Here is a 144,179-nt window from a genome sequence, read left to right as displayed (position 1 = left end):
GTTAGGTTTCTCTGGTTAAGTAAATTAAGAAAAAGTTAAGAAACTGCAACAAATACAAAAGGATTCAGTTCTGCTTCTGGATCCAGCAGCTAGACCATGGTCCTACCAAGGGCATCTCAGAGGGCAAGGGAGTCAAGCCATAAATATCTTTAGGAGATCATCATGACAATGATGGTGACACTGATCCATAGATCTTAGCAAGGAGTCAGGTTGCCCTGAAAAAAAGCCACAGAAACAGGACTGTGATTGACCTCTGTAAGGAGAAAATATCAGAATAGCAGGATCAGATCAGCATTTCTACATCATCCAAGCAAGGAGTTTTCAATTGTGGTTACTGGCAGTCGTGTAAGAGCGTGCAGTGATAAAATGAGCCTTTGTTTTAAACATACCAACTTCTTATTCTCTTTCAACCTCAGAACATTTTTTTTCCTGATGGGACATTGTTACAGTGCTACATGGATTAGCTTCTGTCTGAATAAAATACAGTAGTTTTTTTTAATTATACACCACAAACTGCATACGTACATAGAAAGAGGAATGTGGCTCATGACTGCCTTAGTGGCCTCCAGACCTTCACTATGGTTTTTCTGACTAAATCATAACAAAGAACAGGAAAAAGAAAGAACAATGCCCAACCTATAGACAAACCCTGATTCTATTCTGAACTAGATACAGAATTTTTGCCCCCAAATACAGGGCTAAAATGATATTTCTGTATTTTGGTTCACTCTTCAGATGGGACTATTTTAATACTACATGGTAGAATGGGGATGGGACTCAATGGAGTACAATTTAGATGGGACTCTGAACAACCTGGTCTACTGGAAAGTGTCTCTGTCTACATCAGGGAGGTTGGAACTAGGAGGTCTTTAAGATCCCTTCCAACTCCAAACCATTCCATCATTCTATGCTACAAATATTTTCTGCACACAGAGGAGCTCTAACATAAAATCCACATCCAGTTCAGTAACAAGGAAGGAAAGGAAACTGATAGCTTAAAAAAAGAAACACTTCTGAACATGTTCAGGTTTTAATCTTTGATTTGCAGTGTGTCTGGCTCCTGTCAAGAGCAACAGGAGGATTTCTGCTGGGAAAGTGTGTAAGGACAGTGGAAGGTGCAAGGTCCCAGTGAAAGCAGAGCCCATCTCCCAGCTCATTGATATCTCACCCTGATCGCTTTTCCAGTGACAGTGAGTACAGCTCTGTCTTACCTCATGAAACTGCACCTAAGGCATTAAAACTGCTAGTCTTCAATGGAAAAAAATACAGTAGGCAGAGTGCAATTCATATCCATTTCTCTTTTTGTCTGCTCTTGGGAGACAACCTCAGAAAGAAAATTGCAAATGGATCCCTATGCCTACTCATGGATGTTCCTGAAGCTGGAAACCTGATTTACAATGATTACTTTCAACAGTATCAATAATCTCTTGTCTTGTTCTCTGAGATTTTCTAGTCTCCTTTCCACAGAGTTGTATTATAAGGGGGGTTTGAGTTTTCTAAATAGAACCATAGAATGGTTTGGGTTGGACAAGACCTTTAAGATCATCTATTCCCATCCCCCATTCCAAGGGCAGGGACACCTTCCACTAGACCAGGTTGCTCCAAGCCCCATCCAATCTGGCCTTGAACACTTCACAGATGGGGCAGCCACAACTTCTCTGAGCAACCTGTGCCAGTGCCTCACTACCCTCACAGTAAAGAATTTCTTCCCAATAGCTAATTTAAATCTCCTCTCTTTCTGTTTAAATAACGTAATAATAACATAGAGACTTTGGAATTCATTTCTACTCAATAGGTGTCATTTTGGTCTCCCTCTAGTTGCTTCTGCCAACACATTCAAATATAAAATCCATAGAAATTACATGCAGTATGCTAACTGTCACATATATTTTATCTCAACCATTAATTTCTGTGTACTAAATTGTATACTCCAACAGAATCTTCAAGTGTGCACAATTTAGAAATTGCAGTATCATATGATACGGCCACATGAAATGGCAACATTTGGGACACTTATCAGACAAAACCAGTAAATGGTTTAAAATATGTAGTTACACATTTAAATATAATACAGAACATCATATATATAAAACTAGACCTAATAGAATAACAAAAATTTCTCCTCTTTATATACACACATGCATTCCCTACAGTTTCCATAAAATTAACTGTATAAAAACTAAAATTCTCATTGAGTGGCAGTGGGGATTTTAAAAAGGTTTTAATGATTTTGCTGAATCAGAAAATTCTCCTTTAACGTAAAAACAACACATGGATAAAAGCGTGTAAAACAAAAATTCGCCGTTAAGATTTTATTTTAATACTTAAGGTCATGATTTTGAAGTACAGAACACATTTTCCTTGAAAATATTGCTTTGATAACAAATTGCAAATTGGTTCTAATAAAAGACCACAGAAACATGTTGAAAAAAGAAGTGAGCAGCAAAAAATAAACATAAAACATATGCTATCTCCCTTACAAGCATTCAAGCCTTTCTGTTAAGGACCTGCATATCGCTTTCAGATATAATTGGGTGTTTATTTTCATTTGGGTTACATGTAGTGCTACTAAGACTTGTTAGCAGTCTGTTCACAACACTTAATTTAGTGTACTAGTCTGATTTCTCTGCCACATGACAACTACCTCAGTTAAACTGGTAGCTGATGCAATCTGAAACAGTTCCAATACTGCCAAGTGCTGCAGGTTCTAAGTGATCAGTAGGGTCCAGGAGCTGTACATGAGGGAAGGGTTGTCCTCTCTTTAGCAGCCTCTGTTGCCAGGCAATCAGTTACATTTGCAGGCTGGGATTTGTCCCAGGGCACAGCATGTGGCATCCTGGTCCCCACTCTTCCTTTTCTGCCTGGTAATCTTCTCCCATGGACCCCTTTCTTATGGGGCTCCTACTTTGGCACAATCCACTGCCTCATTCAGTCCTAAAGCCCAAAGATTTGACTCACTATCCCACAGGCATCACTGAAGAACCTGAGGGGTATTTGCTGACTGAGGACAGGGGACCATGTCTAAAACTTCAGCAGCATTCCTCACTATATTTCGGTGGTACTGGTATATTGTCAGCCACCAGTGAGCATTCCTGTTGCACAGACACATACAGGTGCAAAATCTGAATACAGAAGTGAATTAGAACTTAAAGACTGGTTGATGCCACAGCAAAGAATGTTACAATAGTGGGATTGGTTTTTTGAGAATAATTTGTTGAACTTTCAAAAGTGTACATAACTCAAGAAATCATTATTCTGGAATAATAAGTGGCATTAGAACTTTGGCGGTATTTATTATAAATGTATAAGGTACATGTGTCTACATTTTAATGTATTTATATAATGTAAGTTACTTCATATACATATTAAAATGACACAGATATACTCAGCTGTATAGGTAGATAGACAAGAAGGATAAAAAGCACAATACTGCAACTGTACATGTTTTCAGAATCTGGAAAGATTTTTGTTCAGATTTTGCAAGACAGGCATGTTTTCCATTAACCTAAATACTGTTAGCTCCAACAGAAAACACACTGCTAAGAAAATTATTTCATCATGCACCATTCAAAACCATCATCCTACACATCTGCTTAGGGACCTGTGTATTGTAACCTGTTCATGTTAAAATACCAGCCTAATTACTTTTTAGAGTTATTTGTTTGTTCTGGAAAACTAATCCACAGATTTGTGTTAATTCATAGACAGTAAATCTGAGATCCACGTGACAGTCTTGATCCAGAGCATATTAAAGTCAGCGAAAGTTCATTGACATCAAAGGATTTCAGACCAGTAACTAAAATAAGGTATTATTTTAGTAATAAATATTTTAGTATTTTAGCACAGCATGGAATAACACTTTTGTTAGCCCTTTGTTCATCTTGGTGGATGAGGGGGGGAAATTGTCTCTCTCTCTTTTTCTCTTTCTCGCTCTTTCTCTTTTTCTTCTTATTCCTCCTTGTGTGTTTCTTCAGTCCAACTGTTGTGAAAATCCAGTGACATCTGAAAACAAAATGTTTAATTTTTCCAACTCAATTCTTTAAAAACATTGGACAAAAGTTAAGGACTTTGTGGTAGGGGGTTACGCTTCTTTGGCTTGTTTTACTGCAGATGTAAAGGACATTTTACATCTAAAACAGGTTTTACCTAGAATTTGAGTACCCCTTCACAGGATACAGCATTATTGCCTGAGAACCAAGCAAAGTCATTCCTTTGAGGTATCTAGAATACTTTTATTTCCAACATGCAGTGAATAGTCCTGAGACTATTCCAACATGCAGTGAATAGTCCTATTTTGAGTCACATGAAATGAATGGCATCAGTCTATAAACAACCTCCCCAGCAAGCAGCGACACTCTGTGAACTGAGCCAACTCCACCCTCCTCCCCATGATCCTCTTTTTCATCCACTTCTTGCCTTTCTGTTGGAAGGAGTTCCAACATAGGGAGTCTGATAGAGACTTTATTCCTTTCTGCTGGAAGGAGTTCCAATATAGAGAGTCTGACAGAGACTTTGTTCTTGTGCATGCCCAGTCACTGTGCCTGGGAGGAGCATTTGCTTGACCATTGGACTGGTCTATAGTGGACACTCATTGCTGTTTTCCCTGGATACTTAAAGACATAATAAGGTCTCTTCTCAAGGCTGAACAGGCCCAGGTTCATCAGCCTTTCCTCACAAGAGAGATGTTCCAGCCCCTTAATCATCTCTGTAGCCCTCTGCTGGGCTCACTCCAGGAGCTCCGTGTCTATCTTGTCCTTAAGGAACCCAGAACTGGACAGAAATACTGTTTGTGGAAACACTTCTAGAGCTCCAATCATAATGCTCTTTCTCATGTTCTTTTGGTGGGAATCAGAGGGGGCTTTTAGTCTAAGCATATAAGATAAAAGCAGGCTACCATGAGCACAACTTGCCTCCATTGAAATGGATTGGAGTTGTGTTATGAACATCAATAGAAGTAGAAATACCTCAAATATTACAAGCTCCCAAGCATCCTGATGGCACAATCTAAATTCCAGCTGATACCAAGTGTTGTGTTACCCTTAAACAAACACCCTTGGCTGATTGGAATTCCTCATAGGCTGCAAAGCAGAAGAGTTCAGGCACCAAGGGCTGAATTTCTCTGCAACAACACACCTAAAGAGATATTAGTATATTTGAAGCAAAACCATAGCCCTCATTAAATCCTCAGCAATTCCAAGGAAAACATTTGAGTTTATGCAATCCTGACATTATACTCCATTATACAATGCAAAGAGGGTCCAAAATATCTAAAATAATGAAAATATTAGCTACAAGGTCCAGAGCGGATCTTGTAGCCTACATTCAGATGCTTGTAGTGTAGCCCTAGTGACTTTTAGGTCCAGGAATGTTTCTCAGCACAGATTTGGCACAGTGCAGCCCTTTCCTAATACCATCCTGCAAAAATTATTGAATGTAAAAGAAGAATAATATTTTGCCCTTTTGTATTCATCTTACAACTGGTAAAATTGCTCTTGGCCTTCAAAGAAGTCTCTTTGCTTTGAACACATGACTAGATATACTGCCTTTTGTATCCTCTTTCAGAGGCTCAGTTGTCTGACAATCCTGTATTCTTAAATAGCATTGAATATCTAAACCACTGTCTTTCAAAACTCATAAATTTAGGTTTTTTCAATAACTCCCTCTGTGAAGAAAGAAATATTCTCCTAATTACCTCTTCTGATGCATTAACATCCAGTTATTAAAATTATTAGAAATGCCTCTACCTGAATTAAGGTGTAAACGAGACCAGATGCCAAAGTCAATAGTATGGATTTTGTTTCATGGTAAATGTGAGGTAGAGAAAGAGAGAAAGAAACAGGAAAAAGGACAAGGGGGGAAGAAAGAGACAGAGAGAGATGAAATAAGAAAATGTATCACCACTGTGGAACCCAGCAGCATCCCGCCAATCTGATTCTTTTGGTCTTCTTAGTGGTGAGGGTCCCACAAAACACGGAGTCCAGTGGATTAATATACATTCAGGAGATGCCAGGCACCACTCCTGGAGAGGGAGGGAAGCTTTGCAGCCTCTTGAGACAGGCTCTGGATTTGTTGCATCACTTGGATCACGTGCAGTCCTCTGGTGGTGGAAGGTCCCAGGAATGGGGGGGCTTGGGGAGGGGCTTTGGGGGTTGCAGCAGTTTGACAAAAAGTCATTCTATGATTTTGACAACGTCTAAGACATTACTGGCATTCCAGTCCATCACACCACCCCCTGGCTTAAACATTGAAACAACTGTTGCTTTCCTAGGGCCCTTAGTTCATGTGTTGTGCACAGGGGTGATATGTGCTCAGCAGACAGAGGAGAAAAGAGAGAACCAGTAGAAGTAATAATGCAAGTAATCACACAGCATACAATAGCTATCCCAATTATCAAGACTGTAAACCCAATTGCAATCAGCAACCCAATCCTCGTTAGCCATTGCCCACCCTGTGAGTCCCGAGGACTGGAGTATGGACATCAGTCAGGAACTGGGGTTCCTCAATTGATGTTCATTTGCATTATGAATGGTAATACAACATTCAATTTCAGTATTTCAGTTTCAATTTCAATACAATATTCAATTTCCATATACACTTTGTTCTTTTAACAATAACATATCTAATGCTGAATAATTTGTAAACCCATTTTTGACACTTGTTGGACTTGCAAGTTAAGCTTTTCGAATGTATACCGGGTCCAATGACCAAGGGAACCCCAGAGCTATCTTTTGTCCCACTGTATAATAATCTAGGGCATGTATATCACTGATCCATTCTCAGCTTTGTCCAGGAGAACTTAGTTTTCACTGTGTCCTTCTCGCAAGTGAATAATGAAAGACATGTTTTGAGCAAATGGATGGGAGCACTATACTTTTAGATTAGCACGTTGAATTAGAAGCATCCTCAAGCTAAATTAAGTGGTGCAGTATAGCTGCTTGTCTTGCAAGTCCAAATGTAGTTTTAGGATACAAAGTTTTATACAAAATACAAAAAAATTATCGTGCAAAAGGTTTTCATACAAATGCATACACAAAGCAAAACTGTGGATTTACTGTTGGTGAGGTTATAAGTAAAATTAATTCACTTTCAAATTTAGTTGTATTATCCCAGGTTGCTTTTTCTGGTTTTTTCTCTGGGCAGATTACCTTCATCACATTCCTTTACAATTACTGCTACAGTAAGTTGCACCCACAGCTGAGAAGTATGTGTGGTACAGAATGTACTACAGTTACCATACAGATTAGTATAAATAAAAGTATTGATGTAAAGTTAAAACCATCTTAGGACACATGGTAGGAAACTTAATAGTACATAATACAAGTATTTCAAGAAATGGTTACAGGTTTTGAGAGCTGGTAAAAGGTTTTCTTGTATTTTATCCATGTCCCATTTGCAGTTTAGAGCTGCAGCTTCTTCTGGTTCAGGAAGGGAATATTTTCCCTTATTTTGTTAAGAGCATTTATTTCGCTCATTGATATATCTGGAAAATGTAGCCAAATCATCATAATGAATCCAAAGCCTTTTGAGGAAGAACTGGGAAGGTTAATACATATTTGTATGATTTCAAATATGTGTAAATTCTTATACCAACTCCCAAGTTAAATTTCACTGAATTTTTAAATTTTCAGTTTGTTGAAACAAAATTATATATCCATAAGGTAAGAGTAAAAGCTTTTTCCACGCTTTTGTTTTGTAAAAAGACAAAATTAATTCAGCAAAATTAAACCAACAATACATAAAATCCTTATGTAGTTCTGCTGGTATTTTTCTCCCTACAAATCGTTCTTGATGAAAACACAAACAAGTCACAAGAATTAATAAACTGATAATACAAGCAATTATGATGGCAATTAAAAGTTTTGTTGGTTCCACACAGCTCCATCTCGTCTGTTGGCAGGTTCCTATAAAAGATAAGTGAAAATTCAGCCCAATACGGACCAATTATTAAAAGGAAGGCTGGCATAATGCTACTAAAGCAGTACCTTGAGTTTGAAATGCTGACAATCACAAGGGTGACAGATCCTAAGGGAAAAGTCATTATCACATCTTGGCTGTTTTCAGCCTTCTCCTGCAGATCTGCTGGCAGATCCCCCAGTCTGGAATGGTTCCTTTCATCTACAGCGGGGGGGTGTTGGCTGTTTGCTGAGGCAGTTATAGATAAGTTTTGCCTGTATATTTCCTGCCGACATCAGAGTACAATCCAAAGTATATCAAATTATTAAATGTGTGGTATGACACCTTTCACCAGATAGGAATCTATACCTCCTCTTGACAGGGGCTGAACACTGAGTTAAAAGAAATGACCACCAATAAGGAAAATACAGTGATTCTTTCATCTCTCTAGGTCCCACAATGCAAATCACTGCTGTGCCCATGTATGATGCTTACCAGGCTCCAAAAGGTGCCCTTCCAGCAGTGGGGAAATACTGAGCAAAAAAATACACCAACCAGCCAGTTCCTCGGCTTTCATGCCTTGGAAGCTGTAAGTCAATAATACTTAGATTTCCAGGTCTTACTGTGAGTCTGTATGGGTTTCTCAGTTTTGAAGCGTGTAACTAACTGGTAAATGACCTCCTGTGGCCTCAGAAAGCAAACTGAAATCAACATGTAGGGGATTTAGACCATTTCCATAAATACATTTAAAAACAAAATTGACGTGAGTTTTCAAACAGGGCTTGAATGAAAAAAAATTTTGAAGGCCTGTACAATCTCTTCAGCTGATATCTTCTCCATATGTGCCTGAACTGCACTCCAGCCAAGAAGCTCTCTGAGAGCTCAAGCTGCTCTGACGGAATCTCGCAGTGGGCCTCTGAACTGGATGGAGAGCACAGCTAAAATTCCTGGCTAGGAAATACATCACTTAAAAACAAATGTGGTCCAGGAAAAAAGTCATGGAAAGCACTGAAAACAGTCATATGGGAGTGCGAGATGTCAGCAAATGTCTTTCTTTTTACCCAAAAACCTGGAAGTCAGCATGATTGAATGTCTCATGCCTGCTTTCTTATCAGAAATGTTTTTTCTGGACATTTATGTGAAAAAGTACTATACCAAATTAAAAAAAAAAAACCTACCAAAAAAAAAAAAAAAAAAACAAAAAACAAACAAACAAACACCAAGCCTACTCTCACTGTGCTAAATCACTGAATCAACTGCAAATTCATCATTGAATGTACTCCCAAGCCAGGACCCCACCAGGTTTGAATATTCAGCAATCACAGTCATATTTATAATGGGCATTGCAGAAACAAGGGAACTTTGTTTTACTCAGCTGGGTTGTTACTAAACCCCTACATCCCATTATATGAATTTGAAATATTTACCTACAATTTATTAATTTGAAAGAAAAATAGCCTCAGGATAGAACTTCATCCACTGCAAACTCTTCTTTCCTGCCCTTAAAAAAGAGCAAGCTCAGAATGGGCCTGCAGAAAGCAGGCCAGAAGTACATATGCCACAGATAGCACATTTCCCTCCCCATTACAAGCAATTTTCTTCATTCTTTAAAGCTGCTCTGCTGTCCATAGAGTATTACTCTGGCAAGTTAAAGGACCCTACACTGACTTCTGCAGAGTTGTTTCAGTCATCCTACTGGGAATTGGATTTTTTTTGTCCGTAAGACCCCAAGGGAGTAAAGGTTGGCACCTCTGGCATTGACTTACCTTTCTGGATCCCCCTGAGGCTGGGTCTGCACATGAGGTGGACAAGAAGCCAACAGAATGGAGAGCATAAAGGAAACAGTCTTCTTTCTGTTCTACCAGAATTTCCCTGATCTTCAAAGGGGACATTGTCCTGTCAAGTGATCACAGCCCCATGGGTTGTGCTTCCGTGATCTGACTCTTTCTGCCTCATGGGGTACCAGGATTAGCACACGTCCTACTCACCCCTCCAGGGCCAGGGCCCCCCACTCCTCTCAGCACCTTCCAAGCTGCTCTGCAGTGGAGGAAGGAGCTGATAAAACAGATCTATTAGTTGCTAGGCACATAATTTATTCAGCTCCTCCCAGTCCTAAAGCAGATCACCATCCTCAACTGCTAAGACAAGGAGAAATAGCTGGGAATGGGAATGGATTAGTTGGGACAGGGTTGGGCTTGTGTGAGGCATCAGTCAATGCCTCCCATTCTGCTCCTCCAGCTCCAGAGAAAACTGATGCAGCCTAGATCAGGTTGAAGCACATGCTAATAACTGCAGGTGAACATGTCCATACCATGAAGAAGGGTGCAATAGTGGAGACATCAATGTATGAGCTGTCTGTTCTTAATTCAGCAGGTTTTTCTTGTCTGAATTACGTTTTTTGAAGGTCATGACTCAACAGAGTGATTTTAATACAAGTTCCCAGCAAACTTTGCCTGGTTCCTGCTGTCTGCTGCCATACTCCACATGTAGTTCATATCCACTAGTTTAAGGTGCTGGGAATAGCTGTTTCAGGTCAAGCAGGTCAGGGAGTTTATAGCTTTTTTCTAAAATCTGTTCAGTCAATCCAGCTTCTTTGTATCAGCAGAATGAGGTACTGTCTTTAAAGCTGCTTCAGTATATTACTGAGAAGGAAGAAGGTCAGTTGTTAATAGCCATCAAAGTCTCACAAAAAAAGTTTACAGTGACAATTTTGACTGAAAATGAAGCAGGTTTCTTACACAAGGAACAAAAAGTGTTTTGGAAAAAGTGAACAACGCATCTGTCAAACCACACATAAGGCACACATGCATGTGCCTTTCCAGGGATTATGTGAGGTGTTTTAATGAAGTGTAGTTTTGAATACTCCAAATTTTCCAAAAGAGGGGAGGAACTGGAAAAGTATTCAGTTCAAACCTTTACAGGCAGATGGAAGAGAAGAAAATAGATTTTATCAAATCAAGAGGGCACATTTTATAGCTTCCTTCCAAATTCAGTTGATAATTATAATGAGTTTGCTCAGTTCAAGGCTATCAAAGGCCACTGTAACTCATAATCAGTCCAGGAAAATGCTTTTCTTAGTGCAATTTGGACAATATGCTTGCAGTTTACCTATTTCTGTCATGTACTATATAGTTTACATACAGGATCATTTTCCTAATGCCATCTGTACATTTTGACTGTAAACTCCCTCCTACATAAAGACCACCTATATCTTGCCAACCACAATTTCATGAGCTATTTATTTCTTAAAGAAAAAAACCAAAACCACCCGTTTCATAGAATGGTTTAGGTTTAAAGGGACCTTAAAGATCATCTAGTTTCACCCCCTGCCATAGGCAAAAGACACCTTTCACTAGACCAAGTTGCTCAGACCTCTGTCCAACCTGGCCTTGAACACTTCCAGGAGTGGGGCAACCACAGCTTCTCTGGGCAACATGTGCCAGGGCCTCACCACCCTCACAGAGAAGAATTTCTTCCCAACAGCCAATCTAAACCCACTCTCTGTCAGTTTGAAGCCATTCCCCATTGTTTTCTCACTACAGGTCCTTGTAAATAGTCTCTCTCCATCTTTCTTAGAGGCTCCCTTCAGGTACTGGAAAGCCACAATTAGGTCACCCCAAAGTCTTCTCTTCTCCAGACTGAGCAAATCCAATTCTCTTGGCCTTTCTTTATAGGAAAGGAATTCCTTCATCCCTCTAATCATCTTAGTGGCCTCTTCGGGACTCGCTCCAATAGGTCCATGTCCTTCCTGTGCTGGGGACTCCAGAGCTGGAGGTAGCACTGCAGGTGAGGTCTCACCAGAGCAGCAAAATCCCCTCCCTTACCTGTTGCCCACACTGCTTTGGATGTAGCCCAGGATACAACTGGCTTTCTGACTAGCAAACGTGGCCAGGTCATGTCCAGCCTCTCATCCACCAGCACCCCAAGTCCTTCTTGGCAGGGCTGCTCTTGACCTGTTCAACCCCCAGCACCATATGTAAGTGTGTTATCATAGCTGTACATGTGTTTTCCAATCTGTGAAAGCCTGAAAACAGCACAGCACTGTACAGGTGTAATTAAGAAGGTGTCCTTTCCCTACAGTGGAAAACCAACACTCTGCAAAGATTCAAATCTCATTTGCTTTTTTTTTTCCAGCTTTTAAGATTGCAGTCCTGGAAGACTGAGTTGCCTGAATGGCATGAACGAAAACATGATTTTTTTAACCCTCCCCACCATTGGTCTGACTCTAGATACAGCCATTAGCAATCCAAAGCTATCTAGTAGCTGTTTAGAAACCTGCATGCCATGAATTAGTGGCCCCATGCCAGGCACTTGGTCAGGTATTGCTTACCAGTGATCCCTGAAGGACAAAGTGATGGCACATTGATGAAGAAACACCAGAAGCTTGTTCAACTGCAGGACCTGCTTGTTGGATAAACAGAGGACTTTGCACTCACAGCCCTGAACTTTGGATCTTCTCACATCCAGGCATTTGTTCAGATGTGGTAGTCTTTGTCAATATTTGAATTTTTACCATGTCTACCCAACCATTCCATTTCTCTCTGTTACATTGCATATGGATCAGGGTGAATTTAAAGGTGCACTCGTGAGCCATCCACAGTACAGACTTTTCAGTGCTATTCCAGCACTGAGTACACCTCTAACACTAATTTGGCTTCTGATTTAGATTAAAATAATGCAACAGGCACACATTTCAGCCTATTTCCATCCAAAGGATACAGGCACGTCCTCCCTGACTACACTGGGAGTGATAATGTCAGCATGGCCAGGCTCCTGGGTGAGGCACAGAGACACCATCATCTCCACTTTACCTACAGGAAGCCGAGGCATGAAGAAATGAAGAGCTGGACCCACAGAGACTGAAGCACAAATGGTTGATAGATGCCTTCTGCTTGTGACAAGACAGCCTGATGCTTTCACCACACCCCCTGCCCTGGATGTAGCCATGCTCCTGTCCCCAGCTGCTCTCCTCCTCCCCTCTTCAAAGCCTGACAACCGCTCATGTCTGCCAGAATAACTGCATGTGTAACCTCCTGCTCACACAGCTCATGGAAATCAGCAAAGGTGAGCAAAGATGTGCTACTCACAGAGCTGAAGATCCAGGAAACCAAGTCAGAGAGCAGTGACCCCGGCAGAGCAGAGGTGATGGTAATCACTGGTGGAGGGTACAAGGTACTGAGGGGGTGTGAGGCATGGTTATTGGAAGGGACTCATCTTGCTCAGCACAACTACCCTCTACACCAGCTCCAGACTGAGCAAAGCAGAGACCACCTGCAGCAAAGGGGTAAAGCATCCTCAGCCTCCACCCTGCGTGATTCACCTCTGCTGAGGCCTGCCAAGAAACACCTTTGAGGTCTGTGAGTGAAGGCACTACTGCAACACCTGCAGTGAATCTGGCCTCCTGAGGACTTTCTCTTCTTCCCCTGCCCTCCTCCCGGGATGCTCTGCTGCCTAGAATTTCACCCAGGCTCCAGTCCCATGCCCCAGGGTCACATGGGGAAGGAGCATGGGACATAATCCTGACTCCCCTAAACCCCAGGCTGTTGTCCCTCCTTCTGCTTGTAACAGTAAGAGCAGGGGAGAAATCTACTGATCTGCTGCTAATCTCCCAAGAGTCTCCTCCAAACCCCATGATACTGCCTCTCACTTCACAAAAATCTTCCAACCCAGCAAAAGGGAGACTTCTCTGACATTTCTGACATTTACAGTCAGAAGCAGTGCAGTTTCTCATAGGTGGAGGCACAGTCGAACACTTGGCATGCTGCCTTTCTGGCCTTCCCAAGACCTGTGGGAAGCACCTCAGGAAATGAAGAGCACCTGGTGCTAATGATGTAATTGCACTGGCCAAGGGGGCCACACATTAGCAGCACAAAATCTTCATAGGGTGCATATACTTTTGTGTCAAGCATGGAAGGTATGATCCCTCTCCCTGCTTTCAGCAGCAAAACATCAGATGTCACACACACAGATTCTTGGACAGAAAGTGAATTTATCTCTTGTTGCCAGTCCTACTAGAAACAAATAATCAGTATTCCAAGACTTTTGCAGTTCCTGCAGCCTCTCTCCAAGAGCCTTGCTTTCTGTTACTGCTCACTGCCCTGCTCAAAGGTCACAGAAAGAAGTCTATTAAAGAACTGGAGTTCAAATCCATGTCTCTTAAATATCAAATTGGCTATAATCCTATAATTAATTTATTCTATGGAACAAAAATGTTATGCATCTTATTTTATTATTTGGAAGTAGGGCATTCTGTTTTTTATATTTCATCATAGACATCAGTTCCATAAATAGTTTCTGCACGTGACTAATCCTACACAGCATCTGAACTCGGACTACTAAAACACCTGTCTGCAAGACCAGGGCCTAGATTTGTTCTCAGTCATTCTTTTAAGAAATTATTTAGCTCCTGAACAGCTAAGCCACATCTCAGAAGGTTTTTAGGAGGAAACCCAGAGGTTTGACAGATCCTGGACACATACTTGCCCTCTCTTCTTTTCAAAGTCTCCCAACATGCTATGTTAAAGCAACAGTATATTAGCCCCAGAGAAAACAAGTGAAAATAGTCAAAAATATGAGCACATGATCAGTGGTACCCCTAAGTAAAAAATGTAAATTTCTCTTTATGTCTGCTCCTAGAGTACATTATTCTTTTCAGTTGTTGTAATTTGTTACACTTGTTGGACTACATTTGGAAGAAGAAATGTCATGTGAGGTAAAATTACGTGCAGTACAGTCAACTGAGTGAGCACAACCAGCAGGAAGCCTGGATTACGGTACGGTTTCGTCATAAGTAGTGAAGAGTGAATAACGTAGCTACAAAACTGGATCAAACCCAATTTCTGTGATATACCATCTATCCATCTACAGTCCTGCACTGCTGTCTGCAGCCACCTGATAATATTTAGATTTCTCAACCCACAGGCTCACATCAACATTAACAACACTTGGAGTCTTCAGTGGCAGACAGATGTGTTTTTTCCCATAAATATTATCATGTTAAAATAATCAAAATATTCCTCTTTTTCAAGATGATGTTTGCTCTTTTTCCAGCTTTTCTTTTACTTTCTGCTTTATCTCACTTCTCAGCTGTCTTTGCTAACTGAAGTTGAGTGTCAGAGAGAGAAAATGCCACATTTTAATAACCCAGAAGATTTGTAATATGCTGACAAATAAAAGTGTTTTAAAAGTCATTCAGGGTGTCTTAGCTGCATATAGAAATAGTTTTAAATTTAGGTAATTATAGTTACAGCATTAAAATTTGGTTTTAATTGAATATATCCCCTACCATCTATTACCAGGGAAACATAGATATATTTTCTAGTATGCAAAAATTGCCTTAGGGGTTGTTGACACAAATGAGTTTAACTCAGGTGTGCTCCAGGCACTACATCCTGGTAAGGCACCCTGTCTCTTCTGACATGCAATAATTTTGTAAGCTGTGGTAACTAGTTCATATGACTGATCCCTCAGCTCTTTTGGAATTAATTTCTTTGCTGGTGATTGTAAAGCAGGGAGTTAACATGGTGTTTGCAGAGACAGAGTTGCTGCTAGACTAGGAATGTTATAGGATAATCATAAAAATCTTTTCTCAGACAAAAAATGTCCTGGATTAAGAAGATAAAATAGGCATGGAAAAGTGGTTTGGAAAGAATTGCCTATTTTATAGTAACAAGATAAATTAAGAGTACCTACTGGCTGTCAAAGAGCAAATAAGGCACCTCAGAATATCAAGTCTGCCTTGAAGGGAGCAGCTCAGCTGCACCATTTACCATAATGCCTCTAAGAGCTGGTGTAACTTGAGTGTAAGTCAAATGTAGACTATGAGTGACCAATGGGTGCCTTGACACTGGTTTTGCACATCTTGTCCCTCTGTTGCTAGGAGGCAGCACATTGGTCAGTGGGTGTTGATCACAGTGTAGGTGCACATTGCAAAACAAACTGCTACTCTTTAGGAAGAGCAAGGCTGACTGCAGAACATCCCGGCAGCACTGGGAACATTGCAATGGTTGGGAACAGAGCTATCTAAGCAGGCCGTCCTTTCCCAAATCAGGCATTAGGTATGCTGCTGGGAGCTCAGTGGGAGTCAGGGGGATACTAGGTGTTAGAAGGGTAAGATGCCAGGTACTGTCAGCAGTACCTCACCTCTGTGTAAGGCAGCAGCTCCCAGCTCTCGCTGTGTTCAAAAGTCAGCAGAGGAAGGAGCTATGAAGTGCTGTCCTACAAAGATACCTTTCTTGAGCTGCTGCAGCATCAAGATCCTGGCCCTACCTCTGCCCTGCTCCTTGGTCATTTCTAATCCACCCACAAACTGCCTTGGGAACTCATGCTTCCGACACTAACCTTGGCTCAGCAGCAAATTCGCAAAAATTTCAATACTGCTAGTATAATATAAAGATTTGGTAGGCTTTGATGTGAAATAAAGAACGAGCCTGAAAAGATCCATAATCTCGAGAAATTTATTCAGGGTGATTGTCATGTTCTGAAAGATTTAGCATTGTCTCATTAGCAGCACATGGGCCAGGTCCTGCCTTCTGCCATCCTGCTAAAGTCCTCATGATGCAGAGGGGGAATAGCTTTACCTTAAGAGACAAATGCTTCCTTCAGTACATCATAGTGCCTAGTAATAGTCCCTTAGGAGGCAGGGGTTGAGCTAGAGACATATCTTACACAGGCACCTGACCAGAAGAAATGTCACATGGAGGAAACCAAAAAGAAGGATTCCAAAAGTGGGATCCAGCCCCATAGCTGATGAGGTTAGGCAACCTGAACTAAGCACTTGCAGTTCCCCAGATACCAATGACACACACAGAAAAATCATAGAATCATAGAATGGTTTGAGTTGGACAGGACCTTAAAGATCATCTAGTTCAAATCCCCCTGCCATGGGCAGGGACACCTTCCACGAGACGAGGCTGCTACAAGCTCCATCCAACCTGGTCTTGAACACTTCCAGGGATGGGGCATCTACAGCTTCACTGGGCAACTTGTGCCAGGGCCTCGCCACCCTCATGGAAAGAACTTCTTCCTAATATCCAGTCTAAACCTACTCTCATTCAGTTTAGAGCCATTACCCCTTGTCCTGTCACTCAATGCCCTTTTCCAAAGTCCCTCTCTAGCTCTCTTGAAGCCCCTTTAGGTGCTGGAAGGAGCTCAAAGGTCTCCCTGAAGCCTTCTCCAGGCTGAACAACTGCAACTATCTCTCAGCTGGTCTTCATTGGAGAGATGCTCCAGCCCTCAGATCATCTTTGTGGCCTCCTCTGGACTTGCTCCATTTAATTGCCAGAGTAAAGGTATTAGAGAATGCATGTGAAATTTAAACTGTACCGCAGGGATCAGTCACATAGGGAAACATGGAGAGAAAGGGACCCGTGACTTTTTCAATATCTAAAGTGCTTTCTGCACAAACTGCTTCAAGGAAATTATTTGTAACAGTACAACTAATTCCTGCTGCCAGTATGTGTCCTCGCAAGTGTTAGCATAGTGAAAGCATAAAGATCAAAGACACAGCAATATTAAAAGCTGCCTTTAAAAAGAGATAAATTACGTTCCTTGGCATCATTTTTTATCTTCAATATATTGCCCTATGTGGAAAAGCCACTGCACAGAGAAAGGAGATTTATGGCTATATCGGAGAAAGCGCAGGACAAATTGTAGAGGTAAATTAAGAGATGTTGCCAGAGATAGGAGAGTTTAAAATCATACTGTATGAATCTGTGCAGAACTGTGCTTGAGTTTTCATGTAGCCAGACTGACATCTTGTGTTTGTGCAGAACATTTAAACATGCATCTGAGGGAAATTACCTTGTAAATTTGTAAATTCTTACAGCATTGTAAAGTTATACACTTTTCTTTCAGCAGAACAGTACGGACGAACATGAATATAGATTGGCCGAAATAAAATTGAAAAACCTGACTAATCTTCACTTCTCCAGCCTTAATGAGACACCATCCTCACAACAGTTTTAATCCACCCTGACACCCAGGAATCTTTTGTTTTTTTCAGCCTGTAAGGCAAAGAGGGTGGAGAGATCAAGGATGATGTTAGAGCAAGGGCAAGGAAGGATTGCTGGGGATCTGTACAAGAAAGGTTAGATGAAAGAGTATGTGCAGAGACAGTCAAAGGGCTCATCCATACTGTGCCATGGGAGCTGGCCCAGATTTACAAGACACTGGCAGCCAAGACAGCAGCACATAAAGCCTCCTAACTCCATTGACTGCAGGGCTGGGGAATCTAGGCATAGTGTCAAGCTCACCCATTTGCTCAGTTCTGGTCTTGGAGCTATGTCGTGTCCAGCCAGCCACCCAACACCAGGGGGCTCCAGATGAATTCTGCAATCTTTGCACCGCACTCCATGGTGTAGGCTCACTCCAAGCCACTGTTATAGGAAGTCTTCCAGGGGAAGGAGCAAAGAGGAGTTAGGAGATGGGGTTAAATAAAATGGTGAAAATCGAAAAGAAGGAAGACAAAATCTGCCAGAAGAAAAGCTAATCATCTCCTTCCTGCTTTTCATATGTCTATGAAGAAAAGTTCTCAGGGTCTGACACTCAACACAGTGCTGAACGTACCCTGTATCTGCAACATGAATTCTTACAGCACTGGAGAAAAACTAATGCTCCTATTATGGATAAGTCACAGTTGCTAATGCTGAAAATACTGTGCACTCCCAAAGAACAATTCAAAGCAAGAACATACCTAAAGCTGTAAAGTGTCCAAAGTCATCATCTCTCTCTCCATGGGATGAAGAAGGAGTGAGACCTGTCTCCAAACCCAGGACACTTGGGTGGGTGACCCAAACTAAAGGGAAAATGTTCCAACAGTACTTGCAAGACCTTGCAAGCCTGATCCCAGGCCAAATACTTCCTCTGTACATACTCAGGCTTGCCCACACCCAGGAGCTGGAAGTTCAGTGTGGATGTAGCCCCCCAAAGACAAGTGGCACAAGCAGAATATTCTGCCAATAAAAGCTAGATTTCTTTCCTCTCTATTTTTAACATGAAAGAATAGAAGAGGAGGAATTAAGGTCGCCAGGCTAGGAGAGGTATTTCTGAGGGCAGAATGGAGCCACATGCCCAAGCACATCAAATTACTACAGCTGAAGTTACAGAGAAACAGCTTGAGACAGCCTGGAGCAATAAATTCAGCCAAGTGTCTCCCACACAGTTCCACTCATGTACCTCAAACAGAGCCTGCATGCAATGTCCTTGCTGTCCCAGCTGGGATCTGCTTTTTGTCAACAGCTGACATTCACGCCAAATCGTAGAGTTTAATACTTATCCCTAAACACATAAAACTTGCTCATAAAAAATGACCAGGAGCTATTTGGTTCCTATTACTGGGGCATCGATAGGCAGCAGTGGGAGTTCACATCTCTGAGCCCCAGGTTGTTCCCATCCTCCCCGACACGCTGCTTCCATGCTATTTCACAGACACCTGCCTAGATGGGAAATGTTCGGTCTTCCAGTCTGTCAAGTCAACACATTTCACGTCTGGTAACAACAACAGAAAATAATTGTGAGCAGTGACAATGTAATTAATAACTAATTTCTGGACCATTTGGTTCAAATAACAGCAGCTGGCACACAGGTGTGTGCTTACACAAATCCTCCCCGCAAGCCTTCACAGCTCACCGTATTCAGAGGTATCAAATGACTGCAGATGGCATCAGCTCATCGTTAACTATGGTTGCGAGAAATTCTTGAGGTGTTAACCAAGTTTAGGGATGTACATATCGTATGTATTGAGATCTCTGAACTTCTTTAAAACCAGAGCAGCCATTCCAACCACAGCAGCACTGGTGCTGCTGAAGCCTAGATGAGGTCATGCTCACAGCGCTTCTTCATCCTAGGGCTTGAAGCAGCATAGGATAAATAGTCCTGAAGTATTATTGAAGTTGCTTGGAACTACAAATGCAAACACAGCAAGGTTTTCTGAGTGAGACAATACCTTACATTAGACCTATGCTATAGCTGGAATAAACAGGAAAGCTACGAGGCACACAGCTGAAGACTTTTCTGAGCCAAAAGGGGCTTGTGTGTCCCAAAGCTTGTCCAGGTTTTCCCACATGCATGAGCTCACCCAACAGTGCATCATACTTCTCCCTAGAAACCTTCCCTCACTTAGGAGAGACCATCATAGCCACACAATTACTGGTAGTGGCACAAACACAACTCAAGATCTGAAAAATCAGACAAGCTAGCAGACACACAGGCTCTTTTTCAGAAAGATGACTCCAAAAGAATCTTCTACCCATCTTTCTCTTGCAGTGTTTTCAGTTATTGTAACAGGGAATAGAACCTCTCACCACAGGCACCATCTTGCCTAATTAGGCCAGTTTGTGGTAAAGCTTTGTCTTCTTTGGCTCCCTTGTTAAATATTACAGCACCATGTGGTAGAGATCATCATTTTTAACTGTCTAAACCCATACTATAATTATCTGCAAAAAGACAATGTTACTGAGAACTGGCCTTGTCAGTAAGGCCGGTGCCTGTACCTTCCCTAGGAGGCAAAACAGTCCAAGGAAGAGGACAAAGCCTGGTAAGTCTGAACTTGGCAATTGCTGGCTCTCAGGGCTTCAGGAAAGAGTTTAGATAGGCTTTGCAGGCTCTGAGAAGCAAGCTAATGGCTGCTGCATCCAACACTTGTCAAGTCTGATTGTTGTGCAGTATTGCCTCAGTGAATCTATGTTTTCTTTGAGATACCATGAGCTGTACCTGAGACCCTAAGTGACAGCATGCTGGATTTTTGATCAATGAATCATCCAACCAGGTGAGGCTATCCTCTTCCTTATGAATCATCTGATCAGATGAGGTTATCCTCTTCCTTGTACTATAAACATGTACAGATTTTCCCTTAGATGGACTTGCAGAACTTAATCTCACATTGGGTCTGGACAAGCGAAGAGGCAAAACGAGGATCTTCAGCTTCCTCCTGCATCAAAATACTATGTGTTCTTGGGGAGATCCACCAGCATCACCTCCATGCAGCTGAAGGAAATACTTTCAGGGCTGTATTCTTTATAAGCAAGGCCTTAGGAGTCAGCCACAGCCTCCTCTACACTCCCCAGGTAAGTGGCATTGATATTTGAGTAGGTTTCCAGCAGCATACACATGGAGTTAATTATGCAGCACACACTGCTATTAATGACTGTCAAAACCCTTAATGAATTTTCATTCTCTGTCCAGGAGTATTCAAATCTCTCCAGCAGCAACCAATTAATGAATCTTAGGAGGCTGTGGTGTACTTAGGACGCTCTGGTGAACCTGTGAAAAGAAGCAATTCATTTCTGAACTCGGCACTAGGCACAGCATGTCTTGTAAATGTCAATTTATGTACGTGTAAGCATCTGACACTACTCAGCAACACATGGCTGAGGCCAAGAATTTGACTGACTCTGGCTGATTTGCAAGCCTAAAAATATTCTCTTTTATCAATATTCATTTTTCCGTGTTTATTCGCATTCTAACAAAATTCTGTGCAGGCAGTGGTTTCATGGACAATCCACAACAGCTCTGTGGAGATCAAGCACATGATGACCTGCCATGTGATGACACAGTTAGCATCACTGCATAAGAAGTAGCCCATATATGGGCATATTTTGATTTTTACTGTTTGTCTGTTCTAATTCAACTGGAATTAGAGACATTTTAATCTCTTTTATTGTTTTGTCTTCATTTACATGCAGTGCCCAAAGGCCATTGGCAAGCAAAGTGATGGCTAAATAAGTCAAATGCATTGTTATTACTACTGTAGTTCATATGATGGGCCCAATTTTCTTCCCATTGACGTCAATAGTAAATCTTCCAGTACTTTCAGTGAGAGCCAAAAATCTATAATCATACCCTGTTATGTTTTCTACCAGCAGTATTGTGGGCTCCAGAATGAAAATTGTAGCATTTATTACAATATAGGAAACACAGGGGGCTTTAAAATAGGTTTTGATGATAAATGCATGCATTTACATGACAAGCTTCTTCATTATTCATCAGAACATGACAAAGGTGAGTGCCAAAACAAAATCTTCAGAAATACAAAGGAAAAAGTGCAAATTCCTAAACTTCTGACTTTTCTTAGTACAACCTGATAATAGTGCAGCATGATAAACTAGTAGAATACTCAAATGAAACCATAAGTTTGCAGCTTGAATATCCCAATTTTTTCATTTCATCCGTGCACACAGAATAAGTTTCTCACCCAATAGGCATCCCAAAACTGGGGAAGGGGGAAGACAGGATCAGCTCATCAGCCAATCCCAGAAGTTGGATCTTCCTCTGACTTCTCTCCATTTTCAACTTACTTTTATACTATTTCTTTGAGTTTAGGTGGAGGTTGAGTGAATCTAGTCATAAATACTTAAAGTCATAAATACTTAACTGGGTATTTGTTCTTGGCATCTATCTTTCTTGGTGGACAGACACAGCATAGTCTTTGAACTATGAAGTGTCACCATGTTCCCCTTCTTGCAGGATGTTTGTGGAGGGAGGCCGTAGCACCTTCATGTTATTCCACCCTCTGTTGCATCCCCCATAACAGGTGTTTATCAGTGTTTTGGGGAACTTTCATAGGGCGTCGTGACCATGCTCCATCCAGGAAGCAGCAGCTGGGTCTCCTCTGTAATTCTTATTCTCCTTTAACTTTTAATCCTATCCATTATTCCACAAGCCACATCATGCTTTTAACAGGTAAAACTCAACAGAATAAAGATTATTTGGCATTATATAGGTGTATAACAAGCTTAACAAACTCAGTTATTGTGATCCATTTAGGATGTGCTTATCCCAAGTATTGCTTATATTCTGTGAATGTGATGTGAATCACAAAATGAATTGTGAATCCCAAAGAATTTAAGTGACTTCAGCCTGGAGAAGATAAGGCTTCCTGGGTGACCTAATTGCACGCTTCCAGTACCTGAAGAGCCTAGAGGAAAGATGGAGAGAAACTACTTACAAGTGCACGTACAGGAGAAGGGGGAATGGCTTCAGACAAAGAATAGGTTTAGATTGGATATTAGGAAGAAATTCTTTGTTGTGAGAGTGGTGAAACACTGGAACAGGTTATCCAATGGAATTGTGGATGCCCCAACCCTGAAAGTGTCTAAGGCCCGCAAGGCTTGAAGCGACCTGGTCTAGTGGAAGGTGTCCCTGACCATGGTAGAAGGGCTGGAATGAGATGATCTTTAAGGTTCCTTCCAATGCAAACCATTCTATGATTCTATGACTTGCTTAAATGAAATTAAAGTAAAAGAGAAACTTGAACCCATTCAAGTCCTATGCTACCCATCCTATGGACCACTTTACCATAGCCTCTAAATTACAAGTGATATCAACTCTAGCATGTAACAAGAGTTGGACTCGTGTTCTGGAAAGCATATCTATAAAATTAATATACTTCTGCTGATATTAAGAGTCATAACACTTTTTTCTTCCTGAGGTAGATATTTGTCCTTATTTCTGCCTCTTCTGAGTACTGCAAAGTCATATCCATTAAGGAACAATGAGTGCAACTCTGCTCAGCATCATGTTTCAGTATGTTTTACTGTTCTGCATCATGAGTCAATATGTTCCAAAACCAAGGCCATGATCTTGTCTCTCCAGACACCCTCTGGAAGACAAGGAATGAAAAAGATTAACTAGAAACAGAATTTTAAGAACGTGTGCTTACATAAATACAACACAAAACACGGTTTGGCTGGTGGAAAGTTATCGTGACAAGAAGTCAAGGAGAATGCAGCTTGGATTTCGAGATCAGAAGCCTGCAGAGCTGGCAGATGGACAAATATGTCTTGTGAACTCAACAAAATGCCATAAAAGCTGCTGTTACGTATACACAAAACTATATCATGCCATATTTTCTGTGCTGTTGTTCACAGTATGAGCTTAATAGTGTAGAAGGCTTTTCAGCATGTATTTTGTACTTTTTTTTATTTCTTGTAAAAAAAAAAAGGCAGAGAAAGGAGGAACATTGTGCATGTAAATTTTTAATTTATCCTTTCAATGTTAGGGAATAAATTCACACTTTCACAGTTGCAGGTTTTGGGCCAGAGATTATTTTTTTTCTGCATGGCTGAACTTTTAGGACAGCTGTATATCTGAAAACCCACTGCAGATGGACACCAACAGTGGGCAGAGCTGGAAAATTACATCTGAAAGGGTCATGTACTACTGGCACAACATCAGACCCATGAGAAAGTCAGAAAAATAAGCCCAAGTGTTAATAAAAGATAAAAAAATAATAGGAGAAAGCACAGACATTTACCCCAAAAGCTGTATTGACCTTGAGGCCAACTCCTCTATTAGGAGCACTTCAGTTTTATGTCAGTGAGAGCAGGGGGGGTGGAAGAAATAAATATTTATTTTTATTAACATGCAAAGTATGTTGATGACATTTACATCCTTTTTTTCTTTATGAAAACAGTAGGAAACCACAGTACACACTCTTCAGCTTATGGTAACTGCAAGTAGACTATAAATGGCAATAAACATGAAGTGAGGGGCTTAGTCACAGGGTCTTATGGCAGATGCTTAGAGCAAGAGACATTTCAAATACTGCACAGTCTGGGAGAGGTGGAGTTCCCAGCTCCCACCCCAAGAGTAAAGGTTTGCTGTTTTTACAAACTAATCAAACTCTAGTAATTTTTTATAAAGATAGCACAGCAATATGGTAAATTATGTGGAGGTTTTCTTCTGCAAGTAAGCACAAATTGCTACACACTACAAGCAACCCCAAATTTTAAGTACTGTTTCAGGTACTTACAGTACCAGTAGTTCATTAGACTAAAGAACATTGAGATAATAACAGTCAAAGATAATCTGTCTTTTGAGAAGAAGGAAAAATAATCACTGGACTCAACCTACAGACACCTAATGTTTTATTACATTTTAATCAAAGCCTAATTAGTCATAAGACAACTTTAAACAGACTTCAGCAATAAAATGGTTGTCTCAGGCTTGTCTTATGCAATGAAGAGAAAAATAATAAGGTATTTTTTAATGGAAAACAGTTTTGTTTGAGTTAAAGAACATTTATAAAATTAGCTGCCAAATCACAGTCTTTGCAAAGGAAAAATATTTTAATTGGCTTTGAAATTTTTCCTGATGAGGCAAATTTGTTATCTTTTCCATCCACACATCTAAAAGCATCCTCTGACTGAAAAGAGTTCTTCAGGTACTATGTTAGTGCTGTCATTATTATTCTTAATAAAATATCTGGACTATTGTTGTAGCTCTATAAAGTGTTTTCCTGATGGCACACAAATCTTGTCAGCAAGTGTACTTTAGTCCTTTCTTAGCTGGCGTGTAATAAAGATAAATAACTAGGGAATTATACATGTGACTTTATTTAATATTCTTTGTAAATTATTTATTATGTCTGTGGCTATATACTGCCTTTGCTCTGTCTCCCACTCTTCACTTTGCACAATTTAGAGATTAATGGTTAAAAAGGAAAACACCCATGCCAATTAGAACAAAAAGTTCTGGGACTCAATACAGCCGGGCACGATGCCAAATTCGAGGAGGTGCCAGTAAACCAATGCAAAATGTTACTGATCTGCTCTCACCATGCCAGATCAGGATTTCATCTTGTACAAACTATGCAGAGTCAAACACAGTCAGCATCTGGCTCAGGAGTCATCAGGATGTTGGTGGTTCACCAAGTCTGATCCAGTGTCTCAGCTTGCTCCTAAGGAAGCACCATGATGGTAGGTGGGATACTCTAGTCACAGGTTTTTGAATCCTCAAGATGAATAAAAATTCCTCTGGTATATTTTTTTTGTGAGATGAGCTCTGTTAAAATCTGCTGTGCTGGATAGATTCTATCTATGAATAATTTATATCTGCTTAAGTGACTTAAACCTTAAGTATATGGTTTTATTCTTTGCTTCTAGCACAGGGGCTGGATCCAGGAGCTCCAGACAACTGAGAGGCACAGGGATCTACCAACACAGCTGATAAATACAGTGTTATGTGAATCAAAGCAAGAGATTTCTTCTGCAGCCTAGGGACAACCAAGTCTCAGTGGGTTTGCAAAGGGTGAGGGATACCAATTTCTGCAGCCAACAGTATATCTACAAGTGACAGTCAACTGGGACTCTTCAGTTTGGAAAAGAGATGTCTGAAAGTGAATGTGATAGAGGCCCACAAAACCATGGTATGATATGGTAGGTTTGCTTTCTCTTCCAGTGTAAGTATAGAGCATTAAATGAACCTCCTACAATCCAGGTTTTAAGCAAACTAATGGGTGTGTTTTGCCACACCGTAGATCTGTTTCCTGCAGGATGCAGATGCTGTGGATGCTAAAATTTGACATGAAGCAATGGGCAGCTAAAGCAAATGCATAGATCAAGGGTTTTCTAAATTTTACATGAATTTCATAGGATTCAGAAAGCTGGAGGCTGGGAAAATATTAGGGAGAAACACCATACATGTGAGCTTCTCTTCACGCTTTTTTCCGGGCTCTTTAGACTCCTTCAGAGCCAGAAAAACTGAGAAAGCTTCATCTATGGCTTGACCGTGTTGTTACTGCCATAACTACCACTTCTGATCTGGAAAATAAAACTTCCTTCTGCAATTAGTGGTGCAACCCATCTCTGCCTGGTTGCAGCATCTGGGGTAGGTGAGCACAAGGTTAAAATTCCTTTCTACTATCCTACCTTGCTTATCTGAATTTAATAAAACTCCACTAAATCAGAAGCAGTACTAGTGAGGATAGTAAAAATCTAAATCTTAAATCTTTAATATTATTATTCATGATGAATCATCAAATAGACTCCTGTAAGAGACAGTTTCAGTGGAATAATGTGATACATTTCAATGACCTGCTGATACTGGCATGTAATCTATTTTGTTTTCTACCAGATAGGACTCTGATAAGACTCTTCACCTGTTTGGCAGCAAACATAATTGGATATCTAAACAATTAGTGGTACATACACCTGCTTCCATTGCCTTGCTGAGGCCTTCAGCAATACCTGTCATATTGTTTTTTACGTATCATCAGTAGGACAATAAAAGCTTGTTTTTCAAGCACAGTGTTGGGCACCTCTGTTCTGTGAGAGCTGCTAGCTGCAGCTACCAAAGGAGTATTTAGGATGGTAGTATTTGCCTTAAAAATGTGCAGCTTAAATGCAGTGGAAAAGGGGATGTGAAAAGGTATTAAAAATGAACATTGTCAATGGTGTACAGAGAGAACAGTCAAGGTTTATAGATTTCTTTTATTTAATGTAAAACTGAAACCTCTCTAAATCAAAATCATCAACGGAAGTTATTTTCTAATGAAAAGGTATTGTGGTGTACCCCAAGGTTCAATACTGGGCCCAGTATTGTTTAAGTTATTCATCAATGACTTGAATGAAGGGGCAGATGCCTCCTCAGCAAGTTCCTCGATGACAGAGCTCAAAGGAGCAGCCAATCCCAAGAGTGCCGTGCAGCCCTTCAGAAGGACCTCAACAGGCTGGTGAGATGGGCAGAGAAGAATTGTCCAAAGTTCAGCAAAGGCAAATGAAGAGTCCTGCATCTGAGGAACTCCATACACCAGTGCAGGCTGCTGGAAAGCAGCTCTGCGGAGATGAACCTGGGGATCCTGGTTAACAACAAGCTGAGTTGAGGTCAAGAAGGCAAAATGGGATCCTAGGGTGTATTAGGAAGAGCACTGACAGCAGGTCAAGGGACATGATTCTGCCTCTCTTCTCAGCCCTAGTGAGGCACTTCTGGAGTGCTGTGTCCAATTCTGGGCTCCTCAGTACAAGAGAGACATGGACCTCCTGGAACCGGTCCAGCAGAGGACTACAAACATGTTTAAGGGACTGGAGCATCTCTCCTATGAGGACAGGCTGAGGGAGCTGGGCCTGTTCAGCCTGGAAAAGAGACAGCTGAGAGGGGAGCTCATCAATGTCTGTCAGTATCTGCAGAGAGGGTGTCAGAGGATGGACCAGGCTCTGCTCGGTGGTGCCGAGCAATGGGATGAGGCAAAGGGCAGAAACTGATGCACAGAAAGCTCCACCTGAACATAAGGAAGAACTTTTTTAATGTGCTGGTGATCACACATTGGAACAGATTGCCCAGAGAGGCTGTGGATTCTCCCTCACTGGAGATATTCAGAAACTGTCTGGATGCAATCCTCTGCCATGTGCTCTAGGATGACCTTGTTTGAACAGGGAGGCTGGACCAGATGATCCCCTGTGAGCCTTTCCAACCTCACCCACTCTGTGATTCTGTAGGCATCATTTGCTAGGGCCCCAATTCAGCAAAAGGCTTTTGCAGGCAGTTAATACATGTTTGCTGAAGGTTCCTCTGTGCAACACAAAGCACAGCTACTTGGTTGGGATGAGCAGTAAACCCTCTCTTCAGCAGGAGAAATTGTAATAAACTGCAGGCAAAGTCAAAGACACTATTACATCTGCAGGATACCACTGCGTGGCTTTTATTCAACCTGTGTGAGGTGAACACTTAATTTGCAAAAGCAAATCCTCTTCTTATGCACATATAATTGAAATGTGGAACTTCTTTGCAGTCTTTCATGCACTGCAAATGAGATGTGGGTCAGAATACTTGCAGAACTGAGTCATAATTCAGAGGTATTGAGATTGGCCAGAAAATCTTATGACTGGAACTTCCTAAATCAGGTGCTTAATTTTGCAACAGATGTCTTAGAACTTTTATAAACAACAGGAAATGCTTTAGGAAACTTGTTTAGCTGATTTGGACTCTTTGCCATTTTCATAAGAAATATGAAATATAAATTGCTTTCTTGTAAGCCTGCAGAATTTTCTGCCTGTTCAGCTGATGCTAAATTCTAGATCCACCCAGACATATCCTGGTTTCAAATTTGTTTCACTCATCAATTCTGAAACCATCCATGCCTCTTTGCACTGAACCTTGTGTGATGGCACTGGGCCTGAGGAGCTGCAGCACCCTCACAGGGCAACCGAAAGAACAAAACACTTTCAGGCTTCTCTGGTGGATGTTTAGCATATCTTCAGGGCTCTCACTACATCCTTACTGTACTTTTGTGCTGGTTTGAACACATCTGGAGGTCAGGCGCCCTCCAAGGCCACTCTTCCAGTGCCCTCCTCAACTGGACGAAAGGCTCATGGATCAAGAAAAGAACAGGTAGAGGTCACAGTTACTGTCACAGGCAAAACAGATTTGACTTAGGGAAATTAGTTAAATTTATTACCAGTCAAAATCGGAGCAGAATAATGAGAAGTAAAACAACTCTTACAAACACCTTCCCCCCACACCTCCCTCCTTCCTGGGCTTAACTTGATTTCACATGCTCTGCCTTCTCTTCAGCAGCACAGGGGGATATGGGGAATGGGGGTTACATCAGTTCATCACACGTTGTTTCTGTCACCACTTCCTCCTCAGGGAGAGGAGTCCTTACCTTGCTCCAGCATGGGGTCCCTCCTATGGCAGACAGTCCTCCATCAACTCTTCCAATGTGAGTCCTTCACACAGGCTGCAGTTCCTCATGAACTGCTACAGCGTGGAACCCATTTTTCCGTGGGGTGCAGTCCTTCAGGAACAGACTGCTTCAGCATGTGTCCCACACAGAGTCACAAGTCCTGCCAGCAAACCTGTTCCAGCATGGGCTCCTCTCTCCACAGATTCACAGGTTTTGTCAGGAGCCTGCTCCAGCGTGGGATTCCCATGGGGTCACAGACTTCTTTTGGGCATGCATCTGCTCTGGCATGGAGTTTTTCAGGGGCTGCAGATGACTCTCTGCTCCTCTGCAGTCCCCCCTGGGCTGCAGGGGCACAGATGCCTCACTATGGGGTGCACCATGGGCTGCCAAGGAATCTCTGCTATGGCACCTGGAATACATCCTACCCCTCCTACTTCACTAGCCTTGATCCCTGCAGGGTTGTTTCTCTCACATAATCTCACTTCCCTCTTCTTTTTCCCAATTATGTCTGCACAATAACTTTTTTTTCCTTCTTAAATATCCCAGACATGACACCACCATCCCTGATGGGGTTGCCCTTGGCCAGCAGCAGGTCTGTGTCGGAACCAGTGGCATTGATTCTGTTGGGCATGGGGGAAGCTTCCAGCAGTTTCTCACAGAAGCCACCCCCGTAGCCCCCATCACTTCCAAAACCTTACCATGCAAATTCAGTGCAACTTTGTCTTTCGTTATGAAATGTCCCACCCCAACTCACCGCAGTGCAGGGGCAGCTCATAGCACCGAAGTGAATGCAGTGTAACATGCAGGCAGAAACAGGGAGAAGAGCAGCATTGAAATGATAAGAGCCAGCAGCTTTCCAAAGACAGGACAAGGAATAATAGAAAAATAGAAATGTATGTATAGTCTTTCTCAGAAGACATAACTCAAACAAAGAACAAGCAAAGGCTTTTTATATGAGTTTGAATGCACAAGGGTGTAGCACTTTATGTTGGAAAACTAGTCTGTGCAAATTTTGGTGTGATTTTATGTCTGCTGTTCATGAGTTGTCAATCCCTTGCTTTGGTAGGGTGACAAAAACAAAGGAGGATAAAGATTAAACCAGGTAGAAGGGGAGCAGAAGTACTAGGGGTGAAAAATTAGAATAAAGGGTAGGCCACTCCGAGGGACCGGGTATGCATGTGGGACTGAATATATCAGCAAGCAAAGCAGCACAGGAGGTACAAATCAGAGACACTGATGCTGAGGCCCCCATTAGTGAGGTATTAATGAGTTAAGAGGGCTGCAAGTTGGCTGAGCTTTCTTAACTAGGGAACTTACTGCCCCAGAAGCATGGTCTAGAGTGGAGTCTCTCCATGACACGTCTTGCAGAGGAAGTAGGTTCAAACCCCATGAGGCAGAGAGGTGCATCAAGCCTACACGTGCCCTTGTTATCAGATGCCTGCATGAAAGGCACCACCACTGCCAATAAGCCCACCTCCACAAGTTCTACAGGCTGGCTCCCTCATTTCCTTGGTTCCTGTTAGAGGCAGTCCTGGTAGGAACATGTTGCTACAATTTTGTTGAAATTTCCACAAAACACCTTCTGAGTTTTTTCAGCTCGGAAAACAAATCAAAGAACTTTGCGTTCAGCACAACCCAAATGATGTTGGCTTCTGACTCCTCACTTTGCTTCACTGAACCATACACTCCAGTATAATCCCTCTAACATGTCATGAAACTCTTAGAACAAGGCCAGATCTCTTTGTTGTATAACCACCTCAGTAGCTAGTAATGGAGGCAACTTCACAATCCACCTGAAATGAACAGCATCAGTGTCCTCTACTTACTTCAGAAAACTGTAATTTGCCTCCTGTGCATCATCTGCTCAGGGACGTATGTGGTTCAGCCCTGATTAGTCTGAAGAGAATCTTGTAACTTAGCAAAAACCCAGATCAGCTCTACTTAGAAATTTGTGGATGAACTGCTCTAAACATTGTATAAACAAAAGTAGCATTCTTACAGATTTGAGGCAAGAACTCTTGGTAACATATTTTTGTAGGAATTTAAATCTTCAGTTATTCCTGGAATTCTTACAGCACTGCCAATAAAATTCACAATTCGATAAATATCAAATTATGCCTATTAATTAAAGACTACAGATCATTCTGTTGGTATCCTCAGTTTAAAAAGTTGAACCAAAACATTTGCTTTGGATGCCTTTTTTGAAGCTTGTTTTCCAACATAAGCAATCAACTGCTAACAAATCTGAACAGCATTTTTAAACAAAAGTGAAGAAAAGAAAATAAACAGTTTAAAAAAAAATAAATGAATGCCCAATCATAGAGAGGAAAGTTCCCTACTTTAACTAAATACAGTAAATAAAATACCAACCACAGAAACATAGAATTTTTGGGGTTGGAAGGGATCTTAAAGATTCTCTGGATCAAACCCCCCGCCATGGGCAGGGACACCTTTCACTAGACCAGGTTTCTTCAAGTCCCATCCAACCTGGCCTTAAACACTCCCAGGAATGCGGCAGCCACAGTTTCTCTGGGCAACCTGTGCCAGTGTCTCACCACCCTCACAGGGAAGAATTTCTTCCCAACAGCCAATCTAAACCCACTTTCTGTCAGTTTGAAGCCATTCCCTCTTGTTCTCGCACTACAGGTCCTTGTAAATAGTCTCTCTCCATCTTTCTTGCAGGCTCTCTTCAGATACTGGATGACCACAATTAAATCACCCCTAAGCCTTCTCTAGGCTGAGCAAATCCCAGTTTTCTCATTTCCTTTCCTCATTCCCTTTCTCATCTTCCTTTTCTTATAGAAAAGATGCTGCATCCCTTTAATCACCTTGGTGGTCTCCTCTGGACTCACTCCAACAGGTCCATGTCCTTCCTGTACTGGGAACCCCAGAGATGGATGCAGTACTCCAGGTGGGGTCTCACCAGAGCAGAGCAGAGGGAAAGAATCCACTCCCTCCCCTGCTGCCCACACTGCTTTGGATGCAACCCAGGACACGGGGGGTTTCTGGGCTGCAAGTCCACATTGCTGGCTCATGCCCAGTCTCTCACCCACCAGCACTCTCAGGTCCTTCTCAGCAGGACTGCTCTCTGTCTGTTCAACTCCCAGCCTGTAGTAATACCAGAAATTGCCCTGATCAAGGTGGAGGACCTTGCACTTGGTCTTCTTAAACTGCATGAGATTCCCATGGTCCCACTTCTCAAGCTTGTTCAGGTCCTTCTGGATGACATCCCATCCTTTAGGTGTATCACCTCACCACTCAGCTTGGTGTCACCTTCAAATTTGTTGGGGATGCACTTCATCCCTTTGTCTTTGTCATTGATGAAGATATTAAATAGCATTGGATGAAGATACTAAATAATGGACCTCTGAGGGGCACTACTTGTCACAGATATCCATCATGACTCTGAGCTGTTGACAACAAGCACAAATACTAGCAGAGAGGGAAAGGCATTAGTTCAGCATCCCCTCTGCAGTGGGCAGGATAAGACAGTGCTACCTCTATTTTGCAGATGTTATAAAGTGCAATGCAGCTGTATGCATTTTTGAAATTCAAATGATGCCACCAGAGTAGAGGTGAATGTCCAGAGCTGTCTGTATCCTCATTGCTGGGCTGACTGTGCTACTATTTAAGATTCACAGCACTGTCAGAGACCCCTAGAGAAAGAGGACCTTACTGTTCATAGAGATAGGCACTTGCAGCCACGCTGCTGCCCACTAGTAGCCAAAACCTGAGCATGTCCTGGCATGGAACTCACTGCTTATTCAGTCAACGTAGCATCTTCCAAAACCACTGTGTAGGATCAAAGGCATGAGGGGAAGGTGCAGCTGTAAGCACACATCCTCTCAAGAACTAGAATAATGCTGTCAAAATCTTTCCCTTAAATGACTAAGAGCTACCAGAAGTTATGGCTCCTATTAAATATGCACTGATTTGGGACCCAGAAATACATATCAAACCTCACCAACTATCAAACTTAACTACCTGTACATGTGATTTTGAATACTGTTGGGCATGACTTTTTCATTTGTCCTGGGAAAGCTATTGCTAATTTATTACAGATTACATGTTGATGTTTACCTGGCAGCAGTCCCACTACCTCTGTTGACTTTGTTTCAAAGGGAGACCAGGTTATCATCCCTGCAGCCAGGAAGTGGGTACCTAAAGACAGCAGATTATATTTCCCAAATGGCCCCTAAAAAGCAGGTGCACCTTGAGTGCCTGCATATAGAAAGACATTGCCTGGCAGCACTGGGTTCCTCTGCCACGCTGTCCTGTCTCTCACCATAGCCAAAACCAGAAGTCTTGCAAAGAGCACAAGTAGGTGGTTTTAAGATATCCATTTTTAAACAGAGTGAATCACCCAATTGATTTTAAACTAAGATTGTTACTTTAGCTTTTTAAAATTCTTGGGGGGTTTCTTCTGAGTTTAATGAACTTAGCAGTGCTTTTACAGAGTAAGTGTTTAACATGTGTTGACCATACAACCAGCAGGATAAGTTCCACTGAAGAAAATTATTTAAAGTTCCATAAATCAGAGGAGAATTTACAGTGTTCTTCTCTAATTGCTGGGAATAGTTTGAATGCAAGAGGAGAACAAAAATACATTAAAATAAAAAGCATATTTTAATATATTGCAAACAAAAACTCTACTGTATTATTATAGTGACATCAATCTACTCTCTATCAGATTCCATGTGAGTCCTAAACCCAGATGTTATATGTGGTAGTTACTGCAAGTTGATTGAGCCTATTGAGTAAAAATGAATAAGGAGGTACAGAAGAGTATCTCACAGCATGCTTGCACAATCCTAATGTCCAGATCAGAAATAAAATTATCAGGCTTCTTACAGTTTGTCATAAATTCTTTCCTATAAGAACGTACATAAGACCTATATAGGTGAAGACTGCTGGGGTTTCAAGAGATTAATGAAGAATGTTTCTTGTAATGCCAAGGTAACCTACAAAATAAATACATACATGAGAATTAAAAATATGCTGAAGTAGCACAGCATCACTGGAATAGGTACAATCACCCATCCTAAAACAACTGTTGTTCCATTAGCATCTGGAAGCTTAACCAGAATTTAAACTCCAGAAAAGCCTGATTGCAAAATGAGGAAAATAAATAAATCTTCAGGCTAGGAGCACAGTGGAGAAATAAATCTCCATTGCTTACAAGTGTTAAAAATCAAAATGACATTCCACATCCAATGCTTTTGCTTGGAAATCTGTCATGAGACAAAGCTTCACATTTTTTACAGATTAATTTATTACTCATTTTGCAATCACTTGCTGCATGCCACATGCAGTGTTCTATGACATAAGCTAACTAATTACAAGGTCCTGAAGTAGAAATACCCAAGTCCAGCACGAAATAAACTTCCTTCTTCTCTTGCACTTTAAAGCAAGATTTGGAAAACAGAAATGGAATATAGCAAACCTGGATTCCTGCGAGACATTAGAGGACTTTCAAGCACATATCCAGAGCTTCCATATGTGAAGGTTTAAAGCCTGCCCAGCTTTTGAGATATCTTAATTATCTCATCAATGCCCTCAGAGGTCACCCTTCACACTGCAAAAATATTGCCCAATGAAACATGGCTGGCAGGTTTTATTCATAAGAAAGTTGGATATGAGGTCTAAGGGAGTGCTGGACATCAGGATCCATGACACAAATGTGTGCAGGGCTTACATAATGCTTGCATTCTCCTGACTTTTGTTCACCTCTGATTGGTATAAGTAGTTACATCTCTTCATAATAAATCACTGTGTGAGGTTTGAAAAGGCTAATGAATCTTACTTAAACTCCTCTGACTGGTGCTTCCTCCCCTCTCTCATGCTGGTGCTAGGACAGGATGCAGACCCAAAGCACCAGAACTACACTTGTCACCCAGATACCAGAGTGACAAAAGGTCATTTTCAAAAATAGGAGGAGTATACTGCAAGCACAAAGAAGGCCTAACACCAGCTGCAAACATAGCAAAGACGACAGTCTGAGCAGTGTGGCTCTAGAGAATGCAGCATCATGAAGCAGCTGCACCAAAACCTCTGCATCAGACAGGGTTGAGAGAAGCATGAAGATCAAGAAAAGGAAAATGCCTTGTGACTTGGCAACTGCACCTAGTAACATTTATGCTCTCAACTGTCTGCCCATTTGCCAAAAATCCATCTAAGAAAAAAACCACACTGGCTATTTTCCCTTCATGACGATTTGTCCTCTAATGGATATCTGTTGTGGAGGGCAAGATGGTTGGTGGAACGTGAGATCCATTTAAGGAGCGAATTGTGTGAAGATGACACATGGGAAAAAGCAAATGGAAACTGTACTGTGACCGTGGGTATACACTGGTCCCTACTGGTCCTGTCTCTAACACAGCAGAGGCCAATGCCCTGTCACAGTGCAGTGCATCATTTGCAAAACTCATGCTGCTTTAAGCATGAACATAATCTAGTTGAAGGCCTCCCTGCCTGTGGCAAGGTGGTTGGAACTAGATGATCCTTAAGGCCTTTTCCAACCCAAACCATCCTGTAATTCTATGATCCTATGATAACTTAAACCACCAGAAGATACAAGTGCAGTGACTATACTTCTAACAAGTATAGTTGAATTTTAGAGACAGGAATGATTCTCCAGGTGAATTTTTCATTTTACCTGTCACATTTTGCCTGTTCAAACATTCTGCAAAAAAAACAGCATCAGGATATCTGGTGGTACAGTTTGAGGATGTGTGGGTTATTGTGCCATCTTAAAGGCCAAAACTATTAAAGGGATAATATCTATGTATTGTGCAGAACAACAGGGCAGTTTGTTTAGGGAAATACGTGTTGAATCTGGAATTCTGTGCCTTGCAATACACCAATGTTTTCTTCAGAAACAACCAACTAGACATATGATCATGTAATTCTACATTTCCTTTTTTTCTTCTTTTCATTTAATTTTTTTCGTGGAAACTTTTTGGTACAATTTTTCGGTACAGCTTTTCAGTCGTCTCTAATGAGCACAACATTTAGAACATAAATGCAAATAAACTCACTCTTCCTTCCCACCTCAAAACCACAAAGTACGGCTGGACCCCACAGCTGCTGTCATTTCCACTGATTCATCTGCAAGGGCTTTGAGCAGATGGCAATGAATACAGAAGCACTAGACAGGGATGAAAGCATGAGCACTAAAAGAAGCGGATGCTCTCAGCTCCTTGCAAAGTGGAGTGGACATGCTGTTTGACTGGCAATTTCTTCAGACAGGGACTCATCATAAACTATAAAAATCCATAGAAGGGACTGACTTACAGAACAACGCTAGTAGTATTGGTATACTGATACTGAGATGTGAGTGAAAACACACAGGAGTTTCCAGTACATAGTGAGAATTAAAACAGTGGAGTGCCTTCCTCTAGCAAGTAACAGCCTGTTGTTTTAAGTCTTGAAGGGACAAATTGAAATTCATCCATTAATGTCTAAAGAAAAACGTTTACATCTTTTTCAAATGTTCCAGCTAACTTAGCATGTGTTACTTATCTGTTTCTCTTCCATAAATCTCATTCTCTGAGTGCTGAGATCGATGTCCCAACCACTGGAACCAGAAACCATCAACAAGTGTCCAGTTGCAAGCTTTTTTTCTCACTTGCATGCTTGGTTCTACCTAGCAATATGAAAGGGCTTGGAAAGTGAAGGCTTTTTTGTAGGTGCAGTGCTCAGGTAAGAACATGCTCTCAGCTACCAGACAGGGTGCTAAAACAATTGAAAAACAGTTGAGTTTCCTTCCATCATCATTAACAGCTACTCAGGAAAAAGTGCAGCTCCCATTTTTGAAGACTGCAGGCATAGATTTCCAAACATCTGACACTGTGAAGCAGTAAAAAAATGCTTCACGCCAATCTATCCTAATGGATATATAGAAAAACCATACTTAGTAGAAATTAACTTCTCTACTCTATTTAACAGATATATTCTGCACCATCAGAGTTGTCAGAACTTCCAGGGCTGAACGATAAGCCAGGTGTCATAGACAGAGGACTTGAGAAAGTGAGTAAAAGCAACGAGGCAAGTCCCCATAACACGAGGGAATTCTGTTGAAGAATTTATGGGAGGCTTGAACTTCTGGGAGAGTCAAGATAAGGTAGAAAAGATAGTAACAGTTGTGTTTTACAGGCAGATCTCATCAGACATTGGGTAGTGTTTGAGGAGAAGGGCTGGGCCAGTGGTTAAGTCTTATGGAAAAATCTAGGTGAGGTTAAGACATGAAATAAACTTTTGGAAAACTACTATCCGGTTGCCTGTAATCCCAGACAACAGTGAGGAAATCCTACAAAACTTGCCTTTCAGGTACAGAGAACATAAGAGCTATGTTCCACGAAGGGCGTGCATGATACTGACCTTCATTTCCTTATTCCCATTCAAATCTCCCACACCATTCTTCATGCATAAAAGCCCGTGTAATCCTAGCAAAAATAGGATATATTTATACAATTTAGAAATCTTTGTCTCAAGATACCCAAGAGATGAAGTGAAAATGTGAGCAATATAACTCTCTCTATACACTTCAATGTAACTAAATCTGGCCTTGCTTGATTAAAAACAATCAGATTGTGCAATCATTTGGCTCCATGGCTTTTGAAACACAGGATGCTGGGCTACATGAGGGACAGGATGATTCTGAGCTCTAACTGGTCAAATCAAGCAACATCGTTTGCTGTTACAAGAGCACCTTCTACTGCCTGTGTAATGACATTGCGTTAGGAATGCTAAATCTTAAGGCAGGTCCCCTTGAACCTTCAGCCTGACCAGTGCCCTCCTAGGAACTTTTAAAGGATGATCTCTTGTAGCCTGGCAAAGGAAATTATGTAGATTTCAGAGCACTCGTGTTTTAAAAAAATAAATATTCTTTGAGCTTCAAATCAAAATCCCATATATTTCTATGCTTATACTCTCTGAACCATACAGATGCTTTCCCTGCTTTGTAATAGACTGCACTTATTTTTAATTTATAGGTTGTATTTGAGTTCAAGTATAAACATTAGGACTATTTCCAGTTTTGCTGGAGGGGGGTATGACATAACTCACAAACCACCCATCAATAAAGCAGTAATTTTAATTACAGTATGTTTCCAATGTTTAGGCATTTGAATTCTACACTCTCAAAGAACAACAGTGTACTGGTAAATTAGACACTAAAGGAACTCTAAACAGTGTTTATCAAAATGCTACTACAACCATCAGATACATTTAGTCATTACAGATTTATTTGCTAGAGGATACTGGAACTTTTCCTTCCTTTTTTTTTTATTTTTTGGTTTTTTTGGTCCTGTATCCTCTTGATAAGTTTGCCCAAATTGATATTGAGTATCCTCACCTAAATATCTCTTTCAGGGGAAAGATATCCATTCATTAGCTGCATGTTAATTATTACATTAATCAATTTAATTGCAACATGACACCAGAAAGAAGCTCTGACCTTAATAAACCTTATGGACACTAAGAGAAATGACTCAGCAATTGCAGTGCAGAACAATGGGCCATAGAAATCATCCATTAAATCATTCCATTCAATCCTCTGTGCCTAGCAAAAGACTTGTGAGCATCATGTTATTTCCAGCCTTTCCAAGGGTTAGTAACCTAGTTCTCCATTAATGGAACTAATGGAACCATTGCCACCAAAAACAGTGTATGTACCGTGGGTAGTTTTACTAATGGTTAACACCCTTGCTGTTCCTTCAATCACTGAATTATTGTCACTAGGTAAAAGAGAGTTTGTATCCTCCTCAAAACCTGTTCAGGTGTTCTACTGTAGCTCATAACTTCCTCCAGTTTCATCCTGATGTATTTCTGCCTCTACTCTTGACATTTCCTCTGCAAGATCTCTCGAGTACACACACACACACATACCCACAAAGCAATTCTCCCCAAATACACCTGCTTTTCCCTTGTAATTTGTTCCTTAAGCATCCCTTCACCCACACAGGGTGACATCTTCCATGGGGAGGCTGGTTTCAGCCCCCAGGGACATCAGACTTGCTAAATCTGCAAAGCCTGACTTTTCTATAGGGGACTGTGGGGAACTGCCAGACATTACTGAGCAGCAACCAAAGGCAGAGGAAGAGGATGCTGGGGTTTAGAAGAAGGGCCCAGCATCCTGAATCAGGAGACTTTATGAGGTAGCTCTTGAAGACAGACTTCCACTCACAGGAAATAATACTTTTAAAGACACTGATTTAATGGAATCATAGAGTATCCTGAGCTGGAAGGGATCCACAAGGATTATCGAGACCAACTCCTGGCCCTTCATAGGACAGGTCGAAGGATTCCACCATGTGCCTGAGAGCATTTGTACAAACACTTCTTGAACGCTGGCAGGCTTGGTGCCATGACCACTTCTGTGGTGGAGAAACTTTGCCTTACCAAACGTTTTAGGAAACATTTCCACTACGTAACAGTGTCCCACGCTCTATGAGAAGGCTAACAAAATAATTTTCTGAAATGAATATTCAGCAGAAATCGTAGCACCTCGTTTTTGCATAATACTTTCCCTAAGCAAAATTCAGCCCAGTTTAGCTTTTCTCATTTTTCTAAGTGTCTGGACAACACCAAATGCTTGTACTTAGGCTAATTCTGATTCATTTTGACACCATGATAAACTTGGCATTGGTTTTGGATACACACCAGTGGGGACAGGTGGAATTTCAATAATAACTCTTGTTTCCCTGGCTGTGTTACAAAACTAACCAGCAGAATCCAAGCAGATGAAGTAAAAGCGTGCTGAGGTAAATTGTATTTATAGAACTTGAACTTTTTAATTATTGAATATATATCTTAAATCCTACAGACAACACTAGTTTTACCACTTTTCATTTCATTAGTCCAGCAGAATAGTGATCTGTTTTAACAACATTTATTTTCTTTACTTACTTCTAAAATCACGTTGCAAGAGCCTGGATATAACAAGAATTTTACAGATATTTGTGATATAAAAAAATTTGAGGAATTCCTGCAGTTTGTTTATTTTTTTTTTAAATTAACTGCAGTATAAAGCCAGTCACACTTCACTTCAAATTTTTCCCCATATGCTCTTATTAAGAAATGCTGCTGCACTACAGTGGTATGAAATGGATAAGAGTGATCATTTGGGGCCATTTCCCACACTGAGGGAAATGGCTGAATAATTTCACTATTTAACATGACTGTCATAACTAGCCAAGATGTAACACAGTCATATAATTGCTTCAAATATAGACTTCCCGAGATTTCTAAGAGTTTGGCTGGGTGTTCGTAAAAATAGTTTCACTCCCTGCTCCCATGAGCAGCTTAGCAATACCAGCTAGTGACAGCTCTGCTCGGTCTATTTTTGCCCTCGTGTGTTTGGGCGTTCTGTGTTGACAACTGTAGCATGCTTGTACTACAAACCCTGCTTTGAACGAGGGCTTAAATCTGTTCAAGTTTTCTCATGTGAAAGGAATGTTGGCATGGCTAGAGAGAAAAAAAGAAACCCTTTAAAAAAATCTTCCTGCATGAAGAAAGGAACTTTTTCTGCCCAGTAAATGTGAAGTGAATAGAACAGAAGGACTAATTGTCTTCCTCTTGTTCTGGCCCATATATTGTGAATTGGTGTGATTGTATTTAACTGTGATCTATTCAAATAGGCAGCAAATAATGAAGCACTAAATTATGGTTTTATTTGGGAAGGAATTTCTGTACAGTCCTTGCTGTAGATTTTAACATGTACTCCTCAAGTGGAATGTGTTTTTTTTAGAGATTATCCCTGAAGACATAATATACATGCACACACACTCTGAGACAATTCAAAGGTAGGTGCCCTAAGTGGCAGACATGATAACAATCTTTCACTACAGGACACACTGCAAGGAGTAATCTTATTTCTCTATGTCTTTGATGGAAACAACAAGGAGTCACAGACTTGGACTGAAATGAAAGCTGTTTGGGACAGGCATTTTGAATAGTCCTTTCTGGTTTCAAGAAAAATATAGATGTGGAGTAGAAAACTTAGAAAACTATGGAGCCTGTATCATGGATATCTTTAAGGACACACCATGTAGGCGTTTGTCAGGAATGACCACAGTGACACTGATCCTGCCTTGGATGGGAGGGTGGATCCCCTTAGGGGATGGAATTGGGTGTAATGGTAGATTTGAGCATCTTTGTTATTTCCTCACAAGAAAACAGGTCAGAGAAGAGACCTCTAGAGGCCTGTCCAAGACTCATCTGTGTCAAAGGCTCCATGCAGTTGGTTAGAGCATGGTGCTAATAACACCAAGGTCATGGATTTGATCCCTGTATGGGCCATTCACTCGAGGATCCCTGTGGGTTCCTTCCAACTCAGAATATTCTGTGATTCTGTGAATCATGTCAGCAGTGTGTGCAGCCCTTCCTCACTACTCCCTCCACCCTCCATGGCTCCTGTGCACCCACATTTCCAGGCTGTGAACCAGAGAGAGTCCAAAGCTGTCCTTTCCTGTACAACAGCAGTGATGGACCCACTCTCCTACTATCAGGAAGGGAAAGCTGGGGTACTTGCCCTGGATGGAAGTTGCTCAGGCCTTTGACAGGTAATTTTGGGAGAGTGGCTGACCAGAAAATAAAATATTTTCTTTGATCCCTTATATGAACTGAAAGACAGGGCAATGTAATGGGAATATTCTTACATATCTGCTGAGTTCTTATGTTCTTGTCCAGGCATCTGCTCTTGTCCGCATCTAGAGACAGGGATTGAATTCGATCCAGGGAGTTAACAGTTCCTTCAAGCAAGGCCAGAGGCATCTTATTAGGTAGCAGTGCCATGCTACCTCCATCCAGATGGAGGTATGGTCTTATGTGTTACAGGGGTGGCAGTGAAGACCACAGGCTGCCCACATGCTGACATGCAGTGCCCACATGCCAATCCCACCACTGCAGTGGAGGAGGGAGAGTGGTCAGCGTAGACCTCCAGGGGCAAAAATGGCCCATCAGCCAAAGCAGCAACTCTTCTCTCCCTGTCCCACTTGCTGGGAAGTTCCCCCTTGGTGGATCCTGTCTGTGGGGTGCCTGCTTAAAGTGGGAAAGGAAGCAATCCTGCAAAGCTCCTGTCCCTCAAAGCCAAGGGGCGAGCTCGGTGCCATGATGGTTCTCCATGGAAGAGGACATGGAGCAGCAGGCCCACACCCCAGCTGCATGTGGCATCAGAGGCAGGCTGGTGGGAATGATAAAGATGGGGAGAAGAAAGTTCCCACACTGGCTGCTCCTCCATTTACTTGAGTGCTTCAGCCCAAGCTTGTGACATGGAACAGGGATAGGATCTGCACCGCACTCCTGCTGGCAGGGCACCTTTCCTGTGGCCATCACACACCACATTCAGGTGAGAAGGTCTCCATGCAGCATCTGTGCAGAGATGTCTATGGGGGCTGCATGAGCTTAGTCCACCAGGAGGGAGCTGGGCGCCCACGCTGCATGGCATATAGACTCACCAGATAGATCCCTTCTCTGGGGCTATGAGTTAAAGGTCCCAACTCCTCCATAATCCTCAAGCACTCCCTTCCCACTCCATCAGTTTTGCAGGTGAAGGGTACAAACACATAAAAAGCTGCACACTGGACAGGAGAGTGGTTGATGTGAGTGGCAGGGAGCAGAGATCTCCCAGAGGAATGCAACCCACGCCACGATCCACAGTATCCCCATCAAGACCTGGCATGCAGCTGATGAGGAGCTGCTGGTTTGGTTTCCTCTAAAGCAATGCCCATTCACACACACCACAACCACTCCATATGTTGGCTCAATGCATGGTAAAACAGAGCCAAGCAGTTAATTTAGAAATCCCTCTACAGACCAAGGACAAACTGGTAGCATAGATGCAGCCCTAATGCACAAGATTCCTTTGAATCTTGTTTTCTATCATACTTTTGTTTTTCTTTCTGTGAATTCCTCAGAGCAAACACATAAAGCAAGATGTCAATAAGGATCATGTGAAACTTATCTGTTCTGTTTGGAGCAAACTGTCAGAAGCTGTTATATCATTAACAATGCAGAAAAATACTCACATCAAGAACTCCAGACAAACTGCTTTTATTGCAAAGATATCCATTAACTTTATGGTTGGTTTGGGGTTTTATTTAATTTTAGAGTACATTAATTGAGTCCTTCTTCTTCTTCCTTTACATGCACATTAGGCATTTTAACTAACACTAAAAATAAATTCTAGTCCTAGAGTGAGGAATTTAAAAGTTAAGGGATATAAAATTTAAATTCACCTAGGCAATTTTAATTCAATACCCTTGATAATCTATTAAAAAGACTGTTATTCTGTCTTCCGCATCTTCTTCCCTCAATGTGGTTTTTTATGTAAACCATCAAATTTCTGCCATTAACAAATATTTATCCATAAAAATCCTTTAAGCAAGCATTTTCAGGTATTTTGGAAAATCTCAGCACTGAGATTTCTGTCAATACTGAATGCATGCACGTCATATATATTAGTAACCTGGGCGCTTCATTAATATATTCCTTTTTTTGCCAGGAGGAAAAAGAGAAATCTCTGTTGAAATACCAAAAATGTATTTCATTGCCTGCTTGTCTAAATAGCTCTCCATTTCTAGAAGTCTTTTCAAGCCAGCTGTTGCTAATCAATAGCCAAATATTTGAGGATGTTTGCCTCAGGAATGAGAAGTAGAGACAGACCTGGAAAAGTGCTGAGTGATGAGCCATGCATAATTTTTTGCTTTTAGTTAAATCATTAATGTTTATTACCTGCATTACTGACATTTCCAAAAGTATCACTCATATTCCAACGTCAGTGTGACACTAGAACAAATATTTGAAAATGAATTTAGATGAATTCATTTTACTGAAATGTCATAAGGTCAAAAGATATACAGAGAACCAAACATTTCAATTCATGTTGTGAATTGGCCAAAACAATCAAGTTCTGTTGTTTTCACATCTTCTTATTAAGTTCTTCCAATCTCTCTGAAAATAAGTAAAAATCTGCACTTTAGCTAGTAATCAAAGAGGTACATCAAGCTTCCTGGTATATTAAAATAGCGATGCAGGATATTTGAGATGGAGAATGCCTAATATTGCATTCAAAAGACATGTAGATGTGCCACTTGGGGATATTGTTTAGTGTGAACACAGTGGTGCTGTGACAGTTGTACTCAATGCTCTTAGGGGTCTTTTCCAACCTAAGTGATTCTATGACTCCATTCCTTCCTTGATTACTCATCCACTCTTCTTCATTTCTCAGCAGCCAGGCTGGCTGACCACTGGAAATCTTCAGCTTCTTGTCTCTTGTTATGGCTACCAACTGCCAGCCCCTGTCACTGTGACCAGAACAGAAGTCCTTAGCTGATTTCAGCTGTTTTGCTGAATACCTTGCTGAGAATTTCCATCTTTACCTCATCAAAACCTGGGGCTTCAAAAGATACACCCCCTGGTCATTTCTGAGCTGTTGCCTTCCTTCTTTGCCTGCACTGCACGATACTACGCTTGCACTAAAAACAGAGCTTTGACTAACTTCTGAACTTATAATTCTATCTCAGTGAAATCCTCTTAGAACTAGAGAAAAGTCAAATTGTTCATACTTTTGTGTTGTGAAAATGTAGTAGGGAAACTGTCAATAAAATGTTCATTTTTTAAAGATTTCAATGGATTTTTGGACGCAGCTTATGTTACATGGGAATAGTTCGAATGGAGGGTTTACAAATTATATATAGTGTGTGAAGGAAGATGACTCTTCTGATTGTCATTAAAAAATGCTTTTGCCATCACAACAGTCCTTATAAAGTAACTGCATTTTGACGCTTTTTATTCTCTTGGGAAAAACACTCCCTCACTTTCTCCATCTGCATCTGCCCAGATCCAGAAATTGCACTGGAAATAAGACATTTAGTAGGTGTTTTATTTTTGTTGCTCAGGTATTTTGCCTCTCAGTCTGGCAGACCTGTGAATGCTGGGAAGACATTGTGATCATTTGTGTGTAGGGCAATAAATTCCTGACATCTTTCACTGGTTATCTGTGCAGTTGGTTAAAATACTGCACTTCCACAGTTTCCATTCAATGTCCCTTAGGCACAACACTGCTGCTAGGCAATGCAGTGCCTAGGCTGTTAAAAAACTGGAGCAAGAAAGTCACAAAAAATGGAAGGTCTGACAAGGCCTTTAAAGCCAATAATTTGCAAGGAAAAGTATTTTGCTTAAATAAATTCTACGCACATTAACTGACACATCTAAGGCATTCTAGGATGACTTTCTACTCAGATGCCTGGTTTCTTGTTTGTTCATTTTTGAAGGGAAAAAGAAGTTTAGTTAGATCCAAATTTAACAGTAAGATTTTTGACACCATGAAGTATTTATGTCTGATTTCAGACACGTGTTTTGTGTGGTTTCTTTTTTTTTCCAGAACTACCAGTTCAAAAAGCTGTGGAAAGGAGTATCATGCACTTATTTTAATTCCTCTGTGTTTCTGTATCTGAAACTTCAATGAAGTTCTTAGTGACGGAAAGGTAACTGGTTTATACACCATAATCAGGTGTATAAAGATTGCATCCTTAGCACAGATAAGGGAAAAGGGTCTTCAGAAATGAACACTAACATCAATATTAACTAGAAAACTCACATCTTCTCATTATAACTCCATACATTGCTTTTTTTAAGGTCTTAGGCAAATCCTGTCTCCTCTCATCATCTTTCTCCGTAAGCTGTCACCTAAGTGCAAGAGTTAACTATGTGCCTGGTGGGTAGTGAAAAAGAATTGATGAGCAAAACCTTCCCACTCATTTTATACCTTCATAAAAGGTTCTGATTTGCACCATTTCCAGTGAAAGGAGAATGGATGGTACTTTAAAGAATTACATCGAGGCAAAATATTGTATTTGGCATTTAAATTCAAAGTTGATAGCAGCTTCAGAAATGCCTGAACTAGACAGTCGGTGCCAAGGGCTACATTTTTCATATTCCGTAATGTTCTTCAGTAATTGCTCCAAGACTTATACAGAGAAAACAGTGCACAGTGAAGGCTGTTACTAATTTTTTGCTCAAAATCATATGATTCGCCTTTCTGATTTTTTAAAGTTTCAAAGCTGTTCTTGCTTTGGTTTCTGTCTTAAGAGTTCTCGATGCGAAGCACCACTTACATGTTTGCCACAGCTTCTGAGGCTTGTACACATGCGAGTAATAACAATCAAGATGCAATAAATTTCCTGAGGATTAATGGCTGGTTGGGAGGAGACAAAGGTCAGCAACACAGCCAAGGATCATTAACCCAAGCTGGTCATTAATCTCAAGAATTTACTTCCTGCCAAGGTCAGTATTGTTATTTTAAGCCAGCAATGAAAAAAATATGGCCATATGAATTTTTATTTGATAGGTTTAATGGTAACATCTAGCATATTTTAGAAAAAAATTAATTTTACTTGGAAGAATTACATTAGCTAATCAGACCACCAGCCCATCTTCCAGTGACTGATTAGTTTTGCTTTCTTTAACATATGTACTGTCAGAAGGGATTTATAGCATTTTTCTTCAATGTGCAATTGCTGTGGACCTATTAAATAGTGACCTTATTTGTGTATCTATTTACAAGTTTCTATTTCCTTCCCAAATTTTAACTCCTAGAGCTTCTTACATCTCTTTCAAAATATTTGTATGACTGAACATCTGCTCAAGTTATTAGTTTTTAAAGTGATGTTTCAAAAGACTGCTGTTTGAAAGTGAAGATGTCATAGCTAGCTAGGGGGTGTCTACAATGTAGGGAGCATTTACTCTCTTTAGAAGCAGTACTCCCCTTTAGTACTCTCCCTTTCTCAAATGTCCCCCAACTCTTCTGGCTCTTCCAAAGTACTATTGATATAGGTGACAGTTGAAGAAAACAAAGACTCAGCCAAAGGGGGGGGAGGGGGGGGAAGCAATTTATCTTACACAATGCAAGAAATATTTAGATGTTTCTAAAGTAAACAGTATTTTTCATGTTTCAAAGTGGAGCTTGCCTTTTTTTCTATGTTCTTATTGCTAGGAAATTTGTCCCTGTGAGTTGCTCCTCATCCTTTGCAGTTCAAATCCTCAGTTGACTATTTCCCTCTTTGCTCCCACGTGGGGAATTGCTGCTGAAAGAGACAAAATCTTTGAGTTTAGTCCTCCAAGTTTACATGAAACTGTGCAGTAGACACAGATCCACAGAGCTCTGACTACATTTGACTCAACTCACCACAGATCACAAAATATTTTTCATCATTTCTTACAAACTTTAGCTCCATGCTAAGAGACCAAAATGAGAGAGTCATGTGCCACACAAAGAGAGCAAGAATGACAAGAATCCATCACAGCAATTTTACTTGCTCAGCTGCATCCTGGCTCCAGCTGAGGTCAATCTGCAACGCTTTAGAGCATGGCTCACCAACCAGGCACCTTGAAGACTTTAATACCTTTCTAAATCACCCCCTCATTTATTCTTACTGACATATGTTATGTCTCTACTTGTAACATATTTTTATTATTTCCTTTAAAATATATTAACAGGTGTGTGTGTGAAAAGTGGACAACCTAAGGAGGTGGTTGTTGCTGGATAAAGACTCAATTTGAGTGTAGTCCAATGAAAATGTTACACTATGCACTCTTACAAGCCAAAAAAAAAGGCTTCCCAAATCTCACATTCTGGTTGGAGATCAGGCTAAGTCAGCCAGAAATATGTTATTATTCGGGTTCCTTCCCACAATATATTCAGTTTCTTCTTTCAGTCATGCTTTTTTTGTATCTTTTTATTTTACTTTTCCTTAAAAAAAAAACCAAGATAATTAAAGTCTTGATATAAAGTTATGGAAAGTCATAGCAAACTTGGCCTCCCATCCATAGTCCTTGGCATTTATGTTGGTGGCAGTCTGCTCCTCACCTCTTGTACCGTCATAAGGTCCTTCATTATAGGCCAAATTTTGCTCTTCTGTTTTTGCTGAACAAAGTATGATTTCAGAACTTATTCTACAAAAATACCATTATGTGAATACCTGTGACTTGAACTTTTCAATATACACTCATCAGTCAGTACAATATACACACCTACAGACAACGTATGTTTTGTATAATATTAGTGTCTTCTTCCTAACACGGTCAAGATGCTTTCTTTAGGCAACCCTCAAGAAAATTGTTCCTCTGAGGTGTAATGGCATAAGCTTGCTACATCAACAGTTTGTGTTTTGGTAGACAACTGCCTATCCCCACACCTCTCCCCTCAGCTTTTGAAGCATGATGGTAACAGAACATCAAATGTCATTATGAAAGACATATTAAGGTTGTTTTGAAGTGAAAACCATTTTTAATATCCCTTTATTAGATTTTCACACTAAAATTCATACAGGGAAATACATACAGGGAAAACCACCATAATTTCATGCAGATTTTGTTTAGTTTCCTAATAGTCATGCTTTCCTTTATTATATGAACATATTAAAATGGTCCTGGAAATAATAGAAGGTGCTGAAAAAATGTGCTTAGTACATCCAAACAAACAGAGAGAGATAAAAAATTCACTAATGTGAAAAGCACAGCCTGCCTAATCTAGTATCAGTATCAGTATAATCAGTATGACCAGTGTCAGCCAGGAGAAGGTACAGGGAATCTTCCCCATGGCAAGTGTTTCCCCTCATATTTTTACAAGAAAACTGTATTAGAATCATAGAATCATTAAGGTGAAAAAGACCTCCAACATCACCCAAATTCAACTTTTGTCCAAACACCATAGCACTGATTGCCATGTCCAATCATTCTTTTAATACTCCAAGGGATGGAGACACCACCATTTCCACGGGCAGCCAATTCCAATGATGAACCACCCTTTCACTGATGAAATTCCTCCTGATGCTCAACCTGAGCCTCCCCTGATGCAGCTTGAGGGCATTTCCTCTTGTCCTGTTACTAGTTAAATGGGAAAAGGGCCCAATCCCCACCTGGCTACAACCTCCTTTCAGGCAGCTGTAGAGGTCTGAGGTCCCCGCTGAGCCTCCTTTTCTCCAGGCTGAGCCACCCCAGATCCCTCAGCCACTCCTCACAGGACTTACACTCTAGACCCTCGCCCAGTCCATTATCCTACAATGGATGGACAAAGAATGGACTCCCAAGCAAGTTTTCTGACAGAAAGGAGGAGTAGTTCTGTAGTGAAATGACAAGAAGCCACGAACACAAGTTGAAACGAGCAAAGTTCAGGCTGGATGGGAAGGAAAACATTCTCACCCTGACTCTCACAGTCAAGCAGTGGAACAGTTGCTGGTTAGTTTGTGCAGGCTCCATCTTTGGAGGGTTTCAAAACCTGCCTGGAGAAAGCCCCAGGCAGCCTGGTCTAATCCCAGAGATAGCCCTGCTTTGGGCAGGAGGTTGGACCAGGGACCAGAACCCTTTTCCTGCCTGAGTGCCACTTTCATCTGACAATTAGAGGCCTCTTACTAGAAATAGTAAAATTTTAAAAAATCTGCTCAAAGCTCCTCACTATGTTTGGTTGTTCTTAGGCCTCTTCCTTAGAGATGTTTCAGTTCAAACTGAATCACTTTTTGTAGTGAGTTTCTCTGGTATAACCTGCTTCAACAAGTCAACAGAAAATAACATTTTTTTTCTACTACGAACTCGCAGAACTCACTTTTAATGTAGAGTAACCCCATCAGAATTAAAACTAAGTACATAATGTTTGAATAACCTGAGCATTTAATAAATCCTACTCTAAATGCTCATTCGTGGACAGCTGTTTTTTATTTAAAGCAAAAGTGTCAGTGTATTTTATTATCTATTCCTCAAACAAATTGCTTGAAACTTTTGGCTCCATTTACATATTTTGGAAATTAGTTCTCTTACTTAATGATATACTGTGGAACAAAGTATATTTCTTGCCTTTAAGTTTCATGAGTTCCTGAAAACTCACTTATAGCCTCAATTTTTTCAGTTCATACAATGTAGTTGTCAACATTCACTGTTTTAAAAGCTTCAATCTCATTTTATTCTTACTCTTCCCTTGCCTCACATCCTAATATATTCTTCAGAAAGACAGTCTTTTCCTGGCTTCAGCAGCTTTCCATCACCCATTTATGAGCTTCTTTATAAAACAGCACAAAAAAATAAGATTATATAGATATATATAGATATATATATAAATGTATATATACATTGCCACATAATATATATTATGTATATACAATACTATTTTTATATAATGCCATTATAAATATATGTGTGCTTATATACCTTAACACCAATATATATAATAGGATAACAATATCGAGTTTTGTTTATCCTGTTCTAACCTAAGATATGCCTGTGGTATGTCTTGCCTTTGCTAAACAGATTTTCCCTGATTTTCCATGTTAGTGATTTATTTTCTGATGAATGACAACAAATTTATTCTGAAATGTATAAGGACAATTGTAATTGTTCTTTCTAGGTTTTCTGTCTTCTGTTTATGAACACTAGAGTAGCTACAGCTCTGATGAAGTCAATAAAGTTATAATTTAAAATAAGTAAAGAGTTGATCTGGTGCATTTATACCTACTCAGTTGCTTATAAGACAAGACTGATGTTAATTATAGTTGTCTCTAACACTGACTAATTTAAATAATGAACTGACTGTGGTGTTCTTGCTTCTCTATAGAGTCCTGTATAGAACTTAATTTTTTGTAAGTTCTTGGGGAAATCAGACATCATTCCTGCCCCCTGAAGGAGGAAACATTGGTATCCCAATTATAAAAGAAAGTTCCACTATGACTCTGCTGCTTGAGGTGTTTTGGTTTAAGTTGTAAATGTAAACCAAAGAACTTGATCATTGGTGGCTGAAAAAAACCAATTCCATTTTTTTACATTAGCAGTAGGTTTTTCCTAGGTTTCTGGCCTACATCCAGTTTAAAAAAGTATATATGACTACTCACTACACATTCTCTTTCTGCTCAGTTGATTATGGCATTATTCATTTTCTCTCCTGAAGTGTTGAAATACTTTTGTACACTATTAAAAAGTTCCTTGCCTTTTCCCTGAGGGAGCTGCATTTCAATGTTGAGTGATGTAATTCCTTCAATAGCTGGTAACTGGTTTTTAAAGTTTCACGTGCACTCTGAGATCTTTTCAGGAAGGGCTATAAACAAGTATCCATCATTCTTACTCTCTAATGTGTCGTCCCTGGACCATTCCTTACCAGGTCTAAAAATTCCACAGTGTGACTAAACCTTACCATGCCGTGATGTATTGCTGCAATGTCATGAGGTAAGGGCAAGAATTTTCATCGGTCAGGAGGGAAGCAAGGAAGGAAAAAAAGATTTGAGCTATTCACCTTAGAAATACAAAAGAATAGTGTATTAAACCAAGCATTGACTCATCTGACAGGATCTATGGAAAATGGGGATTTTTGTTGGAGTATAAACTACAAGGTTTGGCTTTTGGTATGGTTTGGGAATTCAGGTATACAATTAGAATGGGTAATTAGGAAATGTGACACTTGGAAAAAGAAGTTAATTATCAAAAGACTAGAAATTAGTAACATCCCAGTGTTTTTCACATCAACAGCAGCAATAGTTCTTTGCTTAGTAGTCAGGGAAACAGTAAAAAGATTATACTATTTTGGTCTTAGCTAATTAATTAGCAGGTTATTTGAGGATGTCAGGGTCAAAAGGGGATGACAATATTTGATTGTGGTTAAAGATGGAAGCAAGGGAATGAATGAGTGCAGGAATAGGCTTCAAACCTGGTGGGTTAAATAACCATCTCAAGTACGATATTATGAACATGCAGTGTCAAAATGAAATGATCAGTAAAAAAGCCATGTCTTGCAAGCTAGAATATACAATGTAACACAAGAAATGTTAAAATAAGTTTGAAATAGTCTTAATGAAGACTACTGTCCCATCCCTGGAAGTGTTCAAGGCCAGGTTGGATGGGGCTTGGACTAGTGAGAGGTGTCCCTGTCCATAGCAGGGGGGCTGGAACTAGATGAACTTTAACATCCCTTCTAACCCAAGCCACTTTATGATTCTAGAATTCTATTGAAGATATTAAATACTAGATCAAAATGGTTTGCACACGTGTTCAAAAAGACAAGAAGGAAAGCAGCAGGACCTCTGTACTGTTGACCTGGAATAACAGTTAAAAACAACACAGATGATTTAGGTTGTGATGGCAGTGGCAGTATATTACTGCAGTGTCTGCCTCCATTTTTAAACACAAAAATAATCTACTTAGACTCCCATGCAGCTTTAGATGTGATGTTATGTGGAAAAGTATGAACTAAGATGGAAATGATGGAATTGGCAGCAGAAACATAAAGCGAACAAGAAACTGAATAAAAGTTAGTCATATACCATACCGAAAATGAATAGTATGAGGTTCAAAATCACTAATGGTTACTTCCTGAAATACCAGTCTTGGGGCTGATTTTACTAAAGTTTTTTTATCAGTATCCTTGGCATCACTAAGATGACAACATGAAATCAGGAGACAACCTTTGGGGGGGTGAACAAAACGACCAGGATGTGAGCAATAGACATGCAAAAAGGGAACTATTAAAAACAATAAAATGCTATGGAACTTTCACTTTATAGTCAGTTATTTGGAAACCATTGAGGAAAAACCAAGGAAAACCAGCTGATCGCAAAATGGAAAGAAACTATTTCTGCAAAGAAAGTGCAACCATGATCCTGGGATGTACCAGGAAAATCCCACAAGAGGTAATGAAGCTAGTAAATTCTTCAAAGCATCAATAAGGCATTACCTGTAGTCTTTGTACAAGTCACATTCAGTGTGAAGTCTGACTTGAATCCATACATGGAAAGTCTAGAAGTGCAGTAAGAGAAATTAAAATAACGTCTTATGGCAGGAAATTTTAAGAGCATGTCTTATTTAATCAAGCAAAACAAAGGCTGATGAGAACCTTTCTTTGTCTACAAATTCATCAAGGAAAAACTATGAAAAGAATCACCTAAGCTTACGTACTTGCCGGAAGAGTAAGTATAAAATCTATCACCTCTGCATTTAGGCCAGGAATTACAAGGTTTCTAATGATTAGAGCACCAAAGTGTTATAACAGCTTTTCACTAGAAATATTGTTGGCAAGAAGCCTATATACTTTCAAGAAGATACTTGCTCAGTTTGAGAAATATAAGATGAGGTTGCTTGTTGGACTACTTAGATAAAGAGATTTCTTCCAGACCTCAAATGCAGTGAAACAGGAGCATTCATAGGTCCAGCACAGGTCTACATTACTTCCAGGACACAGAGGGCCAGATGCAGCTGTGAAATGTTTGAGAATTTTATAATGGAGATCTCTGAGGGCTGACAGGCAGTTAGGAAATCATGGGTTAAGGATTTGCTGTGTGAGAAGTATGGCACTGAATTCCAAATGGGATGAAGCCATACATCTTAGCGTAAACAAATGGTTATGATTCCTGTCAAGAACAATTTTTCATCTCCATAAAGCCTACTTTAATAACATAGCACAGGCACCACTGAAAAACATATTCCCGTATTAGCCTTCCAACAACTTCCCAAAATTGAAATAGAATCTGTTTTGGCAAAACCAGTACAGTTACCTACCAAGAAAAACATTTTAGGTACGCAGTTATATAAGCAATAAAAATAAATGTTTTGTAAAATTCACCCAGAAGGACTTATAAGTATTAAAAAAACCCAATAATAATTAACTAGATTTCATGAAGTATGAAACAGCCAAAAATAACAGCCAGTACAGCTGAAGATGGTGAAGTAATTTCTTCTACAGCACTCCAAAGCTTGACCACCTGTAGAGATTAAAAAAATATATCCAAAAAATTAATTTTCCCAATATGGACACAATGCAAAATTCTGCCTCTTTACATGACTTCATTTCCAAAGTAATGGAATTTTATGCAAGCTTAATATGTTTTCAAAGTATTTGTTTCTCTGGTACAGCAGATGGGAAGACAGATGAAATGAAGGAGTATCTACTGGGTTTCCTTTTAAGCTAAAAAACCGGTTATTGTCTCCTGTCAAGCCCCTGGCCCACAGAAGCAGTCTATTTTCCTCCACTGATGGTCCAGGTAAGAGCAGATTAACATTAACCTCAGTCAGAACCCACCATTCTGACACAAATGTGATATTCCTGCTCTTCGTCAGCCAAGAGATTTCAAGTTAAGGAAACTATTATCTTCTCACAGCCTAAGATCTCATTTACCCTGTATTTAGACACCATGCCGAATAAATCTTATCAGAACAGGATGATGAAAGAATATGATAAGGACATAAATTAGGAGGCAATAAGGACTAATTTAGTTGGCAAAATGAAGGTTGAGGTAGGTTATGACAACACTTAATGTGAGAGAATAAATGAAGAGAAAATAACATTTTAAACTAAAAGTAATACTAGTACAAGATCAGGTCCATGAATAAATTTACTCTGAAAACTGAAATTTTCTGAACTTCTCATTTTCTAGAATTGCTTTACACTCTAAATGGTAGACCAAGAAACCTGTTTTAAAATAAAACTTGATGGTTTCATTTCCATGACAGGACAAAAATGATCCTTGAGTTAAAACCTCATTTTTGGATCTCTGAATATTTATCTCTGGATATCTGATTGCATTCACTTACCCCAAAGGATTGGACATAAAGGACAGTTGCTTACTACAGGCTCATCATAATTCTTGTCACATATTTCTGGTATATTATTATTATTATTGATAATTTCTGGTTACTTGAAAAAGGTTGGCTTTGAGGATAAAGAGCAGCACTTTGATTTTACTTGGAAACGTGGGACACAGCTAAAGGCAGATGTAAGGCAAGATGTACTGAATAACGCTGAATTTTCAGTTAAATCTTCCAGGTACCTGGCTGGTGAGTTGGTGTCCAACACCTGGGTCAGGCAACACTAGTTAGCTGTTCTTTTTTGTTATTGTTGGGGTTTTTTCTCCAGTGTGCAGGGATAGTCTTTTTTCTAAGAGAATTTACCCAAACAAATTTCTTGTTATGGCAAGAACTGAGTATAATGATGACACCATCTTTTTCTCACACCCATGTATGTGAAATAGATGAACAACAAACTTTCAGTACAATTCTTTGCAATGGAGGGTAAAGGATGAGATCTTCACACGACACAGGAACTCCATTTCTGTGTTTTCCTACATTTCAATGCAAAGCTGACCCTACAGCGGATACAGAAATAAAGAGAAAAAAAACTAGCTTCAAAATGAGTTTAGCAGCACTTATGAATTACAAGATGCTCAAAAATGAAGCTGTTCTTCTGTAGGAATGGCAGATATCCTCTGTTTTACAGAAGCCATTCACAGTTGCATGTGAAAAGTGGAAATGGGCTATCTTTCCCGGGTTCCAGGAAAAAAAACCAAAATGGAGAGTAGCAAACAAGACATACCTGACTTAGGTACATTTATGTACTTAAGGTACATAACATACTGTCATGGTTTAGGAATGGTATTCTCCAATTTAGTCTTCCTGTCCCCCTGCCCTTCTCCTGTGGCAGGTTGGAGAGGACAATTAGAGGCACAAAAGTTAAAGACCACAGGTTGAGATATGAACAATTTATTGGAAACAGCAATGAGACAAGAAAACAAACAGTAACAGCAACAATACTAATAACAGAATGTACGAGAAATGTTATTGTGGAAACCTTCAACCATACCTGACCGTGCCACACTACCCCGACCTGGAAGCAGGCGTTTTCCCAGTTCCCAGAAAATGAGGTTAAGCGGTATAGAATAACCTGCAGGTCCCAGCCATGTTCCCTCCTGGCTACTGCAAATATTAACCCTGTCCTGTCCAGAACCAGGCCACATACATACTTGTATTTTAAGTACATTTATATATGTAAGTCAACAAAGATTAATCCACTGGGTTAGTTGTTTAGGTGCATTTTTTTCCTTCTTTTGCCAAAACTCATGTTACTCAAAATTCCTATCAAAATAACATTTTAAGATTCTAACTTGTTTGTTAACATCACCTGTTTCCTTCATTGACCTAGACATTCATCTTACTGCCAGAATTTGAGTGTTCACTGCATTAATAATTGAACACAGACATTTAATGGGAATTAGAATTTGTCCACCTCTCTCTTCTGCTTTTGATCACAATTTGTTTGGGGTTTGTTGTGTAGAGGAAATTATTAGTCTGATCTGAGCCCTGAAATTTCCCCTCAATTCTTAGTTTTGCAGAGCCTCATTTTTGTTAGAGTACTGCATCCATCTCTGGAGTCCCCAGCACAGGAACGACATCGACATGTGGGAGCAAGTCCAGAAGAGGACACCAGGATGACTGGAGTGAGCACCTATCCTATGAAGAAAGGCTGAGAGAATCAGGATTGTTCAGCCTAGAAAAGAGAAGGTTTCAGGGTGACATAATTGAGGTCTTCCAGTACCCAAAAAGCCTAGAAGAAAGATGGAGAGAGATTACTTACAGAGGCATGTAGTGAAAAGGGGTTAAGACTTCAAACTGAAAGTGAGTAGGTTTAGATTGGATATTAGGATGAAATTCTTTTAGTGTGAGTGTGGCGAGACAATGGAACATGTTGCCCAGAGAAGCTGTGGCTGCCCCACCCCTGGAAGTGTTTAAGGCCAGGTTGGATGGGGCTCTGAGCAACCTGGTCTAGTGGAAGGTGTCCCTGCCCATGGTAGGGGGGTTTGATCCAGACGATCTTTAAGGTGCCTTCCAACCCAAGCCATTCTGTGATTCTACGACTCTGAAGTTCACAGGGTTGGTACATAAGCATGCGGTGAGGTGTTGTTGACTAAAAATCACAGAAACATAGTATTTTATAACTGGAAAATAGAGCTTCGTTTAAGTTGAGTATCAATGTAAGGGTTTCCCCTGTGTGCTTCAAGAACTTCCCTCAGCACCTCTTTCATTCGGTGTTCACGCTGACTCCCTGCGGTAGTTCTCACGGTGGAAACACAATCTGTGAAGCGGACACCAAAATTATGAGCAACAACAGCAGGGCTCTCTCACATCAGCACCCACGGACACCCACGGCTGGACGACCGCGCACACTCGCGGTCGTCTACGCCGGCTCGGGTGGGATGCGGCAGGATGCCGCCCGCCCGCCGCAGGCCGGACCGACGCGTTTCCCTTCGCCCCGCCCGCCCCCTTTTCCCCCCGCGCCGGGAGGTGCCCGCGCATGTCGGGGGCCGGCGTCGCCCCACCCCGCGCGTACGGACACCTGGGGCCCGCGGGGGCCTTCCGCACGTGTACGAGCCGCCGAGATACCTTCCTGCTTGCTGGATGCGCTGGAGCCGGTACTCGTCGGCACGCCTGCGGGCAGCTCGGTAGGGGCGGGCGGTGAGGGGCGGGACCGGCACCGGCCGCCAGGCACCCGAGGAGGGGGTTTATCTGCTGAGGGATTGCTGTCACAGAGGGACTGGGCAGCACAGTATCTGAGGGGCCTTAAAGCTGTCAGTATCCAGAGCAGGGCTGCGAAGATGGTGAAGGGTCTAGAGGGGCCATACGAGCAGCGGCTGAGGTCACTGGACTTGTTCAGCCTGGAGAAGAGCATACTGAGGGCAGACCCCATAGCTTCCCTCGTGAGGGGAAGTGGAGGGACAGACACCGATCTTTGCTCTCTGTTTACCAGTGACAAGACCCGAGGGAACGGCATGAAGCTGGGTCAGGGAAGAGGGAAGTTGGATATCAGGAAAACATGGTTCACCCAGAGGGTGGCTGGGCACTGGAACAGGCTCCCCAGGGAAGTGGTCCCAGCCCCAAGCCTGACAGAGTTCAGGGAGGGTTTGGATGATGCTCTCAGGCACAGGGTGTTATTCTTGGGATGTCCTGCACAGGGGCAGGAGTTGGACTTTGATGATCCTTGTGAGTCCCTTCCAGCTCAGAATATTCTTCGATGCCATGCATTTGAGCCCTGCTCTCTTCGAGCAGCTTCACAGTGAACTTCCATAATTTCTGTTGCAGTTCAGCCTTGCTGCAATAAATGTACAATAAATGCTATAGAAATATAGCTTGTACTATTGAGATTGCATAGTTAACAGGAACTTTCATGTTAGGCATAGGAGAAACGTATGTGTTTCCAGAAGTGGCTTGTGATCACCAGGAATCATCTGTATGGGCACCAGGAGGCCTGGAAGCCACTATGGGAGAGGTGACATAATGTGAGCACTGAGGGCCATGTGACCAGCAAGTCCAGGAGCTGGAACTGATGATCCTTGTGGGTCCCTTCCAACTCAGGATATTCTATGATATTCTATGACTTTAGCACGTTTGGGAGAAGGAGAGCATGTTTCATAACACTGTCTTGACTAATTCTGTATCTGTTGTGATGCTCTTATATGTTACAAATAAAAAGTCATCCAGAGTTTTCTCTCTTTAGAGTTGAGATCTGCCTTGAAATAGGATCTGGATCTGGTGTGGTTTCAACATTTCTAGCTTCTTCCATTCTTGGATCCAGTGCCCTGTACATGTAAGTATAACAGCATTTAAACTGTTGCGTGCAATAATAAAGAATGCTTAGCCCTCAAATATATATTTTTCATTTTCCCATTTTAAAAACTGTTTACAAAGAAATATTAGCTCAGTTCTACAGCTAAGGAAATTAAAGCAAAAAGAAAGCCTGTTGAGCATTTCTGAGATGTGGACTGAGGGCAAAAGGGGATGCACCACAACAGGTGCTGAGCTATTTACTTCAGGTTCTGTAATTAAGTAGTGCTGTGACTACAATTCCATTTTTCCATGCCTACACTTGTGTTTGCTGGGTTGAATCTTAAATTTTACCCACTGACTAGTCTTCCTGTGGTCTCATGAGATTAGTTACCTGGGTGTTGGGAGTAACTGAATTTTATTAGAGACTTGTATGAATATATATATTTATGCAGAGCTAGCGTCAAAGTGGAAATCCTGCACTTCAACTTTCAGACAGCCATTAAAACTTACAGTGTAGCATTGAGTGGTTTAGCTGCTAATACAGTGTGTGTATTTTACTAGGTGTTTTTTGCTATTTACTTGCAAAGTAAAGGATGCTGAAATGGATATTGTCTTTGAGAGTACATAAATTAGCATGTGGTTCATAGGGTTAAACTTCCATGTACGGTAGCCTATAACTTACACTTAGTAATATTTTGCTTTTAGATGTACAGATATCAACCCCATGGCAGCTTACTGTACACAGGAGACAGCTCGGCTTAACAATGTTCACCTTCAGCCAGTCATTACTGACTTGGTAAGATAGATGTTTCAGTAATATCTTCTTTATAGTTTTTGTAATTTTTTAATACTTATTAGAGATCACAGAATCACACAATAGTTAAGCACATGTCCAGGTGGATTTTGAATGTCTCCAGAGAGGGAGAATCCATGACCTCCCTGGACAGCCTGTTCCAGTGCTCTGCCACCCTCAATGTAAAGTTCTTCCTCATGTTGAGGTGGAACTTGTTGTGTTTTAGTTTATGATCATTACTCCTTGTTTTGCTGTTGGGCACCACTGAAAAGAGCCTGGCACCATCCTCTTGGCACCCACCTTTGAGATATTTATATGCATTAATGAGATCCCCTCCCTCTCAGTCTTTTCTGCAGACTAAGCAGGCCCAGCTCCTGCAGTCTCTTCTCATAAGAGAGATGCTCCAGACCTGTAATCATCTTTGTGGCCCTGATTCTGAAAAGTAACTAAAAAGCCTAGAACAAACCTTCTTTTTAAAAGCATGGATGGGGAAAAAGAAAACAAAAATGCCAAAATGTTTCTGAAAGAAGAGAAAACCACACTACTCAAGCTCTAAAATTCATAATTAAGCTCTAAAAAGTCATTGAATTAATTTAAAAAATAAATTGTGTAGATACAGTTTGGGAAAATGCTGGACGAGGAATTCTGTAGTCACTTGACATTATCATACCCCTTCCTCTAAAGCTATACAGTTCTTAGTTCTCAGCCTTTTCTGATTTAATTAGGACCTGTGTATATTGTTACTTTTAGTTTCTTACAAAATTTGATATGGAGAAAACCTAATTTTCTCATCTTTTAACCCTGAATATATATGTTTACAGAAGACGATGTAGATAGGCAACAATAAATGGGATTTAATGGATGAACAACTGCTCATACCTGAGAACTGAACTGCAGTTGTCACAGATCAGTCATTTTGGCTAACAAATGTTAACCAATGAAAAATTCAACATTCTTTTATATCTAACTTAAATTCTGAACTGAGCAAGAATAAAGTACTACCCCTGTGTCTGCACGTGTCTCTTGCTTTTCTACAACTTATGCATAACATAATCATAAGACTTATCAAAATTGTTCTGCTCTGCATGGGTACTTCTTCTTGATGCTTCTCTTGCACATAGAAAGTAAAGGTTAGTATTCCTGAGTCAGGATGAGATGCTTAGAATATCCAGCATTACGTAACTGTATTTTTACAAAATATTTGCATTCTTCATGTTTCAAAAAAAAACCCACACGAAAGAATCATCAAGTTCATCCACAGGTCAAAGGATTGTCTCCAAGACTAAATGGGAAGGTTGATCTGCTGCTGTTTAATCCACCATATGTGGTAACACCTTCTGAAGAGGTAAGAAAAATTTGAAATACACAATAAAAATAGTATTTCTACTGTCAGAGGAGAGACAGCAAATCAAAAAGACCCTGCTATGAAAACTGCAAGGGTTTTTTGAAATAGTAAAGGATGTTGTAGGACCAGCACTGATTTAGTGAAAATGCTGGAGTTCCCTATAAACTCTACATGGGAATAAGGATTGCTAGCTGCTGCTTCTCAATACCTGCTTCCTCCATCAAGTATAAACCATGTAGGACTTCTGTTAGGCATGCTAAGGAATTCTTATAGAAGACTTTCAACTGAAAATGCATTTGTTTCCTGCAGAATAAAAATCCTCTGCTTCTGCAGACTCCTACTTTAAGAATTTGACCCATAAACACTTCAGGGGTTTTCTGACCACCTCTGACTTGGCAAACAAGCTCATAAAACATTACAAGAAAATACATACAAAGTATGTGACAATGTAGCTCTTTTAATTTAGTTTAAGAATAGAACTTGAAACAAAATAGTATGTTCATCCTGTAGAAAGTAGTCTTGAAGTAATTTGCTGCATAAACTAACCCGCTGAATCAAAATTGTCAGACTTCTAATGGCAGACACCTAAAGCTAGAGATTATAGTGATGATTCTCTTACAAGTACCAGTGACAATTCTATCATTCTATGTTATGACAGTCTTTGTTTTCATTCTTCCTAGGTGAAAGGCCATGGAATAGAGGTATCCTGGGCTGGTGGCAAACAGGGCAGAGAGGTAATGGATAGAGTTTTCCCGTTAGTACCAGACCTACTTTCACCAGGAGGATTATTCTACTTGGTCACAATTAAAGAAAATAATCCAGGTGATCACTGTCCTTGGACATTTAAATGTGCCAAACCAGTTTTAACACTATTAATCAAAATATTGATCACAGCTAGACCAAAAATACAAGCAAATTTATCAAAACTAAGACCTCCCCAAGCTAATTTGGAAAATGGTAGTATGTAGGATCCTAGCAGCTCTGCAAGAGTTCAGTTCCAAGTCTGAGAGGTGACTGTAAATCTTCTGAACTAATTAACAAAGCCAGGCCAATCCTTTCTCATGGAAGAGAACAGTGGTGTTAACTTAAAAGACAAAAGCCCTTAGCTGGAAATGTGATGTCTTTCATTTTAAAGGTGTAGGGAAAAGATTTGGGCTTGTTTCTTCTGATCTAATGCTAATGGCTACAAGTTATCAAGTAATTTTAAGAAGAAAGATTATTCTTCACCCCTGATTTATTAGGCAGCTTTTGGGAGATGATGCTGCAAAATCTCCTTTTTCCTTTCTCCTACAGTTTAGCTTCATACAGAATTTTTCTTTGTTATTAATAGCAAAATACTGAACTTCAGGTAGTAAATTGTAAGCTTTATTCTTGGTGGGAGATTATTTTGCATAAAAATTACTGTCTGAAAGAATAAGAGGACATAGTTTATAATCTTTGCTTTACAATTTATGTTTGACAGATACTTTATAACCAGTTTGTAATTCAGTTGTAAACACTGAACTTTCAATTACAGATGAAATTCTGGAAACAATGAAGAAAAGTGGCTTAGAAGGCATACAAGTACTTTCCAGGCAAGCAGGACAAGAGAAGCTGACTATCCTCAAATTTAGGAAGTCTTGATAATTTCTCTTCACCTTCCAGGGAGTAGGCATGCAGAAAGTTGAACATCTAATTGTCAGCTGAACACTGAAGTTGTCAAATAATTTTTAAACCAAGATTTTTGACCTTCTTGAGGTGTACTCTCACTTCCTGATTACTGCAGTGAGACTGATCAAGACTCTGTATTTATATTTATTCTGGATGTGAACCAGCTGTTGTCTGCTGGCAGAGGTACAGTTATCCTCTGGCTATCTGCAGGGCAGTTGCGGAGGAACCATGAAGTAACCCACCCTGCTGCATTTGCACTTAAGCACCAAAGGCTTTTTCCTCTATAAATATTTGTATATTTGTCATTGTGTCTTGTTGTAATAACGTACTTGATGTAATTCCTCCTGTTTTTATAGCTAGTTTGTAGCTATGCTGGGTTTAAAGGAATACTTTGAATCCGTGGTACTCCTTTTGATGTAGTATCAGGCACCTTTACAGGTCTAAGGCACAATGAGCAGGTTTGTTTCTGTCAGAAGGAAATGGTGTACTTCTGAACAGAAAGGTGAAGCAAGTGTCTTTCCTGTGCCAGGTCCTGCCCTTGGGTCACCACAACCCCCTGCAGTGCTGCAGGCTGGGGGCAGAGTGGCTGGAAAGCTGCCCAGCAGAAAAGAACCTGGGGGTGCAGGTTGACAGTGGCTGAACATGATCCAGTGTGTGTGCCCAGGTGGCCAAGAGGCCCAGTGGCATCCTGGCCTGTGTCAGCAATAGTGTGGCCAGCAGGACCAAGGCAGTGATTGTCCCCCTGTGCTGGGCACTGGTGAGGCCACACCTCAAATCCTGGATTCAGTTTCGGGCCCCTTAGTTCAGGAAGAATGTTGAGGTGCTGAAGCATATCCAGAGAAGGGCAAGGGAGCTGGGGAAGGGTCTGGAGGACAAGTCTGATGAGCAGCTGAGGGAGCTGGGGGTGTTTAGGCTGGAGAACAGGAGGCTCAGGGGACACCTTGTCACTCTACAACTCGCTGAAGGGAGGTTGCACCCAGGTGTGGGTTGGCCTCTTCTGACAGGTAACAAGTGACAGGATGAGAGGAAAAAGCCTCAAGTTGTGCCAGGGGAGGTTTGGATTAGGTATTAAAAAAAAAATAAATTCACACAGAGAGTTGTCAAGCTTTGGAATAGACTTCCAGGGAAATGTGGAGTCACCATCCCTGGAAATGTTCAAAAAACATGTGGATATAGCACTTGAGGACATGGTTTAATAGTGAACATGGAAGTGGTGGTGGGTTGGTTGGATTTCATGATCTTAAAGGTCTTTTAAACCCTAACAATTCTATGATTCAAGGCATGCTATTCCTTTCCTGAAGTCTTCTGGGCAGTAACATGGTGATTGTGCTCCCTTTTATGCCATTTTAGAAGGAGGATACTACTATGGAGTAATCTAGATGAAGAGTAGTCATCCATGAAAAGGTATTAAGGAGGAAAAAAGCATGCAGTTAAAAAAGTCTAGTTCCTGGGTAACTGAAAACAATGACTGCAAGGAAGTAGAGAACTGGAATAAAAGTCCTTTCTCAAAATCACTATCCAAAATAGGGAAGTATTTCCTGACCAACAGACCCCAGTGGAGAGCTTTCCTCTGCAGTGACCTAAAAAAACTTCTTCAGGAGACTGAAAAAAGGAGGGTTTAGACAGGCAGAAGCGGAGGTGCTGTTAGCACAGACATGCCTTTCTATGCCACTTGAGGTATTTGACTGCAAAGAAGCTCATATAGGTCAAAAGTCAACTTAGGCCAGTCTGGCATAAAAATTAAACCATCCTGAAGAAGATAGAAAAAAGGACTGAATTGCAGGAAATGTGCAGTGGAGATTGTTTTACACTCTTGAGAGCTGCCGTTCCCCAGCTTAGCAGGCACTGAAGAACAAGGCTGCAAGTCAATTCAACAATTCAGACACAGCTAACAGCTCCCTTCAGTAGCTTTTCTGTCCATTTGTTTTTATATGAATGAACATGAATGTGAACACAAACACACAACAAGAGGGTTTAGAAGGAAGATGCAGTCATGATAAAGGTGTTGCTTAACATTTATACAATATACTAGAAATTACAGTTCTTGAAACTACTGAGGCTAAAAAAAAATTGCATTTCCTTGACCAAAGTGAGGCTTGACTCAGGACTTTCTTTTACATTCTGAATAACTTGTTAAGAGAAACTTTGTGCCATACGTGATATGAAGTGTTTCCACACTGAAGATTTTAAGCAAAGTTTTGATTTTGTAGTGACCAGCTAGTCACTTCTGAGAAGCTATATTGCAATTTGCCTGCTTCCTACTTCTAGAACCTTTTTGACTTGATGACAGACCTTAGCAAAGCCACACTTTTTTTTTTGCTTCAGTTTCCCCTTACAAAACTGTTAGAAGAGGTTTTATGCACAATTTTGTCTTTCTGTAGAATCATGGGATTTGATGTTATAGGCACAGGGCTGTTTGAATGAACCAAAATGCTGTCACAGCCATAGACCCCTCTAGAAGTTTTACAGTGTTGACTGCTTTGGCTAATCAGAGGATTTTAAGATGCAATCAAAACATGCAGTAGAATTAAGCTACGTGTTTAACAAAAGGGAGTTTTAATTAAACTGTCTAGATTTTAGTTATCACTAAAGAATTATTTTTAAAATAGGTAATCAAAGATAAAAAGAGAGCAGTCATCCGGCACATTAGATCACAACACTCAACAGTGTGTGCAGTTTTAAGTTATAAAGGACAGAATAACAAAAATCAGAACAGAAAGTGTAATAAAACAACATGCTTTGAACAAAAGAATGATTGCACTGAACTATCTAACAACTGGCTACTTGGAAAAGGAAATACATGCATCCACTTAAATAATTCATGAGGCAGTTCTCCTGGTGGAGAACCAATTCTCCAATTGGTCTGCTGCAGCTTTGGTGGAAGTACTTCTCGAAATGCACTCCAAATGAGAACGTAGGTGAGTTCTGCCAGAGGTGATCCCTGTTATGCTCCCATCACCCTGGTGAAGACTGGGAACTAGTAGACACAACAGGTAATTTTTTTTCAATTTTGAAATTTGCCATCTACAGATGTGTGTATGTACACTTAGCATTTGTTAAGGTCTGCTAGAAGAGTCTAACATGGCTCTTTTCAAGCATTACCTGGTTAACCCCAGCTGGCCTTCAAGTCAGTTACTGACCTTGTAAAGAGAATAACCAGTGATGCAACTGAGACAATCCTGGAATTTTAGCATCAGTAACTATGAAACAATACAGCTCTACCTACTCTGTCATTTCACTTAGACCTTTTCAATACCAGTGTTAAATCCTTTCCATTCTCTCAAAAAAATTGTCAAGGAATTTCTCCTCTGTAAGCCCAGTCTTACCTGTTAAAAATATAGACTTCAGTTATCAACAGCTAAAATCATTCCTAGAGCTGTCACTTCAAAAGTGACCAACTTTGAGAAAGCATACAGAACCTAAAATTTATACTATTAATGCCTGAAAGTTTATCACACAGAGGAAGAGACAGCAATCCAGAGACTACAGAGATTGACAAAATTTATTTATTCCCCCCTTTTATTGACTTTTCAAAGAAATCCACCACAAATATCATCCAGGTTGGAATATATTAGTATGCTACCGCTGTTAAAAAAAAGAAGGCATGAAAAAATGTATAGTTGAAAGCTATTAAATTCAGATACATCTGTATATTCACTTACAGTCCTTATTATTATAGGACAGTGGAAGTACAGTGGACATTCAGCGATAGCTAATTTGCCAGCTAATGAAGAGAAACAAAGATTGATAAGTGTCTATGCCTTCTCTTTAGAAGCCAATCAGCAATAAATAGATGGTGTTATTCATTGTCATGCAGGAATGATTGTGCTCTCTCTACTTAGTTGGGCTTCTGAGTTTTCATGTTTTTAGGCTGCTGGATGGCTGAGGAGTTTTGGGAAAAAGAAACTGTTAAAGGGAAACTTCAGTTTATAAACATGTTAATTTAGAACAGGCTATGTTTAAATTTTATGCTTTAACAGAAGATTATCACTGTAGTTTCATGCCTTAATGTCTAACAGCAACAACATTTTTTTTTCCTCCATAAGAGGGACTATTATGAATGCATCATAATCAAAAATCAAGTCTTTATACCACCTCTTTTATATTCACCTGTTATATTAAGAGGTATGATCTGGGTTAATTACATAACACCATGTTAGAATATGCCTAAAATAAGAGGTTTTAATCAACTATGCTGTGGCTTAAACACCACTTTTTCAGACATAACTCTGCATTATTTCTGAAATTTTTAACATATCTTAAAAATATACCAATTAAAATAAATTATTGTTATCTGTTTCTTTATATCAAAGAAGAATCTTCAAACTTACAAAAACAACAGTCCAGAGGTAAATATGTGTCATATTCCACTGGTGAAGAATTTAAAGTAACTGACATTATTTCCAAGGAGTTAGCTTCTTTCAACATACAGTTTATCGCCTGCTCTTCATGTTATTTAGCTCACAGAAAGAAGAAAGACAGTTTTATTTCAGAAGAATGTCTCTCGACAGAGTGGACACGTGGATTTGTTGCTGGATGTGAACCATTTGTACTGAAAAAAGAAATACAGCTGTTTAATATACAAATGCAAGCTGAATATCAGGAACGCTGTACATCAATAATAATCATTATTTGCCAATGAATATAACTACCAAAACATTAACTATACTTTAAAAAAAACCCTTTCCACTTGTGCATGTATGCATGTGTATATATACATATGTATTTGTATATACACATATTACACACACACTCTGTAGGAGCCCCTCTCATTACATGTCCTTATGTCTTAGTACAAAATCCAGAGATAATTTATGAGTTCAGTTAATCCCAGATACTCCAGTGACAAAGTGGAAAATTGATGGTACTACACTAGAAGTTTAAACTAGATGGTTTAAACTATATGGATAGGCAGGTTGGATGGGGTTCTGGGCAACCTGGTCTAGTGGAAGTGTCCCTGCCTATGGCAGGGGGGTTGGAACTAGATGAGCTATAAGGTCCCTTCCAACCCAAACTGCTCTGATTCCAGGATATTTTGCCTATTTAAAAAGATTTAGTCAAGGTACTTACCAAGCAAGCTGAATGAAACTTTTTCTTGCATGTTCTGCAAGCTTTTTTGGGAAGAGAATAGTTGGAACCATGAATGACTGAAAAGCAGATCATGCAATCTTCAACGCCTTCAAAACGTTTATCAACGTTATTTTTCCACAAAGATAAGCCTTCCATAATACTTCCATTCTAACAGAGGAAAAAGAGCTGTTAATACTGTAGAATTCCTTCGGACTATTCCTACTATTATTCATCAACACATGAAGAAAACAAAGCCTGAAGGCTTTATAATCTGAAATTATGTGCAATACATGCAGTGAGTAATTTATGATAGTCTAATCTACAGAAATGTGAGTATTCATCACAGAGGTAGAATGCATTTAGGAGCACTTAAAAGGGGATTTTAAAATTTTCAATAACTACTTTGTTAAACCACAGATGATGCAACTTCAGCAACCACCAGTCTTTTAAAGACTTTCATGGACTGGGTTTTCAGGTTTGATTTTTTTTTTGGTGTTGTTTGTTTGGGGTTTTTTTCAAATTATAGTTGAGATGGCATTGCCACATGGGGCAAACACTGGCCCGTGTCTTAAGAGTGAATTTTCAATTCAGGCTATGGATTTAACAGGACTTAGCAGGCTGATCATTTTACCTCTGTTTAAGCATATGGAAAAAAGCAGATGGTAAGAGTGACCTGAATCCTATGAAGTGCTTTGCGATCAACTGATGAGATCCATTATCCAGATCTATACAATATTGCATTACCAGGAATATTTTTCTATTATATGGACTTTTAAGTTTTCAAAACTAGGAGCTTTCTTTAAACCCACCTGATGTGTAAGGTATGTGCTTAACTGTAGCATCCAATTACGCCACTGCTGAACAGCCACACCAACCCTCTTTCCACTCTCAACTGTTATGGATCCCAGTGGGTAATTTGGTGGAAGCTGTATTATTAGTTCAATAAAGATATCATCAACTGAGTAGGTAGCAATGACTTCTCGTGCTGCAGACCGAGCTTTTACCTATGAAAAAAATGCACATATTAAAAAAACTCCAGAGAGATACTCACCATCTCTAGTCTTTATACATAGATCATATAAACTATAAATATGTTACTGTACGCATGAAATAATTTTCTTAGACCAGGTAAACACTTTTCTCAAAGAAAACAAAAATCTACTTATATCTTGGCAAACTAAAAGGAAATTACCAGCCATTTTCCAATCTACTGATGGGTTACATTTTTTTTAAAAAGCAAAAAGTAGTATATTGATAACAGTATCTTCCACTTCCTCAACTTCTCCAACATCCTGAAACCCATTCTTTCATTTTTTTTCTAAACAGAATATTAATAAACATCAATTTAATATATTGATACCAAGCAAAACTATGTTTCATCAGTCATTTAGAACAACAAAAATGCAATCATATAAAACGCTCAGAACCACAGTCTGGTTATGAGAAGTCAGATTTCTTTAAATGTTTGCGACAAACTGAAGCAAATAAAAAGAAAGGACAAAAAGTGTTACTAACCGTCATGCCATTGAACAACTGTGTGCTGGTCTGAACAGAAGATATTTCCTGGGAAGAAAGGACGCTGCTGACGTATTTGCTTGTAAATTTATCTACAACATTGAAGACACGTTTTTCACAGCTATTCCACCAAAGCCTGACCATGGCTGGCAAGTCTTTCAGCGTTATGTGGTACACAGAGCAGGCCAAGTGCGGAATCTGGGATGACAGCACTCCTGTCCCAGGGAGGATAAGAAAGGATGCTCAAATACTCTTAACACATTAGTCATGGATGTTGGTGCCTCCACACCACACACAAAAATTATGATCTCAAAAGAACTGTGGTAACCAGAATTTCACATACATGTTCCTATTATTGCTGCTCTGAGGGCTTGTTTGACTCAGCTGTTCTTCCCTAGGCTGGTTTCTTTGTTTCTTAGCTTAATACTTCACACCTCAAAATTCACATGTGGACTATCATAAGTCAAGAATAATTTTATATTATAGAAATTACAAAATGCTCACTTTGGAGCGAACAAGCAATAAGATGTTTGGAGAACAGCTGAGGTTTGCAGTGTTCATGCATAGAAATGGCCTCAAGGTGCACCAACAGAGGTTCAGACTGATATTAGGAAAAAATTCTTCACTGAAAGAGTGTTTGAGCATTGGAACAGGCAGCCCAGGGAAGTGGTGGAGTCACCATCCCTGGACATGTTCAAAAAACAAGTAGACAGGGCACTTAGTGATACGGTTTAGTGGGCACGGTGGTGTTTGATCAAAGGTTGAACTTGGATGATCTTGGAGGTCTTTTCCACCTTACTGACTCTATAATGAGATAAGGGAAATCTTTCCCTTGGGTTGTCATGTTAGTAATTCTTTCTTAACTGTCATCCAGATAAATTGTTCTGCAACATAGTGATGTTGAAGCAAAAAATTAAGAAGTGGAAACTCAGTTTCTTTGCTTATACCTACACAAGTACATAAAATAAAAACTTCAATGAAGTAACTTTAAAAACTAATACTCTTTTTCATGTTTCTCAGCTAAAAAAAAAGCAGTGTATCTTCTTTCATCATCATTGATTAACTGGGTCTTCAGAACAGCATGAAAAAAACAACACCGCGTCTCAAACATTTAAAATATATATATTAAAGTATTTTTTAATTTTTTGTATTTATATATTGAAACACAAGAAAAAATGGAAATTCTATTTAGCATTAAAAAGATATATCTAGAAGCAATGGTCCCAGAATAGATCACACATTTTTAGTGTTTTGGAATCTTTACATTCAGATTTCAATAGTAGCAACATATTATTCCTGTTTTTTGTTGTCCTTGATTTTTCTGATAAACATTTCAACTTTGATAAAGTTTCAAATGGGGAGTGTTAGCCAAAGATGTCTAAACATATGTATATATTTGTCTCTCTGTATCTGTTTTATAGGTAAGATTTTCTAAATAAGTATTTTTAAGCAAAAAAAAACATATTTAAACTTCTGCAATATAACAGCTCTCTCAAATACACAAATACAATGTTTACTAACCTTTAACATCTAAATGAAGCTCTTCAGTAAAGAAGGTTTTTGTGTCCTTATTTGAAACTTCTGAAGTTGGCCCAGAAAAGACAGGGTTTTCAGGCATAAGCCTGAACAAGTGATAAAGCAGTTTGTTCAAGCTTTTAGTTCTTCTAAGGTATTGTGAGTAGAGAACTCGCAGCTGGTACCATTAAAAAAAATACACAAAAAATACAAAACACACTTTATAAATATAGCTTATTCTGTACATGATACAAATATGTCCTTGCAGGGAAGAAAAGCAAGACTGTGATTCAGAACAAGTGTTCAGAAGAGCAATTTAGTCCTCTGCACCATTTTGAATGATTAGAAGATCGTAATATGTAGCAAGCTTGCTTGAAAATGCAAGAAAGAATCATCTATTAATGAATCTTAATTCTTCATTCCTCTTAATATTACCACCCTCAACTATAGCAGTGCAGAAATCTTAAGTCCAGGGATGCTTTCAGAATTTCACCAATTCCACAAAAACAAGAGGTAGGATTACATAATTAATAAGAAGGGTGGATGAAACTTCAAGATTCAAACTAAATAAGTAGTTTAAGAAATTCAGTTAAAATGAAAAGACTGAACATATTACCTGAGAAGAAGCTGCTTTGAAGAAAGCTAATGTTAACTTCCAGGTGAGAAGATATCCCAGAACAAGGCAGAACTCATCACTCAGGGGCTGAATAACTGCAAATTCTCCAACTGGAATGCATTCCAGGATGTTTTCTAGCAAGAGTTCTTGAGTGGCCAGGATAGACATAAGAGCTGCTGGAGGTGATCTACAGAAAAAATGTTATCTGGAATAGTAAACTCCAATCTTGAGCACAGCATTAACTGAATTTATGTTCATAGCCTTCCTAGAAAGTCGTGGTAGGAAAGCCATGCATGCAGAACATAAAAAGGGGCCTCTTATTACAGGAAAATTTACTTTCAAATTCACACACCAGTACTATATAGGGATTTTTTAATTGGTGTTTATACCTTCTTACAAGACAAATTTAAACTGAATGCTGATTGCTTAATCTGGAAGGGGTCTATGGCTGAGATGATTTAACCTACATCATGGATAGCTGCTTTGCTTGCTTTCTTATCACACCAACAAAGGAGCAACTGAACAATGGATCTCCTAATCACTGCTGGGTTTGGATTAAAAAGCCCTCTGCAGATCCACAGTTAGGAAAGGTATTAATCATTAGGCTGAGGTTATAAAATGAATTTTAAGCAGTTACCCACTTCAAACCATAGATTTTATTGGATTCAAGCTGTATAAAACACTCAGGTTGATTTTGGAGTTTCAAATACCTTTCAAGTTACCTGTGCAGATGGACACATTCTGAATAAAAGTAAAAATCTGTCAAGATTTTCCAGTATAAAGCATATCTATGGCATTCAGTCTAGTAACTTTACCCAAAAAAATTGTAAATACTGTCTCCAGTTTTAGCAAAGGCAGATTTAACCAATTATATTGAATATTTTAAATATTTATGACTCTATTGTCATAGCCATGTAATTCTTTTCTTTTAACTTCTTCTGACAGATGACTACTCTACTGCATATTTCAATCTTAGAACACATTTTAAAAATATGGAAAAAAGTCTTAAAAAAATGAGGAAAAAAATACCCACAATGCCAGTTCCTCCTCTTCATCACCATAGGATTTGAGATTTTCGTCATCAAATTTAGGCAATTCAGGCATTAATCTATAGAAATATGGAAAGAAAATCATATTTAATTTTTAAATAATTTTTAATAAATTATTTTAATAAATTATTTTAATATATGTGATGTGTTACTGACAGGCAATAAAATAATGGCAATTATTCCTTAACAACAACACAGAATCTTTAAGAGACATGTCACCATTGCAAAGAGGGTTCATAAGTGACATGAATGAGCACATAGCCTTGCTCAGTTCTTTTCCAGATCTCTTACATTTCCTGAGACATGCTAAAATAAAATAAAATTCTCTATCAGAATAAAGCTATTGCACATCTTATTTTTCAAATTCTGTATTCTCTCTTTAGGTATTAGAGATATCCAAGAAGTTCACAAGAATACTACCTATTTTTATTCACTTTCTTAATGCCTTATCTAAATTAGTGAAAATAAAAAGGTCATACTATTTAATGATCGTGTCAGATGCTAATCAAACCTGGAACACTTCAGTTTACATTTTAGGATTCATTTTGGGGTAAAAATAAATAGCTTTACAATTATGATACTGATATCTATCTAACTATGATAAAGAAAATAAAATTGTATCTTCATGTACTGCAGTAAAATTTCTCAGTATATACTAAGTCTGCTTTTACAATTAAATTTAGCATTCATAGTTTTATATACTGTTCTCCAATACAGAACACAAATTGCCCAGTTAAGAATTTTTGCCCATAATGGTTTTGCTAAACATGCAGCTATAAGTGCACGTTCTACAGCACATTTAAAAAATAAAGGGTGGGGTGAGAGGTGAAGGAAGTGCAAAATTTGTTGATTCTTACTTATACAGCATGTGGTAGACAGAAATCTGTACAGGTCGAGCCCGAAAAAGCAACAGTGGAGACAATGTATTCAGCAGAGTCTGGAGATTATCTGGAAGATTTGTTTTCTGGCCTGCAACAAACTTCGGTGGCAGTTTATGGTTTAACAACTGGTCCTTCGATATGTAAGTTAGAGCTTCACCCAAAGATATTAACACAGAGTTCTGAAAAGAACCTTCTGATGCATTTTTGGTTTCTCCTACATAAAACAAGAGAAGCCGTGATGCAAAACGTGTGGATGATATCACAAACAAGCATTGCTGGAAATAACTCAAACTGCACTTAGCAGCACCCATCTAATCTTAAGAATCAGTAGGTTAAGTGCAATTACTTTCCTAATTAGCATGTAAGTGTTAAAAAATCTGAGTTTTTATAAACTATATTGACATAACATTCCTATAAATTCAAAAATACAGCCCACTCAGTTCTATTTCAGAACAGCCTGGCTATTGCCCTCTTTGCCATATACTTGCCTGTGATTTTCACCAACAAAGGTAACAGCAAATTGTGAATTCCCTCAGAAAAGAATTCTTTCCATTCACTGAGCAAGTTCTTAGGGAGATTTTCAGTAGTTTCAGGAGCTGCAGCTTCAAAGTAAGCACTAAGGGCAGATGCCAAGTCACAACTAACACAAGCAAAAATCTGCACAAGCGGGACATGATAAAGGGAACGGTTTTCACTTGTTGTCTAGGAGGAAATAGACAAAGAGAAAGATTTCTTAACCATAAATTTGCTTTAAAGTATGTTTCACATTCCCTGTTTACACCAGAAAGCATAAGTTCAAAGAAGATTCAATTGCAAGGACCATTTGAAAATTATTTGGGGTGGCGGGCTGTGTTTAAAAATGTAAATTATACTCTAGTAAGACTTCCTGAAATTAATGCCAAAGTCTCACCAACATTTAGAATCCTGTATTGCTTCCATTATATAACCTTCTTTATAATGACAGAAAGAAAATTCAAACAGGAATGTACCACACCTGGAGCACTTGTGCAGTCCAATGAGACAAAACTGATCTGTGAAGTGCTTTCACTATTCTCTCTCAAACATAAAAGCTTTACCAATATCATATTTGCATTTCCAAATTGCAAAAGGGAATTGACAACATGCTATTAAAAACTAGAAATTATTGAAGTGGCTGTTGAAAAAATATTTCTTTTCGCCCAACATTTCTTCTTTTTTTTATTTTTCTTCTTACTAGTTCCCCCAAAAAGGAATATCATTATACATTAAAAATATTCCGAAGCACTTAGTCTACACAAGATTTTCACACAAGTTTATTATTTGTTTTTTAAATTTAAAAAAAAAAAGAAAAAAAGATAGTTTTGAGGCACATGCAAGAATGGTCACATGGAAGTTTCCAGCCTGCCCTTCTAAGTGCATAATAACAGAGTGAGAGATTCTGTATCTTTATTTGCTTAATCAGGAAGTAGTCAGCTGACTACTGACCTGTTTCCTAGCAGCGCTAGAATATAGTTTTGATATTTCATGTGATTAGTTAGACATTGAAATGCAGATAGTGCTTTTTATTCAGTTAATTTTTATGTATCATGTTAGACTTTGGTCTTAAAGGAATATTATTTTTCAACACAGAGATCTACAACATCTGTCGTAGCCAGGTGGGTTGTCAGTCTCTTCTCCCAGGCAACCAGCAGTAGGACAAGAGGGCACGTTCTTAAGCTGTGCCAGGGCAGGTTTAGGTTGGATGTTAGGAAAAAATTTTTTACAGAGAGAGTAATCAGACATTGGAATGGGCTGCCCAGGGAGGTGGTGAATTCACCATTCCTGGAGGTTTTTAAGATGAGACTGGATGTGGCACTTAGTGCCATGGTCCAGTAACCACGGCAGTGTTGGATCAAGGGTTGGACTTGATGATCTCGGAGGTCGCTTCCAACAAGATCGATTCTATGATTCTATGAACAGACATATTTCAAAATTATTCTCCAATTACCAATGACATTATTAAATACCATCTTACTTGAAGAGTGAGCTGATTTCATCTCAATATACAATAAGAAACAGGAGAGTACACCTTTTAAACTACACATGACCTTTGTCAAAGCCCAACACACACAGGACTTAATGCAATTCTTTTTAACGTTGTGTCAAATTTTTGTTAAACTGAGATTACAAGTGTCCCTGCCATATGCAGGGAATGATCAAAAAAGATAACCACATCAAAAGTGAGGATGCTTTCACATTACCTCTAACCAAGCCAGCATGGAGCACATGATGAAGTCCCACTCACTATCGGCCAAAGGAGCTGTGGAATACTTCAGCAACAAGGGAAAGTAACGGATCATCTCAATGTTCAAACCAAGCAACTGAGCACTTGTTTCTTTCAGATTGCTGTAATAAAAATACAGCCAAAGCTTATGTACCTTCATGTTGCAGATATGAGTATCTATATCCTTGCCTTCACTCCTCCTCTCATGACAAATTAAGTCTGGCACCACCACACTCTGCCCTATGTGCTTTTGATACTCTGTCTATCAAAGGCTGAATGCTACATTAGCTGCCAAGACTACATAAGATTCCTAAATTACAGATTTCTAAAATTTACACATTCGCTCGAGTAATATATTTACATAACCTATGAAATTTAGCAATTTCAATTAAATCAATGCAAGGAAAATAATAATTTTAAGTTAATAATTTAAGAAAAAATATAAGCCCTCAAGTCTTCAAATACTGTACATTATAAGTGTCCAAATATTGTACATTATAAGTTTAGATTAGATATTGGTGAGGCCCTGGCACAGGTCTCCCAGAGAAGCTGTGGCTGCCCCATCCCTGGAAGTGTTCAAAGCCAGGTTGGATGGAGCTCTGAGCAACCTGGTGCAGTGGAAGGTGTCCCTGCCTCTGGCAGCGGCGTGGAATGAGATGAGCTTTACAGTGCCCTCCAACCCAGGTCACTCTATGGTTCTATGATTGTTCTGAGACTTCGTTGCCAGGATTTTTCTCACTATAGTCAAGACAAATGAATGCTAGTATATCTTCACTCCTTGCTGGAAGCTTTTCAAGTTACATTTTTGGGTCCAGAATTTTAAGACAGACATCTAATTCTGGTATCCAGGTTTTCTTCCTGCTACTGAAATAAGCAATCAGAATTGAGAACTGATATCCAGCAACACTTACAAAAGCTGTTCAGTTCTAAATGCTTTTGAAAACAGTTGACACCTAGGTGCATTTAAATAACTCCTTAGTTTCCCAGTCTTCAACCATCCAGGTAATTTTCTGCAGTATGAGTTATTAAATACCTAAAGACAGGTGTATGAAACTACAGAATGCAGTTCTACAAAAGTTTAAATATGTAATAATAGAACAGTGGATGGCAGTTGTAATGTACAGATTGATTTTGTCTGAGTTAATAACTAGTCCGTATTTTTAAATGCTTGTCTTAGAAATGAAAAAAAGTGAAATTATCTCCAAGTTGCACCCACCAGCTAAAGAGAAAGCTGTCCTCATTATCATTTTTCCAAGATATTATTATTTTCAGTATTCCAGGTAGTAGATGATCACAATCAACACTTCTATCATTCAGGCAGGAGTTCAAAATGGAAAGACACCCAAATGCTCCTATAATACAGTAAAAATACATATTCAATAGTCTTAATTATCAAGACAAAACAAATATTAAAATGTGTGTCAAATGACTGAATCATTTTATTTGAATTTAACATTAACATCATAAGACAGTTTGGATAATACCTAAGCTTTCTTCTTTGAACATGTAATCCACAGATGCCATTGTTAAATCAGAAATACTATATCCAACGCAAATTTAAAAAAAAAAAAAAACCACAAACCACCTTCTAGAAGATTAATTGATAGTTTATACAATTAACAAAAAGGAAAAATACCTGCTAAGATTGAAATCTCTTTGTGTTACTAAAAATGTAGTATGCTAAGCAATAATTTGGACAGATAGTGAAGGAAATGCAACTGCGAGTTGTGAATTCTGGTATTAATGGCGTGTTAATTTGAGTTCTTGTTGGAATGTTAATTTTTACTTTCAGAGTGAAGTACTACTGTTGCAATAGTACTGTTTTCCATTCTTAAGAAAAACTGCATTTATCTCGATTTCTTGGAGAAGATGAACATTTCCTACAAGCACGATGACAAAGAAATAAGGCAACGTACCACAAAGGCATAGCAAAACCAACCAACCAAACCCCTGCTTCACCTAAACAGCTGAGCAACAATTTACAACAACTTTACCAGCACTTTTCTGACCTGAAAAGAAAAAGACCATTGGAATGGTAAGCCAACAGCCTATCTCTCATTTAATGTGAATTTGGATATATGTGGTCTGCTCAAGAATCCCTAGAAAACTGTGAAGCAGCAGAAAGGAAATGCAGATTACAAATAGGAGCACTCCACAGCATATGAGGAGTGAGGATTCTTTTTCCCATTTTATTCTGTTTAGAGTTTCACAGACACAATTTTTGCCTCACTGGTTCACTTAGAAAGCCAAGAAGGCTTAACTAAGTTCAAAGAGTAAGAGTTAGGGAAACTACCATAGCAGAAGGATTTTTAAGATTCTTCTCAATTGCTGCATGACACTAACACTGAAAATTTTCACACTTTAAGGACATCCATTTGAAGAATTCATCTGAAATCCTGAGGACACTGCCAAGGGACAGATATCCACAGTTTAAAGTCACCAAAGATAGGGTGTTTTTTCAATTTAAGGAAGCACAGTCCTGTTAAAAAAGACAAAACCTATATTTCAGTTTTTATACAGACTGATCAATAACAGTATGTGCAAAAACATACAAAAGCAGTACTGGAAAAAAATAGAAAGTACTTTTAAATTACATCAAATTCATAAATGTGTGTGAACATTTCTAAATAATGTTCTTGAAAAGCAACAAGTTTGTGAAAATATAGACCCAAATTAAGTGGGTATATTCAAAGCAATAGTATAACACATCTCAATCACCTCTTAAGTAATTTTTCCACAGTTGCTGTAGGTGTATGTAGAGCAGTTCTGACTGAGCACACTGCATGCCATGCACTGGAGGAACTACTCAAAAATTGTATGTAAACCATGAAAGAGTTCTTGCCAAAGCATCTGAAGACAATGATGACACTGCCAGTTGACAATAGTAATATTTTTGCATACTGTGTAAAGCCTAAATGGTTAACTGAAAACTTTGATATTTACAGATGTGTTTAAATAAGATAGACCACACAAGAAGTACAACAATATTAAAATGCTTTTAACAATTCAGCCTAAGTCCTTTAGTTCAAATTTTGTACCAGGCAGTATAGCTTATACTTTCTGAATAAGGCAGAAAACTGTCTGAAAGAAATATGCAACAGAGAAAAGATTTCTTTCTGGAAAAAATAATATTACTATAGTTAAAACATTTTACCTAAAAGCAAACATTATTACAAAATAGCGTTCTTAAATTCTAATGAACTAGACTGAGGGAGGTAAGAACATACTCACCATCAGTGCTGGAAAGATCTGTCTGTGTGCATGTCATAAGTTTAGCCACACAGTGGAAGACAAGTTCTCTCTTTTCTTCCTCAGTTAAGAAAGGTGATAAACACTGAAGTGTATGCAATCTGCCCTCTGTTAATGGCAGAAACCTATTAATACAAGCAAAACATCAAGAATGAAATGAACCCAAAAATTTAACTAGGAAACAAAATGTAAATTGTTTCATAGTGATCTAATATCCTCTGATGTAACTAATCCCACACACTAAAACGCAGTCTCACTTTCATATGCCACACACATATAGCACTTAATTTTCAGTCCTCAGTAGTCATTTGTCAGAATAAGGATTATTTAACATTATCAACATTCACAACAAACTGGAAGTTTAGAGGCAGTAGTATTAAGATACCCTTCTGTTGTCTTAAAAAGTTCTCTCCTCTCCCAGGATACAGTGTTTTCTGCACGGATCACTTTAGCCACGGTTAAGGACCACAGTCTTCCATGTTCCTCTGATCTTCAAAGAAGAGGAAAGACCCTGGTTAATATATACAGATGCTCAGAGCACCACAAAAGCATTTGGATGAAGTTTGAATCAACACAGAGAAGGAAATATAGTGGCACTTAATACTCTATACAACACAAAATGTGAAGACAGAGTTAAGAGTTGTTTTACTTGTACTCACCTATCAAATATAGTTTGCTGAAGACCAGCTGTATTACTTAGTGTACTGAACTTCTTGTATGTGATGTGCATCTCTTCTAACATATGAAGATATTCCAGAAGCAAGGAAGGAGGATTCTCTAGTTCTTCAATCCATTGTAAGGAGTACAACAGTTCTGCAACTAATTAAACAACAGTTTCTGTTGTTTACAAATGACTGCTGAATATATTCAGTGCATAAGCAAGATGTTTCAAGTCAAGTTTTTGTTGGTTTTTTTTAATGTTTTTAATGCATTAAAAGTATTATATTTACACACAATCTCAGGTGCTTCAGAGCATGAACTGGATATTTACCATTGTACCATAAAATACAAGAAAACAAAAAGCTACAGTAATCTGTTCTAGATATTCAAGAAATTTTAAAGCAAATCAAGCAAGCATGACACAAATTACAACTCCTCTCTATTCTCCTCTTTTTTTTTGACATATACTTCTTGCAGACAAGACAATCAAGATCTAAGTCCAGAAGAAAACCAAACAAATTTGATGACAAGAGCTAGCATGTGGTTCCTTCATTAGCTTACAAAGACCCACACTAAGCAATTACACTTCTCATCATGGTGAGATTTTTGGAGATAGAATTATTAATTTCATTTGAGCACTCTAAAAATAAAAAGAAACTACATTCCACCTGGTGGAATTAAGAAAATATGCTGCCTCAAACTATATTTACATTATGGCTAAACCCTCAGGGCAGGGATACAGTTCCTATTGACCACTCATGCCAATGCACTGTGTGTTTTGGCAATGAACAAATTTGAAGCTCATTAAAAATTCAAATATCTCCCAGTTGAAAGTTCTGTTGAGGTAGGATTTATATAATCAAAAAAGGTCCCAAGGATATAAACACTAAATTTGTACATACTTACACTTTTAAAGGAGACTTGAAGAAAAAAAAACAAAACAAAATGAAACAAAACAATAACAAAAGGTAAAAGGATAATTTCTCATACCTGTAAGCCAGTCTTTAACTATGCATTTCTAATTATCAATCCAGGTTACAACTACTATAAGATAAAATTCCTTTAAGTTTTACCATTGTAACTTACTTATATTGTCAATTTTCTTTCTTTCAGCATCATCATTTCCATGGACTGCAGCATTTTCCAACACAAGAAGAACCATTTTACTCAATAAGGCTGAAGTACACAAATGGCCTGGAAGTTTAGTTGTGTCACACAGCTTGACACTTGATCCCAGAGGTTCACAATTCATACTAAGCCTTCCTTCCAAAAGAGGTTTGTGTATCCACTGTAATATGTGCATAAAAAGAGTGTGAACAAATAACTGGCATTTTAATAACGCACAGAAGAGCTATGATCTCTTTAATCTTGAAAATTCAGAATTACTAAAAAATAACCACAAAACATATAAATTGACAATAAAAGCACAGTGACCCACTCCAGCGTATTAAAAAACCTAAATGCACAGCAGTAATTTGAAACTGCCTTGCTGCTTCAGAAACAAATATGTTTCTTTAGAATTCTACATATTTTACAAGAAATACTAGGTTTACTGAAGCTGGGTGGTTGGATAGGAAATTTATGTCCTTCCCACTCTCTACTATATGTATGTCAGCATTTTGTTGATAGTCAGCACACCACGTTCCTCTGCAGATATTGGCGTCTTTCACAAAATTAATCTTTTTGAAGAATTAAAGTACATCTTCACAATGTACATTTTGTCAGAAAAAATTCCAGAATTTCTAAGCAAGTTGCTTGTGTTTCATGCAGAAAAGGGTAATTTTGATTTTCTCCAGTAGTACTGGATGCATCCATAAACATAGAGATTTTGTCTTTTTCACGGATAGAGGCTGAAAAGAACCTCTGCACAGACATATGGGTATTCATAACTGCAGTGCCATGTCAGAAGAAAGGATGCTTACCACCCTAAGGGAGAGAGGCTTGAGGAAAGATTGACTACCCCAGGTAAGCCCATTATCATTTCCATACCTCAGTAGATAGAGACTCATGCAACTTCCCCCACTCGGTTTTGTTCGGTGTGACGTGCTCAACAAAAGCTCTCACAAGGTATCCAGATTGTCCATCAGCTTCCATGAGCTTTGACAACAAATCACTAACTGCAGAGATCAACATCTGAAGACTGAGAAAAGGAGAAAACACTGCAAACAAGTTTGGCACTCTCCAGTAAAAGCAAGCTGTGTATTCTACATTGATACAGTGCTCTATATGTTGTACCAACGCTCTATACCTGTTGTACCAGTGGTGGTTTTCTGCTCTGCCCACCGCCTTCAACAGGCTGAAAAGTCTCTCAGCAATACAAATGACCATTAAATAAAAAATAGTATAGCACTGATCTTTGTTTTAGAGAAGAACAACATATTATGAAGCAGACATGTGCATCCCAATTACCTTTTAACGTCCAAAGAGGAAGACTGAATTTGATTCTTGACCCACAGTGCAGCTTTAATCAAAAAGGTACTCTGTTTGTGTGTGCTCTGAAGCTGATGCACAAGTGAATTTACACCAGACATCCACGTGTGTTTTAATTTGCATACAAGTAAATCTATTGTAGGGAAAAGAAAAAAGAAAACAAAACAATAACAAATGGACAAGAAGACCACCACAAACAGGTAAACTCTAATTACAATCTACATGGACAGCATGTCTGAAGGTCCTTGAGTAGGAAAACCATTCTCTTTTCTATGTGGTTACATGGAAGAACTATCAAGGGCAAATATACAGCTCTCTTGTTGCAGAGCAATTTTAAATTAACTATGACACACAGGTAAAATTTAATTTAATGGAGAATAAGTGATGTTCCTGTTGTCTACTACAATATGTCCACATGGTCTTCAAAACCACAGATCTTTTTACTGAAATACTGAACATTCATGGCATCAATAGTCACTTGCAAAGCAGCAGTGGTTCTCAAGCTAGTACTGTCCTACTTCATTTCTATGACAACTCTGAAACATTGTATTTATTTGTGTTGATGTCAGTAAATGCATGTACAAATTTATCACTCAAATTCTGCCTTCAAAGAATATAAAAGAGGATCTCAGTCTGAACATGAGATGCTGCTAAAGAGGTATGGATCACAATTTGACTGGGCAACTTAACCAATACAAATGGTTTCAGAATAAATACATGTGTCTGAAGTGATTGCACACATTTTTTCATAGAATCCCTACACTACAAAATGAACCAAAAAAATGCTCGTTTCTTGTATTTCATAGACTTTAAATAACTTACATAACACTCCGAAAAGTGTGCAATATCACAGCCTCAAAGTTAACATCAAAGAAGTTTAAAAATCCTTGTAAAGAGATGTACAGGACTTGATGTTTAGTAGTAACTATGGGCACTGTAAATTAAAGCATAAATTTTTGTATCAGTTACAGCTGCAAGTGCTCAATGTATGTGAATTCAGTATTCTATTACATACTTGCATCCATTTCATGAAAAAGAAGAATTCAGATGTAATCATCACCTGTGAGAAAGTCTGGTTGAAGTTCTTTTTCTAGATTACCTGTTAAGTGTGTTGCATCCTGCCTCTGAGCACACAGCTGGAAGATGGTAAGCAGCAAGTCTTCTGAGGATGGCATCAGTAAACACCCTTTAACAGAGCTGAAAAAGCTTGAGGCTACATCACAGATGAAAGATACTGATGGCTCAGTATTTCCAGCTTCAGAAAGATCCTTTGCTTTAGATAGAGCTGCTTGAAGTTTATCAATAATCCTTTCAATAAAAGTTTCATCAATCAATGATTCTATTGGGGAGAGGAAAACAACAGCATGCTTTGATTTCTTGATAAACATGGTCAAAGACGTCATATTAATATGGACCAATTTGGTTAATATTTACTGATTCTGAAACCAAAATAAAGTGCAAAGCAGTTTCACTCTAATGTATACATAAACTCTCTTATTTCACAGACATCAAGGATCACCCAGCCAAAGTTTCACACTGCCAATTATCTCCTCTCTAAACCAGCTGAAGCAACTTCAAAAAAGGTATATAAAATAGTGCAAGTGCAGACTGATCCCTCCCCCTTTTATGCCTTCCTAGCTTCTGACAATCAACTGTGAGCCCAAGATTACACTTGGACTGCATATAATTACCCCCAAGCAGACCAGTCTTCTGTGAACATACTTGGCTCCTTTTTTGTGGGATCCAAGCAGGCCAATCCCATTTATCCTCAAACTCCACAACACCCTGTGGCAATGACTTCCATTATTTAATTCTAAACTGGATGAAGAAGTGTACTTTTCCCTCAAGACTGTTATCTAAACATCTGTTAGCAACTCAGGTTCTTCCACTGAAAGAAACAATGAAAAGTTTCTTCCTATTTGCATTTTCCATACAAATTATGATTTTATAGCTCTTTAGCACAACCCCATCCCTAATCACTTTCACTGCAAGTGAAAAATTCTAGTCTGTTTTACTGCCTCTACAACCAGAAGCCACTGCTTGTCTAACCATCCCTGCCAGCTTTCTTTGGGCATATTCTAATTCTATCACACTTTTTCTCAAAAGCATACAGCTGAACTAGAATATTGCAGTGACCAAAACCACAGGTAGTATTACATACACTGACTACATGCTCAATGCATTGACTACATGTCATCTGTCCTGGGTTCTTTTCACAGCAGCTCCAAATAACCTGCATTCCTTTTTTACTGCTGAGCACAACTTGCCACTTACAGGGAACCACCACGATGATTGAAGGTCTCTTTTTGAGTTTTAACAGCTCAGAGCCTATCACTGAATCATTACAGTTACAGTTGGTTCTTCCCTTGTATACTTGTGATATTTACTGGTTTTGGATTTCTTTTGTACTTATATCAGTTAAGCATTCAGTATCACAACACACTGCTACAGGTCTGTGAAGTTTCAGTTTTGATTACTCTGAATAATTTATCAGAAACAATTATCTTCCTTTCAGTATTTATCCTTTTTCCCCTTTAATTCTTATCATCTGATAGGCTACTGATCCATGAAAGGCTCTTTCATTTCCTCCATGGCAATTTACCTTGAGAAACTGAGATAAGAGATTTAAAAAAATTTTTTGAAAGTCCACATACTCTATTTTGGCCTAAATCACTAAGCCAAGAACCACCATAGCTCCTGAAAGCCTCTTAGGCTTCAACCAATATGAATTAAAAACAGGTCACCCAGCAGAAAATGAGCTCAGCAGTACCCCCAAGCTCTAGAGTCAGAAATCAAAAGTCACTGGAAAATCAGCCCTATTTGAATCTGAATTTGAATCTATTCTTTAAACACTGACTTTGGTTAGCAATATGGACCAAAAAAAATGGCTCAGGTATAAAAAAAGAAAGCCCAAAAGAAATAAACAAAAACTTCAAACCAACAAATGAACCACAAGAAGAAAGCCTAAATGTTCCAAATTAAGTATTCTGGAAGATCTCAAATTCTTTTCAACCTTATGCAAAGCATAAGTGCACTTCACTTACGCTTTACACTTCACAAACTCCAAGGATTGGAGTATTTACAGTTCACAAACTCCAAGGATTATACATGCTTACCACTTTTAACATGCTGTGACAGCACCAAGCTCAGGAGGGTCCACCTTTCTGAAGAGGCTGAGTCTGATGAGGCTGTGTTAGGTTTTAAACACAGGTGGCACAGATCATCTGCCAGCATCACCAGTCTTTCTCCAAGTGTATCTCCCTTCAGCCAGTCAGAGACTAAGGAAAGTTTTGTTGTGCTTGAGCATGCCTGAATCACGAGAAAATAATTCTAAGAATCTTTTAAGAGTTAGAATAGTTTGGATTGGAAAGGACCTTAAAGATCATCTTCCATGTTCCCATTCAAGCACCAACCCCCCCTGCCACAGACAGGGATACCTTCCTCTAGACCAAATTGCTCCATGCCCCATCCAACCAGGCCTTGAACACTTCCAGGGATGTGGCATCTACAGCTTTCTGGGCAACTTGTTTTTAACTATTATTACTAAGTAAGCATAAAATTACTATGTCAAACCTACACATAGAGTGGGAATCATATCATCTGTCACAAACAATAAGTCTTTAGGTGTTTACATCTGCAAGAATCCCCCCAGCTTTCTTTTTGGTCAGAGACAGCAGCTTATGGCTAGGTCAGACCTCTGCTGTAGAGCAAAAAAAGTCACCTTCTGAAAATGCTTCGTTTTCCTTTTCTTCAACTATAGAGCCCAGGGAATTCCTACATTGGAATTACAAAAATAACTTCTGGATGACCAAGTTGGCTGAAATAAAACCTACTTACAACATAAAATCCATTTACAGCACCTGAATTTCTTTAAAAAGAAATGGAGGGTCACAAATCAAAAACATTATTTTGGTGATGAGGCACTCTAAGTTACAAAATCATAAAAATTGAGTATTCCTAAAATACACAGCATGTGTGAGGGAAGATACTGTGGTCTACGCACTGGATTATAAATCCAGTGCAATGAGTTTTTGTCCAAAAGTTTGTCATACACTTCCTATTGCATCCCATGCAATTACTTAAATGTCAGTCTCAATATTGGGTGTGAAAAAATGGAATACTACCTTTTCCTTGTAAGCATCATGTAAGGGTGATGATATAAATGATCATTTAAGTTATTGGTTTAAATCCCCAGCTCCATTATCTCTAGTTTAGCACAGATAACCAACAAATCAGGAATCCCTCTGGCTCAAAAAGCAAACTGACCAAAAATAGAAGGGACAAAGATTCTTTTGTTTTGGTATCATCATTTCATTTTTAAAACTGTCTCCAGATTTAAATGCATTTCAAACAAACACTACTCTGAAACTATTAATGTAAGATTTTCAAACTATGGAAATTATCACTACGTAGGTAAAAAAAAAAAGTCATTCAAACACATGTGAGTCTCAAAGCTAACACCAGAGAAATAGTCAAAACTACGCATAACAAGAACAAAAAAAATTAAATATTAAGGGGTACCTTTTGAATTATCTGGAGGAAAACAATCCATTTCAGATCCATCTGAAAAGAAAAACAAAATTCCACAATATTTAACAAATTTTTTTGCTGAATAGGAAGCATTAATACCATTTTAACTGTTCTGCAGGGATTAAGTAGAAGTTGCTAAATTTCAGTAACAAAATCAATAAGGGATTTCATTTAAAAGAAGGGCCACCAATGACTAGTATAAAACTACACTGTATAGAGAAGTAAAAGCAGAGAAATTCTGATGTTCATTTTTTTAAATGATTTTTACCATACAGAAAGGAACAGATGTCGTAACCTTTCACTCCAACACTGTCATGTCAAGCTTTCCTAAAGCTACTTTCCTTAAATTGATCTTACCCAAGTTCATGTAGAATTTTTTCTATATGGCAGTGCCAATGTAAGATTATTAATGAACAACAGCCCACAAAAAGTCATGACTTTGATAAAAATTAATGACATAATGCACAAGTCATACCTTTGCTAAATCATCAAGAATGATTTTCCTTTCTTCATTACTGTTGCAACACCGAAGCACACTGTATAAAATATCAACTAGGAAATGGGTGTCTTTTCTCCAGTCTTCTTTCAGCCAAGTTATTAAATTCATATACAGAAATTGTACAGATGGACTTCTGTTATGAGCTTTCATTTTGTTTTGGGATTCGGCTTGAGCATGGCTTGCATCATTTCCCTGCTCTAAAAGTACTTGGAAAACTCTGTTTGAGGAAAAAGAGTTGAGCAGGGCAGAGAGAAATTTCAAATGCTGTTCTGACTTCTGTTCATTGACATACACAATGCTCAGCTCAGCAAGGTTGCAGACTAAGTTCTCTAAAGGTTCTTTCCTTAGATGTGAACTATGCTGCAAGTCAGCCTGTATTTCAGAGTCACCTTTTCTCACTTCTGTGAGCTTTCCATTCTCTGGGTTTCTTTCAGATTCATCCTCGTCTGTAAATCTGATTTTCAGAAATTTTTTGTTGTTTGGTTTGGTAGCACTCTTTGGATTCTGAAGAATTTCTAGCATACCAGATATGGCAAACAATGATTTCTCATCAGCATCCAACCTATCAACATGAAGTACACACATTTTTAAAAGATGGTCCCAAAAATTTGACAACAGTTTCTGGAAAACTTCATCTGTGCCATCATCACTGGAGAGTTCTGCTTTAGCTTCCCAGGAGCTCAGCATTTCTGCTATTTGATAAAATAATGGTCCACTTTGTAACATGGGCTCTTTAAGAACAGCACTGGTGAAAGGAATTAGCTATAAAGAAAAAAAAATTATTAAAGAACAGTGATCCAGTTAAAAAATCATTTTATTCTTTGTCATGCCACAAAATTATATAATTTTGAAAAACATTGCAGAAGCAATTCTAAAAATACCGGAATTACTCAAGCTCGAACACTCATGGTTGAAAATATACAGGATAGTCTTTTTTTCCTTAAATATAATTTAAACTGCACAGTTAAAAGGATGATTTTATAGGAAGAAAAAAATTACTAAATTCAGTAGCATTATTTTTGTTACTCATGGCTCTCCACAACTGCCAAAAAGGAGGTTGTAGCAAGGTGAGGGTCAGTCTCTTCCGCCACGTCTCAAATAAAAGGATGAGAGGAAACGGTCTTTAATGGCACCGGAGGAGGGTCAGACCAGACATAAGAAAAAAAAAATTCACTGAAAGAGTGGTCAGGCATTGGAATACATTGCCCAGGAAGGTGGTGAAGTCACCATCTCTACAAGTGTTCAAGAGGTGTCTGGACGTGGCACTTGGGGATGTGGTTATGGGGTAGTTATGGTGGTACTGGGTTGATGGTGGAACTAGATGATCTTGAAGGTCTCTTCCAACCTGGGTGATTTTAAAAATCTAGGGAAACTTTCAACAGAGAAGTAAATCCTCACCTAAATTTCACATTTTTCTTTAATGTTATTAAAATATTAATAACGTTAGTTAATAATAATGGTAATTATTAAATGTGCACACAAAAATATTCCATATTTCTAATAAATACCTGGTCAGATATAAGCATTTGATGAATTTGGGTTTGGTCATCCTCTTCTACTTTCTGTAGTACAGCAAAGCACAGACACTCCATAAATGCAGTTATAATTGCTGAACTTTCTGAAGGGCTGGCTACTGCCCGCTCACTTGACAACCTGTGAGAGGCAACATCAGAGGGAGGGCACACTCAGGCAACTGTGCTTCCAAGAAACCCCACATGAACGCCATGAATATACCCTCTGTTATGTTGTTCTGATCCAGACAACACCAATATGAGAATATAGGATCATAGAATCATTTACAGGAGTCAGATGAAAATAAATTCAAATTAAAGAGTCAATAAACTGAGGCAATTAATATAACTTATATTAAAATAACTTCTTCATCCAGTCTTAGCATTCACAAAGAAACATCTATGTAAATAGAGGAACCAGATCCAGTCAAGCATACTTCACATGCTTCAGCTGGCTGTCAAAACTCCTTTGCAATTTTCTACACACGCCACAAAGTGTCACTTTCTGTCATTACAGGTAAGAAAAAGAAAACAAAGCCACCTAAAGCCAGCTTACCAGTAACCAGTTTGAGCTTGAAAAACTGGAATTCGTTTGCTTTTTAACGAAAATTAGATCACACAAATTACCAGAGAAATATTACAATCACGGAATATTCTGAGTTGGAAGGGACCCACGAGGATCACCAAGTCCAGCTCTTGAGTGAATGGCCCGTATGGGTATCAAACTCACAACCTTGGTGGCTGTAACCAACTCACAACCTGAGATTGGCTCTAACCAACTGAGCCAATCTCAGGGTCATCATTTTACTACCTGTAATAACATTCGATACACTTTTCAAAACCAACCCATACATAACTCTCTTCTCCAAGAGCTCTGATACAGGCCACACCAACATCAGTTGAGAACTGATTTTTGTTTAAATAAATGGCATTTTAGTCTTTCATAAAATAATTTCTCTATGCTTTTGAGCACACAATGCACATGTATCTATTTAAATGAGATTTGACAGAAGGTTGGTTTTGATGCATTTTAAAGGCAAAAAGTGATAGCAGTTTCAATCCTTTAAAAATCAGTATCATAAGAATTAAGGTTCCTGCATACAGGAAATTTCACTATCACAATGCTAATCCCCAATAACCTCTGTAAAAATCATACACTGGTGAGAAGAGCCTGATTCTTAAGAGTCACTCTTAATTTTAAATTAATTTCTCATTTTAAAATTTGTCATGGAATAAACACAAAGTTTTGACAAGGAAAGATAAGAATGCTTTATATAAGGAAGATGTAATAAAATCAAAAGGAAAGCTGAAGGTTTCTGATGACAGGAACAGGCACAAAGGACTGACTCTAGTTTTAGATATTTAAAAGAATTTTTAAAATATTATTTTCATTCCTTTTTAAAAGCTTGAAGAAGATTAGTTCTCTTATTTCCAAATGTAAAAGAGATTGATTCCAAATAAATAAATTTGTGGTTCATACCCTTGAATTAAAGAGCCGAAAAAAGTTCTGAAATATTCCAGCTTCGGTTTCATAACAGCAGGAGGTACCTTGCTAATGAAGGGTAAGAGGTTGGGGTATATAACAGTAGCCAGCCCTCGTCCACCTTCTCGAAGCACTGTCCACAGCTTTGGCAGAACTCCCTTTTTGGCATTTACGTGACTCCAACAGTCCTATAGAAAGAAATTCACTTTCTGTAAATCAAACAAGAATATGTTGCCTCAGAACTCCCAAGCTAGACATTTAACCTGCCTCCCCATATTGTAGCTGAAACAAGTTATTGTAAAATTTAAATTCTCTTCAGTTACTCTCTTGCCAGTATTTTTTAAAATCACTTTCTCCCTATTTCAGCTTGTGAATTTAAGAAGTTAACACGACAAAAATATTTCTGCACTGCTTAAAATCAACTGACCTTCCTTATTAGCCAGCTGGAATCAAAGGCTTGTCTTTAATAATGCTTTCACGATGCTTCATAAAAGTCATCATTGTAATTAGCCCAGTATTTAATTTTAAGTTCTCATTATCAAGTGATACTGACTTTAGAAGCATCACCCACTTCAAAACTCTCTTCAAAAATTTCCTGATGGTTACAAAATACTTTGGCACTTTCTCCTCCCCAAAATTTTTTGCCATCTGATCTATTATATTTATTATAATACTCAGTATAGTTCCAGATACCTATATTTATAAAAGGCTGAGCAAATATAGTTTGGGGTTTTTTTTCCACACAAATTGTTACAGTTCATACTAGCAGTTACAAAAGAGATCTTCATTATTAAGGTCTCAAAACATCCCAGTCTATGGCAACACCTCATCCTGCTAATAAATTCAAATCTGGTATTTCACTTAAAATTCAGTAAAAAAAAAAAAGGAAAAGCTATAGAACCCTTAAACTTGAAGGGGAAACAAACAAACCAAAAATGCACTGCAGGTCATTTTTTTTAACTGTCTTTAACCAAGAAAAAGGTTTTAAACATTATCTGACTTACTAGTCAAATAACTACATTTAATGAAAGGGATTCAGGTTAATTCAATTAAACTCATAAAACAACTCTAATTTTCAAATACGCTGGACACAATAAAGTTACACTGAAACCCTTAGGGGAAGAAGAAGTATGTAGCCTTGAGGAGTCCATGTTATTAATCATAAAGAAAACCCAGTCAAGCTCTTCTTCCAAATTCTATACAGAGAACTTGGTGAAAAGTTAAGTTTGAGGAAAATATCTGCCTCTTAGTTTTCCCCATTACCTCAATAGTGGTGATAGCATAAAGTACAGCTTCCCAAAGAGCAGGACACACCACTGCATCGCTGTCATCAATGCTCAGAAGAACAGCAGGACAAACTCTTGGTGCTTCAGCTCTCACCAGCTCAGGCAAGTGCTGGCAAAAAGCAGAAATCAGCTCAAAGAAAGCTGAGCGAACCTGACAGAGACCACAGGAAAAAAAACAAAATTTGTCACTACATGTAGTTTATAACATTCCTTTTAAAGTCAACATAACTTACAACATCTGGTCCCCCTATTTTATTATATCAGCAAAATTTTAAATATTATTAAAGAAAAATAAAGCAATTATTAAACAGGCTTATCAAACGTTTTACAGCAATTCGTTCAGTTGTATTTTAATATACTTCTCAAAAGGCATTTTTTCCCAAAAGCAACTTGAAACTTGTTAAAAAATACTACCTCATCAGTTCATCACTCTGTGCACTACTGGTCTTAGCAGATTAAAGACCAATAAAATGGTTTAAAAACTGAAAATTCCAAACCACTAAGAACACAATCAGTAAGCTGACAGAGTTTGTATCTTTTAGATGAATTTTAAATGATGGCAGATTGCCAAGAAGTAGATCATGATGATATAGAAATAACAATTTGGTCTGCTGGGTAAATTTTAGAGCAATATTGTCTATTTAAGGCCTAGAAACCTGAAGGCTGTTTCAAATATAAGCAAAGTGCAAAGTTCATTCCTGTAGAATACAAGCAACTAATACTTCCTTAGGTTAAGTGTATCACCTTTAACTAAAACCAACCAAAATAAAGAAGAAATTAAGAAGTCACCTGTGGTATGTTGTGTTTGCTGTATTTCCAAAATTTGTTTTGGGACAGAAGCGACATTAACTTTTCCGCCAATGAATGCATCTCTTTTTTGGGCAACATGTTAAGCAACTTTTTTAAAGCTAACAAGGAACAGGTCAGAATCCGAAAAAATTTGGCTTCCCTTTCTTCTTCTGGAACAGTTCTCAGAAGGCAAAACAAACAAAAAAATTAAAGTGAACAACAAATAAATCAGTAGGCTTCCCAAGTTCTTCTAAACTAAACTGTCTTCAGTTTTTTTGTGTTCTTCTTTTGATTTCAGGTGCTAGCAATGCAAATACATAAACTTTCCATAGGTTCTAAATTACATTATGAAGTGTTCGAAAGAGTTTCAATTCATCTCATATTCTGCCTAAGCACAAATGCTACTCCTGAAACAGCTGAAACAAGAATTAGGTAACTGGTAACACTTTCAAAAGCTTTTAAACTTAAGTCCCAAAGAAAGTCACTAGGAACTGGACTCAAATAAATACTCTGCCTCTTGAAACAAAACTAAATCCACTACCTCCAGGGACAGAGAACCCAATACAGACCAATACTTAAAGTATACATATTAAAGCAGGCAAACATACTGGGGGTCACTGAGTGTATCAGCTGTCTCTTTCAGAAGGTGATCTTGAAGTACCTAAGGGGAAAAAACCCAACAAACATAAACACAAAGAAATGCAATATTTATATGTGAACAATATAGTCCATACATCATTCAGAAACAGCTCTACAATAAAATTTCCCAACCTCTGAGCTGTCTATTTTAGACAAGCTAGTGAAAAAGAAAATAATTTAATTGACTCATGATCAACATAGTAGCTGTTTGAATTAAAGCTCCATAACACTTCATAAGTTGCAGCCCTGTGCCAGTGTGCTTCTGCTACAAAGAAGCCAAACTGAGGAAAACAGAAATAGTTCTGTTTGCGTATGATGGGCCAGCAATGCAATCTTTTACTTTTTTAATCCAGTCAATTCAGTTTCATATAAGACTGGCATAAGAGCATTAACCTTAGTCATTACTAAACTTGTAGATGCTGAAAGACTGCTCAGCATTCTTTATTCCTTTTTCACTGCAGCTGAAGTACTCCAGCATCTTTATTCCATCTGTCAGTGACATTACGTGTTGACTGAGCATCATTACATAGAAATGCACACAAGAAAATTCACTATTGATTCCTCTGTTCATCACAGTTTTCTTATTACCATACTCTTTTATATTTATTTATAGAAGTTCTTTCCTGTGAGGGTGGTAAGGCCCTGGCACAGGTTGCCCAGAGAAGCTGTGGCTGCCCCATCCATGGAAGTGTTCAAAGCCAGGTTAGAGGGGGCTTGGAGCAACCTGGGATAGTGAAAGGTAACCCTGTCCATGGTAGGGGAGTGAAACTGGATGATCATTAAGGTCCCTTCCAACCCACACTGTTCTATATTCTCTTCACAGGATCAAAGTTTCAGGTGAGAAAGAAATTTAACAGTGAAGAATGGATGGGAGCAGGATGAGTTTTAAATTTATAATAATAGTTGATATACACAAAGCCTTAAAGAAACATAAAAGTATAAACTCACATTAAGAATTTCATCTTTACAAAACACTAAGGCTTCAGGCTGTTTGCTTGAAGGAAAAGCTTTTTCAAAAGCTACTTTTGCAGCAGAAGCAGCAGGAGAGTAAGTGTCACACTGAGCAATCAGCCAGTATCCCATGATACTTTTTAAGTAAGGAGCTAAGTGTTTTTTTACTTTAAGAATCAGTTGCTCAAAAGATTGCTGAGTTGCTTCTCGAACACGGCGATCATGATCCTGTCAGAATAAAAAAGAAAGGAAAGTTAATGTTTGTTGGTTTAAGAAATGCACCTTTGATGCCAGATACTTCAAAGCAGAGGTGATGATTAAAAAGCCATTTTTGTGATTAACTGGGCTACCTAGATTTGAAAATACACACCAATGACAATAAAGTCTTGGTATCTCTAGGTATGGGGAGAGCCACAACTTAGTAGCATCATATTCCCAAAAATGTTGGACACTCCCAGTTGTAACCTTTTCCCAATATCCCTAACTACAGTATCTGTTTCCAATTTATACAAACATTTAACAGAAAGACAAGAGGCAAGAGAAACAGGAAACCTCGAAGACATCTTTTGAATTAGAACTACCATAAGTCTACAGAAACACTGCATCATTATTGTTTATTTGCATATGAATTTACAACATCATGACTTTCTAGGCTCTTGGCTCTTGAAAGAAACACTAGGAATTGCTCTAATGGATAAGAATAGTGACCCATTCTGTCCCATATCATGTTTTCAAGAGTAGCCAGTCCAGAGAGTTTAAAATGTATTAAATATATCAAAAAATTAGTTATTATCTGGCTACCCATGGTCTTCCATGTTTGGGTTTGGTTTTGGGCGTTTTTTAATTTTAAGTCTGGTCAGATATTAGTCCTAGGTAAAAAAGATTTATAATTATATTAACTAAAGTCTCTTTAGCCATTCTAGAATGTACATAAAAGAACTTTTCCTGAGAAGAAATATCCTACCATCTTTTAAACATAAAGATCTGACAACAGATACCTCCATCAATGAAATAAAGCCCAGAGACCCAAAAGTTCAAGATTTCACGCACTGCCAAAACTGAAATATCTCCACAATAAAGAACAATAATTTCCTTCAACTTTATGTTTTTCCTAGAACAAGTCAGTAATTCCAATAAAGGTAGATAACATCAATAAAGACCACCTTGGAGGTTGTTCCAGAGAGAGGAAGTATACAGAGAGGTTTCTAATTTAAATACTTCAGTACTTACTAGTGAAATTTTACAATAAATTCTTGGCCAGTAAGGAAGAACACCTTTAACAACTTCTGCTTCTCTTTCCTTGCACATTGTCCCAAACTCTTGCATAGCCTAAAATCAAAATATCAAGAGAATGACTTAAGAAGTCAGACAGATATTTTCTGTAATTTACCAGCTTATATCTGAAACTGCAACTCTCTTTTTAAAAAATCAATTCATCTCTTGCAATTGAGCATCTGTAGAGATAACTGCACAATGGACCTTCCTAGAGGTTATCCAAGATAACTTCTGGATTGCAATTCTAGCAAATCTACCAATATGAAATTACTATTAGTTATGTTCACATATTCCTCTCCCATCCTTAAGAAAACTGTATTGTTTTCCAATAAAAAAAAAAGAATTATGGGAGACGAAGGACACACTTACTTTTAATTTTGTTGTGATGTCCCTTTTAGAAAGTTTTCGCAACACCATTCGGAAATCGGCATCCACAAGGCTGTCTATTTCCTCTGCTCCTTGAATTGCAGGAACATATCCTAGATCACTCTGAGATGTTCCAAAGCCAATAAACCCAGGCACTGTTCCACGTTCTTTGGCAAGGAGCTCTGCAGCTCGGCCGCTGCTAGAAGGCTGACAAAAACCAGGGACAGCGGTCAATGATGTATTTGATTTTATTTTGCATGCATCATGCATTTGACACGATGATCCTATTTATATTGTATGATTAACCTTCTAATTAAAATAAAGTCTCACAAACAAAAGGCCACCTATGCTTTAAACATAGAAGTTTGACCTAGAAAATTATTCTTCGCTTTAGAATCAAGCTGAGAAAGTTGAGTCTGTTCATCTGGGAAAAGAGAAGGTTCTGGGGAGACTTCCAGTATCTGAAGGGAGCCTACAAGGAAGCCAGAGAGGGACTCTTTGTCAGGAACTACAGTGATAGGACAAGGGGGAATGGCTTCAAACCAAGAGTAGGTTTAAATGACATATGAGGAAGAAATTCTTCCCTTTGAGAGTGGTGAGGCACTGGCATAGGCTGCCCAGAGAAACTGTGGATGCTCCATCCCTGGAAGTGTTCAAGGCCAGGTTGGATGGAGCTCGGAGCAACCTTGCTCATGGCAGACAGTTGGAACTAGATGGCCTTAAGGTCCCTTCCAACCCAAGCCATTCTGTGATTCTATTCTCTGATTCTATCAATCAGCATTTCCTTTTCTCACAATCCATGATAACTTATGGAAAGTTTTATTGGATTTATACACACACAAAACAGCGTAACAGGAAAGTCCTTCTGTAAGCAAACAATTTATTAAGAAACTATTTATCCTCCTTCAATACTTTCGTTTTTCCTAGTTCTTCTCATGGGCTAATAAGGGCTCCCAGGAAATGCTATTTGTATCACTGGGAAAAATAAAAGCAGATACACAAAACATTCTCCCAGTAACAAAGTGGTCAAAAAGGATTTAGAGGAATGGAGTAAAGGGTGCATATGTAAAACAGGATAATACCAGTTAGTATTACAGCGTGTGTTTTCAAATTTAGCATCTCTTCCAGTTTGCCCCAGTTGCTCACTGTACCACTGGCTCATGTTTATTTCAACCATACTCCTTTGGAAAGACTGCCCCACAACAGACTGATGCTTTAATGTTCTCTGCGATACCTCATATTCCAAACACCTTTTACTTCCTAATGGCAGTTGCAGTTTCGTGAGCTTGTGGGGTTTAAATAATCTTTTCTGAATGTGACCCCTCAACTATTAAGGACGTGCTGTGCTGTGTCCCCTAGTCTTCTCTAAATCCACGGAGGAATTACAGAACCTGAACGCAAGGTTTCGCACACATCCCGAGAGAGTACCACATAGGACAGATTTCACACCACCACTGGCCTGGTGGCAAGACAGAGACACCAAAACAGGTGAATTCTAAGACTCTCCACAGAAAACCACGCTGAACTTTGCTGAACTTAGACCCGTGGTGATTTTGTAATTACGCGCCCCTACGGCGACAGCAGCCACACACCCCTAAGCACGCCCCAGGCCCAGAGGTGGGCCCGGCCACCGGCTACTGCCACCGGACCCGACGACCCGCGCCGCCTCCCCGCCGGAGCTGGGCCTCGGCGGCCCCACGGCAGCCGGAGGGGCCGGCCCCGCGAGCCCCGAGGCCGCGGGCCGCACCGCCCTCCCCGGCCCCGCCGAGCGAGGACCGGGGGGGCGTCCCCGTCCCACGGCCGCGCTACTCCGCAGGTTGCCCTGGTCGCTGCTTGTTCTTGCCCCCCATGGCGGCGGCGGCGGCACCGGGACGGGCCGGCACCGACAGGGAGAGAGCGGCACTTCCGGGGCGGGGCCGGGGTGACGGGGACACCCCGGAGCTCAAAAAACCCTTTGGAGAATAAAAATCCGTCGATCTTAAACGCGCGGAGACTTCGAGCCTCCCGTGGCGCTTTCACGGAGCTGCGGCCTCCTCGTACGCTTAAAGGGACTCGAGATTTGGGAGTTTCATCCAGAGGCAAAACCGCACTTGCCGAATGACGTCACTCCGAAGTATCGCTACAAATTTTACTGGATCTGTACAGAAATATTTAATCAATATTTATTAAAAATATTTAACCCAAAGCGACCAATTTGTGCTTTTTCAGACGTGGGATTTAGATACAGTATCCATAAAATTAGGATTAATTGGTACAACTTTGTTGAAACTGGACTCAAAAACACACGCAGCATAATGCACTTTATATTACAGGAATGAAAACTTGTGAACTCAGAAGGCTGAGGATCATTTCACAGTTTTGGAGTGTGCTGTAAGGGAGCCCATCCTTGATTCTTCATCTTTGTTGCTTCTACACAAATAAAAATAAACTCTTCAGCTACAGCTGTAGTGAAGCCACCGTGGTATTTCTCTTACCTGCATACACACTTGTACCTACAAAAAACTCTTACACCTCAGAGTAGGCATCCTAGCTCAGCTTTTTAGCATATGCAAGACTCTTGTAAATTTGCTCCCTCCTTTTGTTTGTTTTTAAATAAAATATTGATCTCATGGCTTAATAAATTTTCATGTAGGAAGTAGAAGATTGTTACAAAAAAGTCTTTGTGTAGTGTATGTAAACAGTAGCAATTAATGTAAACATAACATTTCCCCTCCTGAGACATCCACACTGCATTTTTGTAACTTCTTATTCATATATTCATTCCCTATATTCCATCTATTCATTCATCTGTAATTCCATAACTGCCCAATTGGTTATCAAATGCATTTTTTTAAATTGTAATTAGGTATGTACCCTAAATCTCCTTAAAATCAGAAAGTAAATAAAGTAATAAAGTATTCGTGTAGTCATTTTCATTATTCGGGATTTCACTGGATATTTGTTTTCATTGAAAACTGTATTCATCACATAAACCATGAATTATTAATTCCCTCTCTGATCAACTGTTGCAGGACAGCCAAGGAATCTGTTATGAGGATTAAATTCCAGTCGTAAGTGCTGGGGCCTGTGCTGATCTTCAAACCCTTCAGTGCCCTTCAACCCCAAAGTACATTTGAAAAATGTCAGCACATCCTTTTTCTTCTAAAAAATGATAGAGTTGCCCCAAATCCATATGATTTCCCCTGGCACCGTGTGCATCAAAACATTTTTCTTCCAAAGTGGAAAACTTCCGTTGGTTCTGAATCTCAGCATGTCCTCCACCTTCCAAAGAAACATCTTCTCTGTGCCGAATGAGAATTCTTTTCCACGTTAGTCTTCTCACTCTGAAAGCAATTGGAGAAATACTAATCTATCTATAAAATAAAGACTGTTTTAGGAAATACTATGGAATAACTATTATCACAAGAGTCAAAAAATTCTGTTTGTATATATATATATATACATAGACAGAGATAATGGTTCATGAGCTGGTCATAGAAATACTGCTCACATGCAAACACTCTCATAAGGAGGAGCTTGTTTTTTTATATCTCCTCAGGATTCCAAAACCTTAATGTTATTCCTCACAAAATAATTAATGAAGATGTGGTTTTCATTTCAGTGCTCACTTCTGCCTTCCCCATGCTAAGAATTCTCATACTCTCTTAGCTGTTATTATCAAATTACAATGTTCATTTAGTCTGCATCGCCCAGAAGCATAAATGATGGAAGCAGAATAAAACACGAATGTAAAGTGATATAAGAGCACACATATCTAACACAACTGGGGCACTGTTGCCCATCCCTAGAAAAGTGACACACAGAGGAAAATAAAACAGAAATAAATGTGCACCATGGTTGCTTTGATTGCTGCAACCAACAGTACAGTGGATATTCAGAGTTGTAAATACATTATTATAAATGCAGTACTTGGCAGATCTTTAATCTTGGAAGGTGATTGGATTTCCCACCTTCTGGCCACAGGTACAACATGAAAAAATGTAATATTCTAACTGCTAATGGCATTTAAGTACAAAGAAAAACTAACCTTGACCAGAACTCTTCACAATTACTTTGTAAACCTTCTACACAAACAACACCTGGTTTCCCTGGCATGCAAAACCCTGAAAGAGAGAGCTCCTTAGCCCAGTCAATAATATTCTTTCTTTTTTGCTTGTTGTAAATGTGGTGACTATAGATCCACAATCGAGTGAATGTAGTGACTTCTGCCTGAATGGCACTTGCAGTTGTCATTGAGGAAGATGAAAGCTCTTTGTCAATGTAAGCAGCTGCATAGTCTTTAACCCATTGCCTTGCACTCAACATGCAGGGCTCACCACTGCAGTTTTGCATCAAATATGTTTTTAGATCAGAGTTCAGGTGAATCTGCTGAGAGCGGCTTAATAACGACGACCTAAAGGAAAGTACAAATGCAGTTACTATGTGCTTACAGTTTAGCATGTTTTTAGAATCACAGAATCATAGAATCATTAAGGTTGGAAAAGACTTCCAAGATCACTGAGCCCAACCTTTGACCAATCACCACCTTGTCCATTAGACCAGAGCACTGAGTGCCACATCCAGTCATTTCTTGGAGCACCTCCAGGAACGGTGACTCCACCACCTCTCTGGGAAGCCTGTTCCAATGCTTGACAACCCTTTCCATCAAGAAATTCTTCCTTGTGTCCAACCTGAACCTTCCCTGGTGCAGCTTAAAGCCATTTCCTCTCATCCTGTCACTGGTTGCCTGGGAGTAGAGGCCAACCCCCACCTTGCTGCAATGTCCTTTCAGATAGCTGTAGGGAGAGGTCTCCCCTGAGCCTCCTTTACTCCAGACTAAACAACCTCAGCTCCCTCAGCCACCCTTTATACAACTTACTCTCTAAGCCCCTCCCAAGCTTCATAACTTTTCAAAAGTTTTACTTCAAGCTGCCAAGAAAATCAGGCATATTTACATGATATGCACTTGCTACTGATATTTAAGTCACATTAGCTGTGAAAATGTCTCTATTAGTATTTAACTGGTGTGCTAACTCTTAAACTCACACACAGTACTACCAATCTGTAAATCAAAATCAAGAAAAAGGCACTTCAAAAGTAAGTATGGTGGTTGGACTAATTTCCCATAATATGCAAGGCTACTTCTTTAAACAGAAGTAAAAAATATCAGAAGGCTGGGAGCAACAGCATTGTGACAGGGGAAAAATAAGACCACTGGCTACTCATTCCTTTAGTTAGTGTTAAGCTTTATCAAAACAGGCAATGGTCTCTCTTCTTGAGCATGAGACCTATGAACAGTATCTACAGTAACCTTTCTGTACAGATGATGGCACTCCTATACACTTTTTCCCTTTTCTTCGCTTATTTGCTGAGCACACCAGAGAAATCATAACCTTTTAAGATTTGATTTTCTTCAACACTTGTCCATCCAGCCTAATCTGGCAGTAAACCATCAAAAAAAGAGGACTGCTTTCTCTTATTATAACTGTATTTTTGTAACACACAATAACTTTTAAATGCTTTTATGAGCTGCCATACCTCACAGTGATTTCCGGTAGAACAGTTGGATATTTAAATGGCAAAGCACAGGCCATAGAGAATTCCACCTAAAAACAAAGGAGCAAATGCTTAGTTCAAGTAAGCCCTAAAATCCCACAAAAAATAAAATAAAATAAAGTAAAAAAAATATATGTTCACAGTACCACAGAAGCATTAGGGACCTCAGCCTTTACATTCAGTACAAACTGAACTTTCGAAGACGGCACCTCTGCAGACTCATTTTCAGCATAGTGTTTCAGTTCAGCTAGAGCCAGCTGGTCTGTCACAGCAAACTCCTCCTCATAAGGAAACATGCTAGACAGTAAATCTAACTCTGAAATCTGCATCTCCGCTTCTTCTTGGTTAGTCATTTCTGTTGTTCCCTGAGCAAAGAAAAATTTAGGGAAGAAAAATACAGCTTGAATGTGGGACAGATTTCATTAACTATCCTTATGTGAATCATATTATAGAATGACAGAATATTCTAAGTTGGAAGGGACCCACCAACGGTATTGAGTCCGACTCTCAGCCCTGCACAGGACACTCACAAGAATCACACCATGTGCCTGAAAGCATTGTCCAAACACTTCTTGAACTTCGCCAGGCTTGGTGCCACAACCACCGCCCCCGGGGAGAGTGTTCCAGTGCCCAACCACCTTCTGGGTGAAACACCTTTTCCTAATATACAGCCTAAATCTCCCCTGACACAGCTTCATGCCGTTCCCTCAGGTCCTGTCACTGTCTCTGCCCTATCTCTGCCCCTATCCCTTGCCCTGCCTGCCCTGCCCCTGCCCCTGCCCCTGCCCTGCCCCTGCCGCCTGCTGCCCCTGCCCCTGCCTTGCCCTTGCCCCTGCCCCTGTCCCTATCCCTGTCCCTGTCTCCGCTGCCCTCGCCCGCGCTCACCAACACCTCAACGGAGCTTGGAGCGGTGGCGCTCGCGCATGCGCGGACACGTCCCGCTCCAGCCTCGTCACGGCCCCACAATGCAGCGCGCCGGAAGCGCCCATGGCAGCCGGTTGACGCTGCCCCGCCGCGGGGATGAGGTGAGGTTGCCGTCTGCCCCGAGACGGAGCCATGCACCACCGAGTTGTTCGCCCCTCGGCACCGGCAGGTGAGGGACGGGAGCCCCGCGCTGCTAACGCTGCACTCCTACCCGCGCGCTCCTACCTGCCGCGGCCTCTCTCCCTCCTCCCAGCGCGAGCTCTCTCCGCAAGCCACGGCTCCGGCCGGGAACACGCGCTCTCCCGATTGGCTGCGGTGCCTGTCAGTGATGGCGCGGGAGGCGGGCGCGGGCCAATGGGAAGCGGGCGGGGCGGGGCAGCGGCGCGCGGCGTGGGGCGGTGTGCACGTGGGGTGGGGGCGCGGGTCGGCCCCGGGCTGCGGAACGGGACGGGCGGAGCGGCCGCCCGAGAGCCCACCTGAGTACGGAGCGCACATCTGGGCGCCCTCCTGAGAGCCCACAACAGTGCCGAGTGCTCACCTCAGCGCCCTCCTGAGCGCCCACCTCAGTGCCAAGTGCCCATCTGAGCGCCCACCTAAATACCGAGTGCTCACCTGAGCACCCACTTGAGTACCAAGTGCCCACCTGAGCACTCACCTGAGTGCCGAGTGCCCAGGTGAATGCCCAGCCGGGCTGTGCCCATCCACAAGGTACACCTGCTCCCCTCAGGGCCGGGCTGTCGGCTGGCGACAGGAGCCCGGCAGAGCCATCGGAGCCCAGCCTGCTCCCCGCCACACCCCGGTGGCTCCCAGGTGAGCCTCTGAGGGCGTTTTGCCAGGGTGTCAGGTGCAGGTGCGCATTTGCAGACTGCTCTATCTTATCTCAAAAAATACTAAATAAAATGTATTAGTCGTTTAGACGGTGCAGCACGTTTCATGGTGAGGGCTGTGCCCTGAAAGGGCTAGTGCAGAGCCTGTCAGAGAAGTCTGCCCAGGCACAGCGTGGGTTAAATTAATAGCTACACGTGTCATGCTGTCCTACCTTCCTGGCAGGAGCAAGGACAATTTGGAAAGGATTTTAACAATTAAAAGTTGTTCGTATAAGGTGCGTATTGTAGGTTCTGCAGAAAAATGTGGTCTAGGGAAGGGTTGTTGGATGAACTGTCATTTCTTTTTGTGAACTAATCGAATGCTAAGTTGCAAAAGTTGATAATTCTGCCCTTAATGAAATGTCTGTCCATCAGCAACTGGGTCATCTGCCCTAAGAGCATGCTCACGTACACATGCTCATGCAAACGTGTTTGTAAAAGGCTTTTCATTAAAAAAGTCGTCTGTGAGTATCATGCCTAAGCTCTTCCCCGCTTAGTTTCTCTCTGATTCTCTTGGTGTGGCTTCATTTTTTGGCTGTGACCACTGCGAGCCGGCAGCTGTGCTCTGTGGCTGGTGTGCTGCCGAGTATGAGCTAAGAAAGGGGTTTGAAAGGACGGGCTGATACAGGTCAGATTTAGTGCTGGGTGAAGGGTGGACTGCAGGGTTAGGCTAGCCTGCAAAGACTGCAGAGACTTCATTTGGAACCCTTTTGGCTTCCTTGTTGTCATTGTATAGAATATGTCGAGTTTTAAGTTTACCTGAGCTTTTTGGATGATCCTTAGTACAGGGCCTACAGACTAGAAACTAAAAATGTCCTACCATATGTGCAGTAGCCACCTTTTTGAAGCCAAGCATTTGGTTTAGGTTTCTGTAGTGGTAGATCACTCTTGTTGAGAAGAGTCTACAGGCATAGCAAATAACAGACTCATCTGAATTATTTGCTTGATGTGTGGGGAAGGTGATGATAAATCTTTCCCAGTGAAGAAATTAAAAAATTGGAACTCCCGTCATCTGTGTATTTTCAATTATATTAGAGTATTTGCATGTGTCAGACTTCATCAAAGGCACAAGGAATTTGCAATAAACAAAACAGAAAGATTGTAATTGCAAATAACTTCAATTGGGACAAAACCAGTTCTTTTTCATAAAATCCCTGTGTTGTTATTAGTTAGAGTACAAATCCTAACGAGTCATAGTATTTTTGATACTAAAGTTTCCAATCTTCTCGGTTTGTGCAATGCTTTTGACTTAAGATTGTCAATCATTTGGGTTTTGTAATTCACACTGTGATCTTGTCTGTAGAACAGCTACAATTGTTTCATGTTAAAATATAATTACTATTTTTTTTCTTTTGAAAATGTCAAATCAAGGCAAGTTAGTTCACCTCAAGGGACAGCTTAGCCATAGAAATAACTTGCGTAGCAATGAACAAGTAAAGCCAAAATTACTTTCTAATTTTATTATTTTTTCTTTCCTAGGTCACTCTTCATTTTAAGAACAATTACAGACTACAAATATGGGAAAGAAACGCATCAAAGGCAAAACTGCACAGTTTGATGAGTCTCCAGATATACTGAGTATGTTTCCCCAGAGAAGTCTGTGAACCTAATGGTTTTTTACCCTCAAAGAAGGCTTGAAAGCTGGTTAATATTAGAAAGCCTTTACACTAGTCACTGTCCTTGAAGTCTCATTTACAAAATGTGGATTTTTTAAATTGAAACTGAGGTCTAACAAGAAACGTGTTGCTACTTTTCTAAGTATGCTAGAAAATAATAATCTCATCTTGAAAACTAATATTGTTTTCTAGCTTTTAGGAAACTCAGACACACAGTTCTTTACTGATACACAGATTGTATAAAATTTCTCAAAATATAAAGGATTTGTAGGGTCAGCTGTTAAGCTTAAGGCTTAAGTAGCATTCTCCTAATGAAAATGTTGTTACAGAAGATTCTTGCTTTAGCAATAAGGGCTGTGATTGAAGTATTTTCTGTGAAATAATTTGTCTTTATTGTAGCTGCTAATTTAGTACTGACCCTGGACAGCTCAGCTCTCTAGTCATAGAGAATTTTGGTTTAAATATCTTCCTTTCCTTCTGTTCCTAATAGTTCCTAATCCCAAAGAGTAAATTTTATTCTAGCTCTACTTGATCTCACCCCGTCTTGAAATTTAATTTATCTTGTTTACCCTGGCTATTGTAGGTTTTGTTTTTCCTTGTGCTGTGTAGCGTTCTCTTCTACCACCTTGTCTGCCAGGTCACAGATTGCATCTTGCTCATCTGTCTCACTGATCCCGACTGGGGCAGTGAATTGAGCCATGCTGATTTATCTGTGAGAGAGTGCACTTACAAGTTCAGCCAGGAGGCTTGGTGTGATGGCCTGTTTAAATTCAAATCTACTGTACTTTGTGTTCCTCGGTGTCCTGGTCTTCTTTGGGTAGCTTCTGTCTCCGATGGGAAAGGCTTTTTTAGCTGCTTTTGTCTGGTTTGGTTGTTTGGGTTTCTGGGGAGTGTTGGTTTGGGGTTTTGGGGTTTTTTATTTGTTTCCTGGAGTCTAGATCCATGTGTGCTGTAAGGGTTCCTCTTCTTTTCCAGCAGAGAGATCAGTTATGGTGTCATTGCTGAGGGCATTTCACCTCTTTGGCTATAAATAGCTTATTTTACCATGACAGAGTTCTGTAAAGCCACAAAAGAAACTAAAACTTATTATGAATAATTCAACTGTAATAGTAGTTGGCAAAATACAAAAGTTTTGGGTTTCTTTTTAAAAATTTTGTAGATGAAGCTTGTGTTTTTTAAAAGGCTTAAAGAATGCATCAAAATATCTGTATTTGTATTTTGTTGGCTAGCATTTGCACTGTGCTAAAATCCTGTAATCTTGGACAGGAACAGAACTGTAGGTCCAAAATTTGCACCAGTTTGCTATTTTGAGGCTGTAATCTTGCATGGGATCCTCAACAAAGATGGATTCAGAGCTGTTACACTATCTGAGCAATAAAAATACCTCAAAGTACAGGACTTAAGACAGCTTAATTATGCAGACAGTGGTACAATTCTTGTCAATAGCTGTTTTGCAGAAATGTAACCGACAACTTGAAAAATTAAACAGGAAGAAATAAGATAGTTAAACTCCTGAAAGTGGCTCTTAGCAACAGATGCCTGTTCTTGGTGTAATCGTTCTTAGCAAAGTTTGGTTAAATAGATGGAGTTCACACCAGGCCCAGAAGGTGCAGTTAGGTTGTAGTATTGCAGTGCAAAGTGATAACAGCACGAGAACTATGACTGCCATTCTTTTTTTACCATAATCTGCTGCATAATTTCACTGAGGCAGCTCAGCTGGAAGCAGAGACTCCATAATCTCCACTTCTGTAAGACAGGCAGGTGCGGCCTTGGTGATGGGAAACTGTGGTAGTGGGCTGTGGCTGCTCCATGGGAGGTTTGGGAATCATAACACCACAATAATAAAAGCCTGACATACTAGGTAAGTGTGTATCCAAAAGTTCTGTCAACTCCTCTAACTAGATGTAACTCTGAGGGATACTTTTAGCAATACAATAGTTTGGGATGCAGCAACAGTATCCCCAGATTCTGAATGAGGATAATAAAGGGTTTCTTTCTGATACATCTGATAAATTGTCAATGTTTCTTTGACTCTAGAAAGACTATCCTAACTTCTGGATTGCTGCCTGTGTCCTTAACATTTGCATTTGTTATGATACCTACATCCTTCTTGTGCTTTTTATTTTGTAGAACCTACATGCAAGCATATTCGTAAAGGATTGGACCAAGGTCATCTGAAAAAGGCACTGCTGAACGTGGAATGGCATGTTTGTCAGGACTGCAAGGCAGACAATAAGACACAAGAGAAGTCTGAGGAGGAGGAGACTGATGAAGGCCCTTCAATATGGTTATGCCTAAAATGTGGACATAGGGTATCTTTTGTTGGTTATCTGTTTTAATATCTTTCAGAGTCTCATAACATAGTAGAACAAGAGAGCTTCTAATTAAACTCTAATATTCTTTCTTTTTTTATTTTAAAGGTGTTGCTACCTAAATGATTTTGTATGCTGTAGTGTAGTTAAAAAAATGTCTGCTCTAAATGTCAAATGAAGTACTTGAAAGCTTGGCACAAAGGCATTTAGCAAGCTTAAGGCTAAAACACCATCTTAAGGACTTGTTTTCCTAGAAAGTTCAAATTATTTTGCTGAGAAAGTAAAAATGCTCCTAATTTGTGATTTTTTTACAGTAAGATCTTATTGCTCACAGTAATTCATTACACTTAGAACTCTGCATCCTGAAGAGGGTTTTGTTCTGTTTCGTTCTTTCAGGTGTTCAAACTGAAATTTGTAAATTAAATGTTCAGTCCGAGAGCAGCTTTATAGTAAATTGCCTTTCTATCTGCAGAAATAACTCATAGAGACCCATCTGTTGATCCTAATTAGTTTAACATAATTAAACTATTAATTTTGAACTTTGTTTATACTGTGACTTTATGTATGTTTCATTGATTGTCAGCTGGATTTTGTGACACTTCTGGTTGTCAACATTGTAGGGTTGTGACAGAAATTCTCCAGACCAGCATGCTTTAAAGCATTATGAAAAGCCAAGATCAGATCCCCACTGTTTGGTTCTCAGTTTGGACAACTGGAGTGTGTGGTGAGTTTGTCAGGTGACACTTAAAAGACATAGCTGAAGGACAACAGAGGCTGGGTTATAATTTGTCCTTTTTTTTGTGAATTCTAGGACTTACCTCTAGGTGTATATTAAAGTATTTCCATACGCATAAGTCCCAGCAGTCTTTGCTGAGATTTGCAGAATAAATGTTATTTTCTTGTAAAATTTATAATTAGAAAATTTTCATAATCAAGGCTGAAATAGACCAATTAGTAAATGTGGTTGACTTCATATTTTACTGCTTTTACTTGGTCAGAATCCTGACAAATGGAAACAAATGTTGATATGTAGCTCTAAATCATAACTTTAGACCTTGGGAGAAGGTTCTTTCTGATATGCACTTACTGAGAAACTTACTTTTATTTTCTCAGTAAATATGATTTTTTGATATCACATGTAGTCAGGAAGCACAGCTGTAGAATTAGAAAATGCTACTGAATCAAGCAATACAAAATCCATCTCCCTGGCAGTATTTCCTTCTCTTAAAAGGAATTATACATCACTATATGGAAGGAGGAACCCTAATTTTCTAAACTATGCTACAGAAGTACTGTACCTGATGTAAAGAGTTTTCATTTTGCTTAGTAACTTTGTTTGATGATTTAGTATCTGTCATTATGTTCATTTTATATAACATTACCTGTTTTACTTGATCATATTTAGCACTTACGTGTATTGAACTTTGGAATGAAAAGGGACATTATTAATAACATATATTACTAATGAACTACTGAATTCTTTTTGCAAATTTAAATTAGTGTTAAAATTGTGGGGCTTTAAGTGCTTTTTTCCCCTGTTTTTAATCAAAGTATTTGTGCATGAGAGGAAGTTGTCAAAGGAGGATGTTTTTGCTTCCTCCTAGAATTTCTTGGTTGTACAAAGTTGCCCAAGAAATGATTCAGAGATTGATATATTGGCTATAAGTTATTGTTGTAAATCAAAACAGTCAAAAACTATATTACACACAGTGGGCCTAGTACATAAATTCTGATCAAAACTGCTTTTGCTTTTATTAATGATATGAATATGTGAATAAATCTCTCTATGGTGTGCATGCATACATGGTTCAAATTGGATATGAATAATACCTATAAACAGTTAAAAGAAATGTTTTAAGCTTGGAGAGGAAGAGGAGTGTTCTGCTCTTTTGCATTTATAAGTGCTGTTGTACACATTTTCAGTGCTAGTATGGCACAGTAGTTGGATCTACTTGTGTTTTTGCCCTGTTGGTCAAGCAGCCATTGCTAACAAAACTTTTTCCAATCCCTCGATTCTTTCAAGGTTACCTACAAATTTTTTGACAGATCAAGGCTTATGATGTTAAAACTGCCCATGGAAGTAACTTATCATTTGTTATTCCAGGAGTGAGAATGCCTATTTTTATGGTTAACCAGACAATAGATATACAATCAGGGATCCACAAGTTGAGCCACTTTTTTTTAATGAGATATGAAGAAATATGACAATTGCAGCTAATGCCAGGGATGCTAGATTGCAGCTAATGCTAGGGAAGCACTTTGCTGCAGACTTCTCCTGCTTTTTATATCAGAAAATTGAATCTGACTTAAGGTAATCCTGAAATCTGCTGAATGATTTGTACCTAAGAACTGTGAGTGGTATGTTCCAAAGTGCAGAAGTATTTGTAGTCTCTTCAGTACTTTTTTTTACCTCCTCAAAGAGCTGAACTACAAAATTGATATATGTAAAACTCCTTCAGCTGTGTGTGTTCTGGCAGAACTTTACCCTTCTTGAGTCTTTACCACTGCAGCTTGTCTCACAATTTTGTTTAAAGCAGATTACTGACCTAACCATGCACTTCTTTGCTCACAAAGAGACAAATAGGGTTTGTACCAGCAAAAGAAGAGCAAATAAAAGTCCACAGGTCTAGTGGTGGACACTGATTTATTTCTGATCCAATTTAAATATAACTAAGTACTTGCTTAGCTAGAATACTCAGAATATTTTTCCATGCCGTAACACTCCTAAGTCATTTCCTTTAGGGACCGATATCTTAGTTTCTTGATTTGGGGCAAAATTTTTTATTTTCCTTTAAGTTTTCTGGCAGTGAGGTTTCTAAGCACATCTCTTCAGAGTCTAGTTTATATTTGTAAATTGCAACCACCAGTCACCGAAATAATTTACTACAGATAATTTTTAAACATTTTATTTTTCATGATCAGAAGTAGATTGAACTCTTCTCTAAGACTTCTAAATCTGAAACTAAATCTTCTAATTTCATAACTTTGTATAATGAATCACATCAAACAAGCAAATAGTTCAGGATTTTTAAATAACAGAAAAAAATAGCATTAATTGTTTTTCTTTTGGGGGCGGCGGAGGCAGGTGCTACATATGTGATAATGAAGTTCCGTATAAAACTTCAACCCAATTGGGCCAGACTGTGGATTTTGTTAGAAAACAAGTTTGTATTGACTCATCACGTCCAGGTAAGTAATTGTAGTATAGATACAGTAAATCAGAAAGTATGCTAAATGTAGGAGACAGTACTGTAAATCCAGAATTTACACTAAATTAGATTTAGCACCTTAGGGTAAAGGAAAAAGTTTTTTCTCCCTTTTTTTCCCCCTTTTTCGTCACAATTCTGATAGCGTAAGTAATGTCCTAGCTCATGGACCTAATTGGATCAAGATTTTGCTCAGTGTCCCCTAAACTTCTACAGATAAGACATACAGGAACAGGAGGAAAAAAAGACAGTTTTACTGTGACTTTTTAAAGAATGACATTCACTTTTTCTGTGAATATGGAATTGACTTCCAGTACTTAACCATGCTGTGTTTATTCATCAGTGTCACTCAGTCTCTCTTGAGATCTAAAGAAAAATTGTCATTGCTTAAGGATAATTTTATTTGATTTTTCTTAAGTATTTTTCTAGGTACTTGTGAATGTATCAGCTAGAATGACTAAGTCTCCACCTGTTGCAGCACATTTCCCAATGGAAGGAGTACACAAGAGGTTTTTTCACAGGGTCTGTACATTTAGAATAGGCAACTGCAGTGCTTTCAGAACTATTAAATACTGTGTTTAGCCTGCAGTCTTTCTGTAAAACATGGTTGTTTAAAAGCAAACAAACCCAGCAAAACCCCACAGTTTCCACAATGGCAAAAAAAATTGTTTTGTACAACTTTTCACTAGAAAACTTGGAAGAATTTGCATATAAAAATAAGTGCTGTAAAAAATGGCTTTCAAAAACTCCAACACCATCCTACACTTGGGTGAAATCACACGCCCCTTGGGAAATGGATCACAAACATCCAGCAATGCCAACGTGGTTGTCTCCAAATTCAATTTGTTCAGAAAGCAGCTGAGATTTTCCCACAGGAAGCAGAATCTTTTGAGTGGTCAGTCTTTCCCACTCACGTAGTTTCTCTACATCTAATATTTGAACTTTATATCAGTTGCCAAAATTTTCTTCTCAGGTTTGAACTGGAAAACAGATGAATACCAACAGGCAGTTGTTGTCCCTTTCACATGTTCCATCTGTTGTTATCCAGCCATCTCTTCATTGTCCAAAGATTGTATTGTCAGTTTTCCTTGCTTTCTCTGAGCTGGCATTACTTGATTTTAAAGTTAATATTAACTCATAGCCCTGTTTATCAGAAATCTAATCAATCACTGACTGCCAGGCTGGCAGAACAAGTGCGGGTGTTACTGTGGAAATTGCCTGAAATCCCCTTGTGTTTTTATTAAACAGGTCATTGAAACTTTGAGCAATACACTAAAGTAATTTGGGGGGTAATATTTGTAACGTGTCTTAAAAATGTAAACCTTCTGTGTATATAAAATGAACATGAGAATGCTTTGACGGTGGAAGCCAGTTGGATGTTGTAGAAAGCCCTAACATAGGTGATTTTGACACAGGAATGAAAATTGAGACTTGCAGAGCTTCAGAGGTTGGCATGAATGGCTCGTGGGCCAAGAGGCATGTTCAATTTGCATGCTAATCTGAAATGGCATTTCAGGTGGATCTTGATTTGTATTTGTTGTCGTTGTTTTGTTCTGTTTATTTTTTAACTTCTGTTACCTAGACAGTTTTAGAACCTAAACCAGTATTGTTACACTTATACAATTACAGAATTAATTATCATATGTGTAAGTTTTAAACATTGTAGATTGCTGCTGCCTATAATAACCTTTTCCTAGCCTATTCCCTGTTAGTGAGTTAATATGTGATATGTTTTTTTTAATTATTTCAGTAGAAAAACAGCAAGAGAACAAAGAACTTGAAAATAAAAAAGTAGAAAAAGACAGCAAAAATGAGCAAGAAAAAGAAGTCTCGCTTAAAGAAGAAAATTCTCATTCAACTACTAACTTGGAAGTCACTGTGAAAGGACTTAGTAACTTGGGGAATACATGTTTCTTTAATGCAGTGATGCAGGTACGGAAGTTATTGGTACTTTAAAAAAAAAACAACTTTGAATAGAAAAAAAACCTCTAAACAAAATGAAAAAGCCCACAACAACCTCCCCACCTCAGCATTTTACAGCGACACAGTTAGACTGTGATTTTTTTCAGCTGCCAAGAATGATGGGTTCTTTCTAAAAATAGTGTGTTGGCCCAGAGAAATTCATAGAAATGGAGCTGCATGTTCAGACTTGCTTTAAGGGGAAGTAAAAAAAACTGCCTTGTCTGTGAGGGGACAGCATTTTTCACTGACATAATTAAGCATGCCACCTTCCTAGTTTAATAAAAATATGAAATAGTCTGACACATCACCCTTGCTGACCTCTTAGAATATGAGATTAGTACTCCAAGAGCATGGGTGTTTACTGAAACAAAAATGTCTCTCTCAGCAACGGGAGATCAAAAGTAAATGTTAACAGGATGAGCATGTTGCATGCATTGCCATCTTGTGTCTTGTTCAGCTAAGATCTGTATTAAAACTCACATGTGATCTTGTGCTCTTAGGCCTTTGATACTGAAGCTTTACTTGCAGATTTTAGTAAACTGTTTGCTTTTGATTTATTTTTAAACGCTTTTTAAACCACCCACACTGCACTTTATCTTTTGATTTTTAGAAACAGGCACTAGTAAATACACTTGTCAAAAGATCAATCTGTAGAAAAACAACAGATTTACAGTTTCTGCAATTTAAAGTGGAATTTATAGAAGGCACTTGGAAGTCTCATTAGCTGTATGGAAATTCCAGAGTAGTAGTTAACAATTCTAGTTCTGTGTTTGGGAAAAAATAAATTGCTGCTAATCTAGTTGCTACAAATTCCATGACTAGTGGAATTCCTGTTGTCCCCAGTTAACAACCTCTTTCTGTCTTTTATGTTCTACAGAATTTATCACAAACTCCAGTCCTGAGGGAGCTGCTTAAAGAAGCTAAAATGCCTGGTACAACAGTTAAAATTGAGTCACCTGAGTTATCCATGGTAATATGCTTTGACCTCCATAGTGTTTGTCCCCACCTTCCAGTCTGTTAAGGGAAAAAGCAATACTTATCTCTGGATTTTAAAGCTGTTTCAGCTAAATACTAACAAGATTAAGAGGTAAAATCAGCAGGAACTTCACCATTGACTTCTGTAAACCTGCTTCTGAATTCAGTGGAGGTTTTTTGTTCAGAGTGAAAGAGCAGTGATTCAATAACTACTAGTTGTTGTAAAAGAAGTGCTTGCATTATGATTAAGTTATTTAAAGGATGACAATATGTGACTCTTACTGTAGTGTCATTTGTCTAAATGCAAAATAGGAAACTAGAGGATGTCTGTAGCACTAACTTAAATAATGCACCTGTCATTACAGTTAGGGATTTGGATGGGTACAGGTAGGGATTTGGATGGGAAAGAAAGGTCACACTTTTTTTTTAAGAAATTGGGGGGTTTTTTTCCTAGTAAAAGCAAGAAATCCAGAGTTGGAACTAAGCAATACATAATTAATGACTTTTGGTATCATTTCATGATAAACCATGTGTTGTTTTTGTCAGGTTAACTTATTGCCATTTTGGAATTTTGTATATTCTATATTACAACAAAGTTTTCAAAAACTGAAGGGTTTACATAAGGAAAAACTTACTATAGAAGAATCAGTCACTAAATTAAGGCAAAACAGCTCCGTTGCTTTTCTTTCAAACAGGAACCTCAGCTGATAAAGCTAGATCAGCCATGTCCTTTGACATTAGCCATGCATCAGTTTCTGACAGAAATGCAAGAGACAAAAAAAGGGGTAGTCACTCCTAAGGAACTTTTTGCTCAGGTTTGTAAAAAGTGAGTATCTGTACAATTGCATGTCATAGTGACCATGAAAAAGTTTGTTGTTTAAAAGATGGTCAGTTTTTTCCCTTTTTTTTTAACACGAGCTCACATCACAGCATATAAAATTTGTAGAATACTTAAAAAGCTTTGACAGAAGAGAATAAAGAGCAAAATATAAATGAACAGCAGTAAAATGAAAGATATTCAATGACATATAGTGATTATTTGGCTTTGTATTTTTAGAAAATACCATATGTAGACACTTGTTGTTTTTGTATACATACATTATGAAGACTTCGTCCTCGTGTGCCTGGTGTGAGTTGGTCTTGCTTTGTTTATCTCTGTTTTCATTTAACAGAGCAATACGATTTAAAGGTTATCAGCAGCAAGACAGTCATGAATTGCTTCGTTACTTACTTGATGGAATGAGAGCAGAAGAAATCCAGGTGAGTGCTAATTTCACAGTTGTGCATACGTTTCTTCTCCATACCCCAGACCCAGACTTTCCCCTCTGCTGAGGGGAGAAAGAACCTTCTTACTGAGATACATCAGCCTCTGTAGAGTGGTTGTGCTGCCTATAGCACTTATTTGAAGCAGATTAGCAAAGAGAACCCTCAGAAAAAGTGGGTTTGGAGTATGTGTAGTCACCGTAAAGTGTCTTTTTGTCTTAATTTCTGAAATGCACTTGTGGAAATTCCATCATTTTATTTTTTTTTTGCCAGTTTTAGTTTGGGCAAGTATTTCATCCTTAGACTGATTTTCTTACATACTATTTGGAACATTATGGTTGCAAGCCAGATGATTATTTTGTTTAATATCTGCAGGAACCATTTTGTGTCTCTGCAGATATTTGTGGGGTTTGTATCGATTCTCTTAATTGGTGAAGATTATTATTTTTCCTCCCTCTGAAACATTTCGTAAAGTGAAGTGGTTAACTGAATAAATTTAGGAAATTTTACAGTGTGTATTTTTTTTTTTAAATTTCAGCAAATAAGTGTTGGAATACTGAAGGCATTGACTGAGTCTAACAAACAAAATGAAGAAGAACTTAAAAAGAAAATTAAAGGTGAAATAAATTATCACAACATCAGTAATATGTAAAATCTTCTGTTTTGCTGAAGTATATAAAGTAACATTAATAGTATCAACTAAAAGATACATGTTTAATTGTATAACTTTATGCCTCCTGAATATGTGTGTATCTAGAATATGAGGCTCAATATTTTCAGTCTATATTTAAGTCTCTTGCTGAACTTGGTGGCGTTTCCTTTGTAACAGGATAAGAGAGAGTTGATTCTGTAGGCATCGTACATTATTTTTGGGTAGTGATTAATCATTAAATTAAAATATTAGCATGTGAATGTAATTTATGCTACCCCTAATAACTGTTACTCAACAGTGGTATAAAAACCCCCGAACAGCAAACAGAAGAATTTTTAAACTTTTTTGACATGACTTAGGATGAAGAGAAAATTTAAATGCAGACTCTGTGCTACTCTGAAAATACAGCTTGAGGAAATTGGTTTTGCTTGTCATGTGCCTATAGAGACAGAAGTTGGTGCTTGTTTTTTAAGTTCAGATAGTTGCTAACTCTTGAGAGAAAACGGGAATTCTTACTGGGATGCAGTACTTCTGAGAAAATAGGTAAATGCATCTAAAGTGGAGAAAGTGGTAAAGGTGTTGGTTTAACCAAGCTGTTTTCTGCAAATGTGTTCCCTCCCTTCCTTTGATATACAAAAGATGGTTAATTTAAGAATCTTGCTGTACTTGCTGTCCTGAGGAAACTAAAACAGGCCAACATGTTCCATTATACACATTATACACATGTTGTATTCTCTTTTTTTAATTTGGTATGCCATAATGAAATTGGCTGCCAATATATTGTATTAACTTTACTATATACTTTTTTAATTCTCAGAATATGAAAAGAAAAATGGAATACAAAGTTTTGTAGATCGAATCTTTGGTGGAGAATTAACCAGCACAATTATGTGTGAGGAATGCAGAACTGTAAGTAAACTGTCCACTTTGAAAAGCCTAGAGTATAATATTGTGTAATCTGCAGGAGAGCTTCAAAGTGATTGTCTGTAGAGATGAGAGCTGACTAGCTGCATGCTTTTCAAAAAGGGGCATGATTTGGATGGAATCTTTCTTTCCTTCTGTTATAAAGCTAATCTTTCAGTTCTTTTCAAAAGCCTTCCAGAACAAGAGGTCAGCAACAACAAGCTGCCTCTGCCAGAACAATTCCCTCTTAGATTCCCAGTGAACACTTTCCTGCCAGTACAAACTGTAGAGCAAATGAATTTTTCTGCTACCAGGAATATGCTGTCAGGAGCCCTTTCCTTTTTTCATCATTTCCCACCCTGAAATGACCGTGGGATTGGCGAAGTTAAGAAGGCTTTACTGGGAGGATATAATTAAGTAATTGAGGGTATTAGTAAGTGGGCTGGGTAGATATCATGATAGATTGCAGCTATCAATCTCTTAGACCCTAAGGTGCATTCTCACATTCTGGACCACTGAAATTTGTAAAAATACTTCTTGCTTATTTCTGTGGCAATGGAACTGCTAGATTTTGGTCATTTGTGAAGGTAGATGAGCTGTGTTTTACATTTGTCTGCACAAGTGAAAGCAGGACATGAATGTGAACGTGCACATAAGCCTATTGACAGCAAGCCAGCTGCTTCCAAACAGAATTAAATTGGATTCTTGATTATTCATTTAAAGGTATCCTTGGTTCGTGAGTCTTTCCTTGATTTGTCACTTCCTGTACTAGATGCTCAGGTAAGAAATTGTACATGTTTGCTTTTTGGCTTATATGAAACACTTTGGCTTTTTTTTTGCTTATATGAAACACTTTTATTATACAATCATTAGGGAGTCAATTCAAGCATCTTTCTAGAAGTCTCTTTTGCAAACTATCTTGTAAGTGCCTGTAAGTGCCATGTAAATGCCTGTAAGTTGTGGCTCATAATTGTGTCTGGAAAATCACACAGGTTGCTTGAATGCTTTGAGGTTTTTTTCCACTTTTTTCATCCATTTTTCTCCACTGAGTCCAAGAACACTTCTCCTAATATTCAGGTTATGGAATAAAGTTAAGAAACGTTGATAGGATAGTATGTGAATACTTATTTGATCAATATTATTTAATTTGATCAGTCTCCAGACACTCAAAAGACTTGATTTGCTTTGTTTTGCATTGATAATCTGTATATGTAATATTTCAGATTTGTTGTGTAGCACTTGCTCACACAGAAGTTACTGAGTAAATATTGAAATGAAACCCCTACAGCCAAAGGGATCACGTGTCTTCTGCCACAAACAAATTTCACTTTAGCAGAAGCAAACAAATTCTGTGGCAGGCACTTCAACTGAAGATGTCTCCACTTGTGTAAAATGTTACTCTTCAGTTCTTTAACGACATCTGCCAGAGGCAAACATTATGTTGCCCCCGTACAGGTTCAGAATTTGGCCCTTGATAGCCTTAATTATACATACTGTTTCATTCTGCAAGTCCTTGTTTCACATGGACCCCCTCTGGAGTGAGACACTCCTTCATAAACATTAGGGGGCGAGTAAGTTGTATGTTATATCATTAGAATGTTGTATCTTGAGCTGAAAACTCAGATAACATCTCATCCCTACAGTTTTCTTTGGAATAGTAGTTTGTTATTTGGGACAGTAACATCGCTAATTCTGTGGTTGTTTCGTGGCTTTTTGGGTTTTATAGAAAGTAAAAATTACAAAGAGAGAAAACATCAAAAAAAACAAAGAAAAGGAATCTGAAGATGAAGAGGATAAAATCAATGACCATTACCTTAAGCAGAAAGATGAGCCCTCTGGTACAAGTAAGCACCTTCAGAAAAAAGCAAAGAAACAGGCCAAAAAACAAGCCAAGGTTGGTTTTGATGAGTATTTCACTTTGTGCTTGCAATTTCTGTTAAAACCAATTATTTTTGCTCCCTTAGTTTAGATGAAGGAGGAGACAACTTAGAATTTCTCCTCACTCAAATGCACAACCAAAAAGACCAATTATATCTATATCTTTGCTGTTAAGAAGTTATATGTTCTATTAAGCACTGCTGTGCTAGGAATGACCTAATATCCAGAGTAATGTTGGATTTGTTTGCCTGTATGAAGTAGCCTTAATTGGTATCAGACAGCTGTTTTCCAGTCATTGATTGTAAGAATATTCACAAAACTTTAGAATACAGACATAAGAAAGGATCAGGAAGATAGCAGGTGGATCGATATTTGTATTTTGATGATATTGTGTAAAAAGGAGCAGTGGGAACTATATCTCAGTGAGGATAAATTCAGTATTGGTGGAACTGATCACCCCTGATCATTAAATCATAGTTTATTCTCCCCTCCTCCTTCCTTGTGCATCTATGGCATGCCACTAAAAATTTGATCAAGAAGTGGTAAGAAAGGTTAAATGTAATTTATACTTACTGTGGGTTTTGTACCCTTTTATATTATGTATTCAAATGTGCAGAGCCAGCGCCGCCAGCAAAAACTTCAAGGAAAGGTGCTTCACTTGACAGATCTGTGTGCAACTGGACAGTCAGAGATAGATGTTGAGTATAACCAAGAATCAGAGACAGAAATTAGCTCTGAAACTCTTGATACGAAGAAAGAAGAGGAATCATCAGATGAGTGCAAAGATCACAGCTTAACTCAAAAAGAGTTGACTCTACAGGGAAATAATACGGAAGTTCAGAGCATGCATGAAAATACGGGAAAGCCAGAACAAGAGTGTGTAGAAAATGAATGTCTCGTGGATCTCCCTATGGAAGGCTTGGATTCTCCTATAAAGTTTGTCAATGGCCTTGACAACCTGTCTTTGAAAGATAAGGATGATGACAATGCAGATGAGGAAGAGCTTGCTACTGACTTTGCAAAACTACACTTGGCTGCCAATGACTCTGATATGAGTACCTTAGATGACCTTCAGACTGTTCTCAACAAGACATGCAAAGTATCGACAGAAGATCCCGAAATGGCATTTTGTACTCTGGCAAACAGGGAAGACCTGAACCCAGAAGAAGGTTCAATCCATCACTGTTTGTATCAATTTACCCGTAATGAAACACTTACTGAGACCAATAAACTACTGTGTGATGTATGTACACAAAGACACTGTGGACCAAAGAACAACATAAAAAGTATGACAAACTATTTTTTAAAAGAAAACTTTAAATATGTTCCTATCCACTGTTTGGGTGGGTAAGGGTGGTGGGAATACTCCTAAAGTGGTGTCTTTATAACTTTGTCTACTTTCATTGTACAGTTCATCATGTTAAAGGGGAATGTTCAGCTTCTCAGTTGTTGTAGTAGATGACATTATAACAGTTTATATAGTGAAATTAAAGGAATTCTTGCTGTAACATTTGTTTTGATGTTAATCAATGGTGGTTTTTCTTTTCTGCAGGTGAAAAGAAATATGTTTATACTAATGCCAAAAAACAGATGCTAATCTCTCTTGCTCCTCCAATTTTAACTCTTCACTTAAAGAGGTTTCAGCACGTAAGTACCAGGCTGATGTAGGTATATAGTATCAGTTTAATATGTATACATGCACGTAGTACTAGCTCAATTTGAAAATATGCTAATAGTTTTATTTCCCTAAACTTTTGGTCTTTTTCCCAGTTTGGAAGGCATTGGTGTGCAGCATTGGGTTTTATGGTCTCTGAGGTGTTAGGGTGTGTTTTCCTGAAAGATATTCCCTTAATTAACTGGAAAACACTGTTTTGTGAGCTTATTTACAACGTATTTCCTCATTTTTCTTATTGCTTACTGTATCAAGCAGCATCTTAGCACTAATGGTTTCCTACTATTACAGCAATTCCTGGACTCTTACATTTCAGTAGGTATAGGTAGAATATGATCCCTTACTAAATAAGTGCAACAAATAAGTTGGCAGAAGTGGAAAAGAGAGGATTCTAAGCCTTGTAAGGGGCAGAGGGGAGAAGGAAAGGAAAGCAAAGCAATTTAAGTTTTATATACAGACACTGAAGTAAAGTGCCTTACCTCTTTATTCCCAAGTTGTAGAAAAAAATTTTAGAGTTTTAGCTTTTCAAGAGAGAAGGAGGAAAGGGAGACAGTACTGCCTCTTCTAAATTTAAAATCGTTTGGTGTTTAGGACAAGATAATTGAAAAATAGGGGAGGCAACTTTAATTAGATGAAAAACAATTTCATATAGAAAATGGAAATGTGTAGCCTATTCCAAGAGACTGTAATATGAAGAAAATAACATTTGTCATCATCTATTTTGTTTTTCCAGTTTGATACTGAACAATTGTTTGATTAAGGTGGGAGCACAAGTTGCATCACTTTTGATGCTGTAAGATTAGATCCTCAGGCACGTTACAGTATCTGAGAATCAAGAGTTACTCATAGTTACTGAAGTACATTGGAGCTGATTCTTTTTCCACTTTTGCTACCATTAAGTTAATGTAAGAGTGAGCTGAAGAGCCGTCTTAACTTGTGCTCCAGTGCAGCATGTGGGGGCAAGGAGGTAATGCTGGAAAATTGGACGCTGGAGGAAAAAAAAAATAAAAATGTTGCTTTTTCCCAGTTTTGTGTAATGTAAAACTAATTTTGTATTGTTGAAACGTTAACCTGAAACATGTAGTAACTAAGCATGGTTTTAATATGCTCCATTTTAACATTATGGGGTTTTCCTCTACTTTGGCTGTTTAAGGCTGGATTTAATCTGCAGAAGGTTAACAGGCATATCAAGTTTCCAGAAGTGATAGACTTGGCTCCTTTCTGCACAGCTAAATGTAAAGTAAGTGGGAAAACAATCAGATTATCCTTTCACATGTTCTAATGTGCTTTCACAATGAAGCTGATTAGCAGAATCTTTGTAGAATGCTTGTCAAGCTTGTTATTTTGTGTGGTAATACCAGATAACTTGTACTCGAGTCGGTGTACTGCGCTGATCATAGCTGTCGTGCTTGCCTGAATCTGTAATGACCAGCTTCCATTTCATCAGCAAACAAATCAGCTTACATTCTTCAAAACCCAGTACCTGACTGACATAGCTAAACTTCTGCTTTTCTAGAACGTGGCTGAAGGGGATACAAAGGTATTGTACTCTCTCTATGGAGTTGTTGAACACAGCGGAACAATGAGGTCTGGGCACTACACTGCCTATGTTAAAATGAGAACTATGAACAACCACCTCTCTGATCTCGTCCTTCGAGGACAATCTCCTCAAGGTAAAATCATTAGAAATGTTTTACATATTATTACTCACAGAATCACAGAAGGGTTGGAAGGAGCCCTAAAGATCATCTAGTTCCAATCCCCTGCCACGGCATGTACATGCTCCAAGAAGGGCAACAAAGCTGATGGAGCTGTATGAGGAACAGCTGAGGGAGCTGAGGCTGTTTAGCCTGGAGTAAAGGAGGCTCAGAGGAGACCTCATCACTCTCTACAACTGCCTGAAAGGAGGTTGTAGCCAGGTGGGGGTCAGCCTCTACTCTCAGGCAACCAGCGACAGGATGAGAGGAAATGGCCTCAAGTTGCACCAGGGAAGGTTCAGATTCAATATGAGGAAGAATTTCTTCGCTGAATGGGTGGTTAATCATTGGAGTGGGCTGCCCAGGGAGGTGGTGGAGTCACCATCCCTTGAAGTGATCCAAGAAATGACACTGTGCTGCAGTCCAGCTGACAAGGCAATAATCAGTCAAAGGCTGGACTTGATGATCACGGAGGTATTTTCCAACCTTAAAGATTCTGTAATTCAACTCTACAATTCTTACTAAAGAACCATAGTAGAATTGTTTTAATTCTTTGTAATAACTTTTTACTCCTTAATTTTTCCTTTCTCAGCTTTAGAAACTGAACCAGTCAAAGGGCAGTGGTTCCACATCAGCGATACCCACGTACAAGCTGTCTCTGCATCCAAAGTGCTGAGCTCACAAGCCTATCTTCTGTTCTATGAGCGGCTGCTGTGACTCAGCAGAAGAAGCTTCTTGTGTGTGCAGTCACCTTCTTCAGGTGGTCTGAGCGAAGGCAGAGACTTGCAAATCATGTTTTTAATGTGTTGGAGCTACTGTATACAACAGGAATTCACTTTATGCTTCTTAAACACACTGACAAGTGGTTAACTTATACTTTTTCCAGTGTTTTCACTACTTTTCAATAAAAGTTTTTCTCAAAATTACAGCTTTGAGCTTCCATTCAGTAATTTGGGTGTTGACATAGACAAGCAACTGCTCCTTTTTGTTTCCTGCAGATGCTATAAATCTTGGTCAGCAGTTTTTTCATTTTAAAGTGACCAGCTATAATTTTGAACTATAGTTGTCTTGGCCATCATGTGTTCCCTGTGTTTTTCAGACCTGGGTTCCAAGCATAAGAAGCTGTTTCTTCCTACACATCTTAGAGAAAACTGTAGCGTCAGCTCCCTTTCCACTGTTGGTTTATGTCCAGTGAAGGAGCCCTCAAGTTGCAGACTCTCTAAGAATTCTTGTGCTGGTGTTTTGGCAAGGCTCAGCACTTGCCTCTCTCTCCCTTTCAGTACAGGTAGTCCAGTGTAGCTCTTTCTGCACTGCAGGCTTAGGAAAACTAGTCCTGCGGTGACTTGTAACTTTCAAGTTCACTTCTCCACAAGCTAGGCTTCATGCTGACTTTGATGTAAATAAAATCTTGGCTCCTGCATGTTAGAACAGCAGCTGCTTACATTCAGTGCATTTTTCACAACGGCATTACTAGGAAAATGGGCAGTCTTATGTGTTCTTGTAACCCTGACAGCCATCAGCACTAGCACTCATGCAGCAGTATGCCAATCCCTCAGAAAACTAGCTGAGTTTATTTTGCAGCCATACTACCAACTGCCTAAAGCAAGCATAAGAGCTGCTGTATGGCAGCCTTATTTAGGCATATGACAGTTCCAGACTTGATTTAGCCTTCCACTCCTTTCTGGTTGTGAGACAGAGTAGCACTGGCAAAAGTAATAAAAGGATTAATTAGTGAAGTGGCTTGAATTTCAAGTGCAGTTCTTCTTTCAAGCTACTTGGAGACACACAAGCTGTTTGTTTGCTTTCTAAGACAAATCTTAACAGGGGACTTCAGTTGAAAGATTCCAGCGCTCTGTATCATGCCAGCTAGTGCTGCTCAGCATTTATTTTTAAGGTCATTAGAATGTGATGCAGTTCACTGCTGTCAAGCTCCTGTTTTGAGAGCATGGCAACTCTAAAAGGGTGAGGATATAGATGCATGCAACAAAAATGAATCACAGAATCACAAAATGGTTTGTGTTGGAAAGCCCCATCCAACATGGCCTTGAACACTTCTAGGGATGGGGCATCCACTCCTCTGAACAACCTGTTCAAGGGCCTCATCACCTCCATAGTAAAGAATTTCTTCCATATATCTAACCTAAATTTCCCCTCTTTTAGTTTGTACCCATTCCCCCTTGTCCTGTCACTACAGTTTCTGATGAAGAGTTCCTCTCTGGCTTCCTGTAGCACCCTTCACAGACTGCAAGGTTGCTATGAGGTCTCCATGCAACCTTCTCTTTTCCAGGCTGAACAGCCCCAACTTTTACAGCCTCTTCATAAGGGACGTTCTCTGGTCCCCTTATTGACTTGGTCACCCTCATCTGGACTTGCTTTAACGGTTCTATGCCCTTCTGATGTTGGGGGCACAAGAACTGTAAGCCATATGCCAGCGGGGGTCTCACGAGAGCAGAGTAGAGGGGCTACTGTAGGCAGGGACCACAGACCTGCTGCCCCACTTTCAATATTCATTTGACTGTTTACACTCAAAGTATTGGCTAAGGAGCACAAAAAAGAGCACAAAGAGCTGCAACAAGTACAGATTATGAGCTCCCTGCAGTGTGCTCATTTGGTGTCCCTGTATGTTGAGTCGGTTTTGCCTGTGACAGTCACTGGTATGTGATCTCCAATCTTTATCTCAGAGCCTGAGAAGTTGTCTCCTTCCTCATTGGGAGAGGGTGTCAGGCAGCCAGTCAAGGTCAGATCACTACACCCACACACTGTCATCCTACACATTCATGGATTGGGAACAACCATGTCATGCTAGGTCCAAATAAAATGAGTGTTAGCATTTTAACAGTGAGTATGTTTATTGAAGTGTTTGAAGTTCTGCACTCCATTGTACACTGTTCATAACTTAAAGGCAAAAGCAAAACATTGCAACAGGTTCCAACTGGGATATTAAAAACCTCACATAATCACGTCACTTAAGAAATACAGTTAAACTGTTCAATCATTTTGGTCTTCATCCCAGTCTTTCTTTCCTGATGGAGGTTTAGGGCCACCAGCTGGTTTTGCCATAATGATCTTGAAGAGAATAGAGAAGCAGAAAAAGCTAACGTTAGAATCAGGCTCTTCCCCTACTCTTACAGCCACTGATGCTGTTAGCATTCACTAAATTCATGCAGTTTCCCTACTCTGAGCCTAAGCCAGTGATTACTATTATCCATCTAATCGATATACTCACAACTTAGTTATTTTTTCTTGAAAAAGGCAGAAGGTGAATCCTGATACAGTAAAAAAGGTATTTTACCTCATTTCTGCATGCAAATTCAGACCAGTTAGTCTACAGAAAGTGAGTGCTTAAACAGACCGTCAACAGACTAGTTTACAGGATGCACACTACAGAAGGCAGCATTATCAGAGCTATTGTTCTGAATTATCACATCTAAATATCACACTTTAAAACTGTGAAGTCCATTAGTCCTACCATGTTAAAGGCTCATTCTCTGCACTTGCTATAGTGACAAGTAAGGTAAAACTGAAACTGCATTTGTCATTCCTTCCATGAAAATTTGGGTTTAGGAGCAAAATTCATTTGCAAAGGCACAAACACGGGGTGTAGCCATCAGCACACAGCAGAAGGCAGCAGTGTTATGTGTCATCAACAAAGATACAACCTGCCACGTGCTGGTCAATGAACTCATGCATGCACTCACACACAGATACCTCTCTGCTAGAGAAAACAGAGCTTACTGCACACTATTTTTCAGGCTCATCTTTCCAGTCATCTTTATCCCAATGTCCTTGTTGCTTAGGGACTTTTGGACCGCCTGCTGTTTTTGCCATAATAATCTACAGAAATTTTACATGCAAATACATTTTTGCTAAAGTTTCACAAAATAAATAAAGACTTTTATCATTAAGATTGTAACCTCTGTTATTCCTAAAAATTGGATTTTCGTGTAAAAACAATACATGAGAGAAGGTTTCTTCTCTTACATCTTGTTCCTAAAGAAGTCAGGACAACTTTCTGAATACAAGTATCAACTGTCCAATCTTTAAAAAACAAAACTCAAAACCAACAAACATTAATAGCACTGCCATAGAAGCAGCACCATTCCAGATTACAAGCTCTTGAACAAATTACTTCCTCACTATAAGAAATAAACAAGTACCATTAATTTTTACACCTTGCATTCCCAGAAGATTCACCTGCTTTGCATGAGGGTTCTGCAAGGTTTCAATTCAGCACCCAAATTACTGTAAGCTTACCTGATCAACCCTTAGGACAGTTACTGCCGCATTTGTAGCTAGCTTGATACCCCAGAATTTTCCAAGATATGTGTCTAATACACCAGCTTCCAACATATCCTTCACTGCAGCAGCTTCAGCCTATCAGATGGGGGAAAAACATCATTCAAAACTTTTTCAGGCTTTTACCTAGCAAGATATTATCACTTCTCTGATCTCATCTGTCTCCCTTCAGAAAACCTTCATTCCTAATCCATTGGCAGGAAGACAAAACCAATAATTACTGAAGACTTATTTGCAGTCACATTAGTTCAGTATCCCACCTCACCTCCTACTGGCCTACAGGGCCACTACACTGTGCTGAATTTAACTGCTTGCTGATTAGAACACTTAAGTATTTCAATTCTAACAAGTTACTATTCCAGACTGTGCAATGCAGAGCTTCCAATGATTTAAAATAATCTATAAATACTTCATTCCAATTGAAGTACTTTTAAATATAATCCTGCGCTGCAGGGCACCAAGTAACATGAGAGACTATTTACCTCGATATCAAATCCAACATTTTTCTTCCCTTCCTGATGCACAGCATAAAGTTTGGAGATGACCTCATTAGCTTTTACTCCGGAGTTTTCTGCCAGTGCTCGAGGAATGGATTCAAATGCCTCAGCAAACTTCTTGATGGCATATTGGTCAAGCCCAGGACAGGACTAAAGTGAAGTTGAAAACCATGTCAGCATTTCAAAAACCTTAAGACAGGATGGCATTTTCCCCTACATTTTTTATTAATACACACACACATATATATATATGTTTGTATGAAGTAATTTTTGTATTTTTTGTAAGAGATGTAAAAAAATGGGAAGTGAAGAAGCCCATTTGCTGTACCTCTCCGTAGGATGTGATCTGCTTGGCTAATTCGATCTCTGTCGCACCACCTCCAGGAACAAGACGTTTATCCTGTGAACAAGACCACACCAAAACAGTTTTTTTGCTTGAAGCATCTATTAATTTTTACTTTTCAGAACTTTTTATACTCCATCAAGAGTGCAAAAGAACTTCATTCCACACAGACTTATTAAGAAACGGTTTCCGAACAAACGTGCATTATAGGGGAAATCTAACAGAATTTACTCATTCATTTTATAAAAAGCAAAATAATAATGCAGTGGGGTTTGTGTCTGGGATTGTTTGGCTTTTTTTAAACAATTTCAACTCCTGGCTAACTAATAATAGCATTCCTAGATTTTCTCATCTTTTCTACTATTTTGGTGGGAAATATCATGCAGAAAACCAATCCACTGTACACTAAGTTTAATATGTCAACAGGTATCACAAGGTGTTGGGAGTTTCTGTTTTCTTTCATTTTAAATTAGGCATTTACCTATTAACTCTGGTCTTTTAAACCAAAAAGTAATCATCATAAATTGTAAGCCAGGAAAACTCCTGGAGACAATCATAAATGCACAGTGTTTCTGTGCTCTAAATTAATGTGCATGTCTTGGTATGTACAGGAGATTAAGGGTCAAACAGTTTTAACAATGTTTGCATGCCTTTTTCCTACTAAATACAGAAACATCCTATGTATTAAAAAAAAAAAAAGAATAATAGCCAAGTCCACAAAAAAAACCTGTACAACTGAGTTCTTTCCATAAAAGCATATCTGTATCATGTGGAGGAAGCATGTCTTCATACAAATGAATTAGAAATTTAGTCTGCAACCAATCAGTTCCTCCTGATCCCGAATGACAAAGCTACCTAGATTTTCTTCTGTGCCTGGTCTCATTCCAAAACATTACAAAAAACATTTAGAGAGTAAATCAAGAAAGAGTTGACTGTCATTAAAAAGTGACAAAACTAATCTACCTTCAAGCATTCACTCATTACTGGAAAAAATGAGTGCAGTACATGCTGAGCACCACCTTTTATGTATCCTATATTCACAACAGCGTTGGCAGCAATCTTCTCTAGAGAGCCCTCTACACCTCAGTACAACACAGCCTTCTCTACAGCTCCAAAAGGCTCCTAAGCAGGTAACATATATACCTGCTACAGCCTTTGTAGCAAATGAGCACAAAGCAGGCACAAGTCTTGCCTCAAACTGATCCACTGCTCACTTTTGATAACTTGCGTGTTCTCGCTACTTACCCTTGTGAGTACTTTGAAAGTATTGACACCATCGTCCACTGCTCTCTCTATGTCATCCATCAGATTGTCTGTGGATCCACGAATGAGGATAGTGGAAATGGCACCATCCTCCTTTTCTGTTCAGACATATGCATTACTGAATTAACTCTCTTACAGATAAAACACATACGAACATCACACTTTCTAGAAGAGCACTGCTAGCAGTTCTACAGAACATACATACCATGCTTAAACACAACAACTTGTGTATCCCCAACCTCTGATAAATACACACTGCTGCAGTGACCCATTTCTTCAAGAGTAGGGGGAGTCTGGAAAGAAAAACAAGAGTTAAGAGGTGAAACTGCTCATCACTTCTCACCCTCCTGCTCCTCATTTGAAAAGTCCATACCAGTCTGGGTAGGGCTGTTGCACCAACAGTTTTGCAGAGTCTCCTCAGATCCCACTTGGAGTTCAATCTTTAAAAACAAGTTTCCAGAACAACATTAATACATAAGAATATTCTCTTAACTCAGCAGCATTTTGTAAACCAGTGACAAGATCAAAATTTACTGCATCAAGTTATTAAATCCATTCAACTACTTTTTTGAGTTATAATTATCTACTTTCAGTGATGCTGTGCAAAGACTATTTTTCTAAGAATTTAAAAACAAGTAAGAGGTTCAAACACATGGAAATTATCAAACTTCCTCCTCTAATGCAAAAAACTCGAATTGATCTTTACAATGCCTCTGTAATAATCCTTTGTTATACAAGACATTACAGAACCACATTCCATTTCCAGAAGTGCAAGTTGTTTTGGACACTGCCAATAAATTTACAGCTTTCAACAAAGCACCACCTATTTTTGTGAGACGTTGAGAGCTGCTGCTGGTAAATCTGACTTTATGTTATGCAGACTATATTTTGAGGATCTACAAATATGCTTTATTTATAAGTAAGAAGACAAACAGAATAGAAAAAAGACACACAGTTATTAAGAATTGCCATCTATAAACACATTAGTGATGCATGAAGGCATTCTCATCATTGCTAAATCATCACAAGAAGACTGTGAGGAGGAGAAAACATTATGGAATAGTCTCACATGCCTTTGAGGTCACATCCCTCTTTACTAGATCTAGAAATTTTGATGTTCTTGATTTCAGTGTCCTATAGAAACACTTAAAGCACAATAACTACCCTATACACAAATTACTCCCCCATTAGCTGTCGTACGGAGATGAAATTCTACCAAGAAACTTAAGCTGTGAAACAACCAAATTGTAGGTCAGATTTTGACTCACTAGAAAAACACCTAATCTGCAGTATTTTTCTGGTAATTCGTTTGAGAGCTAAGCGACAAGATGGTGAGTGCATTTCATAAATCTGGCAGACCAAACGTTTTTATGCTCTCCTAGTACTTACCTGACTAACATAAGGTTGTATTTATTGGCGTAATGAAGAGCCATGTCTGCCACTTTGCCACCCGTTACTACCACGTTTGCACCACTGTCAGCAATAGCTTTGACTTGCAAATCCATAAGATTTTCTTCTCCTTTACTGAAGTTCATCAGCTCCTCAGCATTCTTTATGAGGACGGTGCCCTAGTGAAACACATACACCGTTATCATCTCAGCACTAAGCCACAGGCCTACAAGTCTCTGACAAACCATTCTGCCTCTCAACCCATCCATAAACCTCAAGTCATCTTATTTTGTAATACTGATACCTTTCATAGGCAACAAAGTAAAACAAGTCAAAAAAAAAAGAACCAAAGGGGCAATTCTGGTATTTCTAGATTCTGGTATTTCTAGACAACCTTGAGGTTCAGACATTCAAGCATGCAGTTTGGCTCAAATAACCCAAAAAAACCATCATTACTTCCCCAGTCTCAAAAACCCTGTGAAGCAAAATTAGGTTCAAACATTTTCTGTGAACTTTTTTAAACTAATAAATCAATATTAACCAAAATATCTCAATCACCAAGTGTCAAGAATATAAATATTAAAGTCTATGTTTATGTGCTCTTATTTTTAGAGAGGTAACTTATTTTGAGCTTCAACATACCTTAGTTTCAGTTATCATCCCATCAAAAGGGCAGGAATACACGGCTATTTTTGCATCTTTGACAGAAGTAACATCTCCTTCAGTTTCTTTTTTAAAAACCATGCCATGCAGTACTGAGGAAGCAGAAATACCAGCACCCTGAAAGGAAATAAATGGAATTTGAGACTTTTTACAAGGGCATGTAGCGATAGGGAAAGGGAGAATGGCTTTACACTGAAAGAGAGTAGGTTTAGATTAAATATTAGGAAGAAATTCTTTAATGTGAGGGTGGTGAGGCACTAGAGCAGGTTGCCAGAGAAGCTGTGGCTGCCCCATCCCTGGAAGTGTTTTAGCCCAGGTTGGACAGGGCTTGGAGCAACCTGGAATACTGGAAGGTGTCCCTGCCCATGGCAGAGGCCTGGATGGATTTAAGATCTCTCCCAACCCAAACCATTCTGTGATTCTATGATTCTGTGAATGAGGGAACATCATATTTTCAGAATGTTGCACTACACTGCATGAAAAGCAGATCTTACAATCATTTGGTTGTAACATACTAAGTTATCATTGCAGCTTAAAGAAATAAGACTTTAGCTTATTCAGCAACAACAAACACTGTCTTACATTGTCCCCATTTGAGATTACTTTCAATATCAATGATTTTGGTTTCTGAAAGCTGCTACTGGGTACTAACCAAGGAAAGTAAAGACCCATTTTCAAAATCTACTATGCATGCCACAACACAACAGAAATTAGAAAAGACTCTTTCAAAGTTCAGAGATTAACCTTCATTAAACTGTTTACAGTTAATAATACAGTAAAGCTAGCTACTTCAAACTTACCACAATTTTGCACACTCTGATATTATCAACGTTGAAATGACCAGAATCAGGAAGAATGGAAACTGTTTGGAAAAAAAAAAAAAAAGGAATTAATTTGTGCTGCTTAATGAATAAAGTAGAGCAATGGCATCATAAAAAAATCCCTGGAATTTTTCTGAAGTACTAAATTTCAATGGTTTAAGATGCCTACCTAAATTCAAGACAATTATCACCTGCTAACAACTGGCATCAAGAGAAACAGAAACTTTGGTTTTTTACAATGTAGTAATCAATAAACAACACTTATTCAAGCTGCTCAGTAACTGAGTTCAAATATTGATTCATACATGTACATTCAAGAGAAAAGTCTGACTCTATAAATATTTGAGAAAACACTGGAACTAAACATGAAGGCTTTTTCTTGAAAATCTAAAGGGAAAGAGCAACTCAACAGAACTACAGTCTTGCTTCCATTGTTCTGTGGCTGAGACTACTAACAGCTTATCTGAAGAGCAATACATCTTCCTAATTATAAAAAAAGAGGGAGAAAGAGGGGTTTCTGCCTTAAAAAGACACAAAGCTATTTCTATAAACGTTTAGTGGGAAACACAAACCTTTTCTGAGCCACAATGCCAATGAAGAGTTAAACAGGAGAAAGGTTAGCCCTATTTCAGAGGCTAAAGCATTCCACCCAATCCAATCTGTTAAACTAACCATACTTTCTGTCTTACATGCAGCTGTAACGACCATAAGCAAACCTACCCAGATTTTTAGATGCATGCACACATCTATTCTTGTCCACTTACCACAGGCCTGAGCAATAAGCTTTGCCAAGAAACGTTCATTGCCATATTGTTTGCTCATCACTGAAGTGTGCAACAAAGATGCCACTTCTTCAACATCTCGAAGGTTCTTTGCAGAACAGCACACCAAGTCTGGAAGAATTTCTAGGGCTTTCTTGCAAGCCTTTTCATATCCTTCAATCACCTGTGCATCAAACAATAAATATTCACTACATTGCTTCATACAGCTTTTCTCTCCTTTTCAAACAGTCATAGAACATCAGCAAATGCAGAAGTTTTCAAGGGAAGCTAGCAATCACAAGCAGCAAAACAGTTCTCCTTCAAACATCTTTATCTAAAAAAATTAGTTCATAAGAAAACAGGTGACTCACAATATTACAACCTAGAAATATTGACCAATGGTAATCTAGATTCAAGCTACATGAATTGCAAAAACAATACAACTTGCCTCTGAGACAGATAACCCCATCCTCAGAAGGTCTTCTGCTAACTCCAGAAGAACTCCAGCAAAAACAAGGACAAAATTTGTTCCATCTCCAACTTCTTGTTCTTGCATGTGGGAAGCCATAACAAGCATTTTTGCTGCAGGATGCTGGACCTTTAAAAGAAGGTATACATCTTGGTTACTAACATCCCACCTAAGAATGCAGGTCCAGGCTTTTCTGCACATCCAGTATAAGCTCTCTTATTTCAAATTGTATCTAGAGATACTAAGAACACACAAAATTGGAAAAGGAAGCAGCACAGATTACCTTAATTGGCTGACTTCCCTAATAAGAAAAAGTACAAACTTATATTAAAACAAAATCAGAGAACTGAACGTTGCCCCTACAACATGAATCATACATCTTTGATATTGGTTCTGTGCTATTTTTACAGGATGCAGTGGCTTCACAACTAAGCTCTGCAACAAGAAAGCACTCTAGAGTTTAGATCTTCAGGCTGAATTCATGTGTAACAAAGCAGACATCTAAATTACAACTTTAAGTGAGGTTTTTTTCTGCTAAAAGATTGCACTGATTCCCCTTTCTTTCAAATAAATGCAACAAAATGCTTTATTCTTGAATAAAATCAGAGCAGTTGTCATTTTATACCAGAAAGTAACATGCAAAACTCATCAGATAAGGTCACTAGTATGCAGATTATTCTTTAGGAATAGAGACTTCCAGTTATTCTACTCATACTGAACACTAACACAACGCATTCAGTAAGGAAATACTTAATATTTACACAGTTTCTGTCAGTAAGTATAGAATTCAGTAAAATATTATTTGTGCTGTGTCACAAACATGAATTTGATAGTACGAGGAAAAGTTAGGACAGAACAGCCTTTTTATGCTTTCACAGTATTTACAGGAGGATGCTGCTATACCCACAGCTTCTTAAATTCTCCTGATGGATTCTAAGCAGACAGGAGAACACGGCAACCAACAACACTGGGAGATTACCACACAACAACTATTTCATTCAGACTTTTCCAGAACACTGTATTTCTAGACATACTCTCTTCTAAGTCTACACAGTGGTTTGGGGAAAAGTAGGGAATTATTAAGCTTCTCCTACAACTATTTAATGCTGCTTTACAGAGTTATATTCCTCACTGTGGATCTCAAATTCAGTGAAAAAGGTAAATTATTTACAAAGTGGCATATGTAAATAATCTGCCACAGTGACATGCATTTCCCTATTGACAGTCAGAATCATAGCAACCCATGAACAGAAACACCAGTTCACAGCTGATATCTTCTGAAGCAAGAAAACTTACTTCCAGCTCTCTCAGGATAGTAGCAGCATCATTTGTTACAAAAAGCTTCTCCAGATGATTGATAACCATTTTGTTCATTCCTAATGAGGGAAACAAAAAAAATTTCAAAAATAATTCGTTATGCAAATATTTTTTACGCAGACAGTTTTAAAACTTTCAGGTATATCTTGCATATTAAAATGTTGGCCCTATTTATAATTCAAGAACTTAAAATATTTTTCCAAATAACAGTTGGAAATGTGTTACATGAAGGAAAAACCAATAATTTCTGAATAAGCAGTTCTCTCTTCAGAAATACTAGCATGTTATTTAATTAACCAATCCAGGAGAACACAATTTGTTTTCGTGTATCTGACTGGCCATGGTTATGGTTAAGTTCACTATCTGCCATATTATCATCTTTCCTTTACTTTTTGTGCTCTTTCATATGGCAGTAGGGCAGCAAAGAGAACACAGTAACTGCTACAAAAACACGGCAAAAGCAGATACACTGCACTTAACTCAAGAGCTAACAAAACAAAATCTGATTTGTACAGTCACAAGGATATATTTACAGTTCTACAGCAATTCCAGTGTGTTTCCTCAAGAAACAAACAGCTGCTTCTTTGTCAAGGTATGTTTAGTCTCCAAACACAGTATTTGTCTCAAAAACGTGGCAACAATTTTAGGAATTATTTACCATTTGGTCCATAAGCTGTACGGGTGGTCTGAGCAAGTTCTTTGCATGCCTGGATGTTCCTATAGACAGCTTCTTCTAGTCCTGAATAATGCTAAACAGAAAAATGATCTGATCAGAATTAGGCTAACAAAAAAAAAAAGTCATGAGCTAGTAACTTCTCATCAAAGCAGCATCAATCTAGTGAGGCCCTGAAAATTTTTTATTCATTTAAATTGATGTCACTTACAGTTTAAATGGAAACCAAACCTTACCCAAAGATGGCGAGAAAAGAACTACTTTTCTCCTTCTCAACTAGGCAGCTCAGCAGGCAAAAAAAGCTTCTGAACAGAAAATCTGAACAGTGACTCAACTTTCAATACAGTTTGCACCCCCTCAGTCTTCCAAAAAAGTTTGTGACATGACAAAGGAAAACAGAAAACAACCAAGACAAGACTGGAGAGGGGTAAGGGGGGTTTTGTTAGCAGAGATTTTTGTATGTGCTTCTTTATTCACAGCTCTGTATTCCCCAAAAATCATTTAACTCAGTCCTATGTTCAAACATGTGCATTTTGAAAATTCAGAAGAATCATTAATAAAATATTTGTGTTTAAGGCTGTGATCAGCCTGGCTTCAGTTTTGAAACCTTAAGAAAAGACAGGATCCCCAGAAAGGGCCTTAAGAAAGAAGAAAGAGTAGGACAAAACATACTGTGTGGCCCATAAGAGAGAAAGGTACTTTCTCATGTATACTCTCTAAATACAAAAACATCTCAGAATGCCAGCTGACTCCTTTGTTTTGCAGAAGACAGCTCTTGCTATTTAGGCCTTGAATTCTCCTTTAGTCAACCAGCAGGAAGGCCACTTTGTTTCCCTGTTCTGCCCCTGCCCTTGAGTATGCCATTATTTGACTCAAACGATTCTAAAGAGAAACACAGAGGGCTTTCAGAACTGCTAACTTCACTCTTCTTCCTATTAAGTAGCAGCAAACAGAAATTTTCTTATTTTTTCCCTATCATAGAAGTCCCTCGCTTGGAAAGAGGGACTTTCCACAAGGGCCTCCCACAGGACAAGGGAGAATGGCTTCACACTGAAAGAAAGCAGGTTTAGATTAAACATCAGGAAGAAATTCCTCCCTGTGAGGATAGTGAGGTTCTGACACAGGTTGCCCAGAGAAGCTGTGGATGCCCCTTCCCTAGAAATGTCCATGGCCAAGTTGGATGGGATTTGGAGCAACCTGCTCTAGTGGAAGGTATCCCTGCCAATGGTAGGAGGATGGAAGCTAAATGATCTTTAAGGTCCCTTCCAATCCAAAGCCTTCGGTTGATTCTGTGAATAAGAAGAAAAAACCTACACCTGCTGCCTTTCTGTTCTTTTCAAAGAAAGCTGTTGCTTCATTAAGGCACAGTCCTTCCATAACACCAAAATCTCCATTATGCTAACATTAAATACAATGAATATGGATTTATGGAAAAGAATTATATGGAAAATATTGCACTGATCTGCAGCGCTGACAAAGGTCCTTCTCTTAAAGACACAGGGAGAGTCAAGTAGTTTCTATAACAAGTCGGACACTTCTGAACAGCTTCAACGACAGGGCCCGGCTGAATGCTGCTGTAAAAGCTCTCCAAACCGCGCGGGCACGAGTGGGGCACACAGCTCGAAAGGGCCCGGCAGAGCTTTCTCGAAGGCTGCGTGCGCCAGGCGCCACCCTCCAGAGCGCGGGCGGGCCGGAGCCCACCCGCGGCCGGAGGGGGCCGGGCCGGGCGGGGGCAGAGCGCGAACCGCCGGGCCCCGCCCGCGGGGCACGTGGTACGCCGGCCCGCGCCGGCCTCCAGCGCCTTCCCGCGGCCACCGCCCCTGAGACTCCTCTGCACCCACCCACCCGCTCACCTTTCCATTCACGCCATCCATCCATCGATTCTCTACCTCGCCCCTCCTTGAGCATCTGGGCGAAGCCCGGGCCTTGGGGACGTGCAGCGCCATCTCCGCTCCGCTGCCGGGCCGCCGGCGCGCAGCGGCAGGCGGGCGCGCGGGCGCGCAGCGCGCGCCGGGCGGGCGGGCCGGGCGTCTTCCGCCCTCAGCGCGGGAGGGAGGCGGGTGCCGCAGGGGGAAGAGCGTCGTGAAAGGCGCGCCCAGCAATACAGGGCTGGGACCGGCTCCCTCAGAGCCTTCCTTTCCTTGTCGAGCTCAGCATACCATTCCCAAGGCGTTCCTCAGGACACTTTGTAATACAAGTCCCAGAAGCAGTGCAGAGTCTTCCTTGGGCACCAGTGGCAAGCACTGGTCATAAAACTTAGCAGATTCCAGTCAGGTGTTTTGATTAGTTCTTACCTGACTTGTCCAAGTGGAAGCGCAATGCACAGATACGAAAAATAAGTATCCTAGAACCACAGGACCGTTTGAGTTGGAAGGGACCCTAAAGATCACCTGGTCCCAACCCCCCTGCCGTGGGCAGGGACACTTTCCACTGGACCAGGTTGCTCAGAGCTCCATCCAGCCTCACCTTGGAACACTGCCAGGGATGGGGCAGCCACAGCTTCTCTAGGCAACCTGTGCCAGTGCCTGACCACCCTCACAGTAAAGACTTTCTTCTTAATATCTAATATAAACCTACTTACTTTCAGTTTGAAGCCATTCCCTCTTGCCCCATTGTTGTCCACAAAAATCTAATTCATTACCTGGTGTGCAACAAACCAATAATTACACACTTGAGAGAGGCATTGATTATTTATTTCAGAGTTGTGAAAGCCTGGGTGCTCGGTGTTATTCCACAAATCAAGGCAACAAATAGTATGTAGGATAATAAAGAAATGGGATTTTACTATTAAAAACACTTCTCAAGTTTACGTTCATTACAATCTTTCCATAACATGAAAGGCTGAATATTTATCTTTCCATAACTTCTGACCTATATTCTCTGATTTTTCAGGGATGATCTCTCCAAAGCGCTTGTTTCATCAGAACCTTAGTAAGTGTTAGCTCAGAAATTAAATCAAGGGTTGTTATTGTCTGACAATTGTGAGCATTCATCAGACTAGGGAGCTGAGATTCCCTTACTGACTCTTTGATAATTAAAATGCCGTCATTTAATTAGTCTCTGAAGTGAGTTATATACAGAAAATTTAACTTGTGTAATGTTGGAACTACAGCAAAAAGCAAAGTCAGTTCACTCAGGCCAGTAGTAACTATCACAGCATTGCATGGTGCTTTTCAATAACTCAACTCCACTTGAGTAAAATAAGCAACTTGGGGGTGAAAGACTCAACTCTTCTCATTCAGCATTTCGGCTGTCCAGTTCTCACCAGTTTAGGATTCTTCCTAAGAGCCGGTTTTGCTTGGAGAATTAAATTTACCCATGTGTGTTTCTGCTCATAATATTGCAGCCATGAATTTGGTGTTGCCCAGCAATTCTACACTCAAAGTCCATTATTTTAAGCAGGGACAGTGGCCATAAAGCCAGTCCCATCTAAGGCTGTTTGTTTCACCTCTGCATTCTCCTTCCTCTTCTCTCAAATCCTCTCTTGTCAAACATTTGTGCATCCATGTGATGAATCAGATTAGGGAACTGATCTGCATTAAGACTAACCCCAAAGCAGCCTGGCCAGCTTTCAGCTTTCCCGCTCACTACATAGCTGTGCAAAACTTTGCACTGGCACAAGGAGAGACAGAGACGGGGGAGCAGTGTTTCTGTGTCTTATGCTGTCTCCAGATATTTGTATGAAGTTTAACAAAGACAAGCGCAGATTCTGCACCTGGGATGTCGCAGCCCTGGATTTACAGACAAACTGGGGAATGAGATGCTGGAGAGCAGGCAGCATCATGGAAAGGGACCTGGGGGTCCCAGTCAATGGCAAGTTGAATATGAGTCAGCAGTACCCTGGCAGCCAGGAGCACAAACCACGTCCTGGGGTGCATTAAGTACATCATCACCAGCCAGTCAAAGGAAGTCATTGTCCTGCTCTACTCTGTGCTGGGTGGCCTCACCTCAAGTCTGTGTGCAGTTTTGGGCACCACAATATCGGAAGGATATAAAACTGTTAGAGAACATCCAAAGGACAGCTACAAAGACGGTGAAGGGTCTCGAGGGGGACTCATATGATGAGCGACTGAGATCACTTGGCTTGTTCAGCCTGGAGAGGATGAGACTGAGCGGTGTTCTGGTTTAGGAATAGTACTCCCTAGTTAAGTGCTCCCACTGAAACCATGCACCACTCACTACCTTCCACCCCCAGTCTGCCTGCAGCAGGCTGGAGAGGAGAACTGGAGGCACAAAAGGTAAAGATCACAGGTTGAGATAAGAACAATTTACTGAAAATGGCAATGAGATAAGAAAGGAAACAGTAATAGCAACAATACTAATGACAGAGGGTAAAAGAAATAATGATTCACACAGAAACCCCCTGACAGCAGACAATACCCAACTGCCCCCCTCCACCGCACTTACTTGACTAAAAGAGACCCCTTCTCTACTGAAGAGATTCCCTTAACCCAGCCTCTGGCAATGGTGCAAGGTAGTATAGAATAATTTCCAGATCCTGGCCATGCCCCCTCCTGCAAAAACTAACCTTTCCCTGACCAGAACTAAGACAGGGGAGACCTCACAGCAGTCTACAGCTTCCTCACAAGGGGAAGCAGAGGGGCTGGCACTATGCTCTTTAGTGATTAGTGACAGGACCCAAGGCAATGGCATGAAGCTGTGTCAGGGGAGGTCTAGGTTGGATATTAGGAAAAGGCTCCTCACTCGGATGGTGGTTGGGCACTGGAACAGGCTCCCCATGGAAGTGATCATAGCCCCAAACCTTCCAGAGTTCAAGAAGCATTTGGACAGCTCTCTCAGGCACCTGGTGAGATTCTTGTGTGTGTCCTGTGAAGCACTAGGAGTTGGACTTTGATGATCCTTGTGGGTCCCTTCAACCCAGAACATTCTATAATGCTATTATTTCTGGAACTGCCCTCTTTGTACAGTGCTTTTATTGAAACTTATGCTAGCTACTTTTTTAAAGCCGGAATACCACTAAAGTCAAAATATACATGTATGTTTGTGACTATGAATATAGGCAATATACATATGTACTAATCTGTATTCAATTATCACTAGAACATTTCTTTGTGTTATAACCAGCAGTTATTTTGGACTCGCTGTCTAATCACAGCTTTAATTTGGCCTTGATCTTTTTTTAGCTATGCATCTACACCATTTATATTCTGCACAGACATTGCCATGTTAAAGGACCATCCAAAGGTCAGAGGGTTGGCTATTAGCAGTTGGCTGCACTTTCATCAGCTAAAATCTATTACTGTACACATGGAAATCCCCAGTTTATCTGTAGGCACTTGTTTGTTAAATTCTAGGGTGGTAAAATTTTAACAGGATCTCAGGAAGTTCATAAAAAGGATAGAAGGGTAATTTCTGTTTATTTAGTTTATTCAGCTGTGGGAACCCAAGCAATGGAAAATGAGGGATAGAAAAGTATCTGCTGAAGTGTGAGTATAACAACTGTGTTTGTCCAATAACACTGACACCTGGCCAGTGAAAAATATGTGCATGGCATCTTGAGGGAAGGCTGAGGACCATACCTAGTTTACAGAGAATCATGCTTATACGTGAAACAGAAAACTGTGAACCATGTAGGGCCAAACATTCAGAATAATTCTCTTAGTAATAGCAACTGCAGTTACATCAGCTTTCCCCAGACTGTATTTATTTCACTTGTATCATAATGAGAAGAAACAGTCTAATCAACTAAGTACTGCTTAGGTCATTGCTCTACAAGTCCTGGGTTAAACACTACCCTCATCCTGGGCTTCTTTCGCTTGTGCAGAGGATTGCAAGCTGATCAGGAAAGAAAGATTTCCATACCATTTGGTATTCTTATCTCAGTGTATGCTCTCTCTGCTGTAGCTAATCCAGTTAGCTTGAGTCAATGGAAAGCACTTCTGGGGATTTTAGAGGAGTATTGCCTTTCCATGGAAGCAGTAGATTAAATTGTTTGACAGAGTTGACATATTAAAGTAGTGAAGCCAGTCCCCAGCTGAGTTAAGGATCCAGGATGTTTGTGAAGCATCTGGACCACAAGCCTGATGAGGAGCAGCTGAGGGAGCTGGAGGTGTTTAGCCTGGAGAAAAGGAGGCTCAGGAGGGACCTACTACAACTACCTGAAAGGAGGTAGCTAGGTGTAAGTCAGTCTCTTCTCCCAGATAACAAGAATAGGATGAGAGGAAATGGCCTCAAGTTGCGCCAGGGGAGGTTTAGGTTAGATATTAGGAAAAATTTCTTCATAACAGGGGTTATCAAGCATTGGAACAGGCTGCCCAGGGAAGTAGTGGAGTCACCATCTCTGAAGGTGCTTAAAAGATATGTAGATGAGCAGTGGGCTGGGTGGTGCTGGGGGAACAGTTGGACTCAGTCAGTTGGTCTTAGAGGTCTTTTGTAACCTAAACAATTCTGTGATTCTACCTGCACAAGTGACAAGAATTCAGAAGTTCCTCTAAACAAGCAAATTGGAAAGGATGATAGTCTCAGAAAGGTATCAGTGCAGTTTATATTGATTTTGTGTTGCAGGTACAGTCAGCTATAAAATCATGTTGTGACATTGGTACAGTACACACCAAAACACGATTCAACAGCCTCTACTCCGTGAGTGAAAGCAAAGTTGTTGAGGTCCTTCTTGTTTGATATCATAAGAAAAAAAAATATAATTGGGCAAAAATGACAAGTCTTCTAGATGGTGAGTTCTGTTTTCCATGAGGAGGTGAAATCCAGGATCAGATAGGGGCTAGAGAAACACCTCTTTTCAGTTTTCAGCTTGGTCATATGGGAATTCTTTTCCAGTGCAGTGCACAGGAGCCTGGAAATACCTGGAAATCCAAGCTGACTGCTATTGAAAGTTCAGCTGTTCTTGTAGGGTGGGAAGAACTTATCGGTACCTATGTGGTTGTGGAAACTTGGAGAACACTAATTTGGAGAGTGAGGGAAATAGGAATTTTAGGCTGTAATTAGAAAGCATAGGAAATAGCGGAAGAGAGTGGCAGGCTCGGCATTGAATAGACTTCTACAGAAATAGTGTCCAAATGAAGTAATGAAGAGTAGAATAAATAACAACTGTCTGCAGACTCCTGGAAACAAGCTACTACCACACCTGATTTGAATTTCTCTCAGCTCTGCAGACACTAAGCAGAAAGAAAAACATAGCTGAAAAGGTAGGATTCTGAGGTCAAGACCGCAACTTATGATGGCTGGTGCCTGGGCCACTGAGATCTGTAGTCTCCTCTCTTCACTGTGTCATGTCTTGACTTAGATTCCCAATCTGGAATTTTCTAAGGATGGTCTAAACCAGTACTAGATCTTCAGGACAATACACAGAGTCCAGTGAATTAATGCTTGGTCTTATATAGTCCTGCTAATATTTTTCTCCCAACAAATCGTTCTTAATGGAAACACGAACAAATCACAAGAATTAATAAACTGATAATACAAGCAATTATAGGATGGTTAAAAGTTTTGTTGGTTCCACACAGCTCCATCTCCTCTGTTGGCAGGTTCCTATAAAAGAGAAGTGAAAATTTGGCCTAGTACAGATTGATTATTAAAAGGAAGGCTGGTATAATGCTTGAGTTTGAAATGCTGACGTTCACAAATGTGACTGATCGAAACGAAAAGTGGTTATCAGACCTCAGCTGCTTTCTGTGAGCTTTCTCCTGTAAATCTGCTGGCAGTTCCCCCAGTCCAAACTGCTTCCTTTGACCTTCAGTGGGGGGTGCTGGCATTCCTAGAAAAAGAGAACACAAACTTCTCTGACAAGTTACTTGTTAGTGGATCGAGTTGTTTAACTGCATGAACGTGGTATCTCTCAGGTGGAGTTTTAACTTCTATTTCATGAAGTGCTTGCTGCACTGCTATTATTGCTTGCCCCATCTTTTCAGGGGAGTCTCCTCCAATTAATTTCATGTTTGGAGGGAGAGAGACTGCTTGTAAAAATTCGACAAGCACTGCCAGTTGGTCTAGGTTTCTTTTAGGGTTTTTAGGAGGCTTCTGCTTCTCACCCTTATCAATTCGTGAGATAACACTTGCTCTGTTTACTCCAGTGGTTTTAACTTTTTGCCATCTGGGAAGAGGATCCAGCTTCTTGGCATCCCACTGCATTAATATTGACTGGATTTCAATCTTGCCTGATTTATGGCCAGGCTTTGATATCTCAGTAGCCATATATGGCACCATTTTAGTAGCAGTTTGCTGACCCTGGTCAGTTTTTAATGAAGGGTCAACATGCTACTTCCTTGTCATCAGATGTCAATGCAAACACTAGGTTTTTCTCCTTATCAGAAAAACAGACTGGCTTACTGTCTCTCAGTTCCTCCACTGGGCACGGTAAGTTTGAGTCACAAGACCTTGTTTCAGAGAATATTATGGGTTCTATGTCCTGCAAATCTTCCCGTAAGATTCTCTGCCTCTCATGCACATTCCAGAGCTCCACCTGAAGTTTTTGGAAATGATCATGCTTGGCAGCAAGCAATGCCCAAGCAATGCCCAAGCAATGCCTCCACTTGCAGCCTTTTTTCCTTTTCCTCTTTTATCTGAAAATACAATTCTTTAACTGAATCTAGTAAAGACAATATTATTTCAGATTTCTATGTAACCACTCCTTCATTATCCAAATTTTCTCCCACCTTCTCCACTCCAGGGGCAGAAAGGTGATTAAGAAATTTTTCAGTGAAGGACAACAAAATGTTTTCTTTACACTAGCCACACAGGACAGACATTTTCTCCAAAAGTTCCTGCAGAAGGATCCTCACAACCTCCCTCAGAGGGAAGCTGAGGCAAAGTTTTCAAAAATTCAGGTCTCTGCAGAAGAGACCTCAACCTCCTCAACTCTCTCAGAGGGAACTGTGTCAGACTTACCAAGAGTTCCTACAGAAGGAAACCACACAAAACAACCACACAACCCCCTCAGAGAAGACCATGCTACTATCAAAGGCACTTCAGGTCAGAGGAGATTACCCTGCTTTCGCTGCACCAAAATAATGTTATGATCCAGTTATTAAAATTATTAGAAATGCCTCTGCCCAAATTAAGATGCAAACAAGACCAGATGCCAAAGTCGATAGTATGGGTTTTATTTAATGGTTACTGTGAGGCAGACAAAGAGAGAGAGAAAGAAATAGGAAAAAGGAGGGAGGGAAGAAAGAAAGTGACAGAGATTAAAATAGAAAATGTATCACCACTGTGGAACCTGGTGGTGTCCCATCGGTCCAGTTCTTCTGGTCTTCTCAGTGGTGAGGGTCCCACAAAACACGGAGCCCAGTGGATTAATATATGTTCAGGAGATGCCAGACACTTCACCTGGAGGGGGAGGGAAGCTTTGCAGTCTTTTGTGGCAGGCTCTGGATTTGTTGCCTCACTTGGATCACCGTGCAGTCCTCTGGTGGTAGAAGGCCTCAGGAATCAGTTGAGGCGGAGTTGCTTTGGGGGTCTTTGATGGTTTATGACCCCTTCTCAGCTGCCTCTCACGTGAATATCCCATGTGCACATGGTCTTCCCAGAGCAGGGTGGTGTGTAGAGATTTCACCATCACACACCTAAAACCCTTTTCCTCCACCACCCTCTGAGCCCAGCTAGGGCAGATTCTTAACACAGATGCATTCTTCTTTCTGAGACTTGTTTACTTCTCCTCAGACTAGAGATGATTAGATAATAGTATCTTAAGTCCCCAGTCACAGTCCAAATTCCAGTCAGGAGGCACTGGGAGGGGAAGCTTCCTCAGTGGTCACACACAGGCAGTTGCTTCTTTGCAGTTTGACAAAAAGTCTTTCTACAATTTTGACAATCTTTGAGACACTACTGACATTTCAGTCCATCACACCACAGCAGAGGAAAAATAAAATGACATATATATATATATACAAATAAAATCATTACGGGCAGTTATCAAGATATCATTTAAGCAGTACAACACAGTTTACATACAAGGAATAAGCAAAGAACATTTTCTAATAAACAACTTCAAAAGAAATAATTGCAAATGTACCAGTGTTGTAGTATATACAATAAAAAAAAAAAGGAAAGTTAAAGTCCTGGCAATTTATTTAATAAGAAAATCGCCCTGATGGACATCTAATCAAGAGAAACAAATGTTTGTACCATGCTGTAATGATATGCAAAGCTACTGAAACATTTGTTCACTCAGATTTCAGTAAATTTGTTATTTGATCTGCGAATGCTTTGCATACTACAAAAGGAATGGGTGAAATGAGAAGGAGGCTGAGGGAAGCTACAGGATATTACCAGACATTGGAATTCCAAGATGAAGGTGGCACGGTGGTGTTCGCTCAAAGGTGGGACTCAATGATCTTGGAGGTGTTTTCCAACCTTAATGATTCTGTGAACACCACATCCGTGACTCAGTAGTAGTAGTAGTTTTCCCTGTTGGCTATCAGGTAGATTTAATTTCAAACCCTGTAATGGGGCTAAAATTCTTGAAACTGTAATCAAGCTGTAAATAAATCTCTGCCTTTTTTTGCTTTTGAAGGATAATTGTCCAAGCTGCTTTTCATCATCCGTATTGCTTATCTTACTAACTTGCAGACTAGGTGTTCATTGCTTATCAAAAATAAATTTTATCTGTGATGCATTTGAACTTCTTAATTTCTTTTTTTTTAACATAGTACAGTGAAATGAATGTCTAAATGTTCATTATGCATTTTTATGGTCCAGGTTCTGAGTTCTATTGACTAAAATATGGACATCAAAGAGCAGACTGAGAGGAACCTCATCACATTCTACAGCTTCCTCATGAGGGAAAGTGGAGGAGCAGGCATCAATCTCTTCTCTCTGACCAGGGAGAGGACCCGAGGGAACAGCATGAAGCTGTGTCAGAGAAGGTTTAGATTGGATATTAGGAAAAGATTCTTCACTCAGAGGATGGTTGGGGGCGATGGAACAGGCTCCCCATGGAAATGGTTATGGCACCAAGTCTGCCAGAGCTCAAGAAGCATTATCCAGTAACTCAGAATATTCTATGATTCTACCTGTGAGATTCACAACAGATTCTCTGCTAATCATTCTCTTGCATGAAAATGGTCCAAAATATCTACTACAGCATTATGTCAGTTATTTTGATCCACTAACAGATATTCTTGTTGTCAGCGAAGTGGCAAAGAGATGGCAGAAGTCATTAAATCAGTTTTGAAATGGGACAGTATGTGGCAGCGAGCCATACCATCACTTACTTTGAACATCAGCATGCTGCAGCTTTAGGAAGCAGTCATGTGCATTCCCCAACA

The 144,179-nt window shown here is 39.4% G+C and overlaps 5 protein-coding genes across 11 annotated transcripts; 2 read left to right on the top strand and 3 right to left on the bottom strand.

Annotated features, from left to right (window-relative positions):
* The first annotated feature begins 57,621 nt into the window (after positions 1-57,621).
* On the top strand, positions 57,622-62,729 carry N6AMT1 (N-6 adenine-specific DNA methyltransferase 1). Its single transcript, XM_018076909.2, has 6 exons — positions 57,622-57,663; positions 58,590-58,679; positions 59,345-59,435; positions 60,694-60,777; positions 61,458-61,599; positions 62,294-62,729. The coding sequence occupies exons 3-6, from the start codon at positions 59,364-59,366 to the stop codon at positions 62,398-62,400; spliced, it is 405 nt and encodes a 134-aa protein (XP_017932398.2). The 5' UTR covers positions 57,622-57,663; positions 58,590-58,679; positions 59,345-59,363; the 3' UTR covers positions 62,401-62,729.
* A 3,182-nt stretch (positions 62,730-65,911) lies between these two features.
* Positions 65,912-95,187, bottom strand: LTN1 (listerin E3 ubiquitin protein ligase 1). 3 transcript variants are annotated; one of them, XM_029961422.1, is made up of 29 exons: positions 94,987-95,187; positions 94,573-94,671; positions 93,340-93,570; positions 92,361-92,413; positions 91,753-91,933; positions 90,941-91,114; positions 89,675-89,865; positions 88,192-88,336; positions 86,660-87,445; positions 86,176-86,217; positions 84,771-84,963; positions 82,754-82,993; positions 81,634-81,787; positions 81,214-81,364; positions 80,311-80,512; positions 79,224-79,383; positions 78,950-79,054; positions 78,547-78,689; positions 76,532-76,667; positions 75,293-75,437; positions 73,562-73,775; positions 73,050-73,287; positions 72,177-72,251; positions 71,144-71,330; positions 70,534-70,705; positions 69,013-69,227; positions 68,307-68,501; positions 67,498-67,665; positions 65,912-66,979 (listed from the first exon to the last, which is right to left on the bottom strand). In XM_029961422.1, the coding sequence occupies exons 1-29, from the start codon at positions 95,032-95,034 to the stop codon at positions 66,917-66,919; spliced, it is 5,106 nt and encodes a 1,701-aa protein (XP_029817282.1). In that variant the 5' UTR covers positions 95,035-95,187; the 3' UTR covers positions 65,912-66,916. The 3 variants fall into 3 exon arrangements, with proteins under 3 accessions (XP_029817282.1, XP_025751358.1, XP_017932437.1); XM_025895573.2 differs by lacking the exons at positions 93,340-93,570; positions 94,573-94,671; positions 94,987-95,187 and having other exon boundaries at positions 91,753-91,922; XM_018076948.2 differs by lacking the exons at positions 91,753-91,933; positions 92,361-92,413; positions 93,340-93,570; positions 94,573-94,671; positions 94,987-95,187 and having other exon boundaries at positions 89,743-89,865; positions 90,941-91,053.
* Positions 95,188-96,936: 1,749 nt separating this feature from the next.
* Positions 96,937-101,457, bottom strand: RWDD2B (RWD domain containing 2B). Of its 2 annotated transcripts, none has more exons than XM_018077013.2 (5): positions 101,404-101,457; positions 100,665-100,883; positions 100,501-100,568; positions 99,011-99,376; positions 96,937-98,306 (listed from the first exon to the last, which is right to left on the bottom strand). In XM_018077013.2, the coding sequence occupies exons 2-5, from the start codon at positions 100,869-100,871 to the stop codon at positions 98,069-98,071; spliced, it is 879 nt and encodes a 292-aa protein (XP_017932502.1). In that variant the 5' UTR covers positions 100,872-100,883; positions 101,404-101,457; the 3' UTR covers positions 96,937-98,068. The 2 variants fall into 2 exon arrangements, with proteins under 2 accessions (XP_017932502.1, XP_017932501.1); XM_018077012.2 differs by having other exon boundaries at positions 100,695-100,883; positions 101,404-101,445.
* A 22-nt stretch (positions 101,458-101,479) lies between these two features.
* On the top strand, positions 101,480-121,350 carry USP16 (ubiquitin specific peptidase 16). Of its 3 annotated transcripts, none has more exons than XM_018076991.2 (18): positions 101,480-101,611; positions 103,788-103,886; positions 106,055-106,236; positions 106,857-106,960; positions 109,322-109,425; positions 111,196-111,374; positions 112,282-112,374; positions 113,075-113,205; positions 113,552-113,639; positions 114,181-114,259; positions 115,112-115,203; positions 115,921-115,977; positions 116,924-117,091; positions 117,692-118,361; positions 118,628-118,722; positions 119,901-119,987; positions 120,264-120,420; positions 121,037-121,350. In XM_018076991.2, the coding sequence occupies exons 2-18, from the start codon at positions 103,826-103,828 to the stop codon at positions 121,159-121,161; spliced, it is 2,472 nt and encodes an 823-aa protein (XP_017932480.1). In that variant the 5' UTR covers positions 101,480-101,611; positions 103,788-103,825; the 3' UTR covers positions 121,162-121,350. The 3 variants fall into 3 exon arrangements, with proteins under 3 accessions (XP_017932480.1, XP_017932478.1, XP_017932481.1); XM_018076989.2 differs by having other exon boundaries at positions 111,193-111,374; XM_018076992.2 differs by lacking the exon at positions 119,901-119,987 and having other exon boundaries at positions 111,193-111,374.
* Positions 121,351-123,268: 1,918 nt separating this feature from the next.
* Positions 123,269-133,009, bottom strand: CCT8 (chaperonin containing TCP1 subunit 8). 2 transcript variants are annotated; one of them, XM_029961437.1, is made up of 15 exons: positions 132,922-133,009; positions 132,243-132,322; positions 130,926-131,075; positions 130,481-130,661; positions 129,696-129,757; positions 128,875-129,012; positions 128,233-128,411; positions 127,217-127,283; positions 127,049-127,136; positions 126,826-126,941; positions 125,566-125,637; positions 125,223-125,387; positions 124,699-124,818; positions 124,180-124,278; positions 123,269-123,510 (listed from the first exon to the last, which is right to left on the bottom strand). In XM_029961437.1, the coding sequence occupies exons 2-14, from the start codon at positions 132,318-132,320 to the stop codon at positions 124,186-124,188; spliced, it is 1,509 nt and encodes a 502-aa protein (XP_029817297.1). In that variant the 5' UTR covers positions 132,321-132,322; positions 132,922-133,009; the 3' UTR covers positions 123,269-123,510; positions 124,180-124,185. The 2 variants fall into 2 exon arrangements, with proteins under 2 accessions (XP_029817297.1, XP_029817298.1); XM_029961438.1 differs by lacking the exon at positions 124,180-124,278 and having other exon boundaries at positions 123,275-123,510.
* Between the last annotated feature and the right edge of the window lie 11,170 nt (positions 133,010-144,179).

This window comes from Manacus vitellinus, unplaced genomic scaffold (assembly GCF_001715985.3).
Source record: "Manacus vitellinus isolate BGI_N305 unplaced genomic scaffold, ASM171598v3 scaffold_34_pilon, whole genome shotgun sequence".
NCBI lineage: Eukaryota > Metazoa > Chordata > Aves > Passeriformes > Pipridae > Manacus > Manacus vitellinus.
Note: the sequence above shows the minus strand (reverse complement) of the source record. Positions and strands in the feature narration are given on the sequence as shown.

Excerpts from the sequence above, each read along its gene's own strand:
- N6AMT1 (XM_018076909.2), top strand. The coding sequence starts at position 59,364 with ATGGCAGCTTACTGTACACAGGAGACAGCTCGGCTTAACAATGTTCAC. Across the intron at positions 59,436-60,693 it reads AGCCAGTCATTACTGACTTG|GTCAAAGGATTGTCTCCAAG; the intron begins GTAAGATAGATG and ends GTTCATCCACAG. Across the intron at positions 60,778-61,457 it reads TGGTAACACCTTCTGAAGAG|GTGAAAGGCCATGGAATAGA; the intron begins GTAAGAAAAATT and ends CATTCTTCCTAG.
- LTN1 (XM_029961422.1), bottom strand. The coding sequence starts at position 95,034 with ATGGTGTTGCGAAAACTTTCTAAAAGGGACATCACAACAAAATTAAAA. Across the intron at positions 87,446-88,191 it reads AAATGCTTATATCTGACCAG|CTAATTCCTTTCACCAGTGC; the intron begins GTATTTATTAGA and ends TTTTCTTTATAG. Across the intron at positions 69,228-70,533 it reads GCTTCATTTAGATGTTAAAG|GAGTGCTGTCATCCCAGATT; the intron begins GTTAGTAAACAT and ends TCCCTGGGACAG.
- RWDD2B (XM_018077013.2), bottom strand. The coding sequence starts at position 100,871 with ATGACTAACCAAGAAGAAGCGGAGATGCAGATTTCAGAGTTAGATTTA. Across the intron at positions 99,377-100,500 it reads CTACCGGAAATCACTGTGAG|GTCGTCGTTATTAAGCCGCT; the intron begins GTATGGCAGCTC and ends ACTTTCCTTTAG. Across the intron at positions 98,307-99,010 it reads TGTGAAGAGTTCTGGTCAAG|AGTGAGAAGACTAACGTGGA; the intron begins GTTAGTTTTTCT and ends AATTGCTTTCAG.
- USP16 (XM_018076989.2), top strand. The coding sequence starts at position 103,826 with ATGGGAAAGAAACGCATCAAAGGCAAAACTGCACAGTTTGATGAGTCT. Across the intron at positions 115,978-116,923 it reads TTCCTGTACTAGATGCTCAG|AAAGTAAAAATTACAAAGAG; the intron begins GTAAGAAATTGT and ends TGGGTTTTATAG. Across the intron at positions 120,421-121,036 it reads TCGAGGACAATCTCCTCAAG|CTTTAGAAACTGAACCAGTC; the intron begins GTAAAATCATTA and ends TTCCTTTCTCAG.
- CCT8 (XM_029961437.1), bottom strand. The coding sequence starts at position 132,320 with ATGAACAAAATGGTTATCAATCATCTGGAGAAGCTTTTTGTAACAAAT. Across the intron at positions 127,137-127,216 it reads CAACAGCCCTACCCAGACTG|ACTCCCCCTACTCTTGAAGA; the intron begins GTATGGACTTTT and ends TTTTCTTTCCAG. Across the intron at positions 126,942-127,048 it reads AGTTGTTGTGTTTAAGCATG|AAAAGGAGGATGGTGCCATT; the intron begins GTATGTATGTTC and ends ATGTCTGAACAG.